Genomic DNA, 107,047 nt, shown 5'->3' with positions numbered 1-107,047 from the left:
CAGCCCTGGAGCTGGGGAACTAGAGGGCGGTAGGTCAGGGCGGTAGGTCGGGGCGGGGTTTAAGCGAAAGGGTCGTGGAAACGACAGTGATAGGCCGGCGCTCACCGGGCGTTTGCTGTGTGGCTGAGCCTTTGTGGTGGCGGCTGATTCTTTAGTCCTGAGAGCACGGACTCCAGCGTCAGATTGCATGGGTGGAGCTTGGGCCTAAATAGAACCACCCATGTAGGGGGTCAAGTTATATCACTTCTCTGGGCAGAAGTGTCCAATGGTTCCTCATCTCACCCAGAGTAAAAGTCGAAGTTATTGGAACTGGACACATAGCCCCTGCCTCTCAGCACATCTCAGGAATCTCCCGGCGTGCTCTTGGCGTTGTTGATGGGTACCAGGCATGCTCCCGCCTGAGGGCCTGCCTCTGGGCTTGCTGTTCCAACTCTGAGCCCTCTTTCCCCAGATACCTGGGTAGCTCGCTGTCTCACTTCCTTCAAACCTTTGCTCAAATGTCACCTTCTCAGTGAGGTCCACCCTGGATACCCGACTTAAAACCGCAACTTCTCTAGCTCCCTTATCCTGCTCTGTTTTTTTCTATAGCATTCATCATCTTCTAATTACCATATAATGTACATATTTATTTTATAGTTTATCATCTTTCTCCCCAGACTGAAGCTGCACAGAGGCAAGATTTTTGTTGTGTTAACCGATATACCCTCAACACGTCTGGCACATAGCAGGCACACAAATGTTTGTGAAATGGGTGAAGATGCTTCCGGTGCCTCATCAGTAAGATGGGGATAATAATAGCACTCAATTCCATTGATGATTGGAGGGCAGTGTTGAATAATTTATGTAAAATCTTAGTACAAGGAACATAGTAAGCAGACCATAAGTAGTTAGCTATTTGTACTATGCCCATTTACAGATCAGAAAACTGAAGTAGAGAGATGTTGAGTAAGGTGCCTGGAGTCACCCACCTAGTAAATGGCAGATCTGGAGTTTGAACCTAAGCAGAATGACTCCAGAGCCTGTGCCCCAGGTGCCCAGCTATTCTGCCTCTTAATAGGGTACGCTGTGGCGCATTTGACTTACAGTGGTTCAAATATAAAAGAAAGTTACAGTTAGACCACTAGCTATGTGACCAATTGCAAAGTACCTCTCTGGGCCAGTGTCCTCACTGATAGAATGTCACTGCTTGGTTTTCCATGGATTCTAGGAGATCAGATATAATTCTTCCATGGAACTTGCCCTGACCAACCTCTCTCTCCACTCACCTGGTATTTCATCTTTCACAGCACATATCTCCCTGTATTGTAATTCAATATCTAACCCTCTGCCCTCTGTCTTCCTGTATATCTACTGTTAGTCACCATGTGATCTCGTCTTGTCCCTTGTTTTGAAATACCTCCAGTGTGGACTTCTCTCCTTAGCCATAGATGGAGTTAGCCAACTGCCTATACAATATCTTCACTTCAAATATAACCAGCCTCTGAAACTTAACATGGGCAAACAGAACCATTGATTTCTTTTTGGACCTCCCTTCCCCCTGAAACCTGCTCTCAGTTTTCCTCCATCTTAGTTCATTGCACCACCACCCACCCAGGTACTCAGACCAAAAATTTAATCATCCCTGATAAATCTCTTGCCTCCTTTCCTCCCCACCAACCACCAGATCTAATACATTAGCAAGTCCTGTCAACTTTATTCTCCAAATTATATCCCAAATTCAGCCATTTCTCCCCATTTCTACTTCTACAACCCTAGGCTAATCCATCATTATCCTTCCCCTGCCTCCCAGCTGGTCTCTCCACTTCCAGTCTCTCCACTTCCACTCTTTTCCCTCAACAGCCTCCCCAGTAGTCAGAGTGGTCTTTTTCATGAAACCATAAATCAAATCGTGTCACATCTATTCTTAGTGCTTAATTACACTTTAGAATAAAGTTCAGACTCTTTACCGGGCCTCAGAGAGCTCACATGATCTGACTCCTGCCACGTTCTCCAGCCTCATCTCTTTCCTCTCTCTCTGTCTCAGTCACTGTCATCCCTCCGCACCACCTTTCTTTCGTCCCTCCGGCAGGCTAAGCTGGTTCTAGCTTCTGGGCCGTTGCAGTTGAGGTGACTTCAGCTTGAAACTCTGTCTTCCCAGATCTTTGAATGGCTACCTCTTTTTCATCATTCAGGTTCCAAGTCATGTTTTACTTCCTTAGAGAGGACTTCTCCAACAACTTTAATAATATATAATAAACATATATTAACCCTTTACTCTAGACAAGACGCTATTCAAGACACTTTACATGGATAATCTCATTTAAGACCCACAAAACTCCATAAGATAGGTACAACATTACCCTGGTTTAAATTTTTTCATGGATCTACCTGAAATTATTATTTTTTAAGTTGTTTATTGTCTCTCTCACATTAACACCCACTCCCCGTCTCTGCTTCTTGGGGAGAGGAACTCACTGTCTTTTTCACGTCTCTTTCCCCACCACCTAGAACAGTGTCTGGAACAAGTAGGTGCTCAATAGTGTGTGTTGACTGACTCCCAACTCAGTTGTAAGCCTCATGAGGCCAGGTGTTGTGTCAGCCTTGTTCATCATGGTATCTTCAGAGTCTAGCACAATATGGATTCTTGATATATGTTGGTTGAAAAAATGGTGAAGTCACTTTAGTTATAATTGACTACAGTTGTAAGAAAACATGAAAATATTTTAGAAACCAGAATATGCTGTACAGAGTTATAATGTTAAAACTTTTCCTGCTGCATCTGCTATTGTCTCTTTGCAGAAAAAGAGGAGAGGTAAGAGATGCCTCTCCATATATCAGGGTATATCTTTTAAAAAATAATCTTTTGCTCATGGCGAAAAAAACACACAAAACTGTAGAAAGGGATTGATTGAAAATAAAAATTCCCCTCCCCAGGGGCCGGCCCGGTGGCGCAAGCGGTTAAGTGCGCGCGCTCCGCTGCGGCGGCCCGGGGTTCGCTGGTTCGGATCCCGGGCGCGCACCGACGCACTGCTTGGTAAGCCATGCTGTGGCGGCGTCCCATATAAAGTGGAGGAAGATGGGCACCGATGTTAGCCCAGGGCCGTCTTCCTCAGCGAAAAAAGAGGAGGATTGGCGGATGTTAGCTCAGGGCTGATCTCCTCACAAAAAAAAAAAAAAAAAAAAAAAAAAAAAAAAAAAAAAAAAAATTCCCCTCCCCATTCCTAGAAATAACCATTGTTTTGAGTGTCTTAAAAATTTTCTACGGGGCCAGCCCGGTGGCGCAAGCGGTTAAGTGCATGCGCTCCGCTGCGGCGGCCTGGGGTTCGCCGGTTCAGATCCCGGGAGCACACCCAGGTGTCGCTTGGCAAGCCATGCTGTGGCGGCGTCCCATATAAAGTGGAGGAAGATGGGCACGGATGTTAGCCCAGGGTCAGTCTTTCTCAGCAAAAAAAGAGGAGGATTGGCAGATGTTAGCACAGGGCTGATCTTCCTCACACACACAAAAGAAAAATTTCTAGATATATACAAGAATATATTCCCCCAAATAGTTGTGACAATAGTAGATTTGCAATGTCAATTAATTGAAAGATTCACCCAATGATATTCTCTAAAGTACAGTGTTAAAATAGCATGTTGTTTTTGTTTTCTTTTAATTTCTAGAAAAACTGTGTGCCAGATATACCCACTCTTGGCGCAATAGCACAGCCTGGACAGGCTATATACCTCCTTGTAAGATGTAGTTGCCTGAGCCCAGAGTCCCACCGTTCACATGACACGTGATGGGAAACCTCACCACCACCCCCAAAATGCAGAGGCCACCAAGGTGAGGGCGCTTGTGAGCAAGGCCTTGTGGGATAGGCATGGGCTTCCTCAAGAACTATTGGGCCAAGATAAAAAGATGGGAGGGAGTCATTGATTCCAAACATTTGGTAACAAGCCTGGGAATTTTGCTTGCATTTTTGGAAATCAGTTAAATGTTTTCAGGGAAGAGGATGAGCAAGGAGAGATGCAGCGGCTACTGACTTAGAAAATACCAGGGTAAAAATGTGACTTCAAACCATTCATTCATTCAGCAAATAGTTATTGAGATTCTCTCCATGCCAGGGACTATTCTGGGTGCTGGGGATACAGTAGGGAACAAGACGGCCCTCATGAGGTTTATATTCAAGTGGGATAATAGATAAACAGATAATAAGCTAAAAATCAAAAAATATTTATAACGTATCAGGTGATGATAAGTGAAAAACAAATGAAGAGAATCAGTAGTGCTCAGAAAAAATAGAGTTGCTACAGAGAATGTGCCAGCTATCTTTCCTTCCCCTCCTCCATGATTCTTTCTCCCAGCTTCTTTACCCAGCAGTTGACCCCAAGAAGGCTAGCCTACGTGGACTACCTCAGTTGGCTTCCTGAGGAGTCCCAGCAAGAGATAGGAGTGAGGGAGTAGAGTGAAGTTAGGGGACTTATTTCTCTTTATGGTTGGCAGTGCCGCTGATACAAAGTAGTTGCTTTTGTAGGGTGGCCCCTCTCCAGGGTACTCTCCCAGGTTTTGATAACTGCTCCCCACCTTGCCCCTTCAGGCCTGGAGGGCCCTTATTTCTTGCCCCAGAGTACTGCACTCTCCCTGTAGTTTCCCCGTACTCTCCCCTCCATCATTGTAACAAATCCCTTTACTGAATCTTTGTGGAATACACCTGTATTAGTTTCGTAGGGCCGCCATAACAAAATAGCACAAACTGAGTGGCTTAAAACAATTGAAATTTATTGTCTCACAGTTTTGGAGGCTACAAATCCAAAATTAAGGTATTGGCAGGGCTATGCTCCCTCTGAAACCTGTCAGGGAGCCTCTTCCTAGCTTCTGGAGGTTTGCTGGCAGTTGTTGGCGTTCTTTGGCTTGCAGCAGCACCACCTCCGTCTCTGCCTCCATTATCACATGATGTTCTCCCCTGTATGTCTGTGTCTCTGTGTCTCTTCTCATAAGCACATCAATAGAAGAGGAAAAACTCTATTGTTTCTCCTCTACTCCCCACTCTGTCACTACTCTCAACACTTTACTTCTGGTCACCAAATGCGTGTGGGATTTTCCCACGCCAAGCAATTCTCCAGTTCTCTACAGACACCAGCTGGGGGTCCTACCATTCAGTTCAGTTCTGATACTACCTGGAGTTAGCATCAGATCCCCCAAGTTAAGGGCTCAGTCCCACAAGACTGCCTCCACTTCAGATGCCAGTTGCAAGTCCCAGCTTGTCACCTGTACTTTAGACCAACCAGCTATAAACTGGGGTTCCCACGACCCCTCCTTGTGTTTGATGATTTGCTAGAAGAGTTCACAGAACTCGGGGAAACACTTATGTTTACCAGCTTGTTATATAATAAAGGATATGGTAAAGGATACAGATGAACAGCTGAATGAAGAGATACATAGGGCTAGGTCTAGGAGGGTCCTGAGTGCAGGAGCTGCTGTCCCCCTGCAGTTGGAGTGCATCACCCTCCTGGCACATGGATGTGTTCACCAACCCGGAAGCTTTCTGAACCCCATACTTTTGGGATTTTTATGGAGGCTTCCTCACCTAGACATGATCGATGATTAACTCAATATCCAGCCCCTCTCCCCTCCCTGGAGAATATGGGGGTGGGCTGAGAGTTCCAAGCTTCTAATCCAGGCTTAGTCTTTCTGGTGATCAGCCTTCATCCAGGAGTCCACCAAGAGTCACCTCATTAGAACAAAAGACACTCCTATCACTCAGGAAATTCCAAGGGATTTGGGATCCCTGTGTCAGGAACTAGGGTCAAAGACCAAATATTAGCAAGAAGTAGGGACAGAAGCCAATTTATGTATTTCTTATTAGTTCACACCAGTCATTGGATTAAGGGCCCACCCTACTCTAGTATGACTTAATCTAACTAATTACATCTGCAATGACCCCATTTCCAAATAATGTCACATTCTGAGGTGTTGGGGGTTAGGTCCTCAACATATCTTTTGGGTGGACATATTTCAACCCATATCAATACATAATTTGAATGTGGCATGTTTTTCTACTGAGACCCTGACTGATTTGTGGGTTAATCAAGGAAAGTCTCTGCGATAAGGTGATATTAGAGTAGAGAGAAATGAGGAAGCCAGCCATGCAGATACCAGGGAGAGTTAGAGGAGACCAAATAGAGGAACAATATTAGTCATAAATGTTCATACTCATGTAGCATTTAGCCATGAGGTAGAAGCATCCTTGGCATATTGGAGGAATACCCAGCACGTCAGAGTAAGGAGCCAAGGAAGCTATGGGGAGAGAGTAGCCCATGACATTAGAGATGTAAAGGAAGTCAGGCAATGGGTGGAAAGCCATTGTAAAGACTTTGGCTTTTATTCAGAGTAACATGGAACGTCATTGGAAGGTTTAAGGTAGAGGAATGACAGGATCTGACTTATGTATTGAAAAGATTACTGTGATTGCTGTGTGGAGAACTCCTGGGGGAGGGCGAGGGTGGATGCAAAGAGACCAGTTAGGAGGTTATTGCGATAATCCAGAAGAGAGTGGTGACTTGTATCAGGGTGGAAGCCATACAAATGGAAAGAAGTGGTTGGATTCTGGATTTACTGTAAGAGCTTACAGGCTTTGCTGATGCAGTGGATGTGGAGTGTGAGAGAAAGAGACTCTGTTATATTCTAGAATCTATTGGTGATTTATGGCGTAAATTTTATGTTAATAGAACCTCTTTCCGAGTTGTAGATGTTTGTAGAGTGGTACAAGTATTTCCTTACTGTAATAAAAGTTTGCAACTCTTTATTAAAAGTATTTCTACATACCAGAAGTAAATACACTTTTTAAAACAATTTTAGCCCATAACAATTGAGCTTTAAAAATATCTCCTGTTGGGGCCGGCCCGGTGGCATAGTGGTTAGGTTCGTGTGCTCCCCTTCGGCAGCCCAGGGTTTGCAGGTTCGGATTCCAGGCACGGGCCTACACACCGCTTATCAAGCTGTGCTGTGATGGCATCCCATATATAAAATAGAGGAGGATTGGCAACAGATGTTAGCTCAGGGCCAATCTTCCTCAGCAAAAGGAGGAAGATTGGCAACGGATGTTAGCTCAGGGCTAATCTTCCTCACCAAAAAAAAAACCCCAAAAAAAACCTTTGTCTTCCAGCTTAGACTTCTGGCTTCCTCAACCTCCGTCCTGCTCCCCGCTCCCAGTTTCCTACCCTGTGAAACTCGTTTATTGTTCAGTCACTATGTCAATTCAGGTTTGTGGGAAGAAGCAGACACTGAAATGGAGTTAGGAATACAAGAGGTTTGGTGGTGGGTATCAGCTGTGAGAAATAAAGGAGAGGAAGCGGGATTTACCAAGGAAAGCCTTCAAACCATGGTGCTGATGTCTGCTGTGAAAGGAAAGAGAAGGAAGCAGATTGGATAGAGAAAGACTCAGACTGTGCTGCAAATCTGACAAGGCTTAGCCAACCCCATGGGAGTAAATGGAGCAAAGATTACCCATTAGAGCAGTCACACTTTGGACAAAATTGCCAGACTCTGGTATCCCTGGCATGTTCACGGGCTGCCCAGGAAGGGCTGTCAGCTAACGGTACTTCTCACAACCAAGTTCTCACAGATAGGTTTTTTTCTTGGAGGGCAGTCTGAGCAGTGTGCTTCCTTGACTGCCACAGGCCTCTGCTTGCACCGTGTAAACCCACTCACCCATACACATTCAGGAAGTAGCTGCTCCAGGGGCCTGTCGAGCCTCTCTTCTTGAAGGGAAATTTAGAAGAGGTAGGATAGTGGGAGAGACCACACCCTCCACACCAGCAGTTGGTCTTGGGGCCGCTGCTGGTACTCATCATTTCCCTCCTCCATTATCCTTACTAAACTCCCCTTGTTCTCGTCCGTCACCTCTACTGGTCTTGGTGCATTACCTAATGGTGTGACCCAAACTTTTTGTCCTGAGAGGGATGAGCCTTTGGTGTTTCCACTCTTCTCAGGCCTGGGTTGGTGCACTTGTCTGTTCATGGTCACAGCTGGGCAAGGGAGTAGCAAGAGGCACCCGAGTCAATTCCACATATATTCCTTCTTGTCCCTGATGTGTAACAGTGGCCCTACCTCCTCTTGCTAGTAAGGATCAGTTGCCCCTACCAAGTTGATAACTCTTGTGTATTGGTCCCTTAATATAAGCAGTGACAGCTATAGCTTGTAGTTCAATGGGACCATTGCTATGTCCCCTTGCAAAGTGCTCCCCCTTTGAGGACTAGGACTTCTAACACCACACAGCCCAGAGTTATGGGGACAGACAGGTCCCCAGTGGGTCACTGGGAGTGGTAAGTGGGACCACTCCTCCTTCCCTGCCTTGGTTCCTAGACTCAACTAGTCTTCCTGCTGGGGACACAGCACCTATAGGGTTCTATGATTCAGTGTGTGTATTGCATCCTGGAGAATGAGACCCTGTTCTTGCACAATATGGCCTCTGAGATGGAGCTTCAACTGCACCATCAGCAGGTCATTCCATTGCTCTCTCAGGCAGGCTCTTCTGGAGAGGGTGGTATATGATAAGACCAATGGGTCTCATGATCATGGGATCATTCCCAAACCTCCTTCACTGTGAAGTGGGTCCCCTGGTTGGATGCTGTGATGGGCAGGATTCCGTGCCTATGGATCAGGCATTCTGTAAACTCCTGTATGGTGGTACAGGCTGAAGCTCTGCTGGCAGGAACTATAAACCTATACCCAGAATAAATGTCTGTTCTTGCGAGAACAAGTTGCTTGGCCTTCCAGCATGCGAAAGGCCCAATGCAGTCAACTTGCCACCGAGTGGCCACTTGATCCCTCGAAGAATAGTACCATATTGGGAATTCAGTACTGGTCTCTCTGGCAGGTTGGACATTCAGAGGTGATGGTAGCTAGATCAGCCTTACTGAGAGTTCACGCCAAGAGACCATGCATAGTCTCCACCTCTGCCAATGGTCACTCCGTTCACGTGCCCATCATGTTTCTACTCTTGCCTATTCTGAATGATAATAGTCAGATCCTTTTAAAACATAGATCAGATCAGTTCACTCATGCTCAAAACCCTGTAATGGCTCCCTACTTCAATCAGTGACCCCCCAAGTCTTGACACTACCTGCCTTCTCCCTCCTCCTCGTTACTTCTCTGACTGCATCAGCTGCACGTCTCCCCGAGTTCACTCTGCTCCGGCTGCACCGGCCTGCTTGCTGTCCCTTGAACTGGCTGGGTCCACTCCCACCTGAGACTTTTGTTTTCTTTCCCTGGAACACTCTTCTGTAGATAGCTGCCCTCTCCTTCACCTCCTCCAATCTTTGCTCACATCTCACCTTCTCAATGAAACCTACCCTGATCTCTTGATCACCATAGTTAATGTAACAAAATACCCTACACTTCCCAGTCCAGCATTCCCAATGCCTCTTACCCTGCTTTCCTTTTTTTTCCCTCTCATTAAACTTACTGTCTTCTGAGACACTACATTGTTTATTTATTTATTATGTTTTCTTGTTTAGTATCTGTCTCTCCTGCTAGAAGACAGGCATCTTTATCTGTTTTGCTCACTCACATTCTTTAAGCCAGGAAGAGTGCCTGGAACAGAGAAAGAACTCAATTAATAATGAAAGGAAAACTGAGCCACCCATCAAAAAAAGCAAATTAAAGCAAGGTGATATTGTTATGTGTTAAAATTAACAATTAGGACTTAATAACCTCCAATAACATCAAAAGTGTATGAGAAAGATGTTTTTATAGTTTGCTGTTGAGTTTACAATTTGTTACAACCTTTTGGAAAGTCATTTAGCCATATAGGTAGTTCTTAACTTCTAGAATTTCAAGTCTTATACACACTACATGAATACTCCTAAAACTACTTTTCTCAGCTTAGGTGTCTAACTATGATTTGAAAAGCTGATTTAATGGTGCAGTCAGCCAGCCACTGGGGCAAAGGCCTGGCGTTCACATGTTTTATGTTTAAATAGCACAATTTACGTAACCCAACATTTCTTTTTCTCATTTGAATTGATTTTTCTCATTAGTTTTGCAAGAGAGAGAAGAAAAATTGTTAGCAATAAATTGTGAAATAGCTCTTTTGCTCAAATTCAATATATTTAAACAGTTTTTGTTTTTTCTTTTTTCCCAACTCAACATTCTTTTTGTCATTCAACAGATTTTTTTCATTTCCAGCTAAAGCTGATTTTAATACATGATTTGTTTCAGGTATACCTGGCTTGTCTTTTGAGTTAAAAATCATAGCTGGATTTTTGTTGAAATCAGGTTTATTTGTTAATTAATTTATTATCATTTGTTCTCCCATATTTATTGGGAATTGATTATATGCCAGGCCGTAACTACTTGGATGAGTCTCTGAATCTCGCTCTTGGAGGTTACTAGGAGAAATAAACAAGTTTAAGATCTGTGTTAGATACTAGGATGGAGGCAGGTTCCAGGAAGGCAGTGGGGCTTGATTGGCTCTGGCAAGGGGTGGGAATGGACACGGGACTCAGTATCTTCTCATCTCTCTCTCTATCTCTCTTTCACAGCTGGTTATCTAATCTATGTACTGGCCAGTGTTCTGAAAATTGTATTAGAGTTAGAATATTATCTTGTCATAAAGGATGTTATGAATAAATTAATATGATTCTGTGGGATTCTCTGAAGAAACTTTACAGTCATATGTCACTTAATGATGGGGATATGTTCTGGGAAATGCGTTATAAGGCGATTTCATTATTTTGCAAACATCACAGAGTGTACTGAAGGGGAACAAAATTTGCCACCCTAAAATGTGTCTCTTTGACATGAGGATTATTTTAGGCTAATCATTTTTAAGAAACAAAAGAGTCAGAAAGTTTTTCTTGTTACCTCCCACCTAACTGCCTAAAATAATTCAAATAAAAACACCTGTCTCAGGAAGTGAGCTAACACCTTGGCATAACATGAACTAGGTGGTAGACAGGGAGGAACCTAGAAAAGCCTGTTGGGCTCCCCTCTGTGTTCTTCTGTTTCTGCGTGGCTGAACAAACACTTGTTTTCCCAGCGTTTGCTTTTTTCACCTACCTGTGAATTGCCTTCCTTCCCTTTGAAGTCCCTGACTCTCCCCACCCTAACATATTCTTTCGTCTTTAACTGAGGTTGTTCTTTAAGGTGAGGGCTTTGCCATTTTGGCAAATTACTTGGTTTTCCTGGGTTTCTCCTATGTATACATGTTATTAAACTTCTGTTTGTTTTTCTACTGTTAATCTGTCTCATGTCAATTTAATTCTTAGACCAGCCAGAAGAACCTAGAAGGGTAGAGGAGACTTCCTTCCTTCCTGACAGTACATATAGTACTAACCTAGATGATATAGGCTACTACACACCTAGGCTATATGGTACTAATCTTATGGGACCACCGTCATATACGCAGTCCATTGTTGACCAAAATGTTGTTATGGGGTGCATGACTATATTTAGAGCATTTAAAAAAAAATTTTTTTTTTTTTGTGAGGAAGATCAGCCCTGAGCTAACATCTACCAATCCTCCTCTTTTTTCTGAGGAAGACTGGCCCTGAGCTAACATCTGTGCCCATCTTCCTTCACTTTATATGGGATGCCGCCACAGCATGGCCTGACAAGTGGTGCATGGGTACGTGTCCAAGATCCGAACCGGCGAACCCCGGGCCGCCGCAGCAGAGCGCGTGCACTTAACTGCTTGCGCCACCAGGCCAGCCCCTAAAAAAATTTTTTTTCAACTTTAAATGGAAAGTGGGGTTCCTTTTTCACAGACGCATGTTTGTTATTTATGGTTTTGCAATACAGGCCTGTGTGCGTTTTGCAGAGCTGTTAACAGGATAAATTAAGAAGAGCCCCAAGACCCTGAGTGTTTGAAGTTTAGGTAGTAGTTGTCCCACTGATCCATCTTTCCTTGCATATTCATTGTTCAGTGAAATTGGTTTTATAGTTTCTAGCTCCCAGTGGTATTCCCAGTCTGTCTCATTCCTTCTTGGGTTTCCTCACTGCCAGCTCCCAATTATTATAAAGTAGATGTAGCTCACATTGTAGTTTAGTTAAAAATAAAATAAAACCAAAAAACATAGGGGGCTGTGAATGGGTTGTGCTCCTAAACATAACAAAAACTGTACCTCTTAGGTTTCATGACAAAAGCAGTTGCCCTGAGAAAGCTAGAAATGAAGAGGACTCTGCTGATCAGAGTATAGATTTTTGGCAGAGGGAATAATATGGTTGTGTTGTTGTATTATGTGACATTTTAAAAAGTCATTATATTCAACTACAGATCTTCCCTGACTTACGATGGGCTTACGTAAGTTACAATGGGGTTATGATGATAGACCCATTGTAAGATGAAAATATCGTAAGTCAAAAATGCATTTAATACACCTAACCTACTGAACGTCAGAGCTTAGCGTAGCCCACCTTAAACGTGCTCAGAACACTTACATTAGCCTACAGTTGGGCAAAATCACCTAATACAAAGCCTATTTGATAATAAAGTTCTGAATATCTCATGCAATTTATGGAACACTATAAAGTGTTCAAACTGGAAAGTGACAAACAGAATGGCTGTATGGTTACAGAATGGTTGTGAGTGTATTGGTTGTTTACCCTTGTGCTCGTGTGGCTGACTGAGAGCTGGGCTGACCGCCGCTGCCCAGCACCATGAGAGACTATCATACCACATATGTAGCCCAGGAAAAGATCAAACTTCAAAATTCGAAGTATGGTTTCCACTGAATGTGTATTGCTTTTGCACCATCATAAAGTCAAAAAATCATAAGTTGAAGCATCGTTAAGTCTCTGGGACCAAATGTACTTGTCAAAAATGACTATATGCTACTTAAAGATATATTGCCTCTTGTGTTGGTTTAAGAATAGACAGATAGAACAGAGGAAAAATGACAGCCTGTGAGAGACTCTAGTGTATATCCATTTAATTTAGGATCTGATGATGCAATAAAACATAATTTAATAATGTTTAATAGAGAAAAGTGTTAGTGGTAGAATAATTGGATAGCTATTTAGAAACTATTGTGGGTTGAATTGTGTCCTGCAAAAGGTATGTTTAAGTCCTAACCCCCAGTACCTGTGAATGTGACCTTATTGGAAATATAGTCTTTGTAGATATGATCAAGTTAATGTGAGGTCATGCTGGATTAGAGTGGACCCTAATCCAATGACTGGGGTCCTTATAAAAAGAGGGAAATTTGGACACAGACCCAGACACAGGGAAGAATGCCATGTGACAATAGAGGCAGAGATTGGAGTGATGCTGCCACAGCCTGAGGTACGCCGAGAATTGTTAGCAACCACCAGAGGTTAGGAAGAGACAAGGAAGGATCCTCCCCTAGAACCTTCAGAGAAAGCATAGCCCTGCCAACACCTTGATTTCAGATTTTTAGCCTCTGGAATCGTGAGACAGTAAATTTCTGTTGTTTTGGCCACCCAGTTTGTGGTAATTTATTACGGCAGCCCTAGGAAACCAATACAAAAACTTCAGTGTACACTGACATAAATTCCAGATGGGTTGATTAGTAAATATAAAAAGTCAGACTACAGAAACAGAAGAAATAAGAAGCAAATATTTGTCAAATTTCTTAATGGCAGCAAATATCCAAGCTTAAAAAATACCCATAATGGAATTGACTGCATAAAGATTTCATTATCTCACCATGTAATAACAACATAAACAGAATAAAAAGTGTGCAACAAACTGGAAAATATTTCCAACATGTGACAAATTTAGTATCCTTAATATATAAATTACTCATACAAATTGAAAAGGAAAGCATTACGATCCAATTAGGCAAAAGCACAAAAGGTTTATACAGAAAATTCATGGAAAAGGTACAATTAGGTAAGAAATAATAATGTGGGCCAATGTTTATATATGCTTATTATGTGCCCAGGTCCTTTTCTAAATGCCTAATATATCAACTTTTAACCCTCACATCAATTATGAGATAACTCTGGTCAGAGTACTTAATCTTTCTGTGCCTCAGTTTCCCTACACTGTGCACATGTCTAAGGATTACTCCACGAAAGATGCAAAGAAGTGAAATTGCTGAGTCATAGAGAATGTGTATTTTATTTTTATTTATTTATTTATTTATTTTTTAAAAAGATTTTATTTATTTATTTTCCCCCCAAAGCCCCAGTAGATAGTTGTATGTCATAGCTGCACATCCTTCCAGTTGCTGTATGTGGGACACGGCCTCAGCATGGCCGGACAAGCAGTGCGTCGGGGCGCACCTGGGATCCGAACCCAGGCCGCCAGCAGCGGAGCGCGTGCACTTAACCGCTAAGCCGTGGGGCCGGCCCAAGAATGTGTATTTTAAATTTAATAGATCCTACCAAAATTCTATCCAAATTGCCGTGTCAGTGTATATTCTTATCAACACTGTTTGAGAGTACCAGTTTCCCCTGCCCCCCAACCAACACTTAATGTGTTCTATAATTTTCCTTTTTGCCAATGATGGGCAAATCATGCTTGCCTCTCAAGAATTCAAATCCTATTCATCCTTAAGGGTACATTTAATTTCCGTGTTCTCTTTGAAGATTTCCTTCAACTGCTCAGTAAATCATTTTTCCTTCCTTTCAATTCCCTCAACATTTTTCTACTCATTCAACAAATATTTATTGAGCATTTACTGTGTGTTCTAGTCCCTGCAGATAAAGCAATGAATAAATTTGGCAAAAATTTCTACCTTTATGGAGCTTATATTCTAAGGGAGAAAGCAGACAATAAAAAAGTAAAGTTAGGGGTCCGGCCCAGTGGCATAGCAGTTAAGTGCACGTGCTCCGCTGTGGTGCCCTGAGGGTTCACAGGTTTGGATCATCGGCACGCACTGACGCACCGTTTGTCAAGCTATGCTGTGGCAGCATCCATGTAAAATAGAGGAAGATGGGCAGGGATGTCAGCCCAGGGCCAGTCTTCCTCGGCAAAAAGAGGAGGATTGTCATCAGATGTTAGCTCAGGGCTGATCTTCTTCACAAAAAAAATAAATAAATAAAGTTAAATTTATAGAATGTTAGATAGCAATAAGAACAAATAAAACAAGTGTGGGGAGTAAGTATCAGCGTGGAAATAGAGTTGAAATTTTAGATATGATATCTGAGGAAAACTCTAGAGAAAGGTTATTTGTGCCTTTTTTGTAGCATTTATCACTTTTTATTCTGTGTGTTTATTTTATTTTTTATTATGGTAAAATATATATAACCTAAACTTTACCATTTTAACCTTTTTTTTTGGCTGAGGAAGATTTGCCCTGAGCTAACATTTGCTGCCAATCTTCCTCTCTTTTTTTTTTTCGCTTGAGGAAGCATCACTCTGAGCTAACATTTGTGCCAGTCTTCCTCTATTTTGTGTGTGGGTCACCACCACAGTATGGCTGACAAGTGGTGTAGGTCTGCGCCTGGGATCTGAACCCACGAACCTGGGCCACTGAAGTGGAGCGCACCCAACTTAACCACTACGCCACAGGGCTGGCCCCCCATTTTAACCATTTTTAAATGTACAGTTCAGTGACATTAAGTACGGTCACACTGTTGTGCAACCATCACACTATACATCTCTAGAACTTTTTCATAATCCCAAACTGAAACTCTGTACCTATTAAACAATTACTCCCTCCTTCTTCCCCCCAGTCCCTGGCAACCACCTTTCTACCTTCTGTCTCTGATTTTAACTGCTCTAGGTGCTTCATATAAACAGAATCATACAATATTTGTCCTTTTGTGTCTGGTTTATTTCACTTAGCATAGTTTCTTCAAGGTTCATCCATGTTGTAGCATGTATCAGAATTCCCTTCCTTTTTGAGGCTGAATAATATTCCATTGTATGTATATACCATATTTTGTTTATCCATTCATCTGCCGATGGACATTTGGGTTGTTTCCACCTTTTGGCTATTGTGAATAATGCTGCTGTGAACATAGGTGTATCTGTTCAAATCTCTGCTTTGAATACTTTTGGGTATGTAACCAGAAGTGGAATTGCTGGATCAAATGGTAATTTCATGTTTAATCTTTTGAAGGACTGCCATACTGTTTTCCATAGTGGCTTTACTATTTTACATTACTACTAGCCATGCACGAGGGTTCCAGTTTCTCTGCATCCTCACTGACACTTATTTCTTTCTGCTTTTTTTTTTTTTTATAATAGCCATCCTAATAGGTGTGCAGTGGTATCACATTGTGTATTTGATTTGTACTTCCTTAATGATTAGTGATGCCGAGCATCTTTGCATGTGCTTTTTGGCCTTTTGTGTATCTTCTTTGGAGCAGTGTCTCCTCAAGCCCTTTGCTCATTTTTGAATTGGGTTGTTTTGTTGTTGTTGTTGTTGAGTTCTGGGAGTTCTCTATATATTCCGAATGTTAATCCCATATCAGATATGTCATCTGCAAATATTTTCTCCTATTCTGTGAGTTGCCTTTTTATTATATTAATAGTGTCTATCTTAGTTGATTCAGGTTACTATAACAAAATACCATAAACTGGGTAGTTTGTAAACGAAGTTTATTCTCACAGTTCTGGAGGCTGGGAAGTCCAAGATCAAGGTGCCAGCAGATTCAGCATCTGATGAAGGCTCACTTCCTGGTTCAAAATGACAGTCTTCTTGCTGAGTCCTCACATGGAGGAAGAGAGGAGGGATTTCCCTGGAGTCCCCTTTATAAGGGAACTAATCCCTAATACCATCACGTTGGGGGTTAGGATATCAACATATAAATTTTGAAGGGCCACAAACATTCAGACCATAGCAGTGTCCTTTGGTGCACAAAAATTCTTTAATTTTCATGAAGTCCAATTTGTCTATTTTTTCTTTTGTAGCCTGTGCTTTTGGTGTCATAACCAAGAAATCATTGTCAAATCCAATGTCATGAAACTTTCCCCTATGATTTTCTCGAATAGTTTTATACTTTTAGATCTTATGTTTAGGAGTCTGATCCATTTGGAGTAAATTTTGTATATGGTGTTAGGTAAAGGTCCAATTTCCTTCTTTTGCATGTAGCTACTAGATGTTCATTTTTATTACATTTGCTAATTCTCCATATTGCAAGACCCCTTGAGGACAGCACTATGTCTTATAATCCTTTATATTCCTTATAGGACCATGCATTTAACAAGAGCTCAATATACTTTCAAAAAATAAATGCTTTGTGGTTATTGACTGTTGAATTGAATTGAAAATATGAGTCTGTCAGCACCTTAATTGTAGGACCCAGCATATAATAGGCATTTAAAAAATGTATATTGAATTAAGGAATTGAATATATTCTTATTCTTAGGGATTTCATTGTCAAAGAAAAAATTATTTTTTCAATTAAGTGATGTTGAGAGGATTGGACAACAAAGAGATGATTGTAAATGTTGTATTACACAATACACATATGTAAAAGGAGAATGACATAAATACCCAAAAATAATTTACATAGCTATTTTCAAAACAAATACTTGACTTTCACTTTGAAGATGGTGAATTAGAACTAGAAGTTCACCATTTTTCTCTCCTTGAAATCTTTTTGAAATAATTCAGTTAAAAAAAAAAATAAGAGCTCTGGAAAACCAAAGAGGGTGATGTAATAGTTACACAAAAATGTTCCCTATGAGCCAGGCTTGTTGGTAGTCATGTCCTTGTGTAGTCCCCTCCCATACTGAAGCTGGACTCTAACCACTAGAAGACAGTGAGAGTAGTGCTGTGCGATTTTGTAGATAAGTCTTTAAAAGTCCAGGCAGCTTCCTCTTTTACATTTGTAGGGGAGGAAAAAAACTTTTTTCCTCTATCCATCTTAGGTTCATTGGCCGGGGCCCTGCAAATTAGACACAGATTAACAAGAGAAGAAAGAAGAATTCTATAAACACATGCATTTTGCATATACATGGGAGAATTCAGTGATGAGTAACTCAAAGAGGTGGTTAGAACTTGGGCTTGTATAGCATCTTAGCAAAGAACAATAAATTTGTAGAGAAGTGACAAGACAAAGGAAAAGGGCTTTAGGCTTCCAATGGCAGCAAACAATAGGAAGGTAAATATATGGGGGAAACGAATGGAGTAAGGTCTGTTTGTGCAGGTCCATCTCATTGTTGACTCTGTTTTTTTCATGGCCATAAAACTGCCCTGGAAGACGGCAGTTATGGCAGTCCTCATTTCTCAGAAGCTTCTGCTTTTAGGCAGATAAGGGAAGCTCTGGGTAGGCTTCTTTTCTGCATCTGTTGATTCTCATTTGCCTCCAGCTCAAAATAAACTTTATGCCAAAGTGGCATATTTTGGGGTGGCATATTCTGGTCCCCTACACATTCTTGGAAGCTGGCAACCATGTATCAAGTCCAGCTACCATGCTCTAAAGAGAGGCCATATGGAAAGACCCTGGAAGATGAGCTTCCCCTCAGGATGGGGAGAATGGGCATTTGGAGAAGCACCAACACGCCGGATAGGTGAGAGCAGAAGTCATCTCGGATGTCACCATGCAGCAGAGCTGTCTGACTGTAACTGCATGAGAGACCTCAAGGGAGACCAGAAGAAGAACCGCTCATCTGAACCCAGTCAACACATAGCATCCTGAGAGATCGTAATAAATTGGTGTTTTAAGCCACGAAGTTTTTGGTGGAGTGATACTCAGCTCTTGTTCTGGAAGCTATAAAGCATCTGGAAATGGACTGACAGGAAAAAAAGAACAAGTAGATTTTCCTATATGAGTTCAAGGAAGAAAATTCCAAGCTCAGAGCAGAGGCACTGCTAAGAGGAGCCAGCCCTGAGATGCAAAGAGGTGGGTAGGGCTGTGAACTGAAGGCGCTCAGGAGTGGTGAGCCTTCACTTTGCTAGGCGTGCTGGCTAAGTCAGGGGTTTGGCACAGACAGAACCTAAATTGGGCGGTAAGGAGTTTGGTGGCAGGAGTGCCCCTTCAGGTTGCCATGGTAAACTGAGCATGTCATGATAAATTCAGCATGTCACCTCCACAGTAACTTCCTAAAGTATCCTTAGTATCCCAAGGACAGAGGCTGAAATGTTTAGCAGTTTTTTTTAAGGGTTGGGGAGGGGCGCACCAAAGCAAAGAATTTGGAGAATTCCGTTTATCTTACTTGAGGGATTTTCCAAATTGCCTTTAGGGAGGTGAGTAGCTGAAAATATTCAAAGAGCAAAGGTCAAGACTTACTGAGCTTGATCTCACCAAATGAACCAAGACGTGAAGACAAAACACACCAGGAGAGATGTTCAGCCAGTGCAGTATTGACAGCTGTCACTTAATACGCCACTGACCGTGTGCCGAAGGCCACTGCTCCAGGTCACTCACAGGCTTATAGAAATTGGCAGAGAGAATGGCAACAGTCTGATCCTGGAGTTTTCACTATTAACCACCAGACCAGATAAACAGAAGGTGACCAAAGCGACATTTTAAATCAGTGGGAAAAGAATGGCTGTTTCCGTAGTAGTAAGCTTCTCCTGCAGATGTTAGGTCAGTTATAGAAGGGGGCCCGTGCCCACCTAACTTCATTCGTGAAAAAGATAAAGAAGAATGAAAATGAAGACAAAAATAAACCACGTTATATTAATATCTCTAGTTAATAGAGCACACTTACAAATCAATAAGGAAAAATTAGATAGTCTAATAGAAAACTTGCTCAAATGATATGGACAGGCAATAAACAAACAAAAAACACAAGTGGTCAATATCATACATTTAAAAAAACAGTCCACTTTGCTAGTATTCAACTGAACACAAGTGAGAAGAACATGAGATGTTAGTTATCACATATGGCACTTCCCAAACAGAGGAAGAATTTGAGGTGACATGCCTTATTAAATATTTAAACTGAATAAGTTGGAAGATGTCCAACAAAGTGATACAGGAACTAAAATAGACGAATCAATGGAATGGATTTGAATGCCTCACAACAGACCCTTCCATGTTAAAAGAAAATTGTGTGATAAAAGTGATAACCCAAATAAGAGACGAAAAAGAAGATGACTCATTTAAATTCTATTGGGATCATTAATAAACTAAATGGAAAAAAAGTTAGATTTATACTTCATACCATAGACTAAAGTATATTCCAAATGGATGAATGGATTATATGTGAAAAATGAACCCTTTAAGCAATTAGCAAGAAGTGGAGGTGCATATTTATCTTATCTCAAAACGGGGAAAGGCCTTCCAAGCACAAAAATAATGGAATAAAATGCAAAGGAATAGATAGACTTAATAGCATCAAAGTCAATAATGTGTCTATTTGAAAAAACCATAAATGAAATAAAAAAGCAAATGATAAACTGGGAAAAAGTGTTGCAATAATCTTTGGTATATAATAAGACAAATCCTTTATTGTTATTTTTTTAATCAGTTCAAACATCAAAGAAATATAATTTTTAAATGACCTTTTTTTTTTTGGTGAGGAAGATTGGCACCGAGCTAACATCTGTTGCCAATCCTCCTCTTTTTGCCTGAGGGAGATTGTCACTGAGAGCTAACATCTGTGCTAGTCTTCCTCTACTTTATATATGGGACGCTGCCACAGCATGGCTTGATGAGTGCTGCACAGGTCAGCGCCTGGGATCCGAACCCACAAACCCTGGGCCGCCGAAGCAGAGTGTGTGAACCTAACCACTACACCACCAGGCCTGCCCCAAGAAATATAGTTTTTGACTTATTGAATTGGCCAGGATTTTTTTAATAGAATGGCAGTATTCAGTGTTAGCAAAGATGCAGAGATGGACATTTTCCTACACTGCTTGTAGACATATAAATTGCTGTATTCCTGGAAAGTTATAGGAAAGTGTGAAAAGGTGTTTAAGATTTTTATAATTTTTGACATAACTCTACTTCTAGCTGTTAGTCCTAAGGAAATATTCAGAAATATGAGCTCCCTTTTATAAACAAGATTTATATATCATCATTAATTATAATAGTAAAAATTGGAAGGTGGAAATAGCCCAACTGTTGAATGCTAGAAGAATGGTTCAACAAGTTACGTTGTATACATTTGATAGAATTGCTTAATCAGCGTAAAGCATGATTTTGAAGCATATTTACTGACACAGTAAAATGCCGTTCATTCATTTATTCATTCATTCTGCAAATATGTATTGAATAACTAACATGTGTCAGCCACTGTTATATGTGTTGGGTTTTCAGAGTGAACAGAGCTCACTTCTGGAACAACTGCTCTCCTGGAACAATCAGGAGAGGACAGAAAATAAATAAACATGTCCAGTGGTGGTACATGCTAAAAAGAAAAATAAAATCAGATCAGAGGAGAGTTAATACTATTAAAATATGATACAGTGTTAGGAGGTGTTTATATAGTATAATTCCAGTTTTGTAAAGAAATAAATGACCATCATTACCACCACCACAGTAAATACATGTACATAAACACAGAATAATGACTTGAAGAAAAAAAAAAATCGGAATGTTCACAACGGTTAACCCAGGGTGATTTTTTTTTTATGTTCTATTTTTCCAAAATGTCAATAATGAACATTATTTAGAATCAGAAAAATAAACCACAACACAAATTATTTAAAAATGCATTAAATTAAGTTTAAAATACAAATGTATTTACACATGTTTATTGTTAAGTTCGATTGCTTAAAAGAACAATATTTGTCAAAACCATAGAATGTACAACATGAAGTGAACCCTAATTTGTACTATGGACTTGGAATGATAATGATGTGTCAGTGTAGTTTCGTTGATCATAACAAATGTACCACTGTGGTACAGAATGTCCATAATGGGAGAGGTTGTATGTGGGGAAGGACAGGGCAGATATGGGAACTCTCTGTACTTTTCACTCAATTTTGCCGTGAACCTAAAACTACTCTAAAAATATTGTTTATTAATTAAAAAAAAGAGAGAGAGAACATAGCCATAATGATGTCAGGCATAGGATTTCTTTAAAGAGGAAATTTTAGAAATACCCTTTATTTTGGTAAATTTGGCACAAATCACGTTTCTATCCCTCACAATCCCAGAAGCATGATTTTTTAGTATCACAGTAAGCACGTTCATTTATAAGGGGCAAACCATTATTTATCAAGGTCATCAAAAGAGGTACAAAACCAATGTGTATTTGTTGTTTAGAATGAGAAAGAGTGCTGTCACATGGGCTGGAATACATGTGTTGATATAAACAACATATTTTCTCTGTGAGGGCATGGGAAAAGGCTTTATTATCAGAATGTTGCCTGGAGAACCTGAAATTAGAGGAAGTAGGAGCTAGTTTTATGATTTGACTATCTAATGAAGGGTTTCTCAAAGTGTAGGTCCATGGACTACCTACATCAGCCTCACCAAGGATGGTCATTAAAATGCAAATTGCTAGACACTAGCCTAGATTTACTGTATCAGAATCTCCAGGTATGGACCCAAAGTCTGCATTTTTAACAAGCACTCAAGGTGATATTTATGTGCATGGAAGTTTGAGAACCACTGGTATTTGGTTCCAATGGAACGGGGATAAAGGGTAGTGATGCCCCTTCTCTGCAGTATGGAGGACTTGGCAATAGGAAATTAACAACTCGAGGGTGTTGGTGAGACTTAGCGTTTCCCTAAATCTACTTGGAGAGCACGGCAAAGTTCAAACTCTGCGACTCGTTTTCTCTGATTCCTTGACTATTTACGTTAACTTCATTTGATTACTGTCAAGTCATGGGAGAAAATCATTGTTTTTTCTCTTTATCTCACTGCCTAGATTTATTATATACTTTTTGTGTATTTTTATAGACATGTAATTACATACAGTGATAGTGACAGTTTGATGAGTTTTGGCAAATGCATATTTCCATGTAACCAACACTCCAGTTGAAAACTAGAGTATGCCATCCTCCTAGGAAGTTCACTAGGATCCCTTTCCATTCTGTCCCTGCCTTTATCTATCCCCACAACCATTATTATGATTTCTATCCCCAAAGGTCAGTTTTGCTTGTCCTTGAACTTCGTAAAATGGTGTATTGATTATGGGCTAACTCCATAATTGTTATGAAAGACATTGACACTCAGTTTTCCAAGTTCTTTCAAGGGAAACCACTCTAGACAACTCTTATGAAACTCCAACACATTTCAGTTTGCGTTGGTAAAGGTGGAATACCTTAATTAAGTAAGCATTCTCTGCCTAGAGGTATAAACAGGATCCTCCTGAGGACTTTAGAAATTATCCTTTTGTAGATAGTTAGCTAGTTTTAAGCCTTCAACTAGACATATCCTAAAAAACATAATAAAAGAGTATGCAGATGATCCAAATGGAATCAATTTTTCTGACCCAAAACAATGATATACCCCCAAGCTCCTGCAAGAATTTGAAGATCAGCTTGCTGAAATGCTATTAATAATACTTAGGAAGGAGAAAGAAAGTTGGGAGCTAGGCAAATGTATGCCACTTGATCCACAGACTGTAGACCACTAAGTTTGATCCCAGGTTACATTCCAAAAGGGATCGGTAACATCTTCCCCAAACTTGGATTTTAACTTACTCTTACCCTTTTGTCTTTTCAGTCCCACAATCACGGTCCTTGTCAGAGCCTAAAGGAATGGGACATCATTTGAGAAATGGTACATTCTTTCTACCATCCGTATCATAATTCCCTTGGTCCCATTACACTTCCTCTGGTCCTCACCATTTTTGCATACTTGGATTCTTCCAGGATTCTAACATTCCTGCTACTGTTTGTGTGGTTTTATGCCACTCTTAATAGAATTATCATTTGCCTCCATCTTTTTGAATGTTCATTCTATTTCCTGGCTTGAAAAGCTCTGTGCCATCACTCTAATTTCTTTTCTTTTCTCCCCACCTCTTTTCTCTTCATTGGAATTGCCCAAAGTCATGCTTCAGATGACGCAGCCGCATTCTTCCCGGTTCTCATCCCTTCCACTCTGACAAATTTTCCACTTTGACAAATGGCTTCTTCCCATTGCTTGGAATCAGCCAGAGCACAGTTATTTTCATTCCTTCCTCTACCTTCCAGGACGTGAAATTGTTAGGAAGGCAAGTGAAAAACTCTGCTTTTATCTGAATGAAGTATCCAGAGTGTTATCCCCATCGTGTGTGCTGTGCCAATTTTGTGGCTTTCCTCCATGTGGCTCAGCTCTGCGTCCATAAAAACATCACGTCTCTTCCTCTCTCCTTTCATCTTCATCCAAGTGTTCAGGGATTCCTCTGAATCTATTGTTGTCACAGCCTACAGTGCTGCTCCATTGCCACCCAACAGGTCTTCTGTGCACAGCACACCCTTCTATCACTGTTCCCATGGATCCGTTCCATCCCGCCAACTCTCAAGGCTATCTCTGAGGTCTTGTTTGTTGCCCCATGCTATAATCTCAAGGTTACTATGTTGCTCTTGTGCTTTGCATGATATCTGGACATCTGCTGCCTACATTTTGTTTCTGATGTCCTTCCCAATTGTTTCTCATGGAATTACTCGGCACCTCCTTCATTGTTGAAATTCTTCCCAGGCCTTCCTTAATGTCATCCATGGAAACCCACTTCAATTTTATCTAGGTGTTTTTTTCTCCCTTCTCATCTGTTTTCCATTTACAGCCCTTTTGGCCAGATGAGTTGGTCTCTGACGAAACACATTCTTTTCGGTCTTTGAAAAATGCGTTCCATTCTTCGTTAAATATCCTTTATTCCTACATTTGAAGCTATGGCTCTGAAATAAAAATTTGCAAGTGGGTCCTTAGTCATTCATTTTTTCATGTCATATTTTTGTTCTCAACATTTATTCCCCCAAGTCTTTTGTTTTATGTCCCAAATTTCACAGCCTCTTGAGATGCTTCCCTTCTCTATTTGGGTGGTTTTTCGCTTCCCTGTGACTTGGCAGTTGATAGCTTTGCCCGGCCCAGCAGGCTCTGCCGTATGCTGGATTTGTACTCCATGAACGTGACACCGCTTCTTGCGTGGCTTGATTGTGCCAGCTCACAGACATTATCGTATCCCTCACAATTGATTGTGTCCATTCACAGATATTACCATAGCCCTCACAAGGGAGTCCCCAAATCCAAGCACGTGACTTTTCCTCCATAGCTTTACCATTTCTTGTGTCTTCCTCCTCTGTGGGAAAGGAATATTAGGTGTTGTGTAGTACAGTAGAAAAGAGACTTGCTCTTCGACTTATTACTGGGTAGCTAAAGAGGACCAGTGACTAAGGGGACTCTCCAAGCCTCAGCTTCTTCTTTTTTTTTGCAAGGAAGATCAGCCCTGAGCTAACATCCATGCTAATCCTCTTCTTTTTGCTGAGGAAGACCGGCTCTGAGCTAACATCTATTGCCAATCCGCCTCCTTTTTTTTCCCCAAAGCCCCAGTAGATAGTTGTATGTCATAGTTGCACATCCTTCTAGTTGCTGTATGTGGGATGCGGCCTCAGCGTGGCCGGAGAAGCAGTGCGTCGGTGCACGCCCGGGATCCGAACCCGGGCCACCAGTAGCCGAGCGCGCGCACTTAACCACTAAGCCACGGGGCCGGCCCTGTCCTTTGGATTTTAACACCATGATGCAGAGTGTTTCTGGCATCCCAGAGGTCATCTCAGCAATGTGCAAGAATCTGCTTATTTTCTAGAAGCCTGGGCAATTCAGACTACTAGCTCGTGCAGGATCCACCCTATACTAACTTCATCTAGGAACTTGCCACAGTACACCTTCTCCACCCTAACCATGGTGGGATGACATGGTTCTCTAGTTGGTTTGTAGGACAATCAGAATCGCAGCTAACCATGATAATAACAACTACAATTCTCGTGTATTGAATACCTACCATGTGTCACGTAATCTGCTAGGCTCTGTAGATACATCAGTGTTTTTCAACCACTTTTTAAAAATTATTGCTCCCCTAGGGAGACTTTTTAGACATGTTTTTCTTAATATCCCTCCATGAAATTTTAATACCGAGATATACTGTGTATTTGTTTAGGTACTATATGTATGTAAGTACTATCTGTGCTTCATATATTTAAAAGAGTGAGTTTTTTTACCCTCTACCCCAAGATCCAATTTTCCCTCCCTTGGGGGCAATATTACCCCCATTGAGTATGTATGATATATATATATATTTTTTCTTCCTTCAGTCATTCTCCAAGTAATTTTTAAACTGTTTTTTCAATCTCTGAACCTATTACACAGCTGTTGACCCCAGGGAAAGAAACCTTGATTCGTTGGCAACAGCACATATTCCATTTGAAGAAAGGCTGCATGTTCCACATAGAGCCCAGCCCCCAGGTCAAGCCTGGACAGACCAGGCTTGATGAAGTCTTGTGGTCTCTCTCAATGCACACTAGTTTCTTTGTGACCTCCTCCCCCAGGACCGTGAATGGGATGCTGGACATTCCTCATGAGAAACCTGAGGAGGATCCTAAAGAGACAGCCACAGTTTTCCTACGACCTGCTGCCAAGTTTCTTGAGGGCCCAGCTGTTGGGGTAAGATTTTGTAGATTTTTTAAATATGTATATACTGCAATCTCTGAGGTTTCAAGTGCTGTCTTAGTTTTCTGTAATGTCAGGGGGCTAGAAAATGTGGAAATGAGGGAAGGTAGAGGCAGAAGGATGGGTGAAAGAGAGAAGGAGAGAGAGAAGAGAGGAGGAAGGACTGGAGGGATGGAGGTGGGAGGAAAGAGAAAGAAAAGGGGAGGGAGAGAAAGTGTAATGGAAAGAGCAAGGCCCTTGGAATCAGAGAACTGGCTTGGTCATTTTGTGACCTTGGGAAATTACGTAAATATTCTGGGTTATGAATAATACTTGTTTTTCAAGGTTTATGTTTGTATGTGCAATATCTGGCATATAAAAGTGCTCAATTGTGTAAGTATTATCACATCCACATGGTAAAAAAACTAATTAGAATCAAATAAATTTGCTAGTCAAGTTTTCTTATCTTAGAGAAGGCTTATGCCTTTGTGACCTATGAGCACAGTCACAAGGCATTCTGGGACCTCAGGAGCGAAGGCTGATGGGAGACGACCCTGTGGAGTCTCCAAGGGGCCCAATAAATAGCACTCCTTTTCCCCATTCAATTTTTGAACCAATTGAGAAATAAGATGAAGGAGTCAGCAGAGGGAGGCCAATACATAGCCCTCATCACTGATCACTGCTACTTTACAGGGCGTAGCTTCTATCTTTGAGCAAGTGGAGTTCTTAACACCGAACTCCAGAACTTGACGGACTTACTCATCAGCCTCAGGCAACACCAGAACATGGCCGACTTCCCCATGTGGAGAAAGATGTCCCATGCGGGTAACTCCTAAGAAAAGGAACAGAGGCAGGAGCTAGGCCATGCATGACTTCTTTCTCCTAAACTCACCAACCAAGTCAGTCCACCTCCCTGGGGGAGGAATGTGTATAGGAGCAGAAAAGGCCCAGTGTGTTTTGCTAATGGGTGTCAGTCCACTGGACAAGATAAATCCAGACGGGGTTGCATATGAGCTTCCCACCCTCCAACCGGCTCAAAGTCAGTAATGGGAGATAAGCAGAACTAGGAGAATTTAATGAGATTATAGAACTGGCCCTGGAGTGGAGAAAGGGATACTGCAGTGTGCTTTGAAATGTTTAACAATTAGCTCCTTAGAAAAAAATTACATCAATTGGTAACTTTGTATAGGTTATATATAAAGGTATGTATATACACTCACGCTTGATATAAAGGGTGTGTAGCACACAGTTTACAAATAATAATAAAATATACAATACTCTTTATTTTATTTTATTTATTTTTATTTATTTATTTTTTAATTAATCTTCACAAATGGTTTTAATTTTAATTTTATTTATTTATTTTTCCCCCAAAGCCCCAGTAGATAGTTGTATGTCATGGTTACACATCCTTCTAGTTGCTGCATGTGGGACGCGGCCTCAGCATGGCCGGAGAAGCGGTGCCTCGGTGCGCGCCCAGGATCCGAACCCGGGCCGCCAGCAGCGGAGCGCACACACTTAACCGCTAAGCCACAGGGCCGGCCCACAGTACTCTTTATTTTAAATTCCATGTAGACAATTGCTTCTCACTGAATGCTTTCACTGATTTTTGCTGAACTCTTGTATCCACAGCCAACCTATGGTTGCAGTTCAACCATGATTTGACAAGTGGGGTAATTTCCACCATCCAAATAACAATAGATGTACACAACTCAGCATAGACAATAGTAAAATGTAGTAAGATTATTAAGAAGTGGTGAGTTTTGAATATTTATGACCTTTTTTTTAATGTAAATTAATTGTAAGTTTATATAAATTTTAATAATGGCTGTTTAAACTTGTAAAAAGCCTGAAAATTTATTAGTCAGCACACCACTGACAGATAGCCCACAGTCCTAATTATGTTTTTTACAGGAGTGGCAAATTATAATTCAGTCCCCACATAAGGAGATATTGGTGCCACACGTGGAGTGAGGGGTGGGCTGGCTGCAGAGATCTCCAGGCGGGAAGAATGGCATCCACCAGGGGGCAGTGTGGTTCCAGGTGGTCCCTTATGTAGGGAGCCAGACCCCAGCCTGCAGTTACCAGAGGGGTAAGGATAAGGGTCACGTGTGGGGGCAGATAGCTGAGAATCAGGGCTTGTCTCTGGGTGTTGACCAGGGGAGCAGTCAGGAAACGAAAACAGAAGTCTGTTGGAGGTGCTGTTGGAGAAGGGGTCAAGGGAGAAGCCTCCATCTCCCTGTACCCATCAGGCTACGGGACAGGACAGCAAGGCCCATTCCAGACCCCACTCTCTGGTGGGGCGAGGACTCACTCTGGACCGAGGGTGAACTTGCGCTCAGGAGCTCAAGTGGGACAGAACCTAATTACCGGAATTGGGCTCAGAGCATGTAGTGGAGAGGGCCGGGGAGGGGAGACCAACACTGGAGCAAAGCAGAATTTCTGGTCAGTTCAACAATATGGAGCCTTGGAGGACACAGCAGGATCACAAAAATCCAATTTCCAGACTGCTCTCTTTCCTGCACACAGGAGCTGTGGTTGAGCCGTTAAGCAGGAGCAAGTTGCATAGCACAACACACCCGTCAACAGAGGCTCTGATATGGTAAGTACTTTATAGCTAATTTACCCTAATTCCATTTTGTATGCTTGTGGTCACTTTTTGGAAGTCCCACTTCAGGCTTAAATGCCTCTTTTAGGAGTTTGAAAGTGTAATGTCTTGGTGACTTGCTTTTTCCCTATCCAAGGTAAATCCAGCCACCTTAACAGAGCAAAAGCAAAATTGGAACCTGGGAATCTTACTAATTTAGGCAAAATTGCCCTTAGAATTTTGTAAACTATCCAAATTATTTATATAAAATAAATTTTTGTTTGTTTCTCCACATTCATCCATTAGGAGATTCAGTTTGCTTCCTTGTTTCGTTTATGAAGGTCTAGCTTTGGATTAAAACTTGAAAGCTCAGGATTTCATGAGTTGTGCTCATCTCTTTGCTTGCTTCAGGCATGGATTATTCCCAGGCCAGAGGATAAAAGTCACTTCATAACTGATGTATGGGCCTTAGGTTCACAGAAGGTCAACAAATTTAGTTTGAGACAATGTGTAACTTCATCTTACATTGTTATTTTTAACAGTTTATGAACTGTTAAACTCAGTGGTATATTAGAAATAATATGAAAACAGCAAATTTTGGATCATTAATGTCTAGCATAAATTAGTTCAAGTTCCTAAATATTTATTTTAAAAAGTGTATTCTGTCTATGTTAAAAAACTAGGTCAGGGCCGGCCCGGTGGCTTAGTGGTGAAATGTGCGTGCTCCGCTGCTGGCAGCCCGGGTTCAGATCCCGGGCGCGCACCAACGCACCACTTCTCCGGCCATGCTGAGGCCGCATCCCACATACAGCAACTAGAAGGATGTGCAACTATGACATACAACTATCTACTGGGGCTTTGGGGGAAAAAGAAGGAGGAGGATTGGCAATAGATGTTAGCTCAGAACCGGTCTTCCACAGCAAAAAGAAGAGGATTAGCATGGATGTTAGCTCAGGGCTGATCTTCCTCACACACACACAAAAAAACAAACAAAACTAGGTCATGTTTCTTAGAATAAGAAAAAAGATATCTAAAATAAATTAATAAATAGGGTCACAGTATACATACTGTTTGATAACTTAAAGAAATTTTTTTCAGTACATAATTTTAAACATGTGCATAAGTAGAGTAGAGTATGATGAACCCTCAAACTTGGTTAATCTTGTTTCACCTATAGCCTTACTCACAACCCCATCAACACAGTGTTTCATCTCTAAATATAGAACTTAAAAATATACCATTATCACATTTAAAAAATAATTATAAAAAATTTCATAGTATCATTCAATAACTAGTTATTGTTCAGATTTCCTCAATTTTCATGTGTGTGTGTGTGTGCCCACACATGTGCATGCTTCGATTTATAAAGGCAGTACAGGACATTGCAATTGGTTAATATATCTCTTAAGTCTCTTTTAATCTATAGGTTCTTTTTTTTTTTTTTTACAATTCATTTACTAAAGATAACTTTTTTTTTCTTTACTTAATATATCACAAACATTTCCCCATTGTTCTTCAAGGCTTCATGATATTCCATTGTGTGGATGTTCCATAGTTTATTTCCACAATTCTCTATTGTTGGATAATTAATTGTTTCCAGTATTTTCCTAATATTCACTCTATTGCAATAAACACCCAAATACATTTGTCTTTGGAGACTTGCTTGATTGTTTCTTTAAGAAAAATTGATAGATACAGAATTGCTGGTTGAAGGAATCCATCTCTCTCTCTCCCAATGGTTTTTCCAGTGGTTTGCTTTACTTCTAAAGTAAAGATACGAACTTGCTTTTGAATTTGATTTAAATTTAAACTCTGCAGAAACTGAAGATTCCTACAATAAATATTGAAACCAATTGTTACTATACCAGTAGGGTTCAGGATTCAGTAAACAGTGTCTCTCATTACAGAAGGGTCAGGGAGAAATTTATGGCAAAATGACTATAAGGTGTTCACAGTCAAAGAGCAGGTTAAACTGGAAGGTGTCATATGTCCTCAATGACCCAGTTCCCTGGCTTGATGAGTCACTTTAGTTTGAACTGAAATATCACCCTCTTTTATATGATTGATGGAGAACCCTGAGCATGTGAATAGAATGCCTTGGAAAATGTATTCATTCCTTCTTTGATGGCTGCTCTCAAACTGTAAGATTATGAGAAAGTCTAGTCTCCAGGAGGGAATGTGAGTAGTTGTTATTGACACAGGGTAGGATTTCATGACTTCCTTTGAAAGCTCTCAGGAATTCAATGTGGGGTTGGATGAACGGAAAGGTGGTGGCGGTAAAGGTAAAACAAGATCAGCCATGAATTGATAATTCCTGAAGCTAGATCATGGGCACATGGTAATTAATTCTGCCATTCTCCCTAATTTTGGATATGTGTGAAAATTCATGTTCATAATAAAGATTTAGACAGTCACTCAGAGCAACATAGCCAATCCATGGCCGTGTGCCCCTGGGTGGTTCTTTGGGGCTCCAAGTACAACCCTTAAAGCAAACATGAATGAATAAGATTTCATGATAAATTATTGTCATGGGGTGTTTTTAAAGTAATAACAAGTCCTTGGAGAGATTCAAACGATATTCCGCCCAAGCATGTGCCACCATTCACTTTTATTTCATGCAATGAATGAATCACATAGGAATATTTTACAAGGGAAATTGTAGCCCCTTGTCAATGATGCTGGAAGATTCTGCCTTCTATCTTTTGTCAAGGAGACCACTCTTACATTGCAGTCTTAAAGAAAAACTTCACAATCAGGAAATTCTCCTTCTGTATAAAAGGTACTGAAAACACATATGGTGTACCAAATTGGGATTCATGAGTGACACTGATCTTTTTTTATTTAAAGTTCTTTAGAAAGTCACGGCTGCCGGAGGACCTCGTACACAGGCCATCACCTCGAGTGGGTCTAGAAAATCAGATGTCTAAAATTTTAATTGTAGAATTACTTACACGTCCTGGTGGAGTAAATTTTGGATATAAAGAATGCTTACCTTAGTTATACAGATATTTGACCCATTAGATTCCTCCTCATAGTAGGCTAAGAACTAGGCGTTGAAAATGCAAATTCAAATCACTTAACCAGCTTCAGTGGTGATTCTCTGACATTACAGAGGAGAGAGGAAGTTTCCATTTATGAGTCAGCAACCACTGGCAGCAGATGGCTGATTTTTTTGTGTCTCAACACCCTGACAATGAAACTAAAAAGCTATAACCCTTAATGGGCATAAATTAGATCTTGATTATAAAAGACCTCATTTCAGAAAATAATAAAGATTTTATCCCTTCAAGGGATTCTTCATTTTACACATAAGGAAACAAAGGATGAACAAGGATTATAAACTCAAGGTTAGATTGAAAACATAGTTTGTTCTGATTTGATTACATAAAGTGGCAAAACCTAATTATTTATTTCATTAAATAAGAGAACATTTTATATTCTCTGTGAAAAAATGCATCACATTCTGTCTGCCATCAACAACTGCTTATTTCTCACTAGTACCAAGGTACGCAATGTCATTTCAATTTAGAGTTTGTCTAGAATTGAATTATAATACAATGATGGACAGAAGCAGGCTTGTGTCAGCTCATGAGAGCCTATCCACACATCTGTTCCCAACTCCATGTTCTGTCACATCACGTGGGTGGCTTGAAATCAGACATGGTGGGAGTATTTACACCACAGAAGTTGGCAAACACTTCAACCAGGACTTGTTTTTAAATTTGGAGAGCCAGTTTGCCAGTACACCACTTGTTATACTGTAGATGCTTAATAGTCGAGGCTTGAATATTTATAGCTTCAACCTATTTTTAAGTGACCATGAAGGCTTATGACATTCTGGTAAGGCCCTGATCAAGTCCAAAATCCTTAGTATGATTCTGCATGGTCTGGCCCTTGCCCACTTCTTATGCTCCGTCTTATGTCATCCTTTTACTTGCTCCTCTTCTTCAGACCCACAGACATGCTTTCATTCCTTTGAAAACTCCTTGCTCCTCCCATCACTTGGACTTGTTACAGTTTTCTCTGTGCCCCAGCCCACCTGCTCCTAGTTAACACTTACATGTCCTTCAGTTCATAGCCTGAATTTCCACTTCCTCAGGGAAACATTCTGTGACTCCAAGTCTAGGTCAGGTGCTGGAGTTAAAAGCTTTCCTTGGACTCTAAACCTTAGCCTTGTAACTGGATCACAGTTTGTAACTCTATGCCTATCTATGGCTGGTTCAGGGCCACCTCCTTCACTGGGCAGTGACTCCCATGGGAGGTGGGGCTGTGTCTGTTTTTCCTCCATGTGCTTTCTCTCCTAGCTATACCTCCTATGCCTAAGTAGGCATAGGGCCTTTTAAAAATATATATTTAGAAAATAGTCCAAAGATTCAGAAAAATGTAGAAAATAGTGTAATAAACACCTGTGTACTTATCAACCAGCTTTAATAAATATTAACATTTTTCCAGAATTGTTTCACATTTTTTTAAAGAACAAAAACATTGGTATTCTAAAAACTTTTGTGAATTCCTCTCAATCCCACAGCCCACCTTTTCTCCCTGGAGAAGACCCTTGTCATGAAGGTGGGGTGTATCCCTCCTTTATAAGAACAAGCCATAATCTGCATGGGAAGGTCCATCTACATTTATATTTAGAAAAGATATTACTCATCTTTGCCAGCATATATGGTGGCTGGAAGTAAGCAAAAGACCCTTACTAATAAGAATTCATGAATGGCATGCTCCTTAGAAAGAGCATTGATGCCCTATTTGGTTCAGGATTTTCCAATATGTAGTGTGAATCATTCATTTTATACTCTCTTTTAAAAGTCTTTTATAATTTTTTTAAAGTTGTCTGAGTTCTGACATTAGCTTGATTTTTAGACACTTTAAGATCCTTTAACATAAGATGACAAAGAGGGAGTGTTGAGTAGTGAAGAGCGTGGACAGCTGGGGTGAAGTCTTTATTAAATGTATGATCTAGAGCAGTGAAATCCCTGGCAGCATCACGGTGTGGGAGATCAAGATTTGGCCATCCTAAAATATATCTCTTTACCTTGATTGTTTTCTCTGAGGGACATTTGACCTCCCCCACTAACTGCCTAAAGAATTTGACATGGTGGCTCCTTCCTGGAACAGATCTTCTATCATGATGGCTGTAAAGATAATGTAGGATAGAGGTTACAATAGGAAAGGCACCAAGCCTCTTTTATCAAAAACTCTGTCTCTCCCTGACCACATTATCTATAGATGACCCTGAAAAGAATTGTCTTCCTGCCCTCTGAAGTCCCAGGCCACTACCCGCCCCCAACACGCTCCTCACCTTTAGCTGCAATACTTAAGCAAGCAGCTTAGACAGAGGGACGAGTTGCTCATTTCTGAGTTTCTCCCATGTATACATGTTATTAAACTTGGTATTATTTTCTCCTGCTAACCTGTCTTGTTGATTATTTGGCCAGCCATAAGAACGTTAAGGAAAAGGGCAGAGGGAGAGTCTCCCTCTTCCCCCAACAACGGCATTGCTGGGAGTTTGTTAGGAATGCACATCACCCCCCCCCCCCCCCCCCCCCCCCCCCCGCACTGAATCAGAAACTCAAGGGTGGGGCCCAGCAATCTGTTTTAACAGGCCCTCCAGGTGATTCTGAGGCACACTAAAGTTTGAAAGCAACTGATCTAGGGCAAGGAATTTAAGCCCTTAAGCTTGTTTACTTATCTATTAAAATAGAAATGATAATAATAGTATATACAACACAGGATGTTTGTGAGGATTAAATATTAGTTAGCATTTATTGAGCACTTCTCCCAGTGCCAGGCACTTAGCACTTCCCATATTTTATCTCATTTAATCCTTAAATTAACTTCATCACAAATAAAAAGATTAGAAAAGTACCTGGCACGTAGCAAGCACTCAATAATTGTTAGTATTATATTATTATTATCATCATCTTTTTTGAGTTGTAAAGATTAAATAAGGTGATATAAGAGCTTAACACAACATCTAATACATAGCATATGCCTGGCAAGTATTAACTATTTGCATATGAAAGTATTTGTCTAATGAGTAAACATTATTGACATGGGTCTTTATGGGAAGCGGGATCTAGTCCAAAAAGATAACTGATAGGGAATCTCCCAATGGGAAAAAAAAGGCCATTATAGAAAAAATTTTTTAGATCATATTTCAACATTTCTTTTTCTGATTTTTCATAAGTCAAGGAAGGCAAAGGGAGCTCTTTGAACGAATTGGGAGGGCCAAGAAGGTAATTAACTACTCTCTAATTAAGCTGGTAATAGCTGCCCTCTATTGGAGACATCAAAAGACAGAAACATTGCCTGTGAGGACTTTGAAGACAGGCTGCTCTCAGTGATGACAGCCTTGAAGCTTTTGACCTTATGATGTAGCTCAGAGAGCTGTCTGCTGCCGTCCTAGAGAAAGAAGAGGAAGGTCCAGGTGGATGGAGAACAGTTAGAGGTTTATCAAGAAAGTGTTCACTTGTATTTGGGTATTTGTTTTAAAATCTTACTCTGAGTTGTGTCTTCTAAAATAAAAAAGCCACTGGTAATTGCTTTGCAGTTTATATTATGGAAAGAATTCCTGTCTATTGGAAAGGACTGTTGTGTGGGAAAGCGTGCTCTACCTTGTCTGCTGTGAAGGGGAAACCAAGCAGCTGAAGCCTTTCCTGTTCGCACTCTCTTCCCCAGCTACGCTGACCACTCCCTCTTTGTGTGCCCAGAACACCACTGGCTTTTCCTCTCATGGCACCTGCTATACATGGAAGGGCTTGCCTTTTTCTTGGTCTAGACCAGTACTGTCTAGTAGTGTGAGCCACAGTCATGATTTTAAGTTTTCTTAATAGACACTTTAAAAAAGTAAAAAGGAACAGGGGGAATTAATTATAATAATACATTGTATTTTATTGAAACCAATATATCCTGAATATTATCACTTTGATATATAATTTATATATAAATATATAAATGAGCCCTGGTGGTCTAGTGGTTAAGATTTGGTGCTATCACTGCCATGACCTGGGTTCATTTCCCGGTCAGGGAACCACACCACCTGTCTGTCAGTTGTGATACTGTGGTGGCTGCATGTTGCTGTGATGCTGAAAGCTATGCCACCGGTATTTCAAATACCAGCAGGGTCACCCATGGTGGACAGATTTCATCGGAGCTTCCAGACTAGACAGACTAGGAAGAAGGACCTGGCCACCCACTCCCAAAAAAATTTGCCATGAAAACCCTATGAATAGCAGCAGAGTATTGTCTGATACAGCGCCGGAAGGTGCGAGGATGGTGCAGAAAGACCGGGCAGGTTCTGGTCTTTTGTACACAGGGCCGCTAGGAGTCAGAATCGATTCGATGGCACTAACAACAACAGTTAATGAGATATTTTACAGTTTTGGGGGGCACTAATTCTTTGAAATCCGGCGTGCATTTTACACTTACAGCACAGCACAATTTGGATTAGCCACGTTTTGAGTGCTCAGTAGCCACATGTGGCTAGGGGCTCCTGTATTGGACAGTACGAGGCTAGAGGATGAGCAGCTTGAAGACGCATCTAATCTATCTCTGTACCCACAGTGCTTTGTGCAATGCCACAGTGCAATGAAGTGTAAATGCTGTTCCATTAGTAAATGTGGCATGCAGAATTCTAGGATCACACCTCCAATGATCCGTGCCTTTGTATAATCTCTTCCTCTTTGAGTGTGGGTAGAACGTATGAATATGCTGACATATCAGTCTCTTGATGATGATACATTATATTGCAAAAGAGAGATTATCTTGGGTGGGCTTGCTCTAATCAGGTGAGTCCTTTAAGAGCAGAGAGTTTTCCTCCAAGTGGTGGCAAAGAAGGAAGTCAGAGAGACATTCCTGCTTGCCTGAAAGAAAGCATACAGCTGTGTAGTGAACTACCGATGGAAAGGAGCAGCGTTTAGAAGCTGCAGCAGGTCCCCAGCCAACAAACTAGCAAGAAAACAGGACATCAGTCCTACAACCACAAAGAACTGAATTCTACCAAGAACTAGTGAGCTTGTAAGAGGACCCCGAGCCCCAGATAAGAACTGCAGCTGACACTGTGATTTCAGCCTTGTGAGACCCTGAGGAGAGGACCCAGCCATGCAGTGCCCAGAATTCATACCTACTGAATTGTGAGCTGATACAGGAGTGTTGTTTTAAGCCAGTAAATCTGTTACACAGCAATACAAAACTAATACAATGTTGTAATTCAGCAACCATCATCCAGCTGGCAGCAATGTCTCTAAACATTAGGCATAGTCCCTAAGAGGAAGCAGTGACCTCTGAACAGTAGACTTGCAAATCAAACCAGTATCATGATGGCAACATATTTATCCTAACCATGCTGGGGTTCCGCAATCTGGGGTGTTGGAGTTTTTCTCTCTTTCCCAGTGCTATTTGCATCAGAGGGAAGAGCTAAGTGAGAGGCAAAAAAGACAAAGCCCCTGGAAATAAGTTTGATATACTTCTCTTATGAAGGAGTGACTGTTGATTAAACAGAGACAAATACGAAAAAAATAATAATGACTGTAGTAAGGATGGCTCACATTTGTTGGGTTTGTACTCTGTGCCAGGCATATCACCCATTGCCTCACTATATCTTCACCACAGCCCTAGAAGGCAGATACTATTATTATCTTCATTTTATGGGTGTGGAAACTAAGCATAAGAGAGAGGAGGAGATTTAGCTGCATAACCAGGCAATAAAGAAGATTAGGAAGGAAGAGGAAGAGGAGATATTTTTGGATGAGGCACCCTCCGGAACAGATTAGCTTGACTCTCAGATGCAGCTCTTTCTCTTGGATGACAGAGCGCTCTATTTCCTCTGTTAACAGGTTCTCTTTGTTCTCCTTTCCTATATGACAAGATGTATTTCCCAAGTGGTCCTCAACCTCTGCATTCAGTCTTTCTCCTTTCTCCTTTGGAGAAGTCGTTGAATCCTGTGACTCCCAATAACATCTCTGGTCCTGGCACTGAAAGGTACATCTTGAACCCTGTTGTTCTGAGCCCCAGCCCTCCAGGGACATTTCCTTTTGGATGTCTCATTATCCTCTCAAGTTCAGCTTGTTCAAAGTGGAGTTCATCCTTATGCCCTGAAAACCAGCTCTCCTCTCCAATACCATAACCCTGCCAACAATTCCGTAATTACCAGCTAGTCCACAAAGCTCCTAAACCCCAAAGACTGTTCAACTCTTTCTCATCTCCGTTCCCTTTAGCCAATCAACTGCTAAAAGTATCTTTCCAGAATGTTTACTCAACCATTCCTTGTATATTCTCCAACCTCTTGAGCCCTTGTGTCCATTGTCCTTCTTTTCTTCCTTTTCTATCCAGCTTTTTTTTTTAAATATGTACTTTTATTTTATTTATTTATTTATTTTTATTTATTTTTGTGAGGAGGACCAGCCCTGAGCTAACATCCAATGCCAATCCTCCTCTTTTTTGCTGAGGAAGACCGGCCCTGGGCTAACATCCGTGCCCATCTTTCTCTACTTTATATGGGACGCAGCCACAGCATGGCTTAACAAGCGGTGCGACAGTGCACGCCCAGGATCCGAACCGGCGAACCTCGGGCCAGCACAGCGGAGCGTGTGCACTTAACCGCTTGTGCCACCGGGCCGGCCCCTCCTATCCAGCTTTGATTCCATGGGGCATCAATTCAGTCACTCTTGCCAGAGCCCAAATCTCCTTGCTGCTCTCCTTTTCATCATTATTATTTGACATAATTTGAACTCAACCATCTTTTTTCTCTTCAACTGGGAGGCTGAGCAGTACTGAAAAAATTGCACAGAAGGAAGATAAAGTTAATACAGAACTCTCTGTTCCAGTTTTCACTGAGGCCCCAAGACCAAGGATGCCAAATACTATCACATTCCAAAGCAAGTTATTGGCCCGCCTATCCATGACTTCTAAAGAAGGTGGATGAAAACAGGTTTTGTGATCTTTATCTTTCACTTATTGTGAGCTGTGAATTCTTCCTGGCACTGCCTCCCTCCTTAACCCCCTAGCCATGTGGGAGCTTCCTAGTCATCTTTGATAGGTATCTTTTGAAGATTGGGGCACAGAAACAGGCATTAGATTCATGCCTGGGGGAAAAAGTCTTTAATGAGAGACTGGCTGAAGTGAACTGTGTCCACACAGCTGAGGGCTGCATTTAGGAAATAACCACATTCTGGCCTATGCCAGGCCAAAGCTGCATTTTTTCCAGGGACCAAATGTGAGACTCATAGTAGGAATGTGAGTCTGGGTTGTTTAAAAAGGAATCCTGGCCCAGAGGGCTTCCTGCAATTGATGAGGTGTCCTCGGCAAAAAGGGGTTGAAGGTTCTACTGGATAGAGAAGCAGAGGGGGATCGTAGGTGGCTGGTTAGAGGAGGGGCACTGCCTGAGACAAAGGAGTTCCGGTGGAAGGGTCCAGCAGGGGAGCGTCGGAAGACGCCACAGATGCTTGAATGAGAGAATAAATGTCAGCTTTAAATGTTAGCCAGAGCCAGAGGGAAGCTACACCAGCTTCTATCTGTGTGGTCAAATAAGGCCTTCCTTCCCCTTACCTTCCTGCTGTCTCTGCTCCCACCCTGGAGGACCCATTGGTAGCCAAGTGGTGGGGGAACCGTGTGAGGGTCAGGAGAAAATAGCGTTAATGGGGAAGTAGAGATGAACACCCCATTCCCCACTGCAGGCCCGTTAGTCTAAAGCATATCCAAGCTTGCAATGAAGTTTGGAGTTTTATTACAATAGTTCTGGGCATATTAATTTATAAACTGAGACTGTGATTTGGGGATGAAGTGGCCAGAGGACAGTTTATTATCTGAGATGGTCAGAGAGTCAGAAGACCTTCCTAATATTTCATCTGAAGGGTGGGGAAGAGCTGACCCAAAGGAGAGGATTCAAATGGGCAGTTGGGGGTGAAGAAAAGAATTTTCTCTTTGCAGCCTAGAAGTCCAGCTTGCTCAATGAATCATTCAGTTAGTATCACTGAAATAACCTCAATCCACAGCTAGGTCTCAACTGTCAAGCCATGGCAATATAACATTTTCCTGGTCGACACACTCTCCTGTTCTCTGCAAAGTTACCTTAAACCTCTCTACCTTCTTTGATCCCTGAACTTCACACTACCCCTTACTCTCAGGTGATCTTGCCTCAGTCTTTGCAGAGAAAGTAGCATCCATCAGATGGGAGGAAACTCTCTCCATTTCTTCTGTATCACCAAATAGAGCTTAGAACTATACTTACAGTATTAATTGTTAATTAACACATACATTGTAAGTATGTAAAGGATGGTTCCACTATTTGACAATAGTATATTCTCTTAGGCAGGTGGACTATTTCCTCCATAATCTTATTTTCAATATTGGTTTGCTGATCTCATTTTCATATAATGTAAAAACAAAGTTTTAGCTCAATTCGAAATCTGGAAACTTTTTCTGTTTGTATTGAAATCTATGGGAGGATCTCAAGTCAAGTTTTAATTTACACATATTGCATTCTGCAAAATACGTTCACGAGACTGCCATTTGTGTGATAAGTATTTCACAATATTTGAAATAGGGCATTTCACACCTTTGCCATTACCCTCAGAGAGCTTTTCTAGTCTCAGTTCTCTTATTCCGTCTAATTACAGTTTCATTTTAAAAGCAGTCGGGAGCATATATACCCTGAGCATTTAAAAATGTTACGTTTAATGTATCTAATGAGTTTTTAATTCCAAGATAACTAACAAAAATAATTGAAAAACTGAGTTGCTAATGGAAGCGTGCTTCTCTATAAAAGTAATTTACATTATCTAAAAGAATTCTAAGTTCATTATAGAAAATTTGAAAATCACAGGAAAGTATAATGAATAAAATAAAAATCAGCCATAATCACACCACTACTTCCACACCCATTCTTGAGATCTTCCAGTCTTTTCTATTTTTCAAACTTTTTGTAATAATGCACACACATTTTAAAATCTTGCTGTTTTCCCACTGAACATTATATTGAGGCCATTTTTTTCCTGTGCTATTTAATACTGTCCAACAATCTAGTTTGGGTGACTCTATTGTATTCCATTGTATTATAATCTATTATAATTTATTATGTTGTAATGCACATTATACATAATATAATATATAATCTGGTCCTATTATAATTTATTTAACAATTTCCAGCATGCTTATTTTTAGAAATAGAAAAATCTAGTGTATACTTGGCTTCTGGTTATGTATTTGGTTTTGATATTTTCATCCCACCATCAATAACCTTAACTTAAATTTTTGCCAAATTGCAGCCTTCATAGTGTGTAAACTATTGCAGTCCTGTTTTAAATTCAGCAAAAATAAAAAGGCCATCAAACTCTTTAGGTTTCTGAAATTGCAGTCTCCGCTCATGGTCTCTCTTTTCCGCTTTCCTTTTCCTTCCTAATCCCTTGTTAGCCAGCTTTTCCCCCTGTTGGATTCTTTTTACTCTTTCCTCTGTCTCCCTTCAACATGGAGTTCATTTTTATTGGATTTTTCCTTCTAAATGCTCATTGTATAAAAAAACATATTACATATAAGACTTGTAGGCCTTATGTTTGCCTACATACTATACATTTATCTGCATATCAAGAGTGGATCCATCTAGTGAGAGATTCATATATACCAAGTTCATCACACTGATGTATAAAACCAGAATGCCAGTTTTTAAATTTACCCAATGAGTAATGGAGTTGTCATGTGGTCTGAAATGCTCTAATATGACTAACACATTCTCTTACTGAAGATAGACCTTCAAGGAAAGCCAAATCATAAGCAGAAGTTTGCTTAATAAGAATGAAATCAGACCAAGGGGTTTGGGATTAGACGTTTAGAATGTTCCGTGGCAACAGGCTAAGGCAGCCTTATGTATGCATCATTATAATTAGGGTTAGAAGTGGGGTTAACGTTAGGCTGAGGGACAGAAATTGTGACTCTGAGAAATCCCTCAAGGAAATAGGTGCCATCTTGAAGTGTCTTTTGTGAGACAGCCAGCTGACTTTCTTGTGAAATCCCTCTGCCTTCCTCTGCCTGGTGCACCTTCTATTAGAAACTTCTGTATTGACAACTTGCTTTTTTCTTCACTCTCTCTCCTTCCTCCTGGTCATTCCTGATTCCTGCTTTCTTGGTCCTCCTATGTCAATTGCTCTTTCTCTGTCTTCTCTCCCCGCTGACTCTTAGTTCTTGCATCTCTGGAGTAGCATGTCTGTACACTTCTGCCCTGGGTGTTGGGGCAGTCATTGATGTGGCTTCTGATATCAGCACTCCTCTCTTTCCTGATACATGCTTGGATGACACTTCCTGCCTTCCTTGTGGTTTAGTGGGGCTTTGTGACAAGTTCTGGCCTTTGAATTATGAGCAGGAACATTGCCTGTCACTTCTGGGCTAGAACATTTAATTGCCAATATGAGACCCTTCTTTCTTCCTGCTGCAGAGACCAGCAGTGTTCCAGGTGGGTGGTTGGTCATCACTCCAAATCCCAGAGTGAGATGACATGGAACAGAATTCTTAGTCAACTCTTGATGTAAAGAATGGATGAGAAATAAACCTTTGATGTATTAAGTCACTGAGATTTGGGGGTTGTTTGTTCTGCAGCATAATCTCGCTCTACCCTGACTGAAACAGCCTTCTTTTTTTTTCTTCAAACTCTTCACCTCATCCTCTGATGAGTTTATCTAAGATTATGGTTTTAACTTTATCCTCTAACAAAATGAATTCCAAATCTACTGAACTAAACTTAATTGATCCCCTGAGCTCAGGTCCCAGTTTTCTCGTTACCTTGTGACGCTTTCACTGCTCACAGGAAACTCACCTGAGTGTTCTGAAGGTATCTCAAATTCACTATGTCCCGAAACAAACTTATCTTTTTTCCCTCAATGGCTTCTTCTCTTCTATTGCAAATTTAAATTAATGTCACTCTCTTCCCTGATTCGTTCAGCATTGGAACCTTGGAAAATATGCAAATCGCCTCCTCATGAGTGAAGTGGGGCCAGCCTTACCAAGGCAAGGTTCAAGTGGGGCAGAGAGACAAAGTTCAAAGCCAAAATCAGGAACCAGCAGCATGATAGAATTGTATCCGTTCAAGTCCCTAGAAATCGTCTCCCTTAAATTCTTCCTAGTATAAAAGAATGAGATTCTCATTTTCGTTTTCAGACCATGTAGGTTGACTTTCTCTACCACTGGTTTGCTGAAAGCAAAAGTGGTCTTCTCTATCAGCCATCTAAAAAGACGAGATTATTCTTTCTTTCCTTTCCTTTTTTTTTTTTTTTCATTAAAAGGACACTTGTAACAACAGGATTAGGGTATGTGTCAAGCATACTAGCTGCTGCAGGCTCCAGACACTATGGTGGACTTTCCGGGCATCACCTTCTTGTCTCCATTACACAGTTGATGAGGAGTTGGCATTTAGCCCCTGAATGCAGCCAAGAAAGGGAAATCAAGGCTGCTGTTCAGCTGGTGAGGTAATATCAAATCTGTGGTCCCTGAACCCAGCGTCTCCTCCCCAGCTCCATTATTTGTGTCTGCAGTTTTATGGCAATTGCACGTCTGGAAGGCTGCCACTCCAGATGTCACCAGGCTACTCATTTATTCATCAAACCAAGCCCACGATCCAGTTGTTCCTCCAATCACCAGCGAAAAAGGAAAGAGTGATGAAATCGGTCTCTGGCTACATTGCAGGAATCAGGGATATATTTGGGATTGGCTGCCATAGTTGCATTTTAGGTTATAATCACAAGAGGAGAACAGGGAATTGAGAGTAAAGTGCTATCTGAAGAACAGAGGGTCCGGGGGAACAATCCATGCTGGTCTTTCCCTTTGCTGAGGCGGTTCCTCAATATCTCTGTAGGCTGAGAACCAAGGCCATTTCTTTGGTAAGAAGGGGCTGGGTGGATATGCCATACCAAGCACTAACAGAAGCAAACATCAGTATTTTGTGGGAGCATATTATGAGGTCAAGGCTGCGGAACCAAGTATTTGGAGGTATGTGGGGTACAATTGAAGGAGAGTAAATCAGGATCAAGCTGCAAGTGTTGCTGTTGAGAAGACGGTGCCATTCTTATCCCTAATTCTTTGTGACTAATTCTGCAATTTTAAGCTTGAATGGCAATATTTCTGGGAACTAACATGAAGAAGGGTGTGGAGTTGGGTTTATTATGTGATTTTTCACTCAGTCTCCCCATTTGATTGTGGTGCCTCACTCCATTCTCAGCTGTGTCTGATGTTCCCAAGTCCAGAACGCCTCTGCACAGCATGTCCAGGGGGGACCCCTCTGATGTTCCACTGTGGTAGGATTGTGGCTGCCTGGCCACAGAGGGCTGGTGAGGGGACCTGGGAGATTGCTCACTCCTTACAAAGATTTGCAATCAGTTGTTCTGTTTTCAAACCCACTCAGCATTTCTGCCTTTGGGGGCACCTGGCATCCTCAATTCCTGAGACTTTCTGGGGATTCTGAGGCATGAACTGGTTTGCTTCTGGTTGACTCCTCCTCCCGTACCCCCTTTCCTTCCCCTCCTTGAGTTGTCGTTTCCAAAATATTGTGGCTGTCTATAATCTGTTGTCATCTCCTTTTCTCTGTTCTTGTGGGTTCATGTTTTATTTTTTCTTTTAATTTTTACTGTCCTTTTAGAGGGGTTTGGAAAGGGAAAGGCAAATTTGTGTGTATACTTTTTCATGTTTACCAGAAGTCTATTCACTTATTCTTTTTTCCAGTTTTTATGATGTCTCTCAGAGCACTCCTGAATGTGTCTTGAACCCAATAGGTACTCGATACAAATCAAAGCGGTTGTAATATGATAAAGTGGCTTCCCTGATCCAAGGGGAGAAAAGCAGGGATTAAAGTTATCCTGCATGAAGATTTCTGAAAACAGCAGATAATGCAATATTTATCCAAATTTCTTATCCCTCATTCATTCAAAACCTAGTGAGCACAATGCTCAGATTTAGGTGCTAGGACGTGGATAAAATGATTATAAATCTTAGAGCCTCTTCTGGTGAATTACTTTTGTGTTTCTTCATGTGACACGTGGTAGTTCAATCACTAATGTAAGTTGACCTTCTGCTATAGGCTGGAGTGACAGAGAGGAGTGAGAGTCTTTTTATAGTGAGAAAACAGCTGTGCCATCATTGCATTTGCCAGGAGAGAGAGGAAAAATTGTCAAGGGTTCCCGTTTGTCATTGGCAAGAACAGTGAGATCCTGGGGCAGCACAAATTATTCCAGAGGTGCAGGCTCTTCTGTCAATTTCCAAGCATTGGCTTAGCTTGATCCACAAAGACCCTGATGGAAGGTCTGAAATTCCTCTTTGGACCAGCCAAAGCATGGCCTTTTACACAGAACATTTCACGATGCCGACAGATAGTTTCCAGAGAGGAACTGGGAATTCAGTTGAGCTCTGGTTGCAGATGATTCTTTTTCGTGCCTAGCTACCCGAACAAAGAGAGTGAGCCAGCAGCCAAATCTGCAAGTGAACACACACAGTGGGATGGGTGCACGGGAATGCACGGGCTCTGCCTGATTCAGCTGCTGCCAGAGCGCCAGGGGGCAATTTCTCTACGTCTCCCTGTGCTCTCTCGTCATACCCCCACCGTCGCCTTCCCTATGTCCTCAAATCCATTTGCAGTGTTGTTTGGAAGGAGCCCAACTCACACAGATTGGCAGCGCTGTAATTGGTGTTTTACTTACCTCTGCCTCTTTTCTCTCTGCTTTTGATCATTCTGATAATGACAGCTTATTTTCTCTCCCTTTACCATCGGAAAACAAAAAGAAACTCTTGAAAGAGTTGTGGAGTTATATTTGAGTTTTCTGATGTGCTGCTATGGGAAATAAAATTCACATTTTAAAAGGTTTTCCCACTTCTGTTCCACTCTTCCTCCCCCCTCTCCCAAACAGTCAACACTGATGGGAAACATTAATGTTGAGAATTGATTTTCCCCTCAGAAGGTGTTGTAACTACAGTGGCAACATCCTTGAGAGTTGGCATGTCAAAATGTTGATGTTCTCATTCCAGACCTTCATCATTGTCATCATCATTGGTGCCTCCATTTGCTAGACTCTATTTATTTATGTGCATTTTATTTCAAGTGCTATTTCTTAGGATAATATTCACAAGGGGTTGGGGGTCCTGAAAAGTGTTATATAAACTGAAATGCTTACCCCCTGGCAAAAGGTAATCTCCATTGCACACACCACCTGGTTGTAACAGCTCACATTTGCACAGTGTTTTGCAGTTCAGAAAGTATTTTCATGTATATTGTTTCATGTAACCCCCTGATAACGCTGTGAAGAATACATAAGGGATGGTCGGCTCCAGGAATCATCCTACTTTGCCACCCCACCGGGCACGTGTGCTTCTGTACCTGGTGTACTGCTGGCTTTCGTAGGTGTTATTGTGCAACTCCATAGAAGCAGATGGTTGCAAATGGTCACAGGTAGTTCAGTCTCAGGGAGGAGTCAAATTGATAGAGGCACAAATAAGCACAAAGCAATCAGAGGAATTCTTTTATTTTCTCATGTCTCCTAAGGAGGAAAATGGGGCAAGTAATTAATTACAGGATCTCTTTGACAGACTGGGGGAGAGGGGAAATCTGTGGATACTGCAAAGTTAATAAAACTGATTCCATCACAACTATATAAACATTTCAGTGAAGGGCACATATAATTAGGGCGAGAGCTATAATATGAATTGGGTGTATCATGTGCTTTACCATAGATTAGGAAATGACTTCTGTGAGTGGCAGTAATGCACTGTTAAGCTAGTGGCAAAAAATAAAAAAGCTATTTGTTTCCTGGGACATACATAACCTTTGGACTGAGATTTTATAAGAGAGCATTTCAAGGCAGTAAACAGTTACTCTAGAAGAGCATTCTTCTGGAAGAGAAGACCAGCAGCACTGTAATAATCGAGGGTGCAATTTGATTCCTGCAGGGGACTTGCCTGGGAGTCTAGTTCTTGACAGAATGCCGTAAATGCAGAACTGTTAATAAACACAGCTGTAGATGGCCACATAACGCTGTGGAAAAAACACGGGCTTTTGAGACGAGCACAGGCCTTGGACCAGCTAGAACTGAGCTTGGTCCTAGATCCTCCATGTACCAGTTATGCAACCTCTAGCAACCGTTGATTTCTGTGAGCCTCAGTTTCTCCCTGTGAATATCTACGGATTAAAAACTCCTCTTTTACAAAATAGTTGTGAGGATCAAGTGGGATAAAACGTGCAGCGTGCCTAGCGTGTAGAAGCAGCTCCACAAATGGTGGCCTTTCTCATTGTGGCTTTTTTTTTTTTGTGTGAGGAAGATCAGCCCTGAGCTATCATCCATGCTAATCCTCCTCTTTTTGCTGAGGAAGACCGGCTCCATGCTAACATCTATTGCCAATCCTCCTCCTTTTTTTCCCCCAAAGCCCTAGCAGATAGTTGTACGTCATAGTTGTACATCCTTCTAGTTGCTGTATGTGGGACGTGGCCTCAGCATGGCCGGGGAAGCGGTGCGTCGGTGCGCGCCCGGGATCTGAACCCCGGCTGCTGGTAACGGAGCGCGCGCATTTAACCGCTAAGCCACGGGCCGGCCCCTCATTGTGGCTTTGATGTTATTTCTCTTCTCCATGGAACCTAAACATCTTAGGGTCAGAGACTCAGTTCAGCTCCTTTTTCTGTTCTCTTGAAACTCCAGGTTACAAAGGGTCTCCGAAAGGCTTCAATTTGGCTGCAGTTAACCTTTGCTTATCACAGCCTTGCTTCCAGCTCATATCCTCATTGATGAATTGGCTCTGCTGGATGAGTTTGAGAAAGGACTGTTTACAAAGCACTGTTTTGGCTCTTCACACAACAGCTGACACTTGGTCCAGAATCTGGTTAGTGTGAATGATTGTAAATAGGAATCAACTTTTCATTTCTTATGCAACAAAGGAGAAAGGATTATAGCTTTCTCTGTTAGACGTTTAAACACATTATAAATCACTTAAACGTCTCTCAGCTGTGAGTTCTGGAATCATATTTAAGGAGCATGGGGCAATGAACACACTTCCCAGAATCTGAAGGGAGAATCACACTGGCCCTGCATTGCTTTTCCTTTCCATTATACTCACCATGGGATCCCTGGTGAGAAGGGACCCATCTCTAGAGTGTCCACTGGCCGTCCTCCTTCTGCACACAAGGCATCTCACATAAATAGACTCAGAAGAAAGAGCTACAACAGACTTGAGAGTGAGCTAGTATATTGGTTAAAAACTTCTTATTGGAAAACAGAAATCTGAACAAATCAGCTCAGGCAAAATAGAAACTTATTGGAAATAGAAACTTATTTCCACATGACTTGGAAATTCAGGGATGCCGCTGGCTTCGGATGCCAGGCTATCAACCCCAATGGAAAAGAGGTATTCTGATGACCCTGGCAGAAAAGTCCTAGGGAGGACTCCACGCAGACCTGCATTGCAGGACTAGCAAGGAAAATTGCACTATTGCATATCAGAGTCTATCATTTACTACAAAAATCACATGGTAACTGATATTATTTCTATTTTGTTTTCTGCTTTTCCTTTCCCTCTTTTTTTGGTGGTCTGGGTGTAGATCCTTAAATATCCTTAAATATATTATATGTTTTCTATTTCTATTTCACTAATCATGGCTCTGCTTATATCACCTGCCCATCTGTAAACCATCCACCATGACCAGAGAGATGAACATATTGATTGGTTAACCTGGGCCACATGACCACTCAAGTTGGGAGAAGGGTAGCATGGTTATTCACAGTTCCAACAGGACTGCATGAACTGGGGAGGATGCATGATAGACAAACAACATCTGTCTACCACACCCATTCCTGTGTTGTACCTTTTCTATTGAGATATGTAATTGTTGTGACTAAGCTGATTCCCTCTGGCTCCAATTCAATCCCTTTCCTCTTCTGCCAGCTGGTCAGAATCTTTTCATGATTCTCCCTTAATAAAAGGCAACAGTTAAACCCTTAAAGGTTTTTGAGAAGTTACATTATTTCATAGCCTTTTCAAGTTTAGCAATGAGAAAAACAGTCTTCATTTCCATTAAGTTTTCCCAGGCAGAATTTCTAAACTTTTCGTCATCTTCATAGATCTGATAGACACTGTTTTATTTCTTTCTTGCCTTTTTCTAGTTCAGGATTCCAAATGGAGCTGATGTGAAGGATATAGTGTAGGTGTTGGTAAAAGAATATGAATTTCTGGGTCAACTGACTTGTGTTCAAATACCACTTCAACCACTAGATCAACAGTGGTTAGGGAAATGCGAGTAAAAATGCTATTTTTTTTTTCATTTATTTGCAAACATTCAAATATTGAAGTAATATACACATATTTTTTTCCTGCCCCGCATCAATGCCTTCTGTTCTGTGGCAACAATACCACATACATTTTGCATCAAGCCCTATCTGAAACCACATCTATTGTTGGACTGGTCAGTTATATGAGCCAGTCAATTCCCCTTTCAGTTTAAACCACTTTGGGTCAGTTACCTATTACTTGAAACTGAATTGCAACTCTCATAGCTGATAATTCCCTTTCTTGTGAAGGTATGAGGAAGGTATCAGCCAGGGACCTGGTAGCACACCGACTATATCAGACCCCTTCCTGCAACACCAGTTGCAGCAGTAGGGACTATAGCTTTTTCCAGGAAGCCTCCTGTGTTAAGTCTTTTGCCACCACATCGAAGGCTGTCTGATGAATGGGACTTAATGTAGGGCAAGAGTGGATCTGAGCAGGGCAAGAGATGTACTATATCAGACACTTTGTGTGTGCCGTTTCACATCCTTGCATCTTCTCAGCCCACATTCGACTCGAGCCACTGTTGTAGCAACTAGCTTTGTGCAAATATATTCTGACAGTGCCTCACTTCATCTGCATCACGTCTTCCTGCCCTGGGACTTCTCTAATGCTGTGCTGTGAGTATGGCTGTGGAAACCCACTCAGGCATGTGCAACCTAAAAGGGCAGGGAGTTAAAGCCCAATGGGACATCCCTTTTCTAATGGCGGATGAGAGCTGGTAGGTAAATGAGGCGTAGTCTATATGCCTCTTCAGAAGGTCTTAGTGGGTCGCCCTAGTGACACAGCAGTGACCAACTTAATATACTCTTGTATTGCTGTTCCCTCTTGGCCTCACTTTCCTGGATCATTTCCCAAATAAACTGCATGCAAGCCCTTGTCTCAGGCTCTATTTTTGAAGTAGAAACCAGAATCATCACAATTCTAAAGAGATTCCCAAATTCAGTCCTCAAGTCTTACCTGCATAAATAGGAACAATAGAGCTTAGTGTGGGTCATAACCAAACTTTTTTGGCTCTTGCTCCAAACTGCATGAGTCTATAAACACTGATCTCGAATTCTTCCTCTCTGGCTTACACAGTCAATGTCCACCAACGGAAAAGCCCCTCAGTGGTCATGCCAGTGGTACTGTCACTGTCGCCAGGGCCCTGGGTGACAATGCTGATGTCTCTGCTCTCCAAGTGATACCCAAGATCCAGACCCCGCCTCTCTAGCTCCCAAGTGGCTCTGCACTCCCTTGAATCTTCTCAGTGTTGGATCCATACAGCAATGAAGAGAAGATCCCTCTCCTGGTCTGGGTTACACTTAATTTCCCAGGTCCACTGCACTGGGAGCAATATCCTCATGTCTCCTTTTGATTCTGCCTGCAGCCCAGAGAGATCAGACCTAGTTCATGGGCTGGGCCAGGGAGCGATATACAAGGCAGATCCCAAATCCTTCATTTCATCTTCATCTCTCTCGGACACTCTTCAAACCATCTCCACTAGCTTCTTCCAAACAGCCCCATAATTCAGAAAGCCCCTTCCTCACTGGCTATTCAGTGAGGACAGTGAGGACAGGCTATGGCCTGTCCCTTTGTTTGACTCATCAGGAAGGTCTGAAACTCAGCAGTGGATATATCTTAGGCTCAAATGGAATCCTGCCACTTTTCTTCCCACAATATTATCCTGAGAAAATGAACTTCATAACTAAAACACCCATGTTTAAATAGAGTGGAATGTCAACAAAGTCCTTCTTGTTATATACTGTGACTCCAAATGTGACTTATGGATTTCCAGGCTTCACCAGCCTCTGATTACCAAATAAGTTCATATTTCCTTCTACGATCTAAAGTAAAATGACCCCAAGTCCTCATTCTTTGAAGACCCTTCCTCTGCTGAGCTTTCCTCACCAACTGAATTCTGGGAGTCAAGAGAACACTCATGTGCTCTACATATCTGTCCTGCCAGTCGTTTTTGTCAGCCATTCACCCCCAAAGTGGCCTGCTTCTCCGGGACCCCTTGCTCTCCACTTAGATTTACAAGTGCAGAAGGGGTCTTTGACCTGGATTTAATCAATTTGGTAATCACAGCTCCTAGGGTTTTTTTTTTTTTTTAAAGATAACACTAGTCACCCAAAGAAGTTCGGGATGGGTGACAATTTGCCACTCCCACGTAACCTTGCTACCATGTTATAATGAAAGCAAGTCTCAGACCAAATTCTGCCATGTGAGCAGAAATTTGCTAAACACATGTTCACTAGCAAGCGGGTACAAAACAGCTCACATTCTCTATTCTGGAAGCTGGAGGAAGTCACAGCCTCTGTCTGGCCTTTTGGATGGTCTGATGAACACCTTGCATGGACTTCTGTTCACGGGAGACAAAAGCCAAGACTGCAGAGGCAGGATTCTGTCACACTTTCAGTCAGTACCAGACAAGGATACTCGACATTGATGGCTACACACTGGTGGTGCATACAGAGCCTTTTAGCAACCAAGTCTCCCTAGGGTTGTAGGCTTGCGGGCTCTCTGGATTCTAATACCATGATTGTGCCAGGGTAGAGATATTTTAGCCAGTCCACATATTAAGAATACTTTTTTTTAGCATTCTTAGAAACATTTTTATTACAAGTGTTCTTTTTTTTTAACTTTTTTTAGTTGAAATATATTTGACAAAGAACACTCTTAATTTCACTAATAAAAGCCCAGTTCTGACATTTGTTATGCTGATCAACAGGACACCATTTTTCACAAAAACATCCATTTTTGACATTCTCTGTGCAAATTAGCAAAGCTTTGACTATTGATTGAGATACAGACAGCAGAAGCGCCAGAAGCACTGGCGGATGGACTCCAGGTGAGAGTGCCGCCCCAGCTGCCCCTGGAGTCAAAGCTGAAATGAACTGGTACGTATATAATATTTCACTGTCTATATTGAAGTGTTTTAAAGTAAATTATTGTCATCATTATAGGTCCCCGAACCTCAAAGCGTAAGGCCCCAAATCTTGGATTCCACAGATTGACCACTAGACCCAGATAAAGCAACCACAATAACTGGATATTTTTCCAACTGCAGATTATGACCCATTAACAGGTCATAATATGAATTGAACGAGCCATGACCAACATTAAAAACAATAACACAGAGTATATAGAAATATCAACATTACACATAATAAGGATAAGTATTGCTTCATGAAACTTATTTTGTTTATGTTAGATATTTGTGGCATCTGTTTACTGGAATACTATGTGAAACATAAAATATCTTTTATTATATCTTTTTTTTTAACTGTATCCAAAAAGTTGAAAACACTCAAAGAGATTTATGCATCCTTATGTTCATGGCAGCATTATTCACAATAGCTAAGATGTGGAAGCAACCCAAGTGCCCATCAACAGATGAATGGATAAAGAAGATGTGGTATATATATATATATATATATATATATATATATATATAATGGAATACTACTCAGCCATAAAAAAGGACAAAATCGTCCCATTTGCGACACGGATGGACCTTGAGGGTATTATGCTAAGCGAAATAAGCCAGATAGAGAAAGACAAACATGGTATAATTTCACTGATATGTGGAAGATAAACAAACATGTGGATGAGGAGAACAGATTAGTGGTTACCAGAGGGGAAGAGAGCAGGGGGGTTGCAAAAGGGCTAGAGGGGCACATATGTATGGTGATGGATAAAAACTAGACTATTGGTGGTGAACAGGATGCAGTCTATACAGAAACTGATACATAATAATCTACACTTGAAATTTACACGTTATAAGCCAATATGACCTCAATAAAACTATTTAAGAATAAAAGAAAACAAATAGTTGAAAACACGTTTCACAAAGTTGGTGTTATTTACTCTTTAAATACCACTTAAATACCCGTGGTCCTACTCTCGATTCACATTTAGGCAAAGCATTTCTCACCGTCTTCAAGGGCATGGTTCTGGCTGAATATACCCCACTTACATCACTGAGTAGAATACTTGGCATCTTACTCTGCAACATCAGCATTCGGATTTATGGTGACTTCATTGCTATCGCCAAGGACAATGGGTGGGTACTTGCTTTATATTTATATAACTATGGGGCCAAGTCTGGTAATTTTCCAAAAACAAAAGCAATCTGTTCCGAAGATTCTGAGAGCTTTCTCAGCCTCCCAAACCTAAAAACTGCCAGCAACCTCCCAATGGCAGTTCCAGCAGAAAAAAAAGATCTTCTGTCTTTACTAGGTACCAGCATCCCTGCCTCACAAATAGTCTGCATTCTGAACACATGCCTAAACCAGATGTTTTCTTTTATATCAAATAAATTGAAAAGAAGGGTTGAAGCTTTTCTGGCAATTGCATTGCCTCCTTCTCTGCTTGCAAATGGTGACTTGTGTAGAGGGAAATATCTGTCATATGCAACCGAGTTCTGTCAAGTGTTTTTAAGATCTCTCTTATTGAAAGGTAGCACTACCCCAGCAGCGATTTTTAACTTCCGACAGCATTTTTATTAGCTAAGTCATCAACGCTCCAAGATCCTGCAGAAGAATTGAAAATAGAGTTTGCAGGGATGAATATGTCTACATGATTCTTCGAATTTAAACTCAAACCCAGTTTTTGCTTAGTAATATGATAAAAATGTACAGTATTGGCTGCTAATATTAAAACATAAATATATGTATATATATGTGCATTAAGAAACAGTTATGTATATATATGTGCATTAAGAAACAGTTGAAAAATATTATGTGTTAAAAGTGGTGAATGAAAAGCCCATTTGTTCTACCACTGGGACATTCCAATGGAAGCCTACCTAGTTGGTTTACCTGAGGAAAACGTGCTTAATAATGAGTGGAGGGGCCGGCCCCGTGGCTTAGTGGTTAAGTGCGCGAGGTCCGCTACTGGTGGCCCGGGTTCGGATCCCAGGTGGGCACTGATGCACCACTTCTCTGGCCATGCTGAGGCTGCGTCCCACATACAGCAACTAGAAGGATGTGCAACTATGACATACAACTATCTACTGGGGCTTTGGGGAACAAAAAAAGGAGGAGGATTGGCAATAGATGTTAGCTCAGAACTGGTCTTCCTCAGCAAAAAGAGGAGGATTAGCATGGATGTTAGCTCAGGGCTGATCTTCCTCACAAAAAAATAAAAATAAAAAAAATAACGAGTGGAAACTGCTGAAAGAGGGAACTCATCAAGGATGGCATGTAGTCAGATCATCCCCAGAAACCGGAGGGAAAGGAATTTGTGCTGCCTGGGGCAGAAGTCTGGGAGTAAAGTGATCTGGAGGCCTGGGTTGGGCTGTGCGAAAAGGCACTTGTCTGAGAGGAGCAGAAATAATGCAGTTTGTGAGGAGGGAGCCTGTGAACCAGCGACACAGGAAGTGACTCAGAGGGTAGTGGGGATGAGTCATGTCAAGTTGTGGTTCCAGAACCAGGGAGAGAGCTTGAAAACACTAGTGAAGCACATCATGCTTAGGGCAGCCAGCAGATAATGGGAGTCCTCATTTAGCACGTCGGTGCAGCGTGAGAAATAACCTATTGAAAAAGCCCAGTCTCCTGTTCCAGCAAACAAAATAGTCGAATTCTTCCAAAAGAACTCACAGCTGATGGCTTTTTTTTCAGAATCAGGAAAATGTGAGAAATGTCTGTCTTTTATAATTGCATGTTTTTGATGTGCGCCTTCATAAAAAATGAAAGTGAATTTCCGAAATTAAGCACATTTTAGTTTCTTCAACATACAGTGTGTAGTGAATAATGCAACGTTTTGCCAGCCTAAGTTTATCCTTAGAGACGTGTGGTCCACCTGGTGTGTTAGATGCTGAGTGAGGGTGAGTAGGGCAGAGGGCAGGGAGATAGCATCAGAGAACTGCAGGTATGCAAGAGGTGTGATATTACAGAGGTCAAGGGCAGCCTTAGGCACTGGACCATCTGCCTTCACATCCCAGCTCTACGCTTTCTACCTGGGTCTTACTTTCCTCTGCTGGAAATCTAGAGCAGGGCCACCTGGAGTTTAATTATTTAGATTTGTTGGCCTGTGCCGGCCCCTGATCCCTATATCATTTCTCACATCTCTTCTAGTTCTATCTAAGATGCGTAGAAATTAAGAATATAGGCTCAAATCCTGACTCTGCCACTTACAAGCTGTGAGACCTTGGGGGCGGTTAAGCAACCTCTCTGTGCCTCAGTTTCCTCAGTTGTGAAATGGGGATAATGATGGTACTTGCCTCATTAGGGTTTTTGTGAGTATAAAATTACTCATGAGGACACGATAAGTCCTCGTTAGCTGCTATTATATACTTTAGAGAGGCAGTATAGCACAGGGGTTCAAGCAAGCAGTCAGAGCCAGACTGATTGTATCTGAATCCTGGCTGTGTGATCTTAGGCAAGTTCCTTACCTTCTCTGTAGCCTCAGTTTTCTCATTTGTAAAACAGGGATAACAAGATTACCTACTTCGTAGGAACTGAGCAAGAATTAAATGAGTTAATGTGTTTAAAGTTTCTAGAACAGTGCCTAGTGTATAATACATAAGTGTTTGCCACTATTATGATTGTACTTATTTTGCATGGTTTTTTTTTAATCTAGCACTGAGCCTAGCCCATTCTAGGTACTCATTAAGAGGCTGTTGAACACATGAATGAATGAATGAATACAGTCTAATTCAATAGCCTGCATTATAGACACTGGCTATCCATAGCATTCCAAATTTGCCAAATACACTTGGACTTGTCTGCATCACACATGACTTTAGATGACATGTAGACGTTGTCCCCAACTCCCTCTTCCGTTCTGCCCTGTGGTGCTCAGTGCTAAAGGGGAGAGCCTATAGGACATGAGGCCATGACAGCTTCAGGAAGCATCTCTCCATTTCTCCATCGGTACACTAGGGAGTCATCACAATGTTCCCAAAGTTTGGAAATCCAAGGAGGAAACAAATTAATTATAGACACAAGTCCAATCACCCACCATCCCTTTCTCCGTGGATATGTCTGGTGGAGAGCAATCACTACTGTCACTTGAACGCTCAGGCAGGGCTGCTGGGGAAGCGAGCAGGCCCCAAAGAGCAGGCAAGCTCCCCATTAACCCAGAGCCTTCTATCTGTGGCCTGGGTGGCAGAGGCAGTTCCGCCCCTTCATAAACATCAAGACACAAAATAATGGAATGTTTAGTCTGAGTAATACATTAAGGAAATCAATTAGGCCCACATGCAACTTTCTGAGATTTTAATTACAGTACTTAGGGTACCACAGTAGAGCAGTTTGTCAGGAACATAATTTGCTAATGAATAACAACTGACACAGTGAATTAGTTGGGATTGTAATTAGCTCTTGCTAGCCATCCATTGGAACCCTGATCAAAAGCCAGTCAAGGAAAGAGGGCGAAATCAGCTGTAAATGATAACCTCGACAGCTCTATCTGGCTGTTGCCTTGATGCCGGTGCACCAGAGGGGCCTGGCTGAGGCCGTATGCACACCTGAGCTCAGGTGTGGTCTGGGGACAGCATCTGCCTCACCTAGGAGCTTGTTAGAAATGCAGACTCTCGGGCCCCACCCCAGACCTATTAAATCGGAATCTGCATTTTAAGATGCTCAGGTGACTTATAAGCACATTAAAGTTTGAGAAGCACTGTCGGAGTAGAAAGAGCATCGGTTCAAAGTCAGACAGATCTTACTGTAACTCCTGACACGCTCACCTACTCACTAGAGATGAGCAATTGCTAGGTCACTTTGAGCCTCGGTGTCCTTATCTGTAAGTTGGATCTACTAATATCTATACTGCAGGGTCGTTCTAATAACTAACAATGGTATGTGCATGTGCCTGGTACAGTTGTGAACAGTGAATGACAGCATAGGAGCAACCCAGCAAGGCTTCCTGAGGACGGGCCTGACTATAAACAGTGCCGCGTGTGTCTCTGACCTGGGTCACATATGTGGTGCCTTTTCTGAAAATCTCTGATTACCTTCATCTCTCGAATCTTCCCATTCCACAATGGGACAGGACTCACAGAAAAATGATAAAATATTACAAATCAGTTAAAAGAGTAAAGAAAATATTTTTAAAGGTAAAATAGTGAAATTAGCCAAAGAATATGCTAAAACTAGATTCAATTGTTTTTGTTTTTTTAAAGTGGCCAAATGACCAAATAAGAAAACGTGGTTTGGTAATATCAAACCTCTGGGAGAGTGCAGGGCCCAGACGTTCTATGTCTTCCCATGGGAGGGAGGATCCTGAAGAATGAGGTAGCCATGAGCAATCCTCCCAAGAGGAGATTCACGCAAGAATCTCGAGAGCTGAGATCCATAGTTGAGGAGAAAAATTCTTAGGAGACATTCTTGACACATTGTATGCAATGAATATGTTCTTGATAGAGCATGCAAACTTAAAAATAGGTACATTGAAGCAATTTTATCATAAGAAAATTTCCCTCTAAGCTTCCTCACCGAAGTTAAGATAGTGTTGGAAGGAAGCCTTACCTAAGTTGATTATTAGACCATGTGCTCAAATACAGGGGATTACCACTCACACAGAAAATGGTAATATTTTTACAGAACATTGTGGGTAGACTGAAGGGGTTCTGGGGACATCTATGTAGGACAAGGTGAAAAAATCATTTTATTTTTTTATATCATGTAATTACAAGGAAAACTAAAAATTGAGAAAGATAACATTAGGTTTGCTTAAAACACCCAAATAGAATATTGTCTATTTTTTAAATGAGAAAATGAGTTTGCTTCTGGAAATGTAACTTTTTTATATCAAGTTTGATGCTTGAAATGGCTATACTCTATTCCTGATCAAGTTTTTAATAACGATCTCTTTGAATTTTGGATATTCACCATCAATGAAGATGATCCTTGTTTGCATGAGGAGATCATTTTGAAAACTGTTTACGTGAGGAGATCATAAAAAAGTATTTAAACTATCATTTTACGGCTATTCCAAAATTCATAATAGTTGAAATTATATTTAAGGACTATAATAGCCCATCCTTTTCTTTTATCGACAAATTTAATGTTGAAATTTCTTGTGATAATGCCAATGTTTTTCAAATCTAATTGAACTTTTTCATATCTAGTCCTTCAACGTCATAATAATGTGGCTCTAATTTGCAGAACTCTCACATATCATTAGAGTGGTCACCACTGAAAGACACATCAATTACAAATGGGCAGACATCCCAAATATATGGGAAGGCCACCCCTAGAAGCTCAAACTTCCTGCTCCCCCTTTTCTCAACACACATAGATGGCACCTTGGGCTATGCACTGTGCCCCTTGGGCACCGGAAACACAAACTCCTGCCAAAGCTCCAAGGGTGACTTGTCTACAAAGGGCAGTCTGGGCTCCGTGGTTAGCTGCTGGCATGGCTGTCCAGGTGGAAGGGCTCCTCCTTGGCTGTGCTTAACGTGTTGTGGCTGAGTGGTGCTCATTATGCTCCTGCCTGCGGGGACTGTGGGTATACAAACAGATCCCACTCATCTGGTGTCACCCTCTGCAGAGTCCCCAAATAAGGCTGCTTATGGCCAGAGGTGACCAGTCCAGGGTCTCTGGCAGCTCCAAAGGCTTGAGAGTTTTGCGCTCTTGTGGCACACCTATAATCCATTCATGGCACGCAACTTGGCCAGTTGGGAAGCTCTGGATTACTCAGGGTTGGGAACCAAGTCATCCTCTTTCTATTTCACTTCTTGGATCTATGCGCGGTGGGCTCTCCTACCCCTTCCTCTTTTACTTCCTGCTCCAAGGATTGGGAAATACTGGGGTCTTTCTCTACTGTGTTGGTGGAAACTTGGCCACTTCCATTCAGCTGTCATTTCTCCCAAATGACAATCTGACCTTGTCTACTGTTGTTATTCCACACCAAGATGCCTGGAATACACAGCACTAGATTTGGGACCAAATGTGGTCTTTCTAGTGGTTTGACTTGTTCCACTTCCTCTGGCAGTTGTGGGGTGCTACTCCACATTAGTCTTTCCTTGCACTGCAATGATAACATCTCATCGTTGGGTTTGGGAAATGGAAGAGGCAGAGATTCAGTGAATGGGAAGCAACGACTTCGAGCTTCATCTGCATTCTTTATTCTCTTACAAGGGCTTTGCATTGGAGCATCAAGCACTTACCTAGCTAGTAATAAATTCTATCATTTCTTTCCTATTTGGTCTCTGAAAATTAAACAGGATGTTATATTGGAGATTTCAATTGATGCAACAATGTACAATCTAAAGGAGATTCTAGGCCACGTGCAGAGATTACAGAGAAGTCAAGTTGCAAACCACAGCTCACCAAACCCACAGCCATATCAAGCATACAATAAGATTGAAAGAGTGGAGATTTAGGGAAAATTTATGAGGATTTCTTTGGAGAAAGTTGTGGCTGTGCTGAGTCCTCCTTCCCCATCCAAGGAGGAGGGTAGAAGGGAGCTTCCCCTGTCACCTTGTCAAGGGAGGGGAGTTTCAGTGAGACCAGAGAGCAGCCAGGGGAACACATAGGCCTGTTGTCTGACCCCACACCACTGCCCCACCGAGGATCTCAGAGGATGAAACCAGGGCTGTCTAGCTGATGTGGCAGCAAAGCAAAGGCGAATTCTTCCTTCTTGGGGATTGACTTTCACTCCCAGATTTTGTCTGGACAAAGACAAGGTAGTTATCTGCAACCCTGGGTGGGTTGCATCTTGTATCCTGTCCAACAGAGTTGTCAGGGTGAGAGATGTGGCCTCAATAGAGGCTAAGCCGAAGTTGTACTTCTGGATGCCTAGGGCAGAGGAGAGAGTGAGCAGTGCCAGACCAGTGGGCTTTTGCCTGTGTGAAGGGCATGGCCTGTGAGAGCTCACCAGTGAACTGCCCCAGAAAACAACTTTAGCATCTTCCCTTCCCCAGGGCCCAACCTGCTCATGATAATCAGGTAAAACATTTTCTGCCACTTTTACCTTTCTTTCCCACCACCTATGCCCACCTGACCATGCCCTCCTCCACCCTGAGGGGATCAGAAACTGCGGTTGACAAGCTGGAGGAGGGGAGAATTGGCAGGTGGAGGAAGCTCCACACTCCTTCCCCTTCCTCCAGCCCATGCCCTCCCTGGAAGTACGTGAAAGTCTTACCTTCAAATCAGTTGGCAGCTTTGATTGTTACAAGAGACTGGACTTTTAAATCCCTGGATTTATACTGTGTTTGCAGCATCAAGTTTAAGTGACCATCAGACTTTTGATCAGAAAGTGATCAGAAAATCATGCGATAGCTTGAGTACAATTTGAAGGGAAAGTAGGAGACAGAAAAATAGAGTTGCCACCTAATTACCTTTCATGAGTCCTATTTGTTCAAGGTGCTGCTTACCATTTCTTAATGTCTAATCCTTGGGTAGGGAGCTCGGTAGGGATAGAGGGAGAATTGGAGCAAACCTCACATGAACCTTCAAGGTAGAGTCACAGAACGTTAGGCTTGGAAGGAAGCTTGAAGTCATCTATTGCAAATGACCTCCTGCTATTTTGAGCCCGTCTGCCACACCCCTGCCCAGTGGTCACCCCACTTGTATTTGAATATCTGCAGAAAACGAGGATGCACATCCTCTGAAGACAGTTCCTCCCATTTTTAGTTTGATGCAATCTCACTTGTTTGTTTTTGCTTTTGTTGCCTTTGCTTTTGGAGTCAAATCCAAAAATAATTATTGCCAAGACCAATGTTGAGGAGATTTTCCCCTATGTTTTCTTCTAGGAGTTTTATGGTTTCAGGACTGATATTTAAGTTTTTAATCCATTTCAAGTTAATTTTTGTGAGTGGTATGAGATAGGGGTCCAATTTCATTTCTTCTTGATGTGATTATCCAGTTTTCTCAGCATCATTTATTCAAGAGACTATCCTTTCCCTATTGAGTATTCTTGGCTCCCTTGTTAAATATTAGTTGATCTTATATGTGAAAGTTTATTTCTGGGCTCTTGAATCTGTTCCATTGGTCTATGTTTTTATGCCAGTATACCATACTGTTTTGATTACCCTACCTTTATAATATAGTTTGGAATCAGGAGGTGTGATGTGGAAGTTTAGGAGACATTGATTTCTGAGGCCTGATGTATTCTTCCTTGGATGATGCCGATTTACTCAGGTCTCTGGGAAACTTCTCTGGCTCCCCAAACCTCTGCTCTCCCTATTGTTGCTCCCATCACAGTGAATGGGAATTTTTCTATACGTCTGTGAGCACCGTGAGGACAGGAATTATCTTGCTCATTATTAAATCCACAACACCAAGCTCAGTAGTTGAAGAGTAACAGGTGCCAATAAATTAGCTCCCTTCCTGTGGCCGCAGAGGAAGTCTTCACTGGGTGTGCTTCCAGCTGTTCCCATTAAGTCTTAGGAGGAGAACGCTGGCTCTCTGAACAGATCAGTTTCCCTTTTTTGCTGCAAGCCTCATGCCTAGCTTTGTCTCTTCAAGTCTGAAAACACTTCAGTTTTTAAAATTGTACTGAAAAGAGGAAGAAAATGACTTTCCAAGGTCAGGTCGTTGGGCTGGTGGGTCAACCTGGAAAGAGATAGATGAGTTCTGGTATATCGTATGAAACTCTATCCAAACCGTCCTATTTTTGATATTTCCACCTCATTCGATGACATTATTTTCTTTGGAAGAATAGAACATTTATTATTCAGACTCTGGGCAGAGGAGTGAAATGGCCTGGATCTAGAGATAAGGGGCAATTTACTACTGGCCAGCGGCTGCCCTTGCCATCTAACATATATAGGTTTAAATGAAATCATTGTAGGCCCATGGCTGCCTCTGGTCCAAAAGAGAACTGTTTATTTTTGGGCCATAGTTTTGCCTGTCCTTAATGCTGTTTCTGAAAAACAGTGTGTATTTTCATCTCACTGTGTGCTTCTCTGCCTCCCGGCCCAGCCTCTGCCTTGGGAGAGCCTTATAACCCCTCATTGGGTTATTGCAATAGCCTCCCACCTGGTTCCAGTGACCCTCGGTTCTCCCTCCATCCTTCTCAGTTCAACCCCCACCCACACATTTCCTGAAGTTCAGCCCTCGCCTCCATGGCTGCCTGAACAAGGGCCACATCCTTGAGCGTGGCCTTGAAGACTCGACCTTTTGTTCTTTCCCACTGTGTTCTGTCTGCTCCTGCCAGTTTCACCAACAGCTGCTTTGTGATCATGTCCCCCCGTTTCTGGAGCACCCTGTTTCCTCCCTTGGAATGTGTCTTCTCTTCAGTTCTGCATGCTCCCCTCTCCTCATCCTTCAAAGCCCAGAATTGACATTACCTTTTCCTTGAAGATTTCCCTAGTCTCTCTTTTGCTGAAAGTGGGATGTCTCTCCTCACAGGGTTGTTGAAAGGATTGGACAAGATTATGCATAAAAGCAGAGTGTGGAGTGGTAGTTGCCAGGGGCTCAGGGGAGGGGGAACTGGGGGGTTGCTGTTCAATGGGTAAAAAGTTTCAGTTACACAAGATGAATAAGTTCTAGAGATCTGCTGTACAACATTGTGCCTGTAGTCAACAATACTGTTTTGTACACTTCAAGATTTATTAAGAGGGTAGAGCTTGTGTTAAGTGTTGTTAGCACAATAAAAAGAAAAGACTGCATGTGGATATGCAAAGTGATGTGCCAGCACCTACTAGACACTAGCACAAAAGAAATATATTTTTTTGATTTCGATGTTTGACATCTGGTTTTGAGACCTCCCCTCCAACATTCAGTAGCTGTGTGGTCCTGAGTAAGTTCCTTAATTTCTTCAAGACTCAGTTTTATCATCTGTTAGAAAAAAAAGAACAAGAATAACTGTCTCTCTGGTCCTATGGATGGATTAAATGTAACAATACATGTAGAAATGTCCAGCGTGGTGACATGGTAGGGGCTCAGAGTCCAACTTTAGTTTCCTTTCTCCTTTGAGGTCAGTGACTACAATATCTACATGTTTATAACCCTATGGCACAGAGCATGTAGCCTTGTGCATAGTCAAGGCTCAGTAAATGCTTCTTGGATGAAAGAATGAATAAATGATTGAGAGGAAGGAAGGCAGGGAGGGAGGGAGGAAGGAAGGAAGGAAGGAAGACAGGAAGGAAGGAAGAGAAAATACATAAAATGAAAGAGTTAGCCCACTTAGATCTTCATTGTAATGCAATTAAGGGGTTTCAACTCAAAGACAAGTCTTTCCACAGTGAACAAGGATATTCCTCTTCTTCCTAACCTGTGAAACATTTTCAGCAGCAGCAACCTTGACATTTGGAAAGGAGAGCAGTTCAAAGTTCCTAACTTCTGGAAGTTGGTAGTTGATATACCAGCAATGCTACCTCTGTTTAAGAAAAAATTATTTTGACAGTTCTTAAAATGGTAAGGAAGACTTTTTTCAAGACTATTATAACAGAGTCAACTCTATGGCGGTAGAGGAGAGATATCAAGTTCAACTCTGAAAACAACAAGGACAAATGAGGATTTGTAGCCAAGGAGCAGAACTAAGGTGGATAAAAAATCGCTAAGAAGAGACCTCAAGGGTAGCGGAAGTCTTGCTGAACTGAGCTAATAGGATTCTTGCTAAAGGAAGGCCAAGGACTTAGACATGAAAGGTGGGGGATGAGGAACTTGATCAGATATCAAGGGTGACTGACTTAGCAGGATTCTTGCTAAGACTGGGCTAGGCAGGCTGAAGAGAGGAGCACCACTTGGGGGATCTTGGCAGTGACTGTTTACCAACTAATAGAAATATTTCAGTATTCTGGCCACTGGGAGAGCTCTCTAGGGACTTACTAGCTGACTAGTAGCCCTGACCATATCTGACTTATCAAATCCTGTCACCTTTACATCCAAAATACATCTCAAGTCCAGCTACTTCTGTCCACCTCAACAGCTATTGCTCTAGAACCAGCCACCATCACCTCTTGCCTGGACTTCTGCAGTAGGCTTCTAGGGTTTTCCTGCCCACAAGCATGCATCTCTATAATCCATTCTCCAAACAATTTCCAGAGTGATCTTTTAAGAATATAAATTATATCATGTAATTCTGCTGAAAATGAATTCCATTGTACACAGTACACTATGCAGACTTCTTATCCTGACCTACAGGGGGCCACATGATTTGCCCTCTACCTCTCTGCTCTGACCTCATCTTCTCCACTCTCTTTCCCTCTGCCCAGCAGCCTTCTTTCTGTATCTTCCTCCCCTCACAACCGTGGCACTAACAGTTCTCTGTTGAATGCTGATTCTGCCCAGATCTTTGCCTGGCTGTTTCCTCACTCAGGGCCCAGGTCAAGAGTCAAATGTCACCCTCCTCTACTAGGATTTGTGCAATACCCTTTGTTTATTCACTCAAACTTTTATTGAGTTTTATTACTATGAACTTGCACTCTACTAGGTAACAAGGATACACAAATGAATAAGACCAAGTTGTTCTCCTTAAGGGCCTCAGTTGAGTAAGAGAGCCAGAAAAGCGATTGCAAAGACCTCAGGATATTTATGGTGCAGTGCAAAAATGAGCTCTGATGGAAGCCTTGTGGGAGCACAGAGAAGGACGTAACTATTAATAACTGTACCTGGGGGTATCAAGGAAGGTTTTTGGAGAGTAACTGATTTTACCTAGATAATTACGGTGGAGAATCCTTATTTTAGAATGAATGGAACTGAACTAAATTATACTATTTTATTTAAGACCTAAGATTTATCTGTGTTTGGTAAATATTTAAACATAAGGTATTCCTTATTTTCATACACAATTTTAGTGGGCATTAGATATACTCAGGGTAGATTTCTTTACTTTTTTATCCATAAGGGGAAGAGCATTTCTCATTTAGCTGACTTGATGACAAAGATTGATGGAGCAGGTAGTGTCAGGAGGGGAGAACTTTGAGTTGGTGGGGCTCTAACTTCTCCTGTTGAAATGGGATGAGTGGAACATCATGGTCACACAGCTGACCTGTTTTATCCCTGAAATAAACTTGATCAAGTGGATCTGTTATCCCTTGGATAGGGAGGCACATTCCAAATTGCCCTTCCCATTTCCCAGGAAGGTGGATGTCCCTTTCTTTCTTTTTCCCCCAGCTTTATTGAGATATAATTGACATATAATATTATGTAAGTTTAAGTTATACAATGTGATGATTTGATACATGTATATATTGCAAAATGATTACCACTTAACACATCCATCACCTCTCATAATTATAATTTTTTGTGTATGTGGTGAGAACATTTAACATCTTTTTTAGCAACTTTCAAGTATATAATATAGTGTTGTTAACTATAGTCATCATGCTTTACATTACATTCCCAGAACTTATTTATCTTATAACTGAAGTTTGTACCCTTTGACCAACATCTCCTCATTTCGACCACCCTCTAGCCCCTGGCAACCACCACTCTATTCTCTGGTTCTATAAGTTCAGCTTTTTTAGATTCCACATATGAGATCATAAGATATTTGTCTTTCTCTGTCTGACTTATCTCACTTAGCGTAATGCCTTCAAGGTCCATCTGCGTTGTTGCAAATGGCAGGATTTCCTTCTTTTTTATGGCTCAATAATGTTCCAGTGTGTGTGTGTGTGTGTGTGTGTGTGTGTGTGTGTATCACATTTTCTTTATCTATTTATCCACTGACGGACACTTAGGTTGTTTCCATGTCTTGGCTATTGTGAATAATGCTGCAATGAACGTGGAAATGCAGACATCTCTTTGAGATAGTGATTTCATTTTCTTAAAATGAGTTTTAAGAAACTCTTTAATTAACTTTAATTAACTCTTTCTCTTTAAGAAACTCTTCTTAATTAATCTTTGTAGAGATAGGAGAAAAGAGAAAATGTCCAAACTCACAATTTTCACTCCATAGTTACTATAACTATCACAGCCACATGGTTTTATTTTTCTCTTATACTTTTCCTTCCTAGTAGTCATCAGAATTTGTAATTATGTACTAATTTTTGGATTTTTTTGTTGAATATTTTTGATTTTGTGTGTGTTTGTGTCTCTGCCTTGTTGAAAACTCCATGAGGGAGGAAATTTCTGTGCTCCACCGCTGTATCTCCATATTGAGCACCTAGCATATAGTTGATGCTTAAAATATATTTATTCAACAAATGAATAATAAATAGTCTTGATAATTTAAGTAAAAGCCTGAAAGAAGATAATGGGAGGATTCACATAAATTAAAGGGGGTTGTAAGGACACCTCCTCAGGGAAAATCAACCTGTTGTGGCTCATAGAGATATTTCAATTGGGTGTGAATTTGAGGTCTCCAACCATTCTGATATTTTCTTCCAAAGGGGTAATTGAAATTGGACTCCTGGGGCAGGAGGTGGGTGCTTAAAATCATAGATAATGGAAATACCATTTGTTTGCTCACTTAGCAAGTATTCTTTGCTTCTAATAGAAGGGGAGAAATGCTAGACATTCCTATATCTGACAGAATATATTAATATTTATTGAATATACTCAAGAAGAATATTCTTTAGGATAAATTTTAGTAAATGGGTAAAGTTGGTATAATCTGGGACTAGGTCATTAAACAAGTAGTTCAAATTTGGTGAGTAGATCATTGAGCAAATAGCTCACCTTAGGCTTCCTTTACTTCTCTGGGTATCAACTCCGCCTGCCTTTTGGTAGGAAAGGCTCACGAATGTCTTTGCCATTGAAAAAGAGGAATGATTCACCCAGATGGTTTGGATGGGGCTCAGTCAAGTCTCTTGGCAAGTCTGCCCTGTGGTTTCCATTCCTAATGTGAACTGACTTGATGTAGTCCGATCATGCATGAGTCCTAGGCTCACTTTGGTAGAAAATGATAGCTGGAAAGTGTTGGTGCCTTTCAGCCAAAGGTCACCAGGAGCATACTTATAATCAAACAAAGTTAGTTTTCCTGGTGTGACAGGCATGCCCCTCAAGGTTCCTGCTCCGTGGTTGACATGCCCTATATAACTTTTCCTCCCTCCCCAATCTAAGTGGGACCTGTGACTATGTTGGAATGTCACTGCCATGATTAGGTTGCAAATCAGCCAAAAGGCAGATTATCCTGGGTGGGCCTGACCTAATCAGGCAAGCCCTTAAAAGTAGGTAAAACATCAGAGAGATCATCTGGCTGACCTGGAAGAAAACAAACGACCATGTTATGAACTGCCTGTGGAGGGGGCCCATGTGGCCAAAACATGAGAGTGGCCTCTCAGCGCTGAAGATGACCCCTGGTCAACAGCCAACAGCCAACAGCCAACAAGAAAACGAGACCTCAGTCCTACAGCTACAAGGAACCGAATTCTGCTAACAACCTCATGAACTTGGAAGGACCCCAGGCTGCAGATGAGAACATAGCCCCCACTGACATCTTGATTTCAGCCTGTGAGAGCCTGAGAAGAGGACCCAGCTAACCCAGCCCAGACTCCTCGCCCAGGGAAACTGTGAAATCATAATTATCTACTGTTTTAAGCCTCTAAATTTATGGTTATTTATTATGCAGTAGCATATAATAGAAAACTAATGCAATTGGTTCATTGCAACAAGGGAGACAAAACAAAATGGAGAAGCTTGGAGTGTCTCAGGAAGGGAGTTAGAGAAGGGGCACGTTCTAGAATTTGGACTGTGTTAGGTGAATTGGGTGAGAGTTCGAGGAAGCATGTTTGCTCTGGTTTGTGTGCTATCAGAAAGAAGGGACTGTTCCATGATTGGGTAACTTTATAAGCTTTATCTGAGAGGTGGGAGGAACAGAGGGGACAAAAGCAGGGGAATGGGTGAAGAAGCCCCAGAACACTCACGTTAGCAGGGAGAGGGGGACGCTTGGCCGTTTTTATGGTTTGGATGATGCTCCTGTCTTTGCGCTCAGACGCGATTCTGGAGTGGCCTTGTTTTGTCTCACGCATCACAGTCAGAGTGGCCTTGTTTGTGTTGAACAGGAGGACAGCGTGGGTTTCCTGTTAGAGTCAGGCCAGCTCCGAGCTGACAGCCCTCAGGGGCTGCTGTGGTGTGGGTGACAGTTAAATACTTCCACAATCTCACTAACAGGTTTGATTTTTTTTTTAAACATGGCAATGTTAATTAATTAATTAATTTCTTGGAAAGTGGGTGGGAAGGTCTTTTTAGATAATTTTTTTACAGCTTTATTGAGGTATAATTGATATACAAAAAACTGCACATATTTAAGGTATACAATTTGATGAGCTTGGACGTATGCGAATTCTGCTAGATATACATTTACTAACTAAATGCTTATTAGCAAGCCATCACCAAAGCCATCACCAAAAAAATGATCAGTTCTGTAAGCTTAAGGAAGTCTGCTCTTAGGTGCTCAATTTACACTTTGCATCAAAGGTTTGTGTGAAATAAAGGCAAGAGCTGACAGTAGGCAGAATCTGGGAGAATGCATTGCTGAACATGGACCCACTTAGAGATTTAGCTTAGGGCAATATATCCCTAATGTAATATCCCTAATATAATATCCCTAAGGTTAAAGAGTATAAACCTCACTGGATTCTCATATCCTATTCATGCAAAGGGAGGAAATGTCTCTGAAATATTATTAGCCAATACATATATATTAACTAATTTCACCAGTGAAAGCCCATTTGTAACATTCATCATGCTATTTAATAGAAACTCATTTTTGATGTCCAGTATGCTAATTTGATTGAGATAGGCTATAGAAGAACATCTAGTAGCTCCCTCTTGAAAAATGAGTATCTAAATTAGAATGCCATTTGACTACTCCTGAACTTTGTATACTTAAATATATACTTAATACAATAAATATATACTTAATAAAATACCATATATACTTACTATACTTAAGTATTGATACTTAATACTTTATATACTATCAGTTTCTGGACTAGAGCTTGATCCTTCCTTGACCATCTATTGGAGTCACCTGGAGGTATTTTTTAAACCATTGATGCTGATGCTGCACCTGCAGACCCGGTATCTCAGACTCTCTGGAGCTGGCATCCAGACATTGGTATTTTTTCAAGCTCCCTGGGTGACTTCAGCATGGAGCCCAGGTGAAGAAAGACTGGCTTAATCCAAAGATGTAATAACACCACAATCTGTGCCAAGGTATTTTAAAGTAGTTTATGGATATCTTAAAACGGGGCTGCCCATTAGAATTACCTGGGGAACATTAAAAAAAAAAAGGTGCTTAGACCTAACCCCAGACCAATTAAATCAGAATCTGTGGGTGAGGGGCCTGAGCACTGGTACCTTAAACATTTCCAAGTGACTCTAACATGCAACCAGGTGAAGGTCTGTTGTGATGGATGATGCATGGACGACTGCAGGCTGCTGGAATGTAAGAGCCTCATGAGGAGAGCAGCTCCCATGGCCCTTCCACTTGTGTGATGTGAGGGGCATCTCCCATGGTTGGCAGGGGCTAGTTTAGCTCCCTGAAGACTCCCAGACTCTGGGCACCAGGGGAACCTGGCATTCTCCCGGTACTGACTCCCCTTCTCTCCCTGAGCCTTCCAACCCCAGTTCTTATCGTCTCATCCCAGACCTCCTTTAAAGTCATGGACCCATGTCTGCCCCTCCTCACCCCCACCCCAGGCTGCGTGAAGTCCTCAGGCTCCTCGTGGGCAGGGAATGAGGTCGCCTAGATTTTCCTCTATTGACTGTGGCATCAACTCTGTAGACGTCTGCACTTGATGTGGAATGTAGGGGTGGGATGTGTAAAGATCACTACCCCCAGTCATTCTCCCTTCACATGCTGTGCACCGAGGCCCTTAGAATGGACCCCATCTGACTGTGCAGTCTACACCAGGATGGCCACAGGTGGAGCCTGGGCGTGGGCACCACCTCCAGAGCTGCCTAGCCTCCTCTTGTTTGCTCATTTCACCTTTTCTCAATTCCTCCCAAGTTGTTTGTTTGTTTGGTTGAGTTTTTTAAAAAAAATCCTTTATGTTGGCTCTGGTTTCCACCTACCCCTTTGAATGGATAACAGGAGGAAGCATCACATGGTCGTTAAGAAAAATGGATTTTGGAGTCACATCCTTCTGAGTTTGAATTCACCACTTATTTCCAGTGTGAACTTGGCCAGCCACTTGATCTTTCTGAGCCTGAGTTTCATCTGTTTAAAAACAGGTCAAAAATACCAATTTCATAGGGTTATTGTACGGATTAATTAGATGTTGCCTGTGGGAGGCCTAGGACAGAACCTGGCATACAGTCAGACTTAATTAACAAAGCATCCTTTGTTGTTAATATTACTGCTGTTATTATCCAGCTTGGGACTTGCAAGTCGGCTATAGCTTGACTATGGCCTCCTTCCAGAAGTGTGGTTCTCAACTTTGGCTTTACTTTGAGATTCCCTAGGGAGTGTTAAAAAACGTACTGGGGCTGGGCCCCAACCATCATGTCAGAGATTCTGACACAAGCATTCTGGGGTGTGGCCTGAGTCTTGATTGTTTTAAAAGCTCCCCAGGTGATTCTAATGTGTAGCCAAGGTTGAGAACCAGAGCAGTGGTTCTCAAAGTGTAGTTCCAGGACCAGGAGCCTCAGCAGCACCTGGGAGCTTGTTAGAAATGCAAATTCTCAGGCCCCACCCCAGCCCTCCAGAATCAGAGTCTCTGGGGCTGGGGCCCAGTAATCCGTGTTTTAAGGAGCTCTCCAGGGGATTGGATTGAGTTTGAGATTCACTGCTGTAGGGAATCTGCCCTCTACCACACAAGCCCTCTCCTGCCTCTCTTTGGTGGTGGCTGGGGGCTTGGGAGGACCTCTCTTTGGGGGCATCGCATTCCTGCCAGCGGTGGCATTGCTTCTGAGTTTCAGCCTGCCTGTTTGAGGATCGAATTTAAAGCTGGTCCATCTTTTAAACAAAATGGACACATGCACAACTGGATAATCAAGGAGAATGCACATATACACACTTTCACATTCATCTGGCGTATTTTTCAGCAAACAGTAGCATCAGACAGTTTTGCCTCATGCATTGTTGTAAATAAAACAGAGGAACTTACTAGCTTCAATTTCATGGCATTTCATTTTTTCCTTGGTATTTAATAGCACTGGAAGGGATATTGACATAATAAAGCAAACTTTAAAGATACCATTATTGTGACCTGACATAGGCTGATTTGACTGTTCATGATAATCAGCTTCTTTTTGTTGACTATACATGGTTTCCAGTGATCAGAGGGGCGTGAGGACAGTAGATCTCCTTTCCCTAAACCTCACTTCTGGGTGATGTGTTGCAATGCAAGTCGTGGACCAAATTCAGCCACATGTAACAACAACAAAATAATAAACAAACAAAACCCAACACAATAACAGAAAGACGCAAAGACCAGTTGATCTGTTTTGTGGATCCTCTGAAGTGTGGATCCTCTGTTCTTGGGGTTCTCCAACCTAGAGGGTTTGCTTTGAGGCAAAAATGTTTCTGCTCATTGGCTAAACTTCTCCAGCATCCCTGGCATTTTGAGTGCTGGACTTGCCTGGGCATTGTAGGATATTTAGCAACCCTGGACGCAGGCACTGAATTCTGCTAGCTATCCTCCCCCCATCTACTACCCCCTAGTCATTGTGATGACCCAAAAAGGCCTCCCCCCATTTCCAAACCTCTGTAACCCTCTGATGAGTGAAGGGGTGATAGGATCAAATGGAGCTCTTCACCTAAAGTATTTCTCCAAGGTGTTAAGGTTGCTGGGTTTTGATAGATTTTTCAAAATATTCTGTTAATGCAGGGCAGAACATTTCTTGAATAGCTCACATTTCACCAGTGAAACATTATTTCTAATATCCCTTATGCTAATTGACTAGCTCAATATGCAGCTTCAGATCGTGGTATTTAAAGCAAGCACTTGTCATGGTGCTTGTAGCAGGCGCTGGAGTGGAGTGGGGGCTCCTAATTAGGGTCTTTCAAATGCTAACCAGCCACCTCTGGAACGTGGATTCCTGATTAGGGTACTTCACATATTAACTGTTTCTAGGGTATAGATTACTTTTAATTTACACCTCATATTTCTCACTCTCTACGCTGAAGCATGTTAACGTAAATTACAGGTAAGGTACTATGCCTTGGAAGGGAAACCTCTTATGTGGTGGGTGTGGAAATGACCACGTGTCTGCTGGGTGATCAGCTGTACGTGTAAGAAGGCCTTAGAAGGTGCATTGCCTTTGACCCAGGGAATATTGTGACCAGCTGGACTGGTTTGCCAGGACTGAGGGGTTTCCCGGGATGTGGGGCTTTCAGGGTGAAAACCAGGACAGTCCAGGGCAAACTGGGACAGTCGATTATCTGACCAGCAACTCTGGCTCCAGAAATCTATCCCAAGGTAATGAGCCAAGAAAGGTTACTTATAATAGGTATTACCTGTGAAAGTGAAAATTTGGAAGCAAATTACAGAATTACAATAGGGAATTTGCTGAGTAAATTTTGGTATATCCATCAGGTGGAGTACTCTGGTTCTAAAAAACTTTTGTTCTGTGTATTTGTCAGCTCGGGCTGCCATAACAAATACCACAGACTGGTGGCTTAAACAACAGAAATTTGTTTTCTCACAGTTTTGGAGGCTAGAAGTCCCAGATCAAGATCTAGCAGGGTTGATTTCTGGTGAAGGCTCTCTTCCTGGGTTGCAGACGACCGCCTTCTTGCTGTGTCCTCAACAAATGGAGAGAGTGAGCCAGCTCTCTGGTGTGTCCTCTTACAAGGGCACTAATCCCATCGGATTAGGGCCCCACTTTATGACCTCCTTTAACCTTAATTACTTCCTTACTCCAAATACAGTCACACTGGGGGTTAGGGCTTCAACATATGAATGTTGGGGGGATAGAATTCAGTCCATTGCATTCTCAAAGACCACTTATGGAAAAGAAGGGATGTTCACAATATATTGTTATCTGAAGCCACAAAATGGTGTGTATGGTATGATTCAGATATTACCTAAAAAACAAGGAAGAAGAAAATATATGTGTCTATAGGAAGACTTAAACATACAGCATGTTTAAAAATGGAAATTAAGGTGACTTTAAGTTTTTTTATCCTTTCTGTAGTTTTCTTTTTTTATGCCAAAATTTTAAAAGGTTAACATGTAATACTTTTTAAATAAGAAAATTTTAGTTTAAAAATATAGGCTCTGGGGGGCCAGCCCAGTGGCGCAAGTGGTTAAGTGTGCACGCTCCGCTGTGGTGGCCCGGGGTTCGCAGGTTCGGATCCCGGGCGTGCAACGACGCACCGCTTGTCAAGCCATGCTGTGGCGGCGTCCCATATAAAGTGGAGGAAGATGGTCACGGATGTTGGCCCAGGGCCAGTCTTCCTCAGCAAAAAAAGAGGAGGATTGGCAGATGTTAGCACAGGGCTGATCTTCCTCACCAAAAAAAAAAAAAATACAGGCTCTGGTTAGATTGCTGCCAGGCCAGGGGAGAATGGATATGCTGCCTATTACGGAGAAAAATGGGGCCTGGATTGGTGGTAGCTATAAAAGAACACGTGAAGAGGGAACCTGTAATGTTTGTGCAAATCTGAGTTGAATATTCCCTGTATAATTGGCAAATGGAGGCTTGCTCTCTGTGAGAATGAGTAGTGGTTAAGAACCTTGTATCTGGAACTGACCATCACGGCTTTAATCCGACCCTTTGACTCGCTAGCTGTCTGCCCTTAGGCAATGTTTCTCTGTCTCAGTGGTCTGGAAGACACGAATAACAGTGATGCCTACCCCATTGGCTTGTTGTGAGGTTAGAGTGAGTTATTCCATGAAAGGCCTTGGAAAAGGGTCTGCCAAGTAGAAAGGTGCTCAGTAAATCAGCTACAGTTGTTATCGTTATTATCTTCTAAGAATGCCTGGATTTGCATCTTAGGCAAGGCTTAGAAATTCTTTTTGCCTCATGGCTTTGGATAACATGTCCCCTGTTCCTTTGGGAAGGGTTTCTTAATCAGTGCCAGGCTTGCTAGATTTGACAAATAAAAACACGGGATACCCAGGTAAATCTGAATTTCAGATAAACAACAAATAATTTTTTTAGTCTGTAAGTGTGTACCAAAAATTGCCTAAGCCATACTTACACTAAAATATTATTCATTGTCTATCTGAAATTCAAATTTAACTGGGTGTCCTATATTTTGTCTGGCAATCCTAATTATTACAGATAATATAACAACATTGAAAAGGAACCCAATGATGAAGCTTTCTTAATCAGATCCATCTAAGCCAAACCTGCCCCTGCTGAACTGCTGGTACTGGCATTTATACTCCTTTGTGTTGAGGAGTGTGGGAAGTAACCTCTGTGTAGATCTCAGCTTGACACCTGGTACATGGGACGTGCACAATGAATCAGGCGGGAGAGCCTGTCCTTTACTGGCCACGTAACTTTGGGGAAATTGCATAATCTCTTTAAGCTTCGATGTCCTCAAATGCAAAATGGGGCTCATAAGACCTGCTTCATTGTGAGAATTAAATAAAATGAGATAATTCCCAGCCTATGCAAAGCGTGGCCTCCAGGGGTGAACGTGTGGGTGGATTTCAGAGCGCAGTCTATTCCAGTCCTTGTAGTGGGGAAGTGAGAGGTTTATTCTCATAGCTGCCACAGTCTCCTATCCTCATGATCTTTCTTGCCTGGAGGAACAGTAAAGACAGCAGGAAAATGGTCTCCACTTCACTTCCCCCACTCAAATCTGGCATGAGAGCATCTAATTGGGAGAGCCCAATTTGTATGGCAAACCCTTAGTGCAAGCCAGCCGTGCAGTTGTAATGTCTATTTCCAGCCTCCCCTGAATGGGAAGGCACACTAGGAGTGGGAATGGATGCTGAGTGCGTTGGATGCTCCTCAACCCAACAAAATAGCGTGAGGGTGAAGATGGCTGTAAAGGTAGCCGTCTAGATCAAGAGTGAGTTATCCACCTCCCTTTCTCTAGAACTCAGCATCATCCCTCTTGCTGCTAGGGTGCTCTGTGTTTGAGACCCAGCCTTGATTCTTTTCTTCCTCTGCTTTCTATCTTCTTCCTCTCTAGGGATCAGTTTCAGTCCTTACCCTCATTCTAGGGTCCAAGACTTAGGTATTGGTTTTCAGACTTCTCCGTGTTGCCAGCCTGAATTTTTAAGCATTGCCTTTCTTGGATTCCTTGTTTTTGTGCCTTCCTGGCAAAAACTTGCTCTTTGAAGTCTGTCCTTTACCTACAGATTGCACTTTTCCTTATCATCTGGAGCTCGTCTGCTCTGGTCTCCCCTGCCTCCCCATCCCTGGTGAGCCTGGTTCATTTGTCACCTGCATGGTTTTCCCCATCTTGCTTTGGTTAAGGGTTATGAGAGAGAAAAAGTCCCCATGATGGGCTGGCCCCGTGGCTTAGCCGTTAAGTGCGCGCGCTCCGCTGCTGGCGGCCCGGGTTCGGATGCCGGGTGCGCACCGACGCACCGCTTTTCCGGCCATGCTGAGGCCGAGTCCCACATACAGCAACTAGAAGGATGTGCAGCTATGACATACAACTATCTACTCCGGCTTTGGGGGGACAAAATAAATAAATGAAATCTTTGGGGGAAAAAAAAAAGTCCCCATGAACCAAACCCAGGCCATGGGAATTTAAAACCACACAGCATGAGCCCAGCTATAGCCTGCGTGTTCCTGGGTACAGGGAGCAATAATAGCATCTCAGCCCCAGGTACACACTGCCAGCCAATCACTTTGCATCTTAAACTGATCTCAAATTCTTAAGGATGAGCAGCCACACCACTTGTTAAAATCACAATGCATCCCTTTTGCTACCAAAAATGGAACTGTAATTTCCCCCTCCTCTTGAAATAAATACTTTGCATGGTTCTGAAAAATTTTAGCAATTAGCTTGTACCATCACCTCTAATTAGCCACTGGCAAACACAATTGAGATAATAAAGCTTACCGAGGGGGAAGCATGAATAAGCACCAGATTCTAAACCTACTGGGGAACTGACCCTGATGAATCATTTAATAGTCACCATAATGTAATTTTGCAGGTTTGTTGTGCACACACCACAGAGAACATATTAAGTGGGTCTGAGCCATAAGAGAGTCTTAATGATTAATTTGCCATATGCTCCTGAAAATCTCATTTTTTGAAAAACAATACACATCTACTCTTTTTCTTATTAATAAAACCATCAAGAAAATCCACTTTTCTTTCCATCTCGCTAATGACTCCCTCTAACTCACATGGATATCCAGGGATTGGTCTTTTTTTTTTTTTAATTATATCTAAATTCCCATGGAAGTTAGAACACAGCTATTTACTCTCTTATTATGTATTTTATTTCAATTGTTGGCAATTGCTTTTTAATCATTTTTATTGGCTATTCCACAGTGACACCAGGGGGAAGATAATTGTTATTTGTTTTTATTCACAGAGTAAATGCTGCTGCAGGGTTAAGTGGCATGCCCCTAGACCTCTGCGAGGGGGGGTCTAGATTAGAACCTAGCCTTCAGATTCCCAGCACGTATCGCACAGAAGGACTGGAAACAGAAAACCACTACTCTGAAGGTCAAAACCCGACCAGGAGTAGGGAGCCCTGCCTCTGAGCAAGACCACCCGAAACTCAGTTTCCAAATCTGTAAAATGGGCTTGTCATGGGTCATTGTTGTGAGGATCCAATAAACTAGTGGACATAGAAAGGTTTTTGGGTTGTACACACCTGAGGGATTTCAGAGTCACCAGAATGGCAGGCTCCCTTTTCCCTGTCCCCTTCTCCTGCAGGATGAAAGTCTGGCTGGTCTCTGGGCGGGTCGCTTCAGGGGATTGGTCTTTCCCTTCCTCCAGGTGGGTCCTTGCCTGTGAGTGGCTGTGCTGGACACACAGTGGGCTGCAATGAGGATGCCATTGATTTTCTCCGTCTGGCTCAGATACCACAGGCTTCAGCTTTCTTCAAACAAGGGCATACTGGCTCCCAGTATATGTTCACACCAGCCTTTACTGCAGGGGCTCTGGGGATGACTTCACAATCTTACAGAGCATGGGCACAGAGGTGGGAGGGCTTGGGGAACAGGTCTCAGCCTGGCTACATTGCCCCCTCCTATGAGAAGGGATGAGGCTTCACTGCTTAGGGGGCAGTAAGGCAAGGATGAGTGTGTGTTCACAGAGAGGCTGTCCAGGCCTGTGGACCTCCTGAATTCAGTCCCTTCTTCCCTCTGCTCCTAGTAGCTCTCTCCCTTTCACTCACTACCTGTTGCAATGTTCCGCCCTATTTCCCTCTTCGCACCACTGCTTCCTAGAGAAATAATTGGTCCCTTAATTTCTCCTGGTGTCTGCAAATTTTGCATAGTCCTGAAAAATTTTAGTGATTAGCTTGTATCGTCACCTCTGATTGGCCACTGGCGAACACAGTTGAGGTAAGGAATGTCAATGGCCAGATTCTCCTGTGCCCTGTATAGCACCTTTGTTCAAATCAGGAAAGGAGTCCCCTCTGAGTAGGCACACTGCTTGGGATGTGGGCAGTACCTTTATGGGAAGGAAAAAGGTGCCGGTTTCTCCTAGTGGGTGTAGTGCTGACAAGGCATATGCTTTGGCCTGCTCCTTAGCCAAGGGCTTTTGTGCAGTGCACAAACTGGACAACCATACAGGGAGGCCCTATCAATGGCTTTTCTGCTCATGTACAGCTGGGGCTGAGGGAGAGTGGGCTCTTTGTCAGGGCCAGGGGGCTCTCTTTGCCCCTTGCAACACACAGAAGGGGAACATGAGCTCAGATTATATTGCTGAGGGTATAGTGGGTTGAATTTTGACCCCCAAAAAGATATGTCCAGGTCCTAATCCCTGGAACCTGTGAATGTGACCTTATTTGGAAAATGTCTTTGAGATAATTTAAAGATCTTGAGATGAGATCATCCTGGATTTTCTGAGTGGGCTCTAAATGCAATGACAGCTGTCCTTATAAGAGTAAGGCAGAGGGAGATTAGACAGACAGAAGAGGAGAACATAGGAAGAAACACAAGGACGAAGGCCACGGAGGATGGGGCAGAGACTGGTGTTGTGCAGCGACAAGTCCAGGAGCACCAAGTGACACCAACAGCTGCCAGAAGCTGGAAGAGGCTGGAAACAGAATCACACCCCTCACCCCCTGGAGCCTCCAGAAGGAGTGCACCTCTGCCCACACCTTGATTTTGAACTTCTGGCCTCCAGAACTGTGAGAGAATGAAATTCTGTTGTTTTAAGACACCTATTGTGGTCATTTGTTACAGCAGCCCTAGAAAATAATACAGGCATAGGGGTGGGGATTGAAGGGGCGACTCGACAGGGGTTTTCCTTTCTGAATCGTAACTGGTTCTCTCCCGTGGTATCTAAAACCAAGCACATCTCAGCCTGCATGGGCCTCTTCCCTTCCTTCTGACCCCGGCTGTCCTCAGCTTTGTTAAGAGAAATTATTTCTCCTTTTAATATAACTCTCTTGAAAACTCACTGCTTTTATTATATTAAAAAACAGCATAAGCATAACTTCTGCCCCTCTCAATTTTATACAAGAAATTAATATTTCTCCTATTAAGATACTCTCTTATGAACTCACATCCCAGCCTTGTTTCACGAAGACGGTGTTTTCCCATCCCTGGCCTAAGTTATTCCAAACCACTTCCCTTTAACTTGCCCTTGGCAGTGAGAGAGAGGAATCTCAACTTATCCTTCGATAGTTTTTAAGCACTGTAACCCATTATTTCCCCTCTAGGCTGTAGGCTGCTCAAAAGCCTGCTCCGGGTATTATCAATCCCCGTACCACCCAACATGGTATGTGGCATGTGGCAGATACTCAGGAAATGTTTGTTAGCTAGAGTGACCAACTATCCTGCTTTTCCTGGGACAGTAAGGTTTCCTGAGACATTAGGCTTTCAGTGTTAAAACCAGAACAGTCCTGGGCAAACTGGAATGGACGATTGATCACCCCAGTTGACTGAACAAATGAGTGAATTGACCTGACCCATTGTTCTTGGGGACATCAGGACTTGGGCAACTTGTCCAATACAAAGTTATTTGATCCTAGTCCCCAGCCTGCCTCCTTCCTGGGTCTCCAAGCATCCCAGGGTCCTTTCTTCCCGGGGAGCCTCCTCCTCAGGCTAGAACCACCACTTGGGCACCAGGTCCAGCCCGGTCCCAGTGGCCCTCTGCTTAATGCTCCCCATGTGTAGATCCAGTTCTCCTGTCACTTGACTGTTTTGTTCTCTGAATTCTTTACTAGCTGTTTTTTTCCCTCCTGCTTCTTAAATGTTGAAGTTCTCCAGGATTCTGTCCGTGGTCCATTTCCACCTAGTTCATGGATGACCTCGAGAACTGAAATTAAAACAAAACAAAACAAAAATCCAAAACAGAACACCTTGGATGCCATTATCAACTCTTTTTCACACCTAACAGGCCATCTATCAACAAGCTTGGCATATTCTTTTGAATAAATAGTAAATCAATTCTCTTCTCTCCATCCCTGTGGTCACTGCCATATGCCAAAACCTTATTATTCCTTGTCGTTTACTTAGATTTCTCATTTCCAATCTTAACCTTTCCAATTTATCCTTTTAATTGCTTCAGAGTGATTGCTCTAACATGCAAATATGACTACGTTCTTCCCTTGCTTAAGATATGCCAATGGCTCCCTGGGTCCACAGGATAAGTTTCAACTTTCTTAGATTGGCACATGAAACCCTTCTTGACCTGCCCCTGTCCAACATTCTGGCTTCATCTGTCACCTCTTGCCCATCTCAGAGCCTACATTCCTGTCTCAGTGAACTGCTCGTGCTCCTTTTATGACCAGACCCTTGGACCTACATGTCTCTTCCTCTGTCTGTGCTGCCTTCCCATCCTCCTTCACCGGCTGCTGCTTGCCAGGCCTTCAGAAATCAGCTCACAGGTAACCTCCCTGACCCTGTTAAGCTGGGTGAGATGCCTCCTTTGTGCTGCACCAGCATGTGTGTTGACTGCTCTCAGAGCATTGACCCACCTGCTTGTCTCCCTTGCTGGAGGGTGAGCAACCCAAGTGCAGGGCAGTGTTATTCACCTTTGTCTTCTCTCTCCACAGCACTTGACACAATGTAGGCACCTGTACTGGGTTGAGTAGTGTCCCCCAAAGTTCATGTCCACCTGGAACCTCAGAAAGTGACCTTATTTGAAAATAGAGTCTTTGTAGATGTAATTATTAAGTTGAGGTCATGCTACATTAAGGTGGGCCTCTAATCCAGTATGACTGGTATCCTTATAGGAAGAAGAAAGGACACACAGAGACACAGACACACACAGAGAAGATGGCCATGTGACAGCAGAGGGAGAGATTGGAGTGATGCAGCTATGAGCCAAGGAACACCAAGGATTGCTGGCATGTACCCGAAGCTAGGAGAGAGGCAAGGAAGGATCCTTTCCTAGAGCCTACAGAGGGAGCGTGGCCCTGCTGACATCTTGATTTTGGACTTCTGGCCTCCCGAACTGTGAGGGAATAAATTTCTGTTGTTTAAACCACCTCATTTGTGGTACTTTGCTGTGGCAGCCCTAGGAAACTAGTACAGTGTCCAACATATTGGTTGGCTCGATGAATGGTCTAACCCCTCTCCTCCTTCCTCACAGCCATTGGGAAAGACCTCTGTCAACTCTGAGCTGGAATATTCTGGTAGCCTTCTGATTGGTCTCCCTGTGGTAGCTAAATGGAGTGGCACCTTGAGTTTATGACTCCAAATGGATCCTGTGTTTGTTAGGCTGATTATCAGAGAATTTTTTTCTCACAACCCAACTATAAGGTTAGCTGAATCCCAGTGCTAAAAAATATCACCTCTGCCCTGAGTGAGGCTTTCATACGAGGCTCTGCTGGGGCACCTAAAAGCACAATGATTCGGGATATCGTTGAGCTCACGGAGCAAGCCCCATGCCTGTTTTTGCACCTGCTTGCTAATAAATGAGAGTCTGTGGGGCAGAATTCTGACACCTGCTTTCATTATAACGTACAGGGACCCATGGCCCGGAGACCTCGTGCATGTACATGGTGAATGACAAAATTGACGCAGGTCAGTTCTCACCAAGAAGGTCGTCGAAAGAACTCCAGTTTCGGAGCAAGACAAATTTGGACTAAAATCCCAGCTCCACCACTGACTGCCTGAATCACCTATGATGTTGCTTCAGAAGGTGGTAACAATGGTCCGTGCCCGCCTCACCGGGTTATTGCTATAATTCAGCGAGATCAAGAGTGCGAAAGGTTTTGGGTATTGCAAGTGTTCCCTGTTATCCAGTAACTTGCTTGCAGTCACACAGCGAAGGGGTGAGGTGCTGTCTGGGATCTCAGCCCTGGGGCCAAGGCTCTTTCCCCTGAAATAGAGACAGTGGCCTCTAATGAGGGCCTTACGCATTAATTAGGAATCTGAGATTTACCACCTTATGCACTTTCACATACATTTTCCACTTTTATCCTCACAAAAGCCTTTTATTAAAAAAATTCTTATCCTCATTAAAAATATAGGTTAGTTTTAGAAATGAGGCTCCAAGAGGGGCTACAGCTCCCCACAGCACTCGAGAGTAATGGTTCTCAAGCTTGGCTACATGTGAGAGCTTTGAAAAATCCCCATGCCCTGCTGCTTCCCAGACCGATGAAACCAGAAAGTGTGATCCTGGGGCCCAGGCATCAGAACTTTAAAAAGCAACTTGGGTGGCTTCAAAATGCAGCCAAGTTTGAAGATCTGTGCTCTGGAGTTTATAAGTCACTTTCTCCTAAATGAAGTGATTTGAACTTTTACTCCCCTGGGAGGACAGCAGAGTAGATTTCATTATCCCCACTCTGAAGATGGGAAAACCAAGGCTCAGAGAAAATTTTAAAAAGATGTGGACTGCAACCAGATTTCCTGATTCTGCTCCAATGCTCTGTCCCTGTGGTAGGGGGAGGAGCTGTGCCATGTCACTGACCTCACAGGCTCCCTTTCAGCCAGAAGGCTGACCAGGGTCCATGGAACAGTTTACCGCTAACTAGCCAGAACAAGGTTCAGACGCCCTGTCCCCAGCACCCAGTGCCTGGTCTCCCCTGCCCTCCCGTGCAGTTCTTGGGTTCCCTGCAGCACAGTGGCCGAGGGGTTTCCATATGGGCCTGTCAGATCCATTTCATTCCCGCCTCTGTTTTTCCATCTGCCTTGTCATAGGGTGTATGGTATGGGCTTGTCTCTGCCAAATGCTTTAGAGGCTCTGGAATGGAGAGAGCAGCATGAGCCCAGAGCGCTTAGGCCATGGGAAAAGCTGGGCTTTTCCACAGATCATCCCTCCCTGCTGCCCCAGGTTCTCATGCCCCTCATGATTCCCAGGGGGCCACCCGCAATTAAGACACAGTTCTGGAAAGCAGAAGGCTCTGACAGCCCCACAAATCAGCCTCTATATCCCCACCCCCAACTCACACACCCCCAGTCCCTCCCAGGACAATGCTATCAAGTCATCTTGAGCAATGGAACCAGAAAACCCCAATGTAGTGAGAGAAAACAGAGGCCTCTATTTCTGGCTGCTGGTGCGATTTCAATAGAAAGCCCTTCTCGAGCAGGAAGAAGCAATTCTGCTGCTGGGTCCCTAACAAAAGCTGACCTCTTCCTTGGCGGCGTTTCGTAGGCCCAGAATCAAGCTGGGGTTATTTCCCCACCATCGCCATAGTCATAGCAACAGCTTTGATTAATGCGGTGGCCCATTAGAGGGATAATGTCAGCCCTAATCAGAAACGCCTCAAGTATCCCTCTTTGCATTTTGGTAAATGGCGTAATCACATTACGGTTCGATGTGTCTGGGAGCTGATTGCTGTCGCGAAAAGTCTGCCTGATTTTCCAGGTTAAGGGGTGTCAGGGGGCCCGGGACGCAGCTAATCACCGTGCATTGTTGGGAGCGTTTGGAGGGAAGACAGAGGGCACAGAGGCCGCCTGGTATGTGCTGCCCTCCCCGTCCTTCTGGGTCGACAGGAGTGCTCTGGGCTGGTGGTCTATTGGCAAGGGGTGCGCCTCCCTGAAGGAGACGGGCCGAGAGTCAGAGCGAGGTGGTATTTACTGATGTGGTTAAGCATAAAGAAAGCAGAGGCGTGGCTGGAAAGAACAGGCAGGCGGCCGAGTTGGGCTTGGCTGTTCCTGCCTCTTATCCATCAAGCTTGTGATGGACAGGCAGCCTCAGGTCATGCCACTGGGCTGGAAAACTGGCAGGAGAGCCCCACTCTGGCCTGAAGGTAGGAAACGGCAGGGGTGACATGAACAGCAAAGGCAGATAATAAGTGTGGACTTGACTTGTCATAATAGCACTTGGCTGCTGGCAGGCCCTGCATTGCTGAAAATCTGTTGAAACTTCCACTCAAGGGTAGATTCTTGCTCCATCCCGGGAATAGGAGACTTCCCCACCTCTCTCCTTTCACTAGCAGGGAAACCAAGGGAAGGAGAGGTGACGTCTCTCATCCCTGTATGTATATAGTGAATCAGTGCTAGGTTCCACCTCCCAAGGGAGCCTTCTGACCCACGCTGCCTCTCTCTGCCTTCCAGCCCCGCCTAGCTGCTTTTGTCTCTGCACACCTGTGGGTGACAGTCACAGTAAATCGTCACCACCAATATCGAAAGATTAAGAGGAGGACCTGAGGAAATATGCATTGAGCCCCCAGAGACTATTTTTAGATGCCCCTGGGAGGTTTTAAAAAAGGACTCACACTGTTAACTATTTATGACTTTTCAAACGCCAAACAGAAATAGAAGGTAGCACTTAGCTTCTCCGATGCTCAGGAAGTAAAATCTTCTTGGAGGCCCGAAACCGCTTCGGGGCCATTAAATTTACTGTCTCTTGGATGACATTTAATATCTTGCATAATGTTTTCATTTCTGGCCATGACATTGGTTTTCCTTCTCAGTATTAAAAATTATCTCAAGAGTAGCTGAGGAAATGGAGTCAGTAAGTGAGAACTATCTCAGAGTCGCAGGGTTGGTCTGTGGCCAAGTCCTGGTGGAAGCAATTCTCTCGACACTTGGGTCAAAGTTCACTTCAGAAGGTTCAGCTAAATGTCCCAGGGCAGAGTGGGGTGTGGAAAGTTCCTCAGGGGGGACCCAACCCAACAAATGGATAAGACATCATGACACCATGAATCAACCAAGCTCTGTCTTCCATCTTTCTTTGCTCTAAGCCAACTTTCCATGTGGAAGAGTAAATACTCTTCCCAAGGAGATGTTGGGTTAGATATGTTACAGGGCACAGGCTCACTGCCTGCCCTAAAACCTCACAGACTGGTGTAGCATTATGAGTAGGACAGAATGAAATTCCCTCAGCTCTAGGGGGAACTAGTAGCATTTTCCAACTGCTCTCTAAAGTATTATGGTGTCTTTCCAGTAGCCAGGATCTCGATCATGTCTTCCTTTAAACTCAGCTGATCAGGGAATTGGAAATTAAAGTAAATCAAGGATACAGGGTTTTGCCTTCACACAGCCAATAGCTTTAAGCTAAATCCACAAGAGACCGACATTTGTCTGAACGGAAAACCACAGAGGAATGAATTAACATCACGGTCAAAGTTTCCATCTGACCCCTGCTGGCACCCTCACCACAGAAGCCAACCCCCCCCCCACCCGCTGGCTCAGCCTAATGCTAGTCCCCAGGCCAATCCTGACAGAGGCAAGATGTGTATTAATAATCTCCCTCTCTCAGCTCAGTCTACGGGGCTTCACAGAGCTGGGACTCAGTGGTCCAGCCTCTGTTAGAGCCTCCTCTGCCCTTCCTTTTGTTTCTGGTGACAATGACATCCAGCACTTGACATTCCAGAGATGAGCTCTCCACAGACGAATGGGCATAATGGACCATACAGATCTTTTACTTGATGCCCACTCTCACCTGACTCTTCAGTTTGGGCAAGGCCTCCACTTTAGTCTTCCTATTGGCTACTCTGGCACCGACCTCGTTTGGAATTTGGTTCCCTCAGACACTGCTGCCTCTCCAGGACCAGCAGCTCCCATTGATTCTGTTTCCATTGGCAGCTACCTCCCCAGTCTGAGCTCACTCCTTTTCCCTGACCACACGTGCAGCATCCTCGTTACCACTTTGCACAGTACTTGCATGCTAACTTGTCTGTCTTCCTCCACCAGACTCTGAGCTCCACGAGAGCAGAAATCTCATTTGTTTTTCTCTTCATTGTATCCCCAGCACCTAGCAATGTTTAATACATATTTGATGAACAAAGGCATAAATGAAAAAATAATATCCCATTCCTGTAGAAGGAAGCAATCTCTCCCTCGATTTTGCTGATGCACATCCATCTCTGTCCATTTAAACTGAAAGAGCAAGTTCAGAATTCACCCTGGCAGAATTGTGTCGCTTCTGAAAAGACAGGCTCCTTACAAAGACCTGTGCTCATTTCAAAAAAGGTATAATAGAAATTTGTCCCCTTTGTTTGCTTTATAATTATATTTAATTGCTCACCATTATGCCAATTAATCAAGTCTTCCGTTGCCTCAAATGAAGAAATCTTTATTTTTTAGAGCTGTGTTGGAGGGAAAACGACACTTGGTTGGAGATGATGAGGTGGCTCTGGTCTTACTGCCTCTATATCTTTGAGTGAGTCACAAAGTATCTCCAAGCCTTAGTTTCTTCATCTGGAAATTGTGATAGTTGGATTCCGTGATCACTAAACTTTCTCCCAGGTTATTGCTCTATTAACTTATATTTCTGTTACACTAATGCAAATCCCAAAACATGCCCCTTCTTCCTCATGTTTTGGCCAAATCAGAACTTCAGGGTTAGAGCCTTTGCACAACTGTCCATGTGTTGCCACCAGGTGGCAGGAGAGTGCCGCAGTCCTTTAGTCCCAAGCACAGAGTGTGAGCATCTCCCCAGAGGCTGAATTAAGGTTGTAGCTTTCTAAGCTAGGAGGCCAGAATCCTTGAGTTTTTGAAATAGCAGAACATTCTGTTTATGAAAACATTTATTCTTATGCAAAACAACAGTTTCAGGGTTAGCAATGACCGTATCTAGGAATGCCCAGAGACCCAAATTTCTGTGGTTCAGAATTTTGAGCTCCTGGTGGTCTTCCCACTTTCCCTTGATATCCGAGTGAGTCAGTGGAAGCCCCTCACCCCAGCAGTAATGGCGGCATTCAGTGTCCCATGAGGAGAATCATGTGTGAACCAGAATTGATGGATTTTATCCTGTTCTTCTTGTTCTCTCCTGTCTCCTTCCAAGAAAGAGATAAGGGCTGAGCTTAGGTAAAGTTGGGACAGCTCCCTAAGTCCTTTAAAAAAAAAAACCTATTTGCCTAATTACAATAAAATTTTACCTAAACACAGACTCAACAAGAGAAATTCCATCTCCCCTCCTCCCTTACCATGGTTATTTATTTATTTTTTTTGAGGAAGATTTGCCCTGTGTTAACATCTGTTGCCAATCTTCCTCTTTCTTTTTTCTCCCCAAAGCCCCCGTACATACTTGTATATCGTAGTTGTAGAGTTGTAGCTCTTCTCTGTGGGACGCCTGCTCAGCATGGCTTGATGAGTGGTGAATAGGTCCATGCCCAGGATCCAAACTGGCGAACCCCAGGCCGTCAAAGCAGAATGCACGAACTTAACCGCTATACCACCAGGCGAGCCACACCATGGTTAACTTGGTGTCAACCTGACTGGGCCGTGGAACAGCTAGACATTTGGCTAAACATTATTCTGGGTGTTTCTCTGAGGATGTTTTTGGATGAGATTAACATTTAAGTCAGTAGACTGAGTAAAGCAGATTGCCTGCCCTAATGTGGGTGGGCCTCATCCAATCAGTTGAAGCCTTAAATAAAACAAAAAGGCTGACCCTCTCCCCTGAATAATAGAGAACTCCACTTGCCTAACTGCCTTCAAACTGGGACATTGGCTTTCTTCCTGCCTTTGGACTTGAATTGAAACATTGGCTCTTCCTGGGTCTTGAGGCTGCCAGACTTCAAACTGGAACTAAACCATCAACTCTCTTGGGTCTCCAGCTTGGAAACTCACTCTGAAGATCTTGGGACTTGTCAGCCTCCATAATCATGTGAGCCAATTCCTTATAATAAATCTCTTTATATATATTTAGTATATACGTGTGAGTTATATACGTATATATGTGTAAATATATACATATGTGTGCATGTATTTATGTATCTATCTCCTATTGCTTCTGTTTCTCTGGAGAACTCTGATGAGTACACCCCCTCACTGGCCATTCATCATTCAGTTGTGCACACATCTGTGTACTGAGCACCTGTTTTGTGCTGGGCCCTGTACTAGGCACCAGGAATAGGGAGATAAGCAAGTTGAGCATATTTCCTGCCCTCAGGTTACTTCCAATCTACTGAGGAGATAAACAATCAAATACTCACTCAAGCTTAAAAATAAAGCTATAGCAAGTGCCACTGACAGGTAGGAGTTGCTGTCAGAATCTTGGAGGAGTAGGGAGGAGAGAGTTGAGTTGCACTGAAGCCATGAGCCACATGTGGCCACTTATTTATTTATTTTTTTGTTTTAAAGATTTTTATTTTATTTTATTTATTTTTTCCCCCCAAAGCCCCAGTAGATAGTTGTATGTCATAGCTGCACATCCTTCTAGTTGCTGTATGTGGGACTCGGCCTCAGGATGGACGGAGAAGTGGTGCCTCGGTGCGCGCCCGGGATCCGAACCCGGGCCACCAGCATCGGAGAGCGCGCACTTAACCACCAAGCCACGGGGCCGGCCTATAAATGTGGCCATTTAAATTTAACTTAGTTAAAATTAAATACAAATTTAAAAATTCAGTCCCTCAGTTGCACTAGCCATTTTCACGTGCACAGTAGCAACATGTAGTTAGTGGCCACCATATTGGACCGCACAGATTATGGAACATTTCTATCATCACCAAAAGTTCTACAGGACAGTGTTGGTCTAGAGTAGGGTTTTTCAACCTTGGCACTATTAATATTTTTGGCCAGATAATTCTTTGTCGTGGGGGGGCTGTTCTATGCATTGTAGGATGTTTAGCAGCATCACCAGATGCCAGTAGCAGTAGCTCACCCAGTTGTGACAATCAAAATGTCTCCAGACATTGAGAAATGGCCCATTAGGGGCAAAATTGCCCCCGGTTGAGGGCCACTAGTCTAGAGGACATTTGGATGGAAATAAGTTCAGGAATTAGAATACACAGTGGTAAATGCTTTGAGGAGGGTAAACGAAAGCCCTCTCAGAACCTGGAAAGAAGGTTCCCAACTCACACTGGAAGACACAGCACGACGCTTCCGCAAGGAGTTGACTCGCCAGCCACACCTTGACAGGCAAGACAATGGCCGCAGCACAGACTTGTTACTTGGAATGCCACTGGCCCCACCTGCAACCTGCTTCTTGCCTTCCTTATCTGTTCCTCTCCTTGGCTGGTCCCATGCTGAATTCAGAAACCACTGGCTGAATGCTGATTCCCTTCATTCCCCTTTTTGCTTTCTACGGTACTAGTCTTGGGATGTTGTTTAAGGATCCCGTCCTTCTTTCTTATCCTGGTTAGTGCTCTAATTGTAGCAATAAGAGCTAGCTTAACAAAAGGGGCATCAGCTGTAAAGAGAGGCTCATGAGAACCTGAGACAGGAACCTGAGTGCCTCCAGGCCTCATGGGGACTTGAATGGGGATATCGTCACACAAAAAGGCTGCTCTATCTCTTGACGGCTTCATGGCCTCACTTAAGACAGCTCTGCTGCTCTCTGCACATGACCTCTAGTCTCACCTGTCTGCTGAGCAGTTTCTTCCTGCCTTCAGTAGCAGATGGTCCATAATGGCCACCCAGTTCCCTCTCCAATGGGGAAACTCTTGATAATCCTTTTGACTTCATTGCCATTTGGAACTGGCCTATGTGAACTTTCGCTGAACATCCTGAAATAGGATTATAATTGTCCTAGCTCATCTTCTTTGAGCAAGGCCACACAGGTCATGGGATCCTAGTCTGTAGGGCTCCATTGGGGTCTGGTGCCACTTGGTACAGACTATGTCTGTTCAACAGAGACCGGCAGTAGGAGATATGGGCAGGCCAGGTGCCCTGGTACACAGCTCATCCAACTTCTGCTACTCCAGCTTAGTTCCTAATTTCTCTTTTTTCCTTCTTACCGTAAGTAGCTTTGGAATTGATCCAGCTTCTTCTATTTTCTTATCTGTAATCAATGCTTTACTTTCCTCCATCACCTAGTACAACACCTAATATATAATAGGTATTCAACAAATATTTGTTGTATTGAAGTCTACCAGTCAAAGACCTCCACGAACAGAGACATAGTTAAACAGATGTAGGTTTATTGAGCTTGCTGCAATAAGAGAAAGCACGTGGTGCCTTGGTAACAGAACAAAGGAGGGGTTCTTTAAAGGATTTGGGTGATTCTGAGGAAGGACTAGAGAAACAGAAACTAGTTTTGTATTGGATTCAGCAACTTGGCATCTCAGAAATCCTTGTTCAGGAATTAGAAAAAATAAAACGGGACTGGAGAGACCACTGGTAAGAAAGCAACAATTTCCGAGAAGTAATTCTTTCAGCTCCAGTATGGCCTTGCCTCTGGTTAGAAACACTATTTATTACAGTTTAACTGACAGCAGAGTTGATTTCCACTTTTTCAGTTAAATGAAAAAAAAATAACTGAATGAATATTTAACTTTACTCCAATGTAGAAGCAATTGCAATAGGTTACAGGCAAGACTGAGATGCCACTTTTAAGGCAGCCAAAGTGGCCCTTCACATTATCTTTCTTTCAGGTGGTTGCTTTTTGCTGACTTTGAACAAAACTGGCCTTTCATATAATGACGTGACATAGATTCATCTGAAGCTCCATCTACCATTTGGGAATAAATGGTGATGTCTGTTTTCCATTGTTGAGATTTTTATCCCTCTTTATTTTGATTGCTCCTTCAAGGATACTCTGTGGTTGGTCAATGTTCCTCTTCAAATGTGGTCCCACACATTGCAGATATTATCTGCGTGGAGCTATGGGTCAATTACTTCTTGAGTTTGCAACATGAGGCTCATGTGACTCACCATTTTTTTCAGCAGTCATATTACCCATCTGTTCACATGGGCTGTTTTTAAGCAAGAGCACCCTGGCCTGGCATGTATGCAACTAATTTTTGGAATCTGACTAGAAAACTCATTTATCCTTACTCACAACATCTTATTCAGTTTCACTCAACATTCTAGAAGGTTGGAAAAAATACCTTTCATATTTGCTATCCCTCTGACTTGTTTGTCATTTGCAATTTGGTTAACATCTCTTCTCTGTAATTCACTCATAACATTGACCAAAAGTTGAACAGGAGATGTGGAAGAACAGAATTCCTCCAGCTTCAGGAAGTCATCAACACTTTTTTGATAAGATTGTTGGACTGTTTTCAATATGATGAAACAGTCCACATTTCACCCCTGTATGTGCATGGATAGAATGGGAGCTTTTGACAGTTGTGCATTTTCAGAAGGTTACTGCACAGAGAGGCTTGGAGAGGGTGGGGGAAGTGGGAGCGGGGCCACGAGTGGGGATTGTAAAAAATAATACAAACTTGAGGTCATCCGTTCTTAAACTAGGGTGGGGCACCTTTGGAAATGGACAGGGAAATGTTGTTGCTAGAAACATTGTGAGAGGAAAATTCAACAGGTTTCTATGAACAAATGAATACGGGAAGAATTGAGGAGAAGAGAAGCTTAGAGCCCGAGTGATTTGGATGGTGTTGTCATTGCTGGAAATAGACGGGCCATGGGGAGAAACTGTTTGGGGCAGCAGATGGATGGCGGAAGGAATTCTTGCTGCAGTGTGATGGGCAAAGTAATGACAAGGTTTGAGTGCCTTCTACGGGCCAGGCTCTGGGCAATTTTTTTATTTGTTTGCTTGTTTATTTGCTTTATAAAGCATTGCTTATTTAATCCTCACAAGAGCCATTTGTGGTGGGTGGTATCAACTCCCTTTTGCAGAAGGGAACTTGAAGCTCAGAGGGCCTAAAATCTTTGTCACTTTAAGTGTACACCTTGTAGAAAGTGCTCGGCCCTAGGGATATAGACGTAACCAGACGTGTGCTCTTCTTATGAGAGAGTCAACCCTTGCAGACTAGTAAATGTAACTGCTAATCGACTTAAGCCTGGAAAAGACAAAGAACTGCATGTAATTCAGTCTGGTGGGGGTGAGGAGAAGAATGGGGAGGCCTCTAAGAGGAGGAGGTGAGTGAGAATGCAAGGTGAAGTCAGAGGGAGAAGGATATTCCAGGTAGAGAGAACAACATGAAACTATGGTATGATTAGGAGACAGCAAAGGATTTTATTTCTGCTGGAGAGAAGGTGATGTGAGGATCAGCAGGAGAGGTGGCTGGGCAGGGCCTGGCTGGTGGAAGTGCTTTTATGCCAGGCTGGAGTTTGGATTTGACCTTGTGTGGAATGGGGAGCCAGTGAAGATTTTAAATTGAGAGGATGGCAGGATTGGATTTGCATGGTAGAAAGATAATTCTGGCATCGAGGTGAAGGCTTGATTAGAGAGAGATGGGAAGCCCTTCAGAAATCCAGCGATGATAGTAGTCTGAACCAGGCTGAGAGAAGAGTAATGGAGCAGAGAAGACTAACTCAAGATATGGAAAGGGGGATGCAGAAGTTGTGGGACCACTTAGATGTGGGGATTTGGGAGAAGGGACAGTTGAGAAGGACTCTAGGATGGCAGCTTGAATCACTGGTTAGATAAGTCAATAGCAGAGTTAGGAAACCAGGAAGGTAAACAGGGTAGGTGGGGAGAGAATGGGATAAAGATGCTGAGTCCAGTTTTGGACATGCTAATTCTTAAGTGTTTTCGTGGTCATTGAGAATTTCCCGGTAGACAACTGAATATTTGTGTTTACTTAAAATAGCCCTCAACCCTTGTCTGAAATTATCTTATTTGCTCATCTGGGTTTTTTTTTTTCCTTCATTCCTATCTGCTCACTTGACTGTGAGCTCCATGAGAGCTGGGACTTTTGCGTGTTTTGTTCATGGATGTCCTTCCAGTGCCTGGAATACCTTTGTTGAACAAATGAACAGCATGCAGAAAGTATGGAGGGAGTTTACTTGGGGGGAGTGAGGGACTATGTCTTATTCCTCTTTGTACTCCAATGCCTGGTAGAGAATAGGTGCTCAGTGCAAAAATGAACGGTCATTCCACTCCCAGGTATATACCCAAGAGAACTGAAAAGAGGCGTTCAAACAAAGACTTGTCCAAAAATGTCCGAGACGGCGTTATTTATAATAGACAAGAGGTGGAAAAACCAATGTCCATCAGCTGATTAGTGGATAAGCAAAATGTGGTATATCCATACAATGGAATATTATTCAACCATAAAAGGAGTGAAGTACTGATACCTGCCACAACCTGGCTGAACCTTAAAAACGTGCTAAGTAAAAGAAGCCAGACACAAAAAGCCACATATTGTGTGATGCATTTATATAAAATGTTCAGGATAGATAAATTCATAGAGACAGAAAGCAGATTAATGATTGCTAGGGGCTGAAGGAGAGGAGACGTGGGAATGATTGCTTAATGGGTACAGATTTCTTTTTGGGGTGATGAAAATGTTCTGGAATTAGATAGTGGTGATGGTTGTGCAACATCGTGAATGAAGCCACTGAATTGCACACATTAAAATGGTGACTTTTATGTTATGTAATTTTACCTCAATAAAAAACCCCAGAATCGATCTGCATGTAAAGTATGACTGAACTCTAAAACACACGGAGCTGATACTTCAAACTCCCCTACAGACAACTCTGAGAATCACGTAAAGCAATCCTGAGGCAAGAGTCTACCAAACAGGTATTTATTCAAAGTTACCAATTCCCTACTTAGAAGATTCTTGGAGGATTCCTTAAGGTTGTGAGCACTCATCTCTTTTGCATGAAAACAACTCTATTCCTAGATAGGTCTTTGGGGAAATATTTATTGCATGTAGCAGGAAGAGGATCTGCTTTGGGTAATTGCAGTGCTACTATACTGAATCTAAAAATGTTTATTTAGTGATCAGAAACTACCTCCTCATCTGTCCACCCTCAAACCACGGGTTGTGACAGCCAGCACTTCTAAGGGGTTGTCCTTCCATGGTTTTGGGGGGATGGGGCCCAACATGAGGTCTCTGGGGGTCTAAATGGCCATAGCAGAAGGACTGGAAGCTGTGATGTGAGCTTCGCATACTCTGGGGGCAGACCCTAGGGCAGGCAGCTCCCCAGGAGCCCTGAAAAGGCTGCAGGAATGATGCCTCTTCTTATTTCTAGCTGTGAATAGACCTCTAGTGGCAGCTGCTGAAATTAATCTGTTCTCTCCAAAGCCGAGGTTGTGCCCCCTCTGCGAATGGGCGAGATTCCTTTCTCTCAAAGCACTACTGGTTGCAGCCGTTCCAACTGAAGAAGAAAACATCCCAGCAACATTAAACCTCCTGCAGGTCTGGTTTGGCCAGACGAGCTCTTTAAAATCTCTGAGCAAATTTTCTTTATTGCCCATCTTCTGTGGGGGCTGAACCATGGACACTAAAGTTGCCCTGTGCTGACAGCCATAAGCCTCCATGCTATTGGGCACGAGGAAGAAGCCCCAAAGGCAGAATCTCTTTTATGTGAGAGGAGTTTGTATGTGAGGCACACTTGACTCTTTTACCAAAGAAAAGAATGCCTGCAAATGGAGATATTTGAACTGGAATTAAGTTCAAGCTTCAATAGGCATAATTCCTACTTTGTTATTGGACTGTGGTTCTCAAACTTGTGCCAAACAGCTCAATGTTGTATGGTCTGTGGTCCAGGGAGGCTGCTCTCACCACGCCTTCCTTTCCAGACAGATGATCATGCCCTGCTCTGTCTTCATGCTTTTATTTTGGCATTTCTGTACTGAGGTCATTCATTCATTCAATAAGTATTTAGTGACCTACTTTGAGTCAGGCACTGTTCCAGGCGCTAAGGACAGGGTAGTGAATAGAAAAGGCAAAGTGTTGGTACTCATGGGGAGACAACAAATAAATATATAACAAAATAAGTACATATATAACATATGTAAAAAAAATAAAGTTAGGTCAGGGATATAGGGAGCGCAGAGGGTAGATTGAGGTTAGTTTTTTTAATAGGGTGGTTAGGAAAGAGTTCTCTGATTTGATGACATTTGAACAGAGATCTGAGGGATTGATGGAGCAAACCATGTGGAGGATATTGGGCAAAGGAAGGATGTGATGTGAGTACATTTTAACAGGATCACTCTGGCCGTGGGGGGAGAACAGAATGAAAAGGAGCATGAGAAGCAGAGAGATCAGGCAGGAGCCTGCTGTTGGAATCCAGGTGGAGATGATAGTGGCTCTGACCAGGGTAGATGCAGGGGCCCTGGTAAAAGGTGGTCAGATATGGAACACATATTGAAAAGAGAGCTCACAGAATTCGCTGATGGGTTGGATGTGAGAAAAAGAGGAGCCAAGGATGATTCCAAATTTGCACGCCTGGAATAATGGAGTCACCATTTCCGTGATGGGCAAAAATGTGGGAGGGAAGTTTTAAATAGGAAAACTAGAAGTTTGGTTTTGGACTTGTTAGGTCTAAGATGTCATTTAGACATCCAAGAGGAGATGTCAAGAAGGCAGTTGTAGATGAAAGTCTGGATTTCAGGGAGAGGTCCAGATTGGAGCTATACATTTGAGAGTTGTCAGAGTACAGATGGCATTTAAAGCACAGAGTGGGATGAGATCCTCATCCAGGGAGAGAAATAGATACAAGAACTGAGCTCTGGGCACAAGGGGCAGCAAGCAAAGGATACTGAGAATGAGTGATGGGTGAGGCAAGAAGAGAACCACAGAAGAGAGATGGCCTAGAAACCAAGTGAAGACAGTGGTTTCAAGAAAGAGGGGGTAGAATGAGTGGAGAGTTTGAGAAGAGACCTGAGAATCGACTATTGGATTTTGCAACGTGGAGCTCATTGGTGACCTTGCAAGAGCTCTTCCCCCAGAATGGTGGGACCTAAACCTGATAAGAGAGACTTCAGGGAGAAAGGGAGGAGATGAAGAGGTGATAGTGAGCCTCGACAGCTCCTTTGAAGAGTTTTTCTATAAAAAGGACCTGAAGGGCCCAGCCCTGTGGCTTAGCGGTTAAGTGCCAGTGCGCTCTGCTACTGGCGGCCCGGGTTCGGATCCTGGGCGTGCACCGATGCACCGCTTGTCCGGCCGTGCTGAGGCCACGTCCCACATACAGCAACTAGCAGGATGTGCAGCTATGACATACAACTATCTACTGGGGCCTTCGGAGAGAAAAAGGAGAAAAAAAAAAGGAGGAGGATTGGCAATAGATGTTAGCCCAGGGCCAGTCTTCCTCAGCAAAAAGAGGAGGCTTGGCATGGATGTTATCTCAGGGCTGATCTTCCTCACAAAAAAAAAAGGACCTGAAAAACAGGCATTTGATGGAGAGGAGTGAAGTCCTTGAGTAGGTTGGAAGGGGTGGGATCCATTGTACAAGTGGAAGAGTTAGGTTTATAAAGGAACGTGGACATGACGATTATTTTTTTTCCCTCCTTTAAAAAGAAAATCTATGATTTTAGCTCAGAGCCAGTCTTCCTCAGCAAAAAGAGGAGGATTAGCATGAATGTTAGCTCAGGGCTGATTTTCCTCACAAAAAAAAAAAAGATGTTTAAAAAAAAAAAAGAAAATCTATGAGTTAGTGTCTTCATTTCACAGCTGCTATGTATCCTGAGCTGTGGGCAGGCAGAGATGGACAGGAGAGGGAGTGGGGCTGACATTATCTATGTCTTGAATAGGACTATTTGTGGAACACCATAAAATATTGATATATGAAATTTAAAGTAGCTAAGTATGTAAGACATCATTCAATACCAGATTCTAGCATGGACAAGCACTAACAGGTGCCATAGGTAAAAGAAACAATTTAAAATTGGAAAATTTCCAGCATTAGCTTAACATATTTCCATGAATTGGGAAATGCCCACTGTGCTGCTATTTTTGCAGCTGACACCTGGTCCAATCTGCAGAACACCAGGGTTCCATAGGTTCAGAGATTGCCCTCGCTGCCCAGAGAACTGCACAACGTTCAGAAGAGACGTCTTAAATGTTGAGGTGATCCCTCCACTGATGTCCAGAGACTCTGTGAATCACAGATGAGAAGAGATTGCCAAATACTGGGCCCCGAAGCCAATATCACCAGCATTGAGATGACCCAGCGTTAGCTTGGCAAGGTTGAACCGACTTGCCACATGGATGCCCAAGGAGGCCTGCTACCTTGAAAGGCGTGGTCATCAGACAGACCTGGGCTCAGATTTTGCTTCAGCGACTAACCAGCTGAAGGATCCCGGGAAAATCCATTCATTTCTTTGACTTTTAATTTCTTCATCAGTGAAATGGAAATAAATAACACCTGCTTAAAATGGTTACCATGAGGTTTCAATTGGATAGCACATGTAAACTGCTTGGCACATAAAAAAATAGCTTAATAAATATTGGTTCACTTTTTTTCTCTTCCCTTCTATTGCATTTTTAGAACTAGAAAAAAAGTGCTATATTGGTGTGGTGGGCTGCAAGTCAGAGAAACACAGTATCTCAAGAATGGGGGCCATATTTGATTAAGAGCTAGGATTTCGGATGAGCTCAGTGTGGTTCCATCAAAGTTCCTGAATCTCTAAGTGCTTTAGTTTCTTTTGTAAAATGGATCTAATAATACCTACCTCACTGGGTGTCTGTTAGGACTAAATATGTTCATTTATGGAAACAGCATCTATATTATATGTCCATCTACACTCATATAGTAGAACAGTACCTATCAGGAATAAATGCTCAATAACTCTCTGCTATTTAGGGAGCATGGGCAGTGTCCCCTGTTAGATGCAGGAGATTCAGATATGATTGAGGTGTGGGCTTTGGCTTCCAGGAGCTTACAGATGGAGAAGGAGGAGGTGGATAAATTACCAGTTACGATAGGAAAACTGGGAAACACCAGAGTCAGCTGGAGGCCTCACAGATAGTCAAATCCTTGCATGCTGCCTCTTGGGTCTCCTTTCTCTGTCTCTTCTCTCTCCTCACCCTCTCTCTTGAATTTCCCCCAGGTTCCCAGTTCCTCTCCCTCTGGTATGTATGTATGCTTACCCTTTCCTCCACACCCTGAGTGGCAGCCAATGCTGGGATTCTGGAGGTTCTGCTTTCTAGCCCAGGTAGGCTGATCAGAGAATTTTCTAACAGAAGTGCCAAGAAAATACATATAAGCATTTGGAACATGCTTTAGTTATTTGTTGGGGATTGCTGGTATATTTCCACAGACCTGCGCACTTAGCCTAGTAAAACCTTTCACAGCCTTACTAATTACAGACGTTATAACATTAAGAATAAATGCAGAGCATCTTGTACATTCCTTCAAGGTAGGCTTCATAATACATAGACTGTATTGTGATAATTTTAAAATGAAATTTTATATCAAAGGATAATACATATACATAGATCAAAAATTTAAATAACATTAAAAGGCTTATTACCAAAAACAACTGACCTCTGTCCTACCACTCTGTTCCCCAGAGGCAGCCAGTCTAGCTCTCCTAGTTATGTTTTCTGGAATTTACCTCCATTTTCCTAACTAGTGTGCTTATACAGCAATGCTGCAGTTTATTGGAATTACCTATTGAGCTCCTTTTACAGTAGATGAGGACTCAGTTTTCTTATACAAGCATCATCCCACTTCTTATTCCGTTCATCCTCCCAAAATAGTTACATGACAGTTTTTTATTAAATTGATAGGGTTTACATTAGTAAACTGATTATGTATCGCTCCCTGCTGAGTCAAATAGTATACTATGATTATGTTTCCTTTCTTATACAACTTTTTTTTTTAAATCTAGAATTAATGTTTTCCATTATTTTCCCATTTGGTATTATTTTTATACGATTCTCTTCCCCTTTAGGCTGTGAGAACCTCCAGAACAAGGATTATGTTTATCTTTATCATCTGTAAATAAATATATTTATCATGTATTTATCTTTGTATTCCCAGATTAGTATAGTAGCTGGCAATAAAAATGCTAAGCATATACATGGATGATTGATTGGATGGATTTCTCAGTCTACTTGTGTTTCTCAATAGAGGCATTACTGGCATTTTGAATAGGACATGTCTTTATTGGGAGGGACTGTCCTGCATGGTGCAAGGAGTTAAGGATCCCTGGCCTCTCCCCGCTAAAGAACAGCAGCTATCCCCATCATTGGGTCAACCGAAAGCCACTCTTACACATTTCAAAACACCCCTTGTGATGGTGGTGCCACCCATGGTGGAGGACAACTGCATCCAATGCAGTAGGTATCAGCACCCAAGTGCGACAGTGTGTTTGGCTGATACTAGAAGCATCAGAAATCCAGCATTAAGAGCAGAACAAGAGCTGACAACTGCTGCAGAGAAGGGGCCCTCTTCCTCCTTGGGGAGAGAGGTTCAGGTCTAGGATGGTGCAAAAGTTTGAACTGGGCTCCAATCCGGAGGGACAAAGCAGGGCCAAGCAAGAAATAGTCACTTGAGCAAGCATATCATGCTATGCATATTAGAATGTTTTGAGATATCACCCTTTCCTACACCCCCACCTTAGGAAATCCCACTTACCAGCCTTGTGAACAGCATCCCTATGAACCATGTGATGGGCTCTTAACCCATGCCTGATTGAACTAAAGATAAACACTTGAAGTAACAAGACAATTCATTGGCTGGCTAGTGACCTTTCAGATTTTTTTCTGCTGAGTGACTGAACCAACAGGCTGGAGACTGTAGTCAATCAGTGGTGGGTATTTGAGCTTAAAGGTCATATAGACTTGAGATGAAGTTTGGATCACGACAAAGGGAAAGCCACAGCACATCTAAGTCAGAGTTTTGGGAGAGCACAGAAACCACGATCAAGGAGAAGAAGCTAGCTATTAAGCAAAGGGGAGCAAGACTCAGCCGTGCAGAAAGGAGGAGAGATGCAAGAGCATGTGGCCCCAGAGAGAGGGGCAGGGACAGAGACAAGGACAATAGTTGCTTGCCTACTACCCTTGGGTCCCATGAGACTCCCTATTGACTTTCAGTTACTCCTCTTCTTATTTGTGTAGTTTGAGTGGTTTCTGGCCCATGTGACCAATGGTATACATTGACTACAACTCCATTGGTAGAGCTGCTATCAGAGTCTGCTCTAATGTCAGTCATTAAAGCCAGGAATCAAGAAACAGAGTCAGGGGAGAGAAGGAGTTCAGTCAGTTGTGGTAAAGTTGCTTTGTCAATGCCAGAGCAGAGCCAGCCTCTGCTTGAAGCTAGGGAGTATATATGATGCTGAGAGACAGCTGAGGGATGAGACCTCCCCACATGAGGAACGGTGTCGGGGCAGGAACTGCTGGGAGCCTCCTCCAGCCTCACACAGGGCATCTGACCCATTTTGCTTTGCTCGACTTGGCTGATAATTTCATCTTTCAGCCAGAAGCGCAAGAGACTTGTGGAACTTCTGTTCTGGACCTAATTCTGACTAACTAGGAAAAATCGCTTGGCAAAGTGGATGTGACAAGAACTTTGGGAGAAAGCAACGTCATCCTGGGGTTTGTGAAAGCTGAAAAGGTTGGAGGCCGGGCAGTTAGAATTCTAAGCCAGCGACCATTCACACACTTATTCAGCTTATAGAGCATGAGCTCTGTGTTGGCAACATTCCTGGTGCTGGGACTACAACATGTAACAAGGCAACGTCCCTACCAAACAAATGAACAAAATCATTTCAGATAGTTTTTACATGCTACACAAACAAGAAAACAGGGTAATGGGAAAGAGTTGGGGGTGGGGTGAGTCTAGAACAGGTGCTCAGGGAGTCCCTCCCTGGGGAGGGGATATTTGAGCTGAAATCCAAGGGATGAGAAAGAACCAACCATATAAAAAGCATGTCATGAGAAGGACCAGCAAATCCAAAGGTCTGCTGGGTAGATCTGGCTTGGTGTGATCAAGGACACACGCTTTTCTTTAGTATGATAGTGGCTCTGTAAGATTGCAGAGGAGTTTTTCCATTACAATTGAACTGGGCAGTCAACTTGGTGATCTTGGGGAAAAATCTAGGATAGATTATTAAATAAATAGTTCTTGAGCACCTATACAAACATCAACGGTCATTAGTGTGTAACCACTAATATAACTAGACCCTCTCCACATTTGGGGGTGCAGGGTTAATAGAATAACAGAGCAGAGAGAGGCAGACACTGTGTATTTTGATTTCAGCAAAGTATTTGGTGAAATACCTCATGTTATTTTTATGGACAAATTAGAAAAATGAAGGTGGAATTCTTATTTAGCCAGCTGATTCCAAAAGACGGTTTTAGAGAAGAAGGTCCAAATTTGATCTGTGTTTTCAGAAGCCAAACTGGGACCAAAGGGTGGAAATCATGGGACAGCAGATTTTAACTCAGTAGAAGTCCAACCTTTCTAAGAGTAAGAGATGTCCTGAAGCTGCTTTGGAATTAGGACACAGATGAGCGAAATTGATGCAGCAGATGGTGAATGTTTGGGAGCCTTGTCTCATCCACCATGATAGTCTAGGATTATATGATTCAGGAGAAATAACTAAACATTATGCACCATTTTCTCTGTGTGATTTAATAATGATCTCTCTCCATAATGAAGACTATGTCAATCACCCAGGTGAGAAACTTCAAAATCTGCATTTACTCCCCAATCTCCCTAACCCTTCACATCCCATCCATTCTCATATGCCTTCTGCTCCTCATTTTCATTGCCCTAGACTCCCATCATCTCTGGCCTAAATTATTGTGTTGGCCCCTTTGTTGTTCTCTCAACTTCTACTCTTTTCTCTCATGACTTCATTCTTTGTGTGCAGCCAGAATGGCACTTTAAAAAGCAGGTATTACATCAAACCTCTCTACTAACATCTCCCCTCGCTCCCCAAAGAGAAACTTCACAGGAGTTAGGTTGTTCCCAAGGCTCCAGCCTCATTTCATGCCTATCTACCCTGCTCCACACATGCCATGCGGGCTCAGCCTCCTGTTAGTCCAGCTTTCAGCACTCTCTCAAATATCACATCCTCTAAGAAACCTCTTTGTTTCCCCATGCAAGATTAATTACTTTTCCTACCTTTATTCCCGCACAATAATTTGTCTCTCATTAATTAAATGATTCATTTACCCTTTATTTCATTCTTGCATTTTTCATTCTTCAAACATTTACTAGTGGTGCCTACTATGGACTAGCTCTATGCCAGGTGTTAGGGAAGTGAACAGAGTAAGATTAATACAAATTTATCATGGGGCAGGTATTGTGATATGTGTTTTATATCCATTGTCTCAACTTTCATCCAATGAGAGAATTACTGTTATCATGAGATAATAGAGAGATTACCCCAGTGAGATATCCCTATGAGGTAGTTACTATTATTATCCTTATTTTAAAGATGAGGAAACTGAGGTTTAGAGACGTTAACCAGGTCATCCAGCCAAGATCATGCAATTGGCAAGAGCCTGGGCTGGGATTTATACCCAGGCAGTCTGACACCAGAGTTCAGATTTCCAATCACCGTGCCATGACATCTTTTTACTACCGATGAAGGGGCACAGACAAAATCTTTCTCTCAAAGAATTCAGAGATTGGTGCTTCTAGCTGCTGAATGTCTCCTTAGTGTTCATTTGTTTCTCCCTGAGACCATATTTGGCCATTTCCATATCTAGCCCATCCATTGGATTATAAGCTCTTTAAGGGCAGACATGGCACCATACCATCACATTCATTTCCCATCTCCCAGGCACGGAGTTATTCTAATTATGTTTGCAGATTGAGTTAACAAATCATTAAATGTGTCACACCAACTAGGCTGCAAGTTTTCCTGGGTAATAAGATTTCATTATATCCAGCTCTGGGCCCTGCACAATGGGGACATTGACAAGCTGGTGCACATTCACCAAGAAAGTGGAGGGGGCTGTTTTGAATGCTATTTATAAACACTGCCTTCCTTGGCATTTATTTGGAAAGTATTAAAATAACCTGTGAATGTGTTAGAAGATCTTTCTGTTCCCTACTTTATAAATTATTATTTCAGTCTTGAACAAAGCTGATTTTTTTTTCTTTTGCATGTAGCATAGTGTTTATATCCTGATGATCATATAATATTAATAATGAGAAAGCACATGACAGCTGTAAAAATGGCATTGAGAAATAAAAGTTTCCAAAGTGGAGAGGACAGTAGGTACAGTGAAGTGGAGACACATGCTACTGTGCCCGGTCATTGCTCATGGCTCACATTTACTGAGGGCTTGCTGTGTGCCTACACTGCTTTACATGTATAAACTCATTGATGCCGTTACCCCATTTTACAGTTAGAGGATGCAGAGGCACAGAGTCATTTAATTACAGGTCTCTAGTTAGCAAACTTTACCACATTCTATTAGTGGTGTACTTGGCTTCCCCATCAACTGATTCTTCAAAGGCAAGGACATTGTCTGGTGCAGCTCCATCCCTGGGAACCGTGAGGTTCCTGGCAGAACAGAACCTCGCTGCTATGTCAGAGAACACTGCTCGGGCAGCAGAGTTCCTCCCCTATCTTCTCACCTGGGAAAAGCTCAGTGAACATAGTGATCTTGCTCTCCGAGTATGGCCAACACATTCTTCTGGGGCTGACCCAGGGGAAACTCTAAATTAGCAGAATGGTTCCCAAGTAGAATAAGCCAAGTTGAAGACTGGCTGTTGAGCACAGAACCAAGACATAGAGCTAGAAGGTTGGAATATTAATAGCCTTATCCTAAGAAGGCCGCAGTAGGTGTGGTGTTGTCTATGGGACCATAGTTCTCTAGGTCTGTGGTAAGACATGTATGAACTCACCCGGAGAGGCACTGCCCTGGTCCTCCTCCTTGTTATGCTTCCATTTCCCATCAAGCCCCCTGTGGTTGCACAATTTCCTCCTTTAGAGATGTTAATACTTTTAGTCAAACTCTTGCTTAGCCTGGGTACTTTTTCCGTCCCTTTAATGTGACTTTCCCTGTCTCTGCTTTGGTCTGTAATATGCTGATTTTACAGTTTTAATCCTTCGAGGGCCACCTCATTCCTCTTATTTTAAATTGTGTTCTTCCCCTATCCCTCCACCCCCAAGTACAAACTATGTAATTATCCCCATTTTGCAGATGAGGAGGAACAGAGGCCGGTCTTCTGACTTCAAGCCTCACATCTTTTCCCTCGTATCAGAACCACTTCAATAGTTCAAAATGCTTCCCTTGGGCTATTTGATTGTAGGTTGCACGTGTTGTAAATATCTTTAGGCTATGGCATGGCTACCATCGGAGTCAGGTGCCCAGTCAATATGACTGCCTGGCTGCCTTGGTTCCTTCCTAACATGCAGGGGCAGAGCAAACGCTGATCCCGCCCCTTCTTTCCTGTGCAGCTCCCCCGTGGTTTTCCAGCAGATGCCAGACCCCCAACTTGCAGTCTTTCTCCGCTTGGCTCTGGCATCCTTCTTATTTGGCCACGTTTTTCTCGCTATACACAGAAGCCTTCTTGTACACTGCTCCCAACTGTCCTTATAATCACCTCTCCTGAGCCCAGCACTGTAATTTTCTATCTAATTCACTGTCTTCTTTTTCATTTCTCTGCCTCCTTCTCTTCACACTTGCCCTGAGCCCGGCTCCCCCTCTCAACACAGGCCATTTCTCCAAATATGCCAGGTTGGCCGGAATCCCCTTCCTGCCTAGATAATCTGAACCTCCCCTTTCTCTGCCTGTTATTTACTTCTTTATCTAGGAGCACATCCCATTTATTATTAAATTTCATTTACACAGACCTCAGACCCCTGTGTGTGATTTCCCGCCTTTCAACTGGTTGGCTCCCTCTTTTCTGCCCCCAGTTGCAAGCAGACGTTAGTAATCAACACAGAGCTTCTCTGATAATCAAATTAGACAAGTGGGACTCTGCCTTTATTTTCTTCTTAATCACTGGGCGTGATAGTAATAATGTCAGCTCAAATAATCTGGCAGCGTGAACCTCTCTCCATGTTATTTATTTATTTTTCCACATCTACTTCAGTATCATCCCCCAGCCAGAGATGCAAACTATGTCCTCATCCAGACTGGGTTTAGAATCTTGATTGTGGACAATGTCAACTGCTTCAAACCTGGATAAAGCTCATAATTCGATGGTAGTATATCAAGGAGGGGATTTTTTTTTTATCCTTAACCCTAGCTGGTAATCAGTTTGTGCCCTGCAGCTAGAATCTTGATAGCCCTTGACATTTTCGCGTCCTTCAGGAGAGAGGCTGCAGCTGCTACTCTGCTCTTTGCAAGTGGGTGGAGCAGCCAAGGTGGGAGAGAAAGGAGAGCTGGCTGCCACTGCCTCCAATTCCTCAGGTGACCTTGGCCAAGTCACTTTTCTCAATTGTAAAATAAGGGCTCTGGTCTCCAAGTCTCTCCACTGAGATGTAAAGGATAATGAGATAATGTTTCTGGAGCCCTTGAAGCCACTTAGCATATGAATGCTATATAGACATTGAAGTATCTGTAGAAATGCAGTGATAAATACACAGTGAAATTAACAAATGTGAAACCTTCAAGATGAATTTGGAACTTCTGTGGTAGGCATAGAGCTTTGGCTTTCTGACGTGAAGATAAAACCAAGTTGTCCAAGAGGAAGCCGGGCCCTGAAAGCTCACATCTCCTCTGAAGTGGCTGGAAAAAGGGTTCCAGAAGCCAAGATTGAATCTGTGTGTACTCAAGATTGGATTTATGCTGCTATGGCAGAGTGGAGATTGCACTAGATTTGTAGACAAAAAAATTTGGATATTTGTGGCTTGTTGTTGACTTTGGCCAAGTCATTTAACCTAAATCTCATTTTCTTATCTGTAAAATGGGGATACTACCTCACAGGGGTTTTTCAGGATATAAGGAAGAGGAAGGGAAGTAATGATAAAAACAATGGTGTGCTGGTAAACTGGATCTCCAGATAAAAGAAGAAGCCCTGATGTGTGGCGGCAATTGCCAATTTTTATGGTGTAAAGGATAACACCATGGATGATTTCAGGTTACTAATGGTTTAACCACCAGCTGGCAAGATTTTTGAATATTTAACACTTGGTTTTGTGAGCCTACTGGCTCCAGCATACATGTGTACTGTTCAGTAAGGGCCTCGTATGTATCAGGCTTCACGTATATTGCATTTCATCTTCACAGCTGGCCCTTTAGGTAGTTATAATTAACTCCAGTTTACAGATGAAGAAATTGAGGTTCTGAGATATGAAGTGGTTTGTATAGGGTCTCATGTTAAGTGACAGAAGTAGGATTTGAACCCATAATTTTAGAATCTATGCTCATTCCTCTATGCCACGTTAGCTAAGTGTGGCAATACATGGGCACGTGCAGCAGAATCTGAAACATCTTACAAACCTGAAGTAAATTACTCCCTTATCTAAGATGTGATAGGATAGAGTCTCACCTCTTGAGTCTTCTAGGGTTTACCCTGGGCCTTTCAGTCTCATAAGGAAGGTGGACCTACCTAGTTTCTCTCCCCTGGCCAACAAACCTTCAGATGGAAGAAGGGCATCTGCTTCTACTTCTCTGCTGGGAACCCTCACACATTTTTGTCAAAGAAGCATAGTATGAAAATCTTTCTGGGAGACCATTAAATTAATCCTAGGAGATGAGGCAAGCCAGTATTTGGCCAAATTCCAGTGTAATGTGCTATCCTCCAAAGAGGAAAAAGAACATTCCTTCTGAGGTGGTGCTCATCTTTGAACATTTGGGCCTCGTCCAACTAATGTAGAGCAGAACTCCACAGAGAACTCTGTGTTCACTCTCCCTTACAGCTTTTTTCTTTTGCTAGCCAGCCCTTCATGCCCTACTTACGGATCCAGCCAGCTACCTACATGCCTCAATCCTATGGTACTCACTGACTGGATTATAATTGTTTGTTTGCCTGCTAGATGCTCTGCTCTCAGAGCTTGAGAAACCAACTGTGATCACTGCCAGCCCCACATTTCTCCCAGCTGGAAGCCATCCTCCAATACAGGAGCCATGCTTCTTCACAAGGACTTTGCCCACAAGAAGGGCATGCTCATGTTGACCGCCAAGGTCAGTTTTACTCTCTGTCCCAGTGACACCCACACCCTGGTGCACTCTTCTCTTCTAGAGAGCCCAGCCTTCTTAACTTGGGCAGCTGACCACGGCGGAGTGACTCGCCAAGTCACCAACTCCTGGACTGAGATTCTACAGCTCGGTGCTCAGCAGTTACCAAAAGCAGAGTTTCCAATGTGTAGGTGGCAACCAGCATGGATCCTGGGCAGTGGCGAGGTGTGGCCACCAGCCAGGGAGGCAGGTGCTGGAAGCAGAGGGGTACACAGGGCAGAGGGGGATGCCCAGCTTGGTCTCTGCAGCTCACAGTGCTAGCCTGTGAGCTCACAGTAGGCTCTACAAAATAGGCGGTGGGCTGGATCTGGCCTATGGACTGTAGTTGCTGGCCTCTGCTCTAGACAATCAACAAAACAATAAATCAAGCCCTGATTTGCAGTGTTTGCCAATTTATGTGGTACAAATACCCCCACCATGGAGGATTTCAAGCTACCAATGTGACATCACTGAATGTTGGGTTGGGAAGAGGTGTGCTGTAGCACACCATTAGATAGTATTTCCACCGTAAAGATACAATAGACATAAATAACTCAAGAACATAGGTAAGAGTAAAATGCTATAAAATAATTAGGAAGTGATGATTTTTTGAGTATTTATTCCCTTTGTTTTTAATATGACTTATTTACTTGTACGTTTATATAATTTAATATTTATTAATGGCTGTTTGACAACCAGCTTGCAGAATTCCTGAAAATTTAGCAGTTGGCTTGGCTCTAGCACGCTGCTGCCCTTGGTCCATCTGACTACACCAGCCATATGGAGGGAAGAGAGAAAAGCCACTAACAACGAGAGATCTGAGAATCAGCTCTTGACGTAGAAGCATTAACCTCTTCCATTCCTTCCCCTGAAGACTTCATCCCCTAGCGTGATTTCCTACTATGTTCTTAGTCTAATAAAGATTAGAGTTTCTTCTCCTTGAGGGTGGAGTGAAGGAGGCTCT

At 42.6% G+C, this 107,047-nt stretch overlaps 1 long non-coding RNA gene across 1 annotated transcript; it reads left to right on the top strand.

Moving 5' to 3' along the window:
* The first annotated feature begins 26,263 nt into the window (after positions 1-26,263).
* On the top strand, positions 26,264-80,519 carry LOC131393682 (uncharacterized). The gene is made up of 2 exons (XR_009215954.1): positions 26,264-26,362; positions 80,266-80,519. It is a non-coding gene; the product is annotated as an uncharacterized LOC131393682 (long non-coding RNA).
* Positions 80,520-107,047: the final 26,528 nt, after the last annotated feature.

This window comes from Diceros bicornis, chromosome 28 (assembly GCF_020826845.1).
Source record: "Diceros bicornis minor isolate mBicDic1 chromosome 28, mDicBic1.mat.cur, whole genome shotgun sequence".
Classification (NCBI taxonomy): domain Eukaryota; kingdom Metazoa; phylum Chordata; class Mammalia; order Perissodactyla; family Rhinocerotidae; genus Diceros; species Diceros bicornis.
The sequence above is the reverse complement of the archived record's forward strand: the minus strand, read 5'-3'. Positions and strand labels throughout refer to the sequence as shown.